Source organism: Eulemur rufifrons, unplaced genomic scaffold (genome assembly GCF_041146395.1).
Source record: "Eulemur rufifrons isolate Redbay unplaced genomic scaffold, OSU_ERuf_1 scaffold_114, whole genome shotgun sequence".
Taxonomy (NCBI): Eukaryota; Metazoa; Chordata; class Mammalia; order Primates; family Lemuridae; genus Eulemur; species Eulemur rufifrons.
Window position 1 is genome coordinate 111,815 of NW_027182896.1, and position 144,179 is coordinate 255,993.

The 144,179-nt window shown below is 39.9% G+C and overlaps 3 protein-coding genes and 2 long non-coding RNA genes across 6 annotated transcripts; 1 reads left to right on the plus strand and 4 right to left on the minus strand.

Moving 5' to 3' along the window:
* Positions 1–12,074: 12,074 nt before the first annotated feature.
* On the minus strand, positions 12,075–12,908 carry LOC138379678 (olfactory receptor 7A10-like). Its single transcript, XM_069464819.1, has 2 exons — positions 12,561–12,908; positions 12,075–12,275 (listed from the first exon to the last, which is right to left on the minus strand). The coding sequence occupies exons 1-2, from the start codon at positions 12,906–12,908 to the stop codon at positions 12,075–12,077; spliced, it is 549 nt and encodes a 182-aa protein (XP_069320920.1).
* A 15,797-nt stretch (positions 12,909–28,705) lies between these two features.
* LOC138379663 (ankyrin repeat domain-containing protein 26-like) lies at positions 28,706–79,477 on the minus strand. Its single transcript, XM_069464809.1, has 13 exons — positions 79,397–79,477; positions 72,991–73,024; positions 72,570–72,711; positions 59,071–59,269; positions 57,529–57,727; positions 44,968–45,903; positions 42,600–42,752; positions 36,733–36,803; positions 36,308–36,401; positions 35,134–35,207; positions 34,701–34,794; positions 30,408–30,586; positions 28,706–29,028 (listed from the first exon to the last, which is right to left on the minus strand). The coding sequence occupies exons 3-13, from the start codon at positions 72,709–72,711 to the stop codon at positions 28,965–28,967; spliced, it is 2,205 nt and encodes a 734-aa protein (XP_069320910.1). The 5' UTR covers positions 72,991–73,024; positions 79,397–79,477; the 3' UTR covers positions 28,706–28,964.
* LOC138379673 (uncharacterized) lies at positions 37,944–40,047 on the plus strand. Its single transcript, XR_011232265.1, has 3 exons — positions 37,944–37,994; positions 38,778–39,051; positions 39,896–40,047. It is a non-coding gene; the product is annotated as an uncharacterized lncRNA (long non-coding RNA).
* Positions 53,352–56,706, minus strand: LOC138379650 (chromatin target of PRMT1 protein-like). Of its 2 annotated transcripts, XM_069464802.1 has the most exons (3): positions 56,358–56,706; positions 54,682–55,019; positions 53,352–54,543 (listed from the first exon to the last, which is right to left on the minus strand). In XM_069464802.1, exons 1-3 carry the CDS (start codon positions 56,420–56,422, stop codon positions 54,338–54,340), a joined length of 609 nt encoding a protein of 202 aa, XP_069320903.1. In that variant the 5' UTR covers positions 56,423–56,706; the 3' UTR covers positions 53,352–54,337. The 2 variants fall into 2 exon arrangements, with proteins under 2 accessions (XP_069320903.1, XP_069320902.1); XM_069464801.1 differs by having other exon boundaries at positions 53,352–55,019.
* A 12,889-nt stretch (positions 79,478–92,366) lies between the features above and the next one.
* Positions 92,367–98,448, minus strand: LOC138379655 (uncharacterized). The gene is made up of 3 exons (XR_011232263.1): positions 98,381–98,448; positions 94,585–94,678; positions 92,367–92,396 (listed from the first exon to the last, which is right to left on the minus strand). It is a non-coding gene; the product is annotated as an uncharacterized lncRNA (long non-coding RNA).
* Positions 98,449–144,179: the final 45,731 nt, after the last annotated feature.

Sequence of the window (144,179 nt, forward strand, 5' to 3'; positions counted from 1 at the left end):
ATAAGAGAAATTGGTCTGTAGTTTTCTTTTTTTTTTGTTGCATCCTTTCCTGGTTTTGGTATCAGGATTATGTTGGCTTGGTAAAAGTGTTGGGGAGAATCCCATCCTTCTCTATATTGGAGAATAGTTTATGTAGGATGGGCACCAGTTCTTCTTTGTAGGTATGGTAAAATTCAGGTTTGAACCCATCCGGTCCAGGGCTTTTCTTTTGGGGAAGGTTTTTTATTGCTGTTTCGATTTCAGATCTAGATATCAGTCTATTCAGGAATTCTATTTCTTCCTGGTTGAGCCTGGGAAGGCTGTGTGTTTCTAAGAATTTGTCCATTTCCTCCAGGTTTTCTAATTTATGTGCATAAAGATTTTTGTAGAATTCATAGATGATATCATGTATCTCTGTGGCATCAGTCGTGATTTCTCCTTTCTTGTTCCTGATGGAGGTTATAAGAGTTTTTTTCTTTTCTGCTCTTGGTTAGCCTAGCCAGAGGTGTGTCAATTTTGTTTATTTTTTCAAAGAACAAACTTTTTGTTTTATTAATCTCCCTTATGGCTTGATTTTTGTCCTTTTCATTTAGTTCTGATTTAATCTTAATAATTTCTCTCCTTCTGCTGGGTTTGGGGTTGGTCTGTTCTTCCTTCTCCAACTCTTTGAGTCTATTCATTAGATTGTCTATTTGTAAGTTTTCTGTCTATTTGGTATAGGCATTTATGGAAATAAATTTTCCTCTCAGGACTGCTTTAGCTGTGTCCCACAGATTTTGATAAGTTGTATCTCCTTTGTCGTTTAATTCAAAGAATCTTTTGATTTCAGACTTGATTTCTTCATTTATAAAATGATTGTTCAGGAGAAGGTTATTTAGCTGCCATGACTTTGAGTAGAAATGAGGATTTCTGTTAGGGTTCATTGTTACTTTTATTCCACTGTGATCTGACTAGATGCATGGTATAATTTCTATATTTTTAAATTTTTTAAGACATGCTTTATGTCCTAGGATATGGTCAATCTTAGAGAATGTCCCAAGAGCTGATGAGTACAAAGTATATTCTGTGGATTTTGGTTAGAATGTCCTGTAGATGTCAGTCAGGCCCATTTGTTCTAGCATTCTATTGAAGTCCATTATTTCTTTGTTTATTTTTTGTTTGGAGGATCTGTCCTGTACTGTCAGTGGCGTGTTAAAGTCTCCAACTATTAAAGTGTTGTTATCTATCGTTTGGTTCAGATCAAGTAGGGTTTGCTTTATGAATCTGGGTGCACCTAAGTTGGGTGCATATATATTAAGTATAGTTATGTCTTCTTGATGAATTTTACCCTTCACCAGTATATAGTAACCATCTATGTCTTTCATTACTTTTGTTGATTTAGAAACTAAGTTATCAGAGATTAAAACCACCATGCCAGCTTTCTTTTGGCTTCCATTTGCTTGAAATATTGATTTCCACCCTTTTATTTTCAGTCTAAATGCATCCTTGCAGATTAGATGAATTTCCTGAAGACAGCAGATACTTGGCTTATATTTTTTTATCCATTGGGCCAGTCTATGTCTCTTGAGTGGGGAATTCAATCCATTCACATTTAATGAGAGAACTGATAAGTGAGACCCATTGCTGTTCCTCATGTTAGGTTGAATTTCATTGATCTGTTTTCTCTCTTGAGCCATTGTGATAACTGGGTTTTTATCTTTATCTCTTGATTAGTTTTACATTCGTGGGTCCTTCTTGTGCTGGACCATGTGTAACTCTGTTTTGAGTACTTCTTGGAGAGCTGGTCTTGTCTTGGTGAGTTCTCTGAGTTTTTGTTTATCTGAGAATGTCTTAATTTCACCTTCATATATAAAACTGAGCTTAGCTGGGTACAGGATTCTAGGCTGGGCATTATTCTGTTTCAGAAGAGTGAGAATAGGGCCCCAATCTCTTCTTGCTTGTAATGTTTCAGTTGAGAAATCTGGCGTGATTCGGGTGGACTTTCCTTTGTATTTTACTTGTTTCTTTCTCCTTACAGCTCGAAGAAGGGCCTCTTTAGTGGATATTTTGGTCAGTCTGATAACTGCATGACGTGGTGTCTTCCTATTTGGTATGAATCTCCCAGGGGTTCTTTGAGCTTCTTGAACCTGTATATCTAGAGATTTGGCAAGGCCTGGGAAATTTTCCTCAATTATATCTTCAAATAGTTTATCCAACCCTTGCTTATTGTCTTCTTCACCCTCAGGAATGCCGATAACTCTCATGTTAGGCTTCTTCACATAATCCCACATTTCTTGTAGACTCTGGTCTTTTCTCTTGTTTCTTTGCTGTATCTCTGTGACTGACTTATTTAATTGGAAAGTGTTATCTTTGCTCTCTGAGATTCTTTCTGCTGTTTGATCTACCCTGCTCTTGAGACTTTCCACTGTGTTTTGTAGCTCCCTGAATAAATTCTTCATTTCCAGGAGTTCAGTTTGATTTTTCTTCAATATTTTAATTTCTTTGGTGAATTTTTCTTCCAAGTCCTGGATCTTTTTTGTGGTTTCTTTGTGTTGATTATCCATTTTTTCTTGCATAATGTTTAGCATGTTTATGATCCATGTTTGAAATTCTTCCTGTGACATGTTGCTATTTGGAATCTGGTTTGTGTTAATTGGTGGCGAACTAGTAATCCTCTTTGAGGGCGAGGTTTCATCTTGATTCTTTATACTTCCAGAGTTCTTTCACTGAGCCCTTCCCATCTGGGTGAATCCTTAAGATCCCTTCTTTCAGCTTTAGTCTGGATAGGGGCACGCCGTGAGCGCCAGGTAAGCTGCCTCCTCTGTCGCTAGGGGGAGCCCTTCGCGTGTTGTTCAGGATTTTGCTACCTCCGCTGGGGGGGGCTGCTCCTCTTCCTCTCCCGAGGTGGTTTCCATCTCTCTCTGCGAGAAAGACAGTGGATAGGGGGAGGGGAGCGGCGCCCGCGTTCACCCAGCACCCCAGCCGCTGCAATTCCCGTGGGCGATGGTCCGCCCCGCCCCAATGTCCGCAAGGTCCACGCTCCACTCCCTCGCGACTGGGGAACCACTCAGTGTTCACACAAAGGCTGAGCTCCTAGTCGGGTCCCTGGACTAGGGAAGGGAGCCACCTGGTACCCAATGGCTCCGCAGGGTTTAGGCTGCGAAACCCGACAATGGCAGCCAGCCGTCTGCAGCACTGTCACTGGGGTTGAACGCTCAGCGACCGGCAGAGGCCAGAGGAGCCGGGTCGGGAGAATCCAGCCGCCTGCCTAAAGGAGACAGATCGGCGTCTGCTCCAGCCAGGACCGAGGCAGCCCGGCCGCCCGCATATAGGAGACAGTTGCTCCGCGCCTCAGCCGCGCACAGCACTCCAGGGTCCAAAATGCCTCCCGCCAATGTCTCTTCTGCAGAGCCCCCGTCTCCCGCCGGGCGATTCTGCACCGACTTCGGGCAGATCCCCAATTGAGTGGGTCTGGAGGTCAGAGGGGGAACAAGATGCTTTCCTGTGGGGCTGAACCCACCCCACTCTCTGGTGAGGTGGGTACAGCCGTCCCGCGCTCCCTTCTCTAATGACCGTCCTGCACTCTCCAGATTTTCACGATTTCTTTCCCGATCACCTCAGTCCTTTCTCGCTCTCTCTCTGTCCCACGTTGATTCTCCGTGGGTTCACACGGCCGTTTTTGTGGGGGAGTGAACCTCTAGCATTGTGGCAGTCAGAGACCCATGCCTTCCACTCCGGGAGCACGAATCCAGGAGGTCACCACCATTCCGCCATCTTCCTTTTTTCCCAAATTTTGTAACCAAAACCTGTGTATCTCCGTAATAGTCTGTAATTCAAAAAAAGTTAAAAACTCCTTTAAAATTTGATGGAATCCTTTTTTATGATTTAATGACTTCTTTTTTTTTTTTTTTCCAATGGATCATGCCAAACCTGTAGGAGTTATCATTGGGAATGTGATTAGAATAATTTGTGTAATAAAGCCCTTCATAGCTTAAAAAAAAATAAAACTCTTGGAACAGAGACTGGAAACTTGTAAATACTCAACAAATGAGAGTAACAATAGCTAAAATCTATTAAGGACTTCCACATGTCAAGCACTTGTGCTGTTTTATATGCCTTGGGTTCATTTTATCATCATGATCACTATTTTTTTTGATTTAATGAATGAAATATTTATAGCAATGCAGCAATAATAATTAACACGAACAGGTGATCGCTAGATGTTAGAGACTATTAAAAAACTGTCAATGCATGGTATCTTTGGATTTAACCCTCATATTTTATTCAAAAATATTTATGGTAATTATTTTAAAAAATTGAGACATAATTGTACATATTTACGGGGTCCATGTGATATTTTGATATAAGCATACAACGCGTAATGATCACGTCAGGGTAATTGGAATATCTATCACCTCAAATGTTTATCTTGTTGAGAACATTTCAAATGTTCTCTTCTGGCTGTTTTGAAATATACAATACATTACTGTTAACTGTAGACACACTACAAACACTGGAACTTACTCCTTTTGTCTGACTGTATTTTTATAACTATTAATCAACCTCTCTTCATCCCTCCCCCTCTCCCTACCCTTCCCAGCCTCTGATAACCATCATTCTACACTTGACCTCCGTGAAATCCCCTTTTTTAGCTCCCACATATGAGTGAGAACATGCGATGTGTGTCTTATTTCACTTGGCGTAGTGACCTCTAGGCTCATCCATGTTGCAGCCAATGACAGGATTTCATTCTTAATAGTATTCCATTGTGCATACACACCACATTTCCTTTACCCAGTCATATGCTGATGGACACTCGGGTTGATTATGTGTCTTGGCTGTTGTGAATAGTGCCACAGTAAACACGGAAGTGCAGACATCTCTTTAATTACACTGATTTCCTTTCTTTTGGGTATATACACCCAGCAGTGGGGTTGCTGGATCGTAAGGCCAATCTAATTTAATCCTCGTAGCAACCCTATGAAGTTGGATATCACTATTATCCTCACTTTACAAAGGTGGAGACGGAGACACAGAGAGATTAAATAAACTAACGTCAGAAGACGTACGCTATGGGCTTGTCAGTGCTAACCACATGGAATCCCAGGGAAGGTTTCTTGAATGAATGAATAGATGAATGAATGAATGAATAAGATATTACAGATGAAAGAAAATGGGAGCATCTTTGATAGAGGGAATGAAGGTACTTGTAATGGCTCCAGAAATTCGGCTCAGATGGCTGGGTTAGAAATTTTGGGAGATACTGGGGATCTAAGAGAAGGTTGACCACTGTTCAGGAGGTGAGAGATCCTCAGAATTGGGTTCCAGAAGAGAGAGAGGGGAAGCAAGCTGAGAGGAAGCTAAGAAGAAAAGAAGATGAGAGAGACACAGGAATTGATTGGAATGCTTTAAGTGAATGGACTCTTAGCATCACATTATCCGCACTTGTGCCGACAAAGCTCTTCCTTTGACAGCTCTGCCTGCCCCCATCCACACCTGTTTTTCACACCAGGTGCTCCAAGGGCATTGCTGAGGTTCTAGTTCCCTCGATCCTTTCTTTCCTGGGTAGTGAAGGTTCAATTCAGCTTTGAGGAAGGGCAGGGATGTGGTGTCAGGAGTCCTCTGAGAGGGTCCTGGAAGAGTTGAGCTGTAGGAAAAAGGAGAAAGGGCATATTTACAACGTCTGAGGCCTCAGAGGTTGAATTCTCATGAATGCTCATTAAATTAATTGTTCTATTGTTACTTTAGTCTCTGAGCAATTTGGTTCCTGTGAACCAGGGAACCAAGATAGAAAGGAACTTCTTTTCTGCAGTTTTGGATCTTTGGGAGCATCTTGGATACCAGATAGGTATGTTCCTTCTTCTGGGGCTCTTTGTTTATGATGTTCGTTTCTTCTCCCTGGGTTTAACTCCCTTGCTCACTGGACTCTCCCATGAATGTTTTCTCAACATTTAAGGTGGAGTTTCTTGGCCAGGTGCAGTGGCTCATGCCTGTAATCCTAGCACTCTGGGAGGCCCAGGCGGGAGAATCGCTTGAGGTCAGGAGTTCCAGACCAGCCTGAGCAAGAGCAAGACCCTATCTCTACTAAAAATAGAAAAAATTAGCCAGGTGACTAAAAATAGAAAACATTTAGCTGGGCATGGTGGCACACACCTGTAGTCCCAGCTACTCAGGAGGCTGAGGCAGGAGGATTTCTTGAGCTCAGGAGTTTGAGGTTGCTATGAGCAAGGCTGATGCCAAGGCACTCTAGCCAGGGCAACAGAGTGAGACTGTGTCTCAAAGAAAAAAAAAGTGATGGTGTTTCTTTGTCTATCAAAGGCATGAGCACACATTTCAAGACCATCTGATTCCTCAGCACCTTATTTTGGAGTTGCGGACCGGGACCACACACCCAGCTCTGAACAAAACCATTGAAATGACTTCACCACAAGTTCTATTATTGCTATTGAAGGTGCAAAGTAGAGAGTTTCAGGCACGCAAAAGAGAAGTACAGTGATGGGGGAATTGGTTGGATGCACAGGCAGGACTCTCTAGGTATCTGCATCTTTATAGGTTCAAAACAAACCCATTGGATGGTCCATGTTGTTTCAGTTCAGAGAGTACAAGCCCTCTTTAACAATTCACAAGGAGACAGCTTTTTAGAGCCCAAATCAAACATTACTAAAGCAGTTCTGGAAAATAAGAACAGTAGGACACGGAGCATCCTCTTCGAGTGACTATTTTCAGCCTGAAAGAGTAATCAACAAGATGAAACCTTTTTTTTTCCACTGGAAGAGAAGACCTGCTATGGGGTTCACAATGCTCACATGTTCAAATGTTGCAACATTCACCTGATCAATGCTTTATTCCTGGACTAACCTCCTACTTCTCTTCTCCATAAGTCATTGTTATCCCTTGGTATCCATGGGGGATTGCTTCCAGGACCCCTGTAAATACCAAAATCTGCTGATGGTGAAGTCCCTTATATAAAATGGGGTAGTATTTGCATATAACCTACGTACATTCTCTTGTATCCTTTCAATCATCTCTTGATTACTTATAATTCCTAGCACGATGGAAATGCTATGTAAATAGTTGATGTACTGTATCTTTACAATTTGAATTCCAATGACCTTTACATCTCTTGGTGTCCATGTGTGCCCATTATTTAAGTCCCAATTATTAGAGAGTACACGCGGTATTCGTTTTTCCATTCCTGAGACACTTTGCTTAGAGTAGTGGTCTCTAGTTCTATCCAAGTTGCTGCAAATGACATGATTTCATTGCTTTTTGTGGTTGAGTAGTACTCCGTGATGTATAGAGATCATATTTTCTTAATTCACTCATGAATTGATGAGCACTTATATGGATTCCACATCTTTGCAGATGTGATGTACTGTAGGTGCGGATATACTGTGAGCTTTAAATCTGCTGCTCTGCCCTGCCTCCCTCATTCCCCTGGTTGTCACGGGCTGTGGTGGCAGGGCAGGCTGGTGAGGCAAGGTGTGCACACAGGGCAGGGCTGGCCCACAGGATGGGCACGTGCATGGGAGGCAGCAGGCCTGTAGGGCACAGTGCATGCAGGGCCCAGCACACGTGTGGGACAGAGTAGGCCTGCAGGGTGGGGTGCCTGCACAGGGGTGCAGGGATTGGGGTGACGTTGGTCAGAAGACACATAATTTCACTTACATAGGAAGAATAAGTTCTAGAGATCTATTGTACATCATGGTGACTAAGTTAATAACAATATAGTGTAAACTTGTGTTTGTTGAGATCTGATTTGTGGCCTAGGATGTGATTGATTTTAGAGAATGTTCCATGAGCTGATGAGAATATATATTTGGCTTTATTTGAGTGGAATGTTCTGTAGATGTCTGATAGACCCATTTGTTCTAGAGCTCTGTTTAAGTCTATTGTTTCTTTGCTTATTTTCTGCTTGGAGGATCTGTCCTGTTCAGTCAGTGGGGTGTTGAAATCCCCACCCACTCTGGCATTACTGTTTATCATACTATTTAGATCAAACAGGGTTTGCTTTATGTATCTGGATGCTCCTGTGTTGGGTGCATAAATGTTAAGAATTGTTAAGTCTTCTTGTTGGATTTTTCCTTTCACCATTATATAGTGACTATCTTTGTCTTTCTTTACTTTTGTTATTTTAAAGATTATGTTTTCTGATGTAAGAACAGCTACCCCCACTTTCTTTTGGCTTCCATTTGCCTGGAAGTTTGTTTTACAACCCTTGACTTTGAGTCTGAAAGTATCTTTGTGGGTTAGATGCACTTCCTGGACACAGCAGATACTTGGCTTGTGAATGGGATACATAAAAATGGTGTAGTCAAACAATGGAAGACAATACACCAATAAGAATGGTTGCTCTACAACCAAGTACAATAATAGGGATGAACTCATGAAATAAGGCAGACGTTAAAGAAGACATTGTATGATTCCTCTGTGCAAAATGCAAGAAGAGTCAATACTAATGTATAATGTTAGTATCATAATAGTGGTTACCTGGGTGGTGAGAGAGAGTGCTAGAACGTAGCACAGGTGAGAGAGTTCCTAAGCTGTATTCAATTTGCAGAAATTCATTGAGCTGAATATAATATTTGAATAAAACAATTCCTCCATGTAAAAAATGGGCTACACATGCCTCTATTGATATTATAAGAAATGTAACAGGGGTAGGCGTGACAAGATAGAGCAAAGATCAGGCCTACAGAAGAATGCTCATGCTATGGAGATTGAAAAGACCCAGAAATTGAGACAAGAATAGTGAAGGGGGAGCAGGGTAGGGCTGAGAGAAACCCAAGGACCCTCCACTGTTGAAGAAGGTTCTAGTTGGAGACCTTGCTCATGGCACGTCCATCTCTGTGTTCCTGGAGTTTCTGCAGGAAAAGTCCACCCTTCCCTCCTCTCTACTTCCCTGCATCACTTATGGGGCTCTCCTGCGTCATTAAAATGTTATCAGTGAAACAACAGTTCCCCCAGCTCATTAACCAATGTGTCAGAATAAGATTCATGGACATGATGAGGTATCTAAAAGAAAAAAAACATTTATTTCTTCTTAGTCTAAGAGTGGTAAGCTGGAGGGGAGGGTCAGTAAGGGGACATTTATATCTGGGGAGTCTTTATATCTTAGCAGTGGAATTTTCATGGCTTCTTATTAAACATGTCATTTGCTCCTCACTCTGTTCTCCAAGAGATGTATTCAACTGCTGAGGATGGAGGTGGAAGGAATCATTCTTCAAGGTTTGCGTCTTGAAGGATCTAATAAAAGTTCATCCATTGACTTGAAAATTGCATGGTGGTAGACCATTTGCAGAGACGTCCCCTTCACTGCTTTTCTCTATATCCATGACTTTCACAGTGTGACTGTGACTCTTCACGTCGAGAGGTGGAGTCTATTTCTCTACCTCTGAATCTGGGCTACATTTAGGTTAGTTTAGTTTAGGTTTTTTTTTTTTTTAAATTTGCTCTGGCCAATACAATAAGGTGGAAGTGACAGTATGCCTCAAGGGGTCTAGATGTGTTTCTGCTGATATCTTAATTGTAACCCTGCCTCTGCCATATGGACAAGTCCAGGCTAGCCTGCTGTAGCAGGAGAGATTATGTGGAGCTGTGTCCAGTTGTCCCAACCATGGTCTCCCTAGAGCAGCCTACAGACAGAAAACCCCCAAATTTGAGAGAACAAATACAACATTAATAGAACAACTCCAACTAACTCACAGCTGACCAAAGATGCATAGGAGACCAGCAGAGACCAGAAGACTTCTCCAACATAGACTCCCAGGCACTAGAAAAAGCATTATCTTAAACCATTTACTATCAGGATGACTTATTATGCAGCAATATCTTAGTGATACAATAATCAATGCCAATGGAACTGAGGACATTCAGAATAATCTGCTGCTTCCTTTTTTTTTTCTTTTACACTTGTTCTGATATTTGAAGGCAGCATTCATGATTACCTGGTTATTCATGTTTTGTTTTGTTTTTTCCCCAGATAACTGCATGAAAAAGAAACTACAATTAGGATTCCCTTTCAGGAAACCAGGAGGTTGGAAGGATGTGTGTAATTTTGTAGGAAGAACTTGTGACCATGAATCACAAGTCTCCATTCCCAGAGGGATTATTGGATTTCAAGCTTTTGGGTGAGTTGTCTTTGACCACGATGGTTGAAAAGAGTTTAGATCATAAAAGAAGTGAAGAAATTGGTGGTAGAGTAAATACACATATTGCCCACTCACCTGCATTTTAATGCTTATGACACAATCTGTTAAAGGGAAAAATATTTTTCTGGACAAGGTAAAGAGTTCTATTTGCAGCAGCACTGGAATTTTCAAGTAGAAACAGCAAGAGGGTACGATAAAATAATATAGACCATGACAACGAATCCTTCACTTGGATGAGCAAACCTTGTCACATGTGGACACCAAACTTTCACCCTTCGAGGAGTAGACATAAATCATCAAAAACAAATCTTCCATAGTAATTCAATATATGGTTGAAAATTTTATTACATTGTGTTTACAGTCATCTCTGACTATAAAGCCATATGAAGTCAATTGATTCATGCAAATTTTTCTTTCTGTATAGACAATACTTGGAACATATATTTGAAAAGCAATTTTTGCCTTCCTACTCTTTACCAGGGAATATAGCAGGCACTGTGGACACTGAGCCGAAAGAGGACAGGATTCCAGCGAGGAGAGTAAAATGCCATGCCCAGCTATAAAACACCTTAGTGTGTTAAAGTCTACATTATCAGGAGGAGCAGTTACAGTAGCGATAGAGAAATGAATGACAAGTTTGTTATTTTCCGTCATTTTGGTAATAGCCATTTTAACTGGGGTAAGATGATAGCTCATTGTGACTTTGACTTGCATTTCTCTGTGATTGGTGATGTTGGTGAGGATGTGGAGAAAAGGGAACGCACTTACACTATTGGTGGAAATGTAAATTAGTTCAGCCACTATGGAAAACAGCATGGAGATTCCTCAAAAAACTGAGAATAGAGCTACCATATGATCCAGCAATCCCACTGCTGGGTATATATCCAAAAGAAAGGAAATCAGAGTACCAGAGTGATGCCTGCCTTCCCATGTTCATTGCAGCACTATTCACGGTGGTCAAGACAGGGAATCAGTCTAAGTGTCTATCAGCGGACAAATGGATAAAGAATATGTGGTATATAAATACAATGGAATGCAATTCAGCCCTAAAAAAATATGAGACCCTATCATTTGCAACAACATGGATAGAAGAACTAGAGGTCGTTACGTTAAGTGAAAGAAGCCAAATGTCGCACGTTTACACTCAATATGTGGAAGCTAAAAAATTTGAACTCTTGGAGGTAGAGAACAGAATGGTGGTTACCAGAGGTTAGGAAGGGTAGTGGGGAGGGGGGTTGAAGAGGGTTTGGTTAATGGGTGCAAAAATACAGTTAGGTAGAAGGAAAAATATCTAGTGTTCAGTAACACAATAGGGTGACCACAGTTAACAGTAATTTATTGTATATTTCAAAATAACTAGAAGAGTAGTTTTGGAATGTTCCCAACACAAAGTAATGATAAATGTTTGAGGCGATGGATAGCCAAATTACTCAGACTTGATCATTACACATTATATGCTTGTATCTATACATCGCATATACCCCATAAATATGTACAACTGTGATGTATCCATAAAATTAAACATATTAACAACAACAAAAAAAATAAATGGCAGACACAAAATGAAAAAAACTGTGGCCTCAGAAATTCTTCTCCAATAAAATTGTATAAATGACCTCAGTTGTCAATTGCAGTTTCTTCCAAAGGTCTACCACAACTCATCACTCTTTGGAACAAATAGGAATCTCCAAATTGTTTCTGACCCAAGGTTAGGAATAATCTTGAGAAGGTAGGAAAATGACAGAGGGAAAAAAATCTATTTAATATCAGAGAGAGCAGAAACCTTCATAAAGGAAGTTGCTTAAATTTGATAAAGCAGTTGAGTTCAAAGAAATGGAAACTTCAGGAAATAAAGAGAAGGAATAATTTCTACATCCATGATCTGATTAAACAATAGCCATCTCTGGCTCTGGGGCTTTGGGCCCTGCCATCATGGGTCTACCTTCAGCCCCAGGACAATTGGACCTATTCTAGTTTCCCTCCCAAAGAATCCTTCAGAGCCCTCTTTATGTCTTTATTCCTTAGGCTGTAGATGAAGGGGTTCAGCATGGGAGTGACCACCGTGTACATCACCGAGGCTGTTGCGCTGGAGTGTGAGTTGTGTGTAGCAGCAGAGCTGAGGTACATCCCGAGGCTTGTGCAGTAAAATAGAGAGACAACCGCGAGGTGAGATGCACGGGTGGAAAATGCTTTATACTTCCCCTGAGCCGAGGAGATTGCACGTGTGGAGGAAATTATCTTAGAGTAAGAATAAAGGATACCAGCAAAGCTTCCACCACCTAGCACTACAGCTAGAGAATACATCACCATGTGATGAATAAAAAGGTCTTAGAACAGGCGAGGTGTATTATCTGATCAATTTCACAGAAAAAGTGGGGGATTTCCAAGTGTCTACAAAAGGACAGTGACAACACCATTAAGCTTTCTAGCAAGGAATGCAGGATGTGTGATCCAGGACACCAGAACCAGCAGTCCACAGAGGCTTGGGTTCATGATGACCGTGTAGTGCAGGGGGTGACAGACAGCCACAAACCTGTCATAGGCCATCACGGTCAGGAGGAAGTTGTCCAGTCCTACAAAGAGTAAGAAATAGTACATCTGGGTGATGCAGCCTGCATAGGTTATGACTTTGTTCTGTGTCTGGATATTCACCAGCATCTTTGGGACAGTGGTCGAGACGAAGCAGATGCCTACAAAGGACAGGTTGGACAGGAAGAAGTACATGGGGCTGTGCAGGTGGGAGTCTGAGATTGTGGCCAGGATGATGAGCAGGTTCCCAAGCACAGTGATCAGGTACATGGACAGGAACAGCCCAAAGAGGACGGGCTGCAGTTCTGTGTCCTCTGAGAATCCTAGAAGATGAAATTCTGAAATATGTGTCTTATTTACTGGATCCATGTGGTTGACGTGACTACAAAAGAGAAAAAGAACAGGACACAAGAAGAACAGGACACAAGCATACGTAACAAACGTATCAGAAGTGCCATCATTTATATTGTATAGTCAAGAAGTTAATTTAAAAAAATAATTATTTATTTTTAAGTTGATAGTTAAAATTGTAGTGTGTACAACATGATGTTTTGAAATATATATACATTATGGAATGGCTAAATCTAGTTATCTAATATATGTATTATTTCACATAATCATCATTTTTATAGAGAAAACACTTAACATTCATTCTCAATATTTTTGGTGAATGCGATATATTGTCATTAGCTAGCCACCATGCTGTCCAATAGATCTGTTAAACTTACTCCTCCTAACTCTAATTTTGTATCCATTGACCAACATCTCTTCTCTCCCACAACTGCCCAGCCTCTGGGAACCTCCATTCTATGAGCAGTTAATTTCTGTATTTTGTGTGTGAATCTGGTACCTCTTAGGAGATCCCTTGTCATCTCTGATTAGGAACTTCTTTCCCACTCTCTGTCTTTCTCAAAGGGCATGTATTCTCCAGTTTCAGTGAGAAAATATTTCACTAATATAAATTCACTTTTGACATATTCCAGGTACTGTCTAGACAATGAGTGAATGGTGCTATAAAACAAAAATCCCTACAGTCTAATAACAGAGAAAGAAAACAAGCAAAAACCAAACCAAACCAGAACAAAACAAAAAACCATGTCACCACATGCTGCCCAATGCCTCTCACCTGTGGTCCAGCACTGTGGCACTGACCCACCATGAGCTGCCTCCCGCCATATGCTACCATTGCACCTGGACCTTGGTGGATTGAATATCCACAGCACTGACATCTACCTCCACTGCCTAGATAGCCTCACCCAGCAACTGCCACCACCGTGGGGAGATGAGGGCAGAGTAATCTCTTGCAACAGCAGCCTCCATGGAGTAGAACTCACCTAGCCCCCCACCCAAGCTTACAACAGTGGCCTGAAGACCAATCCACCACTCCATGTGAAGATCCCCAGGCACTGGCTTGGACTGTGACAACCACAGGGGAATGGAAAAACCACAGGCAAATGTGGCAATGCAGAACAGCTGCATTACAGGCTCTCAGGACATCGGTCCCTCTCCTGCCAGGTCAATCTTCCAGAGTAGAATACAAAGGTACCATCTAGGGCTGTCTCATTCTTCTCACTAATTAGGAGAGTTCCCAGAAAAGAAGAACAGGTGCACCACAAACCTATCTGCCCTGAGCTGAGACGAGGTTACAGATGAGAAGAAACCAGGAAAAGAACTCTGGAAACATGAAAAAAAACAAGTTCATTCAACAGCCCAAAGGATCTGTTGATCTACAGCAATGGACCTCAACCAAAAGGAAATTGATGAAATGTCAGAAATGGAATTTAGAATATGGATGGCAAATAAGATGAATCGGATTGATGAGAATGTTGAAAACTAACACAATGAAGCCAAAACTATTTCAGAAAATGAATGAAAAAAATGAAAAAGTCTCTAAAGAGATAGACAACATAAGAAAAGATACCAGAACTTAAAGAAATGAAAGAGTCATTTAGGGAATTTCAAAATACAGGAAAAAGCTTCAACAGCAGGCTGGACCAAGCAGAAGAAAGAATTTCAGAGCTTGAAGACAAGGGTTTGGACTAATCCAGTCAGTCAAAGAAGCAGAAAAAAAGAATTAAGAAAAATAAACAATCACTCAGAGAAATATGGAGTATGTACTAGGAGACAATATATGAGTTATAGGTATCTCTGACGGAGAGAAAGAAAAAGCAAAAAAGCATGAAAAACCTATTCAAGAGAATTATTGATGAAAACTTCCCTGGTATCACTAGAGATTCCGATATCCAGATTCAAGATGGTCATTGGACACTGGAAAATTCATAGCAACTGGGACATCTCCCAAACACATAGTCATTAACCTGGAGGATAACAGCAAACTTCTCATTATAAGCCAGAAGGGATTGGGGTCCCATTTTTAGTCTTCTTAAACAGGACAATTGCCAGCCAAGGATTTTGTATCCTGTGAAACTAAGTATAATAAATGATAAAGAAATAAAGACTTTCCCACACAAGAAAACCCTAAGGGAATTTGTTACCACTAGACCTGTCCTACAAGAAATTCCCCAATATGCACTATACATGGAACAGAGCAATAGATACCCACCTGCATAAAATCAACTGAAAGTTAAGGCTCACAACTCTTATAAAACAGTAGAACAAAAGAGAAAACAAAACAACAAGGTGTCATTCAACATGATGAACAGAACAGTATCCCACATGTCAATACTAACACTGAACATTAATGGTCTTCATGCTCCACTTAAAAGACATAGGTTGGCTGAATGGATGAAAAAACACAACCTTAATATATGCTGTCTCCAAGAAACCCACATAACTTACAAGGACTCTCAAAGACTCAAGGTAAAGGAATGGAAAAAAATATTCCCTGAAAGTGGAAAACAAAAGTGAGCGGGTGTAGCCATTCTCCTATCAGATAAAATAGACTTGAAATCAATAATGGTTAAAAACAACAAAGATAGTCATTATATGATGATAAAGGAGCAATTCAGCAAGACACACACACACACAAAGAAGATATGATAATACTAAATATATATGCACCTAGCACATCATATACACATATATTGTAGTACATTGTACTTTCTTCACCATTATACTGAAAGATCCAAATGAGCGGGAATGTCGCCTCTTTGTTTGACATTGTATTTTCACAAAGGTATTTAATGTGTGTGCATTATGTAGAAAAAATTAAAATAAGAAGTTATGAAATAAAAATAACTTCAGGGGAATAAAACCAGGCTAAATACTCATATAGTGATTTCAGAACAACTGTATTAAACAAAAGTGAATGGAACCTTAAAATTAACTGAAATGAGATAGAAATAAGAATAATTTATGGCACCATATTGATTAAATATTTAACTGGCAAAGACCAAGACATAAAGTTATATGATATATAACATTCTAGAATGTTCTGGCACATAGAAGATACTTATTATCTGTTACATGTATCAGGAAATAAGCCTCAGTATGTATTGACATTTAATATATGAGCAGGTGTATTTCACTTTAATTAGAAAGGGCTGGATTAGTGAATAAAAGCTGGCATAAATATCTATCTACCTGGAAGACAATGAATTTTGTTCCATCTCACATTTTACAAAGAATTAGCAGGTTTAAAAACTTTGGTGCAAAAGTAAACAATAGTTTTTACTTGAAAATCTAGCAAATTATGTATAAAATCTATGTGTAGGCAGACCATCTTAACTAAGGCAAGAACTGCAGAGGTAAGAAGATAGACATATATTTAACCAAACAAAAGGTAAGACTTTTTATGTCCAAATATGTCCCCCTAAAATCAATGGAGAAACAATAATCTGTAAAAAAAACCAAAAACAAAAACAAAAAACATTTGAAGTGTTGATAACTGTAGGAAAAAAGGGCATATCATTACATACAAATCAAAATGGGGGTCATGTACATGAATCTTTGCTGAAACCCAGTTTAACACAACAGCAAGAAATAAATCTCTTTCAAACACGTCAGCCTGTGAAAAATACATAAAGAGCTGCCACATTGAGTGGGGTTGGAACTTTTAAACAGGTAGCAAATGGGTCCTCTCTAATCTTGCTGACAGAAATGCAAAGTGTTATAAGATCTTGGGAAAACAATCTGGATACTGCTGTAAATATTTAAAATTCAGATACTCATTAACTCAAAGTTTCTCAATTCCAGCACTACTTAAATCCTGGCCAGCTCGTTTATTGTGATTGAGTCTGTCCTGTGCACTGCGTTATGTTTACCAGCATCCCTGTCCTCTGCCAACCCCTCCCCAAGGTGTCAGCCAAACATGTCATTGCTAAATGTCCCCTGGGGGCCAAAATCACCCCCAGGTGAGAACCAAAGTTTTAGCACAAAAATTCCAAAATATTTTTATAGCATTGATATAACAAAAAAGGAAAACATCTTTAAAAAAGACACTGAAACACAAAGAGCATTTGTGATATGTTTGTGAAGCTATTCATGCATTAGTATAAACACTGGGTGAATGCACACCTGTGCATTATATGCAAAGAGAAGGCTTAAAAGAAACTAAAATGTTGTGGAACAGAGTATATAAGTGAGGATTCGGCGAGGTTAAGTAGAGTGATTTCAGAAGGACTGTATGAAACAACATGAAAATCTGAAAAACCTTATATAAAGATATAAGATAGTAATAATTTAATGACATCAAAATGGGGCACTAATTCAAGATTAAATCACCCATATCCTGGAAATTAAAGAATATGGCAGGAAATCTGTTAAAATACGGGAAGGAAGAAGTTCTAATGTTATAATTTCATCTCACATAAATATATATAAATTTAAATATGTTTTTGAGAAATAAAGGACATATTTAGTCAGATAATGGTGATTTTAAAATTAGGGCCAAAATGATACAAAATCTAGAAACTGATTGAATACACAAAGCCAGGAAGCACAACAAGGAATAATAGAGGTATGAAAACAAGTTGAAAATGTATATATAAAAGGCAATTTGTTTAGCCAAATGATGCAGAAATACTTTCTACATCTGTAATGTGAGGAATGCAACATGATTGATGGATGGATTTTGCTACACAAAATTCATAAACTTTTACACATTCCCTTCAAATACATTGATTCTCACCCAAGAACTAAATGATCAATGCCAAAATTGGTGAAAATCTCCAATTCTTAATATTGAAAAAAATACAACAGAAAACTAACACAAATATTCTGAAGCCACCATATGAAAGCAAAACACACTGAGTGTTTGCAGTACAGTGGTAAACGTCTAGCAAACACAAGAATGTGTTTGGCCCCATTAGTAAGGAAATCGGTGCAAAGTAAAGGTGATTAATGTATCACTTTTCACCTTATAAATAAATTTTTTATATCATGTGAATACCCAGCATGAGAGAAGATACTGAAAAATGTTTGCTCATAAACTGTCATTATCAGGCAATATGTGGAAGGAATTCATTGGTCTAGATCTTTCTCATTAACATGGAATTGTGCTGAAAAATACTCCACCTTAAAATTAAAAAAGAACTGCCCTGACTTCAGTTTATATCTCTCCACAACTAATACTCTATTTCTTTTCTCCAAGTAATTGCAAAGATCCTTGGGCATACCTTCTATTTTTTACTGAAATGACTTTAAACTTCCCATTTTCTTATATAATTGGGATTCCATTCCTTAACTTTCTATTTTCTTATATAGTTGGGATTCCATTACTTAACTGTCAAAAAATAGCCCTCCATTGCTGAGTTCAGCACCATAAATGAATATTAATACATGAATCAATTAATTAATAAAGGAAACAAGCAAACGATGACAGCAATGTCTCCACTCTGGGAAGGCTAGGTTGGCTCTCAGGGGACCTCAGGCACATGTTCATGGCTTTCATTCTTCCCAACCCTTTGCTACAGGACCTACAGGGCTCTCAGACCCACCTTGATCGGTTTTCTGAAAGGAAGGTCTCCATGTGGAAGTGAGAATTCCACATGAATGGTTGATGACGGAAACTGAAGCTCTGTCCCCAGACAAGACAGGAGGAAAAGGTGAAGCTTTAGAACCTCAGTGGGATTTAGAACTTTTAGAAGAAACATCCGAGTTCCATCCAGCCCAAGGCTGCATGTGCTGAGGGCCAAAAGCAGAGGAGGTGTATACCGCTTTGTCTGTTTGCTCATGAGGCACACGCCATCTTGTTATTCCAACTCTGAAAATATCATTTCCCTCTGGGGCATTGCTCTGCCCCAGAAGGAATATTTTTCCTGCATTCTCTGTTCCCAGGACACCGCATTAATTGTGGAGTGAATCCAGTCTGTTACTTCCCCTTGGACTCACTTGCCTTCCAGGGACATGCAGGATGGTTGCACTGTGGGCCCGAGACAGGAGGGGGGATCCCTGGCCCACTTCGCAATGAGATTAGCGGAGGCAGGCAGCTGTCAGGCACACAAGCTGCCGACACCTCCCTCTCTCAGTAGTGACAGCAGTCTCTGTCTTTCGGGGGTCACAAAAGCACCCATATTCCCAGCTCCCACCCTGGCCCAGCTGCAGCAGAGGTGGTGGAGACTGAGGTGGGAGGATCACTTGAGGAGGCTCAGAGTTCAAGGACAGCGTGGGTGACATAGAGAGACCTCACCTCTAAAAAAACATGTAAATAAATAAAACCACAGTAAGATACTACTTTACACCCAATGGAGTGGCCAAAATGAAAAAGAATAACATTTCCAAGTGTTGGTGAACATATAGAGCAACCAGAACTCTCACACATTTATTTCGTCAGTGAAAAATGGTGCAGCCTACTTTGGAAAACAGTTTGGCAGTTTTGTAAAACTCAAACATATGCCCAGTATAAGGCCCAGCTATTCTACTGTTTTTACACAAGCGAAATGAAAACGTATGTCCCCACAAAGACTGTACAGTCATGTTTGCAGCAGGTTTGTTTATAATCGTTCAAACCTGGAAACATCCCAAATGTTCAACAGGTGAAGGGGTTAAAAGAAAACGTTGTGCTATAACCACAGGATTGAATGCTACTCAGCATCAAAGAGCAGTAAACTATAAAATGGAATGGGTGAATAGAATGAAAAATAACTCAAATATTTATAGCAGCACAATTCACAATTGCAAAGATGTGGAAACAACCCAAGTGCCCATCAATACATGAGTGGATTAGTAAAATGTGGTATATGTATACCATGGAGTATTACTCAGCTATAAGAAATAACGGTGATATAGAATCTCTTTTGTTCTCCTGGAGAGAGTTGGCACCCATTCTACTAAGTGAGGGATCCCAAGAATGGAAAAATAAGCACCACATGTACTCACCAGCAAATTGGTTTCCCTGATCATCACCTAAGTGCACATTTGGGAATAACACCAATTGGGGGCCGGACAGATGTGGGGGGTGGGGGGTGGGGGGTGGGGGGAGGAGATGGATGTATACCTACACAATGAGTGTGATGCACACTGTCTGGGGAATGGACACACTTCAAGCTCTGACTCGGGGGGATGGGGGGCATGGGCAATAAACCTGAACATTTGTACCCCGATGATAAGCTGAAATAAAAAAATAAAAATAAAAATAAATAAATAAAATAAAATGTGATATATGAGTACCATGGAATACTACTCAGCCATAAAAAATGGTCAACTAACACCTCTTGTATTAACCTGGATGGGACTCGAGACCATTCTTCAGTTGATTTTAAGTTACCAATTTTATCCAAAAATGTGATCAATCGACTTTTACCCAAGATATGAAGCTGTGATTGCTTTTTCTTCCTTAGTGGCATTGGTTTGAAATTTCAGAAAAAGTGTTGGGTAGCAGTAGTGGTAGGTGTATCTGTCTTCTATAGGAGCTTCGGAAAGCTCCCTCAAATAATTTCATGTCAGGGCTGATATTAGCTGACTATCAAGGAAGCTATTTTATCATGGTTAAGAAATATACTTCTGTTTACAGTTTTCTCAAAGATATTTCCTTGCAGAATCTTGTATTTATTGAGATGATCCTATTATATGTAGACAAATTTCTACCCATTTTCTGTAACATAATAAATTACCAATATGAAATGTTCATTGCTTCTTTGTGCTGAGTGCTACCTGGTCATCATATTTAGTATGAGTGACAAATTGATACAAGGATTTTATAGTTACTTTGAGTTTTTTCCATTTCTGCTAATTAGAGTAATGAGTGGGTTTTATTTTTTTACACTTCTGCTATGATAGCAGGACACTGTCTTTTGGTATCAGGGTTAAAACTGATTCTTAAAATTCATTGGGATAGTTATTTCACAGGGCTCTGAATAATTTTTATACATTGCAAATAGGTGAGATTTCAAAACTACTAATTTGACATCTTGTCTTTCGTGGGAGATAAATTTGGCTGATAATACAATTTCTTCTTTGATGATTGATCCATGATACTTAAAGCATTTTTATTGATACATAATATTTGTACACATTTACAGAGCACATGTGATATTTTGTTACATGTATAGAATGTGTGATGAGCAAGTCGGGGTATTTAAAGTATTTACCACCTGAAGTAATTATCATTTCTATGTGTTGGGAACATTTTAAGTCTTCTCTTTTAGCTCTTTTGAAATAAACAATACATTGTTAATTAATCAAGTGTGTAGAAAACATCATGGCATTCTTACTGTTTACAGAAGTTATATATGGATCCATGACTTTTAAAATTACTATTACTATAAAGGAATTTAAAAGTAAACCACAAAAGTAATTCAAAGGATATTTGAGGAAAAAAAAAAAGGCTGGCTGACCAGGTGTCAGGGCAGTTAAACAGATGAAGTCAGCCTTGGGTGCAAAATTAGGTTTTGTGTCTAGATCTTCCAGTTAGCGGGAGTGACACAGGAGGAGACGGCAGCATTTGGAAACCCCACACTGACAGACAGAAGAGAAGAGGTCGTTAAAGCAAAGGCATCATCTCATCAATACATCAGGTTCCAGCAAATATGGACCACAGTTCTGAAATGCCGGTTGGTGGTTAATTTTGTCTTGCTTCTCTCTCTCTCTCTCTCTCTCTCTCTCTCTCTCGTCTCTCTTGCAGACATTTCCTTTAAATGGAACCAGAAAACCACACTGGGCTTCCAGTATTTCTCCTCCTGGGACTTTCTGAGAAGCTAGGGTTTCAGTCTGTTCTCTTTGTATTGTTCCTGTCTTTGTATCTGGTGACTGTCTTTGGGAACCTGCTCATCATCCTGGCCACTATCTCAGACTCCCACCTGCCCACCCCCATGTACTTCTTCCTCTCCAACCTGTCCTTTTCTGACATCTGTTTCACTTCCGCCACCATCCCAAAGATGCTGTGGAGCATCCAGGCACAGAGCAAATCCATCACCGGTGCCGGCTGCCTCACACAGATGTACTGTTTCATGGTTTTTGGACTTCTGGACAATCTGATTCCGATGGTCACAGCTTATGACCACTTTGTGGCCATCTGTCACCCCTTGCACTACACAGTCATCATGAACCCAGTGCTCTGTGTCCAGGTGCTTGTCCACACCGGGCTTGTCAGCATCCTGGGGGCCCTTCCTCGGAGAGTGACCGTGTTGCGGCTTCTTATGGTGCAGTCACTGAAATCCCACACTATTTCTGTGAGCTCCCTGAGGCTCTCCAGCTCTCCCGCTCTGACCCCTCCATCAATAATGTCATATTATACATTGTGACGGTGTCATGGGCTTCTTTCCTCTTGCTGAGATTCTTTTCTCTTCTTCTCCAACTGTTTTTTCTGTCCTGAGGATCTCAACAGCAGGGGGGAAGTATAAAGTGTTTTCCTCCTGTGGGTCTCACCTCTCAGTTGTCTGCCTGTTCTGTGGGACCTGCCTGGGGTCTAGCTCAGTTCCACATGGACACACGCTTCTCCGACAGGGGTGTTGCCTCGGTCCCATACACTGTAGTCACCCCCATGCTGAACCCCTTCATCTACAGCCTGAGGAACAGGGGCATGAAGGGGGCCCTGAGAAAGCTTCTGTGCAGTGGGACATCCTCTCAGTGACAGCAGCAATGATCCTGTGCCCCAACAAGTGTAACTAAAGACAATGGAACATATTTTTATGGCTGAGTAGTCAACTACAAAACACAATGGTGATGTAGCACCTCTCATATTATCCTGGGTAGAGCTTGAGCCCATCCCGCAAAGTGAGGTATCACAAGAATGGAAAAATAAGCACCACATGTACCCGCCATCAAATTGGTACTAACTGAATAATGTTCAGAAAGTTTATTACAAGAATTAAATAAGAAAACTGATGTACATCCCAGTCACAGGGTCTTCAATTAATACCATGGAATTGTTTCCTTTTTTTGGAACCTCAGAGTCAAAAGGTTATCACCCAACCCCTGCTCATGACACATTATTAGTACTTGGTCATGCTCTACATCTGATCATTAGCATTGTTTAACGCAGAACTTTGAATACGATAAATGCTTTCATAAACATGAACTGTGAAATGAAGTAATAATCCCACCAGTGATCTTTTCCATAAGGAAAGATCTATATAAATCAGTGCTCAAAATTAGAAATTTCATGGCACTGTAATAATTGTAATACGTCCAGACATTGACAATGACCACAGCACCATTATACCAAATTGATGTCTGTCTAAATCTAAATCTATCACTACATACAGTGATGAAAATTGTAAAACAAAAATAACCCATGACTTAAGTCCACTAAAATATTAATGACAACTTGGTTGTTTGGCTGCTTAAACAGCTGACATGAAGGCAGTTTTAGTGTCTAAAACTCAATGACACTGGTTTCAATTGAAATATCACTGAAAAGCTAATGAAGGCAAGAAACATCATTTAAAACACTATGTAAATTTCCATCAGGCATATATAGTACAAAATCACTTTCCTTTCATAAAGATTCTCCCATGTGATATATCTAATGGGAAACAATGAAAACATCATGTCAACAGCCCAGGAATAACATTTTATTATTTTTTAGATCATAGATTTTTTTCCATAAAATGGGTACATATTTTAATGTGGTTTTCAAAGTAGATCTTTATTTACACTGAGCTCATCAGCAGGTTAGAGGAGAGGATATATGGGATCCAGATGCAAATTCAGAAGCAGCTAGAAAGAAAAAGAAAGAATTATACTCTTCATCTAAAAGATAGTCACACACAGCTAACTAAATGTAAGTCAGTAAAAAGGAGTTGAGAATTTTAGGAGTGTTAGTAAGAATCAAAAATATGTATATACAATGCAAAGTTACTATTAAGTATAATTTGCCCATAGTTGCACACTGAATTAATTATTAATATCATTATGGTAAAGCAGCAGAGCTTCTGCTGTTCTCATTCTTTATTCATTTATTTTACAACTCTGTGCTAAGGTATATGGCCAGCACTGAAATTACAAGATGGAGATACAGTCCACCCTTCAACAACTGTATACTATAACCTGAAAAAACACAGAAAGAGCCCATTTCCATACTGCTCATAGATACCATGACAGGGATAAAACAGGGAAGTACCAGAACACATCCTCTGTTTGTGTCAATATTATAGGTCTTTTTGTTTTTGTTTTTGTTTTTTTCTGGCGGAGACAGTACATAGATTGATACCCACAGGATAGGGAGAAAGTATGGCAGATAGAAGAAAGAAGCCAATGCAAAGACCTGGAGGTGAAGAGGAACACTGGGGAATTTTAAGTGATTTAGGTTGACCAGATGCTAGAGCAAAGGGGCAGAGTATGGTAAGAGGCAAGAGATAAGGCTAAATAACTTCACAAGAACCACTTCCCCATGACCCTTCCTGATTTCCAATGACATTTATGTCTCTCTGTTGCCCATACATTCTCATCAATTAGTTCCTAGTTACTAGAGAATAAATGTGTTTTTTCTATTCGTGAGATACTTCACTTAGGATAATGGTCTCCAGTTCCATCCAAGTTGCTTCAAAACACATTACTTTATTCCTTTTTACAACTGAGTAGTACTCCACAGTGTATATATACCACATTTTACTAATCCACTCGAATTGATGGGCACTTAGGATGATTCTACATCTTTGCACTTGTGAATTTTGCTGCAGTAAATATTCAAGTGTAGGTGTCTCTTTGATAAAGTGATTTCTTTAGGGTAGATACCAAAAAGAAAACTACAGACCAATATCCCTTATGAATATAGATGCCAACATCCTTAAAAATGCTATCCAACCAAATTCAATAGCACATCAAAAAATAATTCACCATGATCAAGTGGGCTTCATCTCAGGAATGCAAGGATGGCTCAATATATGTCAATCAATAAATATGATTCAGGACATAAAGAGAAGCAAAAACAGGCCGGGCGCGGTGGCTCACGCCTGTAATCCTAGCACTCTGGGAGGCCAAGGTGGGCGGATCGTTTGAGCTCAGGAGTTCGAGACCAGCCTGAGCAAGAGCGAGACCCCATCTCTACTAAAAATAGAAAGAAATTATATGGACAGCTAAAAATATATATAGAAAAAGTTAGCCGGGCATGGTGGTGCATGCCTGTAGTCCCAGCTACTCGGGAGGCTGAGACAGGAGGATCCTTTGAGCTCAGGAGTTTGAGGTTGCTGTGAGCTAGGCTGACGCCACGGCACTCACTCTAGCCTGGGCAACAGAGTGAGACTCTGTCTCAAAAAAAAAAAAAAAAAAAAGAGAAGCAAAAACAAAAGCATATGATCATCCCAATAGATGCAGAAAAAGCATTTGACAGAATCCAGCACTCTGTCATGATTAAAAACTCTCAAGAAACCAGGCAGAGAAGGAATATACCTCAAAACTATAAAAGACATATAAGACAAACCCACAGCTATCATCACACTGAATGGGGAAAAGTTGAAAGCATTCCCACTAAGAACTGGAAGATGAGGGTGCCCATGGTCACTACTTCTACTAAACATAGTACTGGAAGTCATAGCCAGAGCAATTAGGTAAAAGAAAAATAAAATGTACCCAAATCAGGAAAGAGGACAAACTACTGATTCTTGCTGCTGATATGATCTTATATCTAAAAAATCCAAAGACTCCACCAACAAGAATTGGTAAATAAATTCAGCAAAGTCTCCGGTTACAAAGTCAGTGCACGCAAACCAGTAGCATTTGTATATAGTAAAAGGAGCCAAGCTGGGAGTCAAATCAAAGACTCAATACCATTCACAATAGCTACAAAGAAAATGAAATGCTTAGGAATATACTTATCCAAGGAGGTGAAAGATCTCTACAAGGAGAACTAAGAAACTTTGATGAAAGAAATCACAGATGACACAAACAAATGGAAAAACAGCCCATGCTTATGGGTGGATGGAATCAACATTGTTCAAATGTCCACATTGTCCAAAGTCAGTAATAGATTTAATGCAATCCCCATCAAAGTACTAATGTCATATTTCACACATCTAGAAAAAATAATTTCATGCTTCATTTGGAACCAAAAAAGAGCAGAAATAGCCAAAGCAATCTTAAGCAAAAAGAGCAAATCTGGAGATATCACCTTATAAGCCTTTAAATCATACTACAAGGCTATAGTAACCAAAACAGCATGGTATAGAAAAAATATTTAATATAGTATCTATTACCAAGCAACAGAAAGGGATTCCACTTGCTATTTACAGTTTATTTCAGAAATCAACAACTATTTTCAATTTAATTAATAAATTTCTGCAACGTACCTTCTTCTAGTTTCTAGTTATGCTTCCTCCCAACTCCTGTATCTGAAATGAGACAAATATTACTACAATGTTTAAGTTAAACAAGAGAAATTATCATGGGAATAATACATTGCTTACAAAATGTGGCCTTAATGAAGGAATAGTTTTACAGATTAGAGCTAACTTCAGATTACGTAAATAAAAAGATATTCAGATGAGTAAAATAAAATTCCTACTTATTTTAAGTTTATGTAACAGAGAAAGAACATCTTGTGTAATTGTTTAGATTATTCTGATAAAAATACAGTTAATATTGGTATATTGAATATACACCATTTCAGAAGAGTGATGTTTCCTCTTATTAATATAAAGGTTAAATAATTCAAGTCATATTTTGCAATGAATGTGTTTCTTTGTCATTCTTAGCAGCACCCTCTTCTTTATAAAAGTTTAATCATTTTTTAAATTTCAGTGGATTTTTTCCTTAAAGTGAACTTTCCACTCTCCAGTTTTTGAAAATTAGAATTTTAAGGTATGTTCTATGCTAGTAATTTTTCAGCACAGAATCTTAAATACACACATGAAGAAAGTGTTACTGTCATAGTTTCCTATGAAAATTCTACTGCAAAAAATTAAAAATATTATGCTATCTGTATTATTACTAACATTTCTTTATTCATATAGACACAAAGATTTTAGAAAATCTGCTTGAAGAAAAGAATATATATAGATTAAAGTCAGTTTTCAACCATAGTTTCTTTGATACAAGACTTTGTAGGATTAGAAACAGAGAAAAGAATCTATTACTCTTTCATTGTAGCTTTGACTTCTCTTCAGAAATCACTATCAATTTTTTAAATATATGACTAATTAGAGTTAGCGACAAAATGACGAAATGTGTGAAAATATTTCAACAATATTACAAGTGTCCCCATCTAGAGTGCTCTTACTTGACTCTTTCATATAAAAGTATTCTCTCACTAAATGCCAAGAACAGGATCTCAGACTCTACTGAACATAGTAATATGTCATGGTGGTAATGATAATATGATAGCCAATGCCTTTATAAATTTTAGGTGTGAAGATTATGTTTTTTAACTTTTAAAAATAATTTTAGAAATGGGGTCTCAGTGTATTACTCAGAGTGGTCTAGAACTCCTGGCCTCAAGCAATCCCCCCACCTTGGCCTCCCAAAAAGCTGCATTACTGAGCCACCGTGCCTGCAAAGACAAAGGTTTTTGGTGAACAGATTTCCTAGTATTTTGAGAGACAGTTCTCTGTTACATCTCTGTGACAATAACATAAAGCACAGGCTTTATAAAATGTGTGAATGTGACAATAACACTACTAGCTAGGCCTCACAAAAGCAAAAATTAAATGTTAATACCAGATATAAAAGGAGAAGGCTTCATTGAAAGAATCTTTTATTACAATTAAGAAACACTATGTAAAATGTACATCTTTACCTGACCTGAACTGAGGAACTGCTAAGGTATAATCATCTTACCTTTCCCCCAAAAGCTCTTCTCCTGAGTATTTCCTACATATGCGTGATGGGTTTTATTACTTCTTTATACCCCTTTCGCAGGGACTTGCATAACACACATTTCACTTAGATAAAAATGAAATACTCTTCTCAACACATTGCTTACCTTTGCACTGAAGAAATCTCTCTCTAGATAGAGAAGTCTCATGGCATAACAAATTTAACTAGAGGCCATCTTTTTCTCCTAACTCTTAAAGAGGACCTGCTGGAAGTAGCTGCCTCTATTCCGACCCTGGAGTGTCCTCCGCCTCCATCAAGTCTCTTGCAGCCTTTCACTGACCCTTGAATATGTCACCACACAAATGACTGCTGAGGGCAACCGACGTTGGGAAAGAGATACCAGGTCAAACATGAGCGCTCAGAGGGAAAAGGGACAGACCCAGGCAAAGGAGAGGGAGCTGCTCTGGGACGGCCACCCAAGCGCTTAGTGACAGTGTTTCGATTTCTGATGGGTCCAGTTTTGTCGTAGTTGGTGGGAGGCTGGGGTGGTTTTGCCCATATTCATAAGTGAAGACTGGCAAATATTAAAGGACTTGTTAAAAGTCCCTTTCATTTTATTCCTATTTTACCATTGAATCACACATTTTTCCTCTTACTAGAAATATAGTATTGCTGACCCTACTTGAGTGACTTACTACACTGCCTGGCAGAGATCACAGCAAAAAGGAGAGAAAAATCTCTTGGTGATATTAATCCCTGTCCCATTCAGTCAGACAAGGTGCCCTCAGTGGCTCCTGAAGTGTGTGGAGCAATAGCTTAGGAGAGCCTGAATGTTGCCAGAAAAAATAAAAAAGCTTAATAAACTGATAATCTTCATTTTATGCATAATACCAAATCAAAAGCTACTTGGTCTTATGGAGTAAAAACATAAACCACTTTTAATAAAAACACTGTTCCTTTCTGTTTATTTCCAGGTACAGATTAGGTTTACACATGGCAGAGGTAGCTTCAAGTGCAACATTAATACAAAGAGCATATCTGAAACTTCATTTATACTTTTTCATTTTTAAATATAAGTATATGAAAACATAATATACAAAACAACAACGTATCAACAAATTTTAGCTAAGTACACAGCTTCTCTCATATTTAGTATCTTTCAAACTATGTCCCAGAGTAATCTAAGTGTCCACAGTTAGCACTGTAGGACTGGCCACACACAGTAGGACTGGTATATTAAGAACTCTTGTGTTTCTCCTCAAGCAGTTCAGTCCCGACCGCTGCTAGAGTCTGATGAGCTCTATGAAGATTGCAAAAATAAGTGGTTAGTATTTCATTTTTTTGTAAATTATTCCTAAATGACTTGCAATTTATAAAGTTGCCATAAGTAGATAAAATTTCCCATTAAACAGTGTTTTAACACTGAATATATGTCAGAGCGTGCCTACTGTTTGCAGTCACACTTTTAAAATCATTTCATAGATGTACATTTATTTCTAGAGAAAGTTCTAATAAGCAAGTAGTTCAGACAAAGTATGGCGGGGAGACAAATGGCCATCAATGATGCACTGCTTAACAGGCAGCGCTTGCTGCCTGCTGGAATGGCTCTCTCTGTAAGACTCTTGAGGATGCCACTGGAAATGGTTGTGTTTAAAGTGTAACTATGTGAGATGACAAATATGTTAAATTGCTAGACTGTAATAACCATAATAACGTAGTGATGTGCAAATGTGTTAAAACATCATGTTGTACTCCTTAAGTATACACAATAAAATATTAAAATTTAAACAAAGCTAGAAATACTTTCATTTAGTAAATTCGTTCAGAGGTTTAAAGAAAATCTCAGAGACATTGTCAAGCACTTGCTTTCACCGCCCTTGTACATTTCACCCATTATCTGGGAAAAATTAAGTATTTGGCAGTGAGGAATAGTTCAGAGCAACAACTTCTAGGGGAAAATGAGGTCACTGAGCTGGTGATCAAAAAGAGCTAATGCAGCTCCAGTGAAAATGAGCTGCCAACATTGTTACCAAGGTATCAAGGTGGGACCTGTCCTTTCTGTCTTCCACACACCTGACCCTCAGGCTGAACAATGTATCACTTTTAACCACTTTGTGAAGTATCCACCCCTTCATCCCTGTGTTAATCTTTCCATATTTCACAAGTCTGCCTTTGCGTAGAGTGGAAAACTACACAGGATAGTCTGTCCCAAGGTGCCCACTAGTGACGATACCGAAGATCGCAATCAAGGGAAGGTAATTTACGAAGTGGCAGAATATGATGAGAGAGCAGCCGCAGCAGCACGTGACTGTTGCGGTGTAAGTTCTGTCTTCCAAAAGGCAGTTAAACTCATTAGCATTTCTACTTAGGGAAATGCTGGCAAGCAATTTGTAACAATAGCACTGTCTGAAGTATAAAGCTTCAAACAAGGACTAAGAGATCAAGTTAACTACATGGTATTACATGGAGAAAAGGTATATAAAACCAGACAAAGGGAGAAAGACATGAACTACCCTAAAGCAATATGTCAAAGGTAATTTCACAAACATCATTTACCAAAATGATATTATCTAGTTTTCACTTCCAACTAATCTCGTGAGCCTCCTTTACCAAAACTTATGTTTCTGAGGCAAATTAATGAGCTTACTTTATTTTCTATGGTTCCATATTTTGACTTACTTGCTTAGTTCACTGGATGAGGATTTTCTACGTTTTAATTCTTTCACATAGAGTTGATTATGTCTTCTAAATGTGGTTTCATCAAAATCGTCTTGAGAAGTTTCTATTGGGGAGACTTCAGATTCCCCATATGTAACGCTGAGATCCATCTGAGTTTCCATCTGAGATGATGGTTGTGTCTAAAACAAATTGAAAGTACAAATTTTTAGATAATTATAATATGAATAGTTATTGCATTTTTTAAGTTTTGAGTCAGTGATTCAGAGAATAATTTTAAATATGCAAAAAAGCAGAAATTTAAAATGTTTATCATCAATATCACCTAGTTAATGTAATTCAATATTAAATTGAATTTTAAAAAAGGAATGATTCTTATTTTGGTACTCATGTAATCTGATAATTCAAAGAAAAACAGAGTCATTTTAAATTCTTACAAATTGAACTATGTCCCTTAAGAACAATTCAAGAGTGTGGTCTAATCTCTAAATCAATTTTTTTTCTTTTCCTAATGTTCTTGTTTTATGCAAACTGGTCTTAATAATCAAGTAATTCTCCAGGGAGAATCATTAATCTGAAAGACCAATTTAGTTTTAATGCTGATGGAAACTGCAATATTTAAAGGGAAAAATAGATGCCACCTTCCCTCTAGAAATCTACAAAACAAAATAAAGTTTAAGTCTTCTCTATATTAATAATGTATGTTTTGCCTGATTCTTATAGCTTTTCAGTTTTTGGTTGTTTTCTAATTTGGGGGTTTTGATTTGTTTTGTTTTTTTACTTTCTTTTCTTTTTTTTTTTTGAGACAGGGTCACACTGTGTCTCTCAGACTACGGTGGCATGATCATAGCTCACTACAGCCTCCACCTTTGAGGCCCAAGTTATTGTCCTCCCTCAGCCTCTCAAGTAGCTGGAAGTACAGTCCATACACCACTACTCCTGGTAATTGTTTTATTTTCTTTATAGAGATGAATTCTTACCCTGTTACCCAGGCTTATCTGGAACTACTGGGCTCAAGTGATCCTCCCACCTCGGCCTCCCACAGTACTTGCATGACAGGCATAAGCCACCATGGGTGGTCTCTTGTGGTTTTTCTATCATCCTGTTTCTCTCCTTCCATTGAACTCTAATATTCTTTTTTTGAGACAGCGTCTGACTCCATCACCCAGGCTAAAGTGCACTGGCACCATCCCAGCTCACTACAGCCTCTTGAATTCCTGGGCTCAAGTGATCCTCCAGCCTCAGCCTCCAAGTAGCTGGGACTGCTGGTGTGTGTCACCATGATTGGCCATTTTTTTTCTAATTTTTTGTAGAGACGGGGTCTTGCTATATTGCCCAGGTTGGCCTTGAACTCCTGGCTTCAAGTGATCCTCCTGCCTTGGCCTCCCAAAGGGCTGGGATTAGATGTACTCTAATATTCTTTAATACATAGTCTCATCCAGAGATCTATTTTCATCATTGTCTTCTTTCATACTAAAATCTGATTTTCAATCCTATACTTCCAATTAAAACATTTTGAGGGCTATCAAGGCCCTATTCTTAGTCCTTAATTTGATTTTTTCTCAGCACCAACTGACCATACCCTCTCCTCTGCTCCTCTGACCCACCTTATTTCTAAATGCAGCACCCCTGATGTTTACTCTTATTCCTCTTTTTAAATTCTCTCAGAGCCCCTTAAATATCAAGGCTTTAGCCCAGATTCCCTGATCTATGCAGCCCTGACCTCTTTACTGAGGGCTCCTCCTTCTAGTTCACGTCTCACCGACAATGTTCTCAGCCACACACTCAGCAACATTCCTTGCCGTGGATTACTTGTGCAGACAGATATAGCTACTCTTCTACAGTCTACGTGTTTTCCTACTGTGCTACTTTGAGCGCAGTGTCATATTCTAATCTTGGGGGCACCGTCAGCCTTAGGCTGTTGACCAGCATATTTTGTCTTTTTTTTCTTTTTATAATGCAAAACTTTTCCTTGAGTGTTAGACTATTTATTATATGCCTTTGTTTCCTTGTGAATAATCTCCTTTTCCATAGAGAGATGACCACATGAAGTCTTGTAAAGCTCTTTCAGATGCCCAGTCATTTGGAGGATTGTGTCTTCCCAATCTGGATTCTTCACCTCAAAATTGTGTCCATTGAATGCCTTAACCCAGGCAGTCTCTGGCTTAGGAATTCATGAGATGAGAGCTTTGTGGAGAAGTTAAGGCTATTGATTCAGTTGGTGCAAAGCTGTTTCTTATGGCATTTTTGATTCACAGGGTACACCTCAAAGTGGTGAGTAATTCTAGGCCATATTTCTAACTCATTTCTATGGGAATCTACAGAAAATCACCCATTGTTTTTCAATAACCTAAATAGGTTTTGAGTATTCTTACAAATTTTTCAATTTTTGATGCCTTAATCTATTCCTGTAAGACACACATTTAGGGCATGTCTCCTGCCGTCCTCACTCACAGAAGACTCATCATCAAAATATTGTCGTCTCCCTTATATGAAAACTATGCTAATAAAATGTGACCAATTTATATGAAACCTAAGAGAAAGGCCAGTCAACAACCATGTTCTAGTTTCCCCGATAGGTGTATCTGTAAACAGAATTGCATCAATCTTCCTATCGTGACTTAAAGAAACTAGTTAGTAGGTGTATCTGCCTCATTGCTCCAATTTAGTCCTCACAAGGAAGTCACCTGATCTTCATTCCTACAAAGGAGAGCACGATGACACAAGACTCCTGTTCTGCATGGTAAACAGTTACATAGTTTTCACTACACATCAATAAATTCTTATAGTATCCTGGAATACACACCAGTCTTTTCTGAGATCATACTTTTAAGCCTTAAAAAGACTGATGAACACACGTGAAAGGGAAAAAGTTAGTTTCTGAACTTCCGGTGCCAGGAGCACTGTGCTGCCCTGTAATGCCTGCCACGGCATCTCTTTTGTTTTAAAATCCAAACAGAAAAACACATCCCTTCAGAGGAACAATCTCGCATAATGACCTAGTTCCCATTCTTGACGGGGAATACAAATCACAACATTAAAAGCAATTTATTCTCAAAATCTCACTGAACAGTTTTAGATTACAAGAGAATTTTGGAATTCTAGAATCATTCCTCAAATCTCTTCTTAGAATTGTAAAATATATCATAAACTGCTGGCAGCGACTCAGAGAGTTGTGCACCCATGTCCACAGCAGCATTATTTTCAATAGCAAAAACCACAGAAATAACCCCAATGTCCATCAGTGGATGAATAGATAAACAAAATGTGGCATATATAAAATATTCTTTTCAGGCTATCATAATCTCCTTATTAAAATCTTAATACCAAAATCATTAATTTTATGAATTCAGTTTCTTCCATAAAGTCAAGAGGACTTGCACTGCCAGTAGCGAGTAATATCAGTATGAATGCAATAAATATACCATCGGTGAGACTTTTCATATTGCCTAAAACATTCTTATATACAGATAGTCCCTGACTTCTAATGACCCAACTTACAATTTTTCAACTTTGCAATGGCATAAAACCTTTGCAATTTTGATATAATTATGATGCTTCAACTTAAAAGTTTTTGTTTACAATAGTGTGAAACCGTCTCAATTTCAATATGTTTTGAATTTTAAATTTTGATGTTTTTGCAGGCTAGCAATATGTGGTACAGGAGATATTCAGGACTGCATTATAAGGTAGACTTTGTGTGAGATTATGCTACCCAACTTTAGGCTAATGTAAGTGTTCTGAGAATGTTTAGGGTAGGCTAGGCTAAGCTACAATGTTCAGTAGCTTAGGGGGATTGGGCGTTTTAAATGCATTTTTGTCCTATGATACACTCCACTTACGGTGGGTTATCAGGATAGGACCCCACTGTATGTCATGGAGCATCTATACTATGGGCGGAGCATCCTGAATCTGAAAATCTGAAATTCAAAGTGCTCCAAAATCTTAATCTTCTTGCATGTGGACATGACACCACAAGTGGGAAATTCCACATCTGACTTCATGTGACAGGTTGCAGTGCAAACACACTCAAAGCTCTGCTTCATGCACAAAATCATTTCAAAACATTCCATAAAATTACCTGCAGGCTTAGTGCATAAGGTATTTGTGAAACATAAATAAACTGTGTGTTTAGACTTGGATCCTACCCTCAAGATATTTTATTGTGTGTATACAAATATTCTAAAATCTAAAACACTTCTCATCCCAAGCATTTTGGAGGAGGGATACTCAACCTGTACTATCAGAGAAATAAAATTCCCTTTCAGTATGACAGAAAGTAAGTGACTGACTTACGGAACTTGGACTTAACAGTTGCTTCTCATACTGCTCCATGTTGTCCATTGCCTCTCTGATGCTTGCTTTTAATTTTGAATTTTCAATTTCAAGGCTAAAATGTATATTTTGAAACAATTAATATCACAGATAAATTTTTAAAATACCAAATAATTTTTGAACAAACATCTGAAAATATAATTACATAATTTCTTAAAGATTTGAAAAGCAGATAATTTGGCAACTGTATCATTTTTCTAGCTGTATTTTGTGGATAATATGCAAAATTTAGAAAAATGTACAAAAGGTATGCATTTCAAAATAGCTTAAAGCTAAAACTTTTCCTTGGCTTCACACAGATGTACTTATTACCACAGCTGATATAATCTCATATTACACTGCTTATTTGCTTTATAAATACTCAAGTTATTTTGCGTGCTGCTATTAATTATACTTTTGCATGTGGTCTTCCATCTTCTTGTTCCATCTTAAAGTCTCTGTCAATTGATCTGCCAGGGATTTTTGCACCTAAACCAAAAAATTTGTAAAGATTTACACTTGGAAAACCAACATGTCCATCCATAGATGAATGGATAAACAAAATCTGGTATACGTATTTATAAAATATTTTTACACTATTGAAATATTTTTATTGAAATCTTACTACCCACATCATTAATTTTAGAAAGTAAGTCAATTTCTTCTATAAAGTCAAGGGGACTTGCACTACTCCTAGTAAGTACTATCATTATAAATAGAGTAATGTTTTCATCAATGAGACTTTTCATATTGTATAAAATATTCTTATATATAAATAATCCCTGACTTATGATGGTCTTACTTCCAATTTTTTGATTTTATAATGGTGTGAAACCACTGCAATTTTGACATAACGATGATGGTTCAACTTAAAATTTTTTGACTTTACTATGGTATGACACATCCCAATTTCAACGTATTTTTTAATTTTGAATTTTGACCTTTTTCCAGGCTAGCAACATGTTGTATGTGAGATATTCAATATTTATTATATGACAGGATTTGTATTAGATGATTTTACCCAGCTACAGGCTAATGTATGTGTTCTGAGCATGTTTCAGGTAGGATGGGCAAAGCTATGATGTTCAGTAGTTTACATGTATTAAAGGTGTTTTCATCTTATGATATTTTCAACTTACGACGGGTTTATCATGGTATGACACCCCTGTAAGTCAAGGAGAATCTGTACTACAGGTTGAGCATCATAATATCAAAACCTGAAATTGAAAATGCTGCAAAACCTTAATCTTCTTGAGGGTCGACATGACACCACAACTGGAAAATTTTACATCTGACTTCATGTGACAGGTTGCAGTGAAAACACACTCAAATTTGTTTCATGTACAAAATTATTTTAAAACATTATGTAAAAATACCTTCAGGCTTTGTGCATAAGTTGTGTATGTAACAAATAAATTTTGTGTTTACACTTGGATCCCAACCCCAAGATATTTCATTATGTATCTACAAATATTCCAAAATCCAAAACATTTCTGGGCCCAACCATTTTGGATGAGGGATACTCAACCTGTACTACGAGAGAAATAAAATTCCTTTTGGGTATGACAGAAAGGAAGAGACTGACTTACTGAACTTGCACGTAACAGGTGTTTCTCACGCTGCTCAAGTTTGTCCGCTTGCTCTTTGATGGTAACTTTTAATTTTGTATTTTCTATTTTGAGCCTAAAATATACATCATAAAATAATCTCAGATAATTTTTAAAAATATCATGTAATTTCAAACCAAACATCTGAAGATATCACTACATAAATTCTTAAAGATTTGAAAAGTAGATGATTTGGCAACTCTATCATTTTTTCTAGCTGTGTTCATGGAAAATGTGCAAATTATGACTAATGTACAAAAAGTATGCATTTCAAAATAGCTTAAAGCTGAAATTTTTCCTTGGCTTTACACGGATATAGTTATTATCATAACCGGTACAATTCTCAAACTATAAGCTTATTTGCTTTATAATACTCAAGTCATTTTTTGTGCTGCTTTAAATTGTACTTTGTCCTGTGGTCTTCCAGCTTCTCAGCACGTCGTCCAGTCTCTTTCAGCTGATTGTGCACTTCTTGTAGCTAAAACAGGGAATTTTTTAAAAATTACATTTGGAAATAACCTGCATTTCCATCAATGCATGAATGGATAAACAAAACGTGGTATATAGAAAACATGGTTTTTAGACTAACACACTTTTATTAAAAAAAAAATAATCTAGCACAGATCTGCCCATCACCTGTTTGTGTAGCTAAATTTTATTGGTGCACAGACACACCCCTTCATTCTGCATATTATTTATGGCTCCTTTTGTGCTGTAACCGCACAGTGGAGCTGTTGCAACAGGGACCTTCTGGCTCACAAAACCTAAGATTTATCTGGCCCTTTACACAGAAGTTTAGCAACCCCTGCTCTAGGATGAAAATACAACATTATTCTTGTTTTCAAATTATGTCATACCAGATAAATACTCAAATTTACAAAAGTGGTAAAATGGGAAAAGATGGAAAATTACATTATGGTGAGCGTTTCTATTTTTGTGTTCCAAGCACCACTGCTTGAACTGTAGTTTTATTTTATTTTTATGAATATATTTAGCTTTTTATAACAAGGCAACTTATAAACTTTCAACATCTAATATTGACCATCATATTTCCTTTTCAGGGAGAGAAAAAGACAATTTAAAAATAAACAGGATCAAAAGTGCAATAGAGAATGTCAATTCCAAGTAGGACCCTACGGTTCTGCTGACTCTCCCATCGCGTGGCAGGGCTCACGTCATCACTAGGAGAGAATTTATTTTTAAAGTGTCATCTTAAACTGTGAGGATGACTGTCAAACCTCAAAATTAAACATGGCAAAGGAGAAGCCATGTTAAAACTTCCACTTAACCGTCCCAACCATATCAGAGCCATGCTTTGCTGACCACATACGACCACACACAGTTTTCTTTTTCTTGTTTTAAACAAGAGAAAGCAGATAGATACCAGTTGGTAAATGGAACTGTCTATATTCATAGAGAGACACAGTATACTCTCTTGAGTCCAATATAAAGGGAAAAGAGAAAAAAGCTAGACTTCTACGCATCACTACACAGGGGCATAGCACCCTGCAGATTCCAGTAGAGTGAGGAGAGCATGTCTTCATTTTCACCCACAGGGTCAGTGGGGTTGATCCTGTAGATGACAATGAGAAGTTCCATGGAATACTTTGAGAGGCAAGGTCTACACACGGAAAGACCTGAGTCTGAATACCAGCTCCACCATTCCTAGGTATGTGACCTTGTGCAAAAAGGTCAAACTAACGGCTCAGTTTCTTCATCTATAAATGGAGAGAATAATAGTGTCCTCCTTCCTGGGATGTGGAAAGATTACATTGGGGAATATACCTAAAGTACTTGGAAAAGTATGAGGCACATAGTTACTATTAACATTATTATTTTACTTTTTTTTTTTTTACATTACAATGATTTTATTGGTTACAGATTGCTACATTCCAAGGCATATAACTTTATTACTCTGTGAGGAGCAGTAAAGATCTGAGGGGGGGGGTCTTAGCTCTGGTACCGTTTGGCCTTCCTAATTATTTACAGGAAAAAAAGGGCAGAAATTGTGGCTGTATGTCACATGACTCCGGCTGCATAGTCACATTTGTTTCAAGGCTCAGAATAATCTAAAGTCCCAACAGTTTTAAGTTTGAGTTATTTAATTTCACATAACTTATGCAAATACTCCTGCCGTACTTTAAATCGTCTCCAGATTACTTACAATACCTAATACAGTGTAAATGCTATGTAAAAAGGTGTTGTACTATATTTTTAAAAATTTGTATTATTTTAATTGTTGTTATTTTTTTTTTAATTTTTGATCTGTAGTTTGTTGAATTGGTAGATTTGTAACCTGTGGATATGGAGGGCCCCCTGTATTAGCAGTACAATTTAGTAAGCCTTTTTTTTTTTTACTTTTGAAAAAATTCCTTTTTCTTTTTTTTTTTATTTCATCTTATTATGGGGGGTACAGAATTTCAGGTTACATACATTGAATTTTATCTTTTAGGCAGGTGGCACGCCCATGGAAGTGGTCTCCTACAGTTGCATTGAATCACTCTTCACACCACTGAAAGTGGCATCAAATAGGAAGCATGAGGTCCAGAATACATCCCTAGTGCTTCCTAGAACTGTCACCAGTTCCACTAGCCGGCAGAGCTTTTGTCTACTTATGAGAATTCATGGCTTTCTTCTGTCTGTAGCACTCGGTGGGATGGTCACGTACCGCGGTGCACAGACCAGCTCCAGGATTGAGCAGCATGGGACTGACGTGACCACCAGAGGTAGGCTAAAGCCACTGCCCTGAAAACACTGGACCCTATTGCTAAATCAAGGTGCCTGGAATAATTCGTTCCCAGCAACTGTATATTTGGGGTTGCGTTGGCAAGCACTCTGATGAGCAGATTAATGTTACGTGGTGTGGCAGATCAGAAGGGCTACAGCCGGAGCTCTTCAGTTGGTAAAGCAGTGCCTATCTACAAATCCCAGTTCTGACTATGTAATAAAGGAAGACTAATTTAAACTTTCTGTTTGATAGTGAGAAAGGCATGAGTATTTGAATGAACAATTCTTCCCTATTAGATTAAGTAGTTTCCATTTTAGATTTAATTGCTTAAAATACATTCAGAATAAAATTTTATTACATCAATCTCACAGAGAAGAGATTTTTGGTATGGTATAAAGTCTTTAATTTTACCCTAACAACTATGAAGAAAAAACATTTTCAATTTATATAAGCATAAGTGATGGGCACGTCAGATATTACTCCTCCCTTAGACAAATTTATGATCAGACAAGATTAACTCTCATAAAAAAAATCAAAGCAATGCAAAATGAAGGACTAACTTATTCTGCACAGACTAGACAACAAGGGCTGAGGCATAAGATCAATGAGAGTCACAACAGTCAGAAAAGCTTCATGAAGAAGGGGAGATTGTGCGCCAGGTCTGAATGCATGAGGCTAGATGACCAGAAACTGAAAAGGCAGCAAGGACAGCATGAGAAAGGCAGAAAGGTGGTGAAATCCACCAACTAACTCTGAGGATAATGTTCAATGGCAGGGAAATAAATCATATGTTCACATAATAACTTGTGAATGAATGTTCATGGCAATATTATACGTTATAGCCAAAAAGTGGAAACAACCTAAAGGTCCATCAAGTGCTGAATGGGTCGCTGGACAATAGGGTGTTATTGGACAATATTAAGCGATGCAGCAGTGACACCCGCTACAGCACGGACGAACCCTGCAAACACGCCATGTGAAAGGAGCCGGTCATGAAGGACTATGTCCCGTGTGACTCCAGTATAGGAAACGTGCAGAACAGGCAAATCCATGGAGACGAAGGTAGATGGTGGTCGCCCGGGACTGGGGGAGCTGGGGGGCTACGATGAGGGTGGAGGTGATGGCTCTGGGATGCAGGGTTTCTTTTTACAGTGATGACCACGTTCTGAAATTGATTGTGGCGATGGTTACACAACTCTGTGAATATACTAAGAGACGTTTAAATGGGTGAACTCCATGGCATGTGAATGAGACCTCAATAAAAATCCAAGGGCAGGATCTGGATAATTTTCTTAATTCTCTCTTTTGACGTACGTGCTATACATGGCCTGAATATTTCTATGCTTTTCTGATACAATTTAAATGAAAGGAAAATAAAGGAAACTTAACCTTTCAAAAAGGTTGTAAATTAACCTAAAACATTTGCATTTTGAAGAATAGTATAATAGCCTTTCTGTACAAGCTAACCTGAAATCCAGGACATAAGTGTAGACAGATTCTGTATCGAGTCACAAAAGCAAAGATGAGAAATAAGACTATGTTCTGGAACATTCCCTTAGACATTATCCTCTGATTTAATCTGGCCTGCCTCACCATGGCAATAGAGAAATCACTAAAAACATTGTTTAACAGGAAAAACATTCTCTCAACTTCTGTGAAGAATGATGCATAATCCTCAAGTTTCCTAAGGGCGGCACATATTATAAGAAAATATACTTGTAATTATAAGAAAAGATGCCAGGACAAAAGTCACAGTTTAAGAAATAAGTGCATTATAAATATAATAAAATTGTAATAAAACTAATCATAAGGAAAATATGAAAGAAAGCTGTCCACTGAAACTAGTAACCTAAAATACTTTATATTATTGAACCTGCTCTAGATGAACTGTTGACAAGTTAAATTTCATACATACTTGACTTGTGATCTGACTTAATTGCTGCTTTGAATCCTGGGCCTCATCTTCTAAATGAGCGTGACAACGTGATTTCTTATTTTATTGTATTTTATGTTCCAACAATATTGCATACTTTAGGCCAGTGGAAGTGATCTCTTACAGTTGCACTGAATCATTCTTCACACCTCCGAAAGTGGCATCAAACAGGAAGCATGAAGCCCATGATACACCTCCAGTACTGCACAAAACTCACCAGTTCCACTAGTCAGCGGTACTTTTTTCCACTTCTAAGAATTCACAGCTTCTCTCTGTAGTACTCAGGGGGATGATCATGTACCGCAGGGCACAGAGCGCCTGGAGCCTTGAGTAGTATGGGACTGACATGACCATTAGAGGAAGAGTAAAGCCATTTGCCTGAAAACATTGGAACCTGTGGCTAAGTCAGGATGCCCGAATCAGCTCATTCCCAGCGCCTGTGGATGCTGGGCTGCGTTAGCAAGCACTCTGACGAGCACATTAAGGTTGTGCGGAACAGCACAGCCGAAAGGATGCAGCCAGAGGTTTGCAGCTGGTGCAGTGATATTAATCTACAAATCGCAGTTCGAGCTACATAGTGAAGGAAGGCTAACTTAAATTTTCTTTTTCATAAGGAAAAAAACATGAGTATTTGATTCAACAATTCTCCTCCACTAGAGTAAGTAGTTTCAGTTTTATATGTGATTGCTTAAAATATATTTAGAATAAAACTTTATTATGTCAGTGTTGCAGAGAAGAAATTATTGGTATGGATTAAAGTATTTCATTTTTATCCTGACAACTGTAAACCTAAAACATTTGGAGAAGAGTATAATGGCCTTTCTGTACAAGTGAACCTGAAACCCATGAAATAAGTATACACAGAATCTGTATCCAGTCACAAAAGTGAACATAAGAAGTAAGACTATGTTCTAGATCATTCCATTACATATTATCTTCTGATTTAATCTGGCTTGCCTCACGATGGCAATAGAGATATCACTAAATATAATTTTTAATAGGAAAAAGGTTCTCTCAACTTCTCTGAAGGATGTATAATTGTCAAGTTTCCTAAGAGTAAAATATTATAAGAAAACATATAGGTAATGGTTAGAAAAAATGGCAGAATGAAAGTCAGAGTTTAAGAAATAAGTGTAACATCTGGGAACGACACCAATCGGATATCAGACTGAGGTGGGGGGTGGGGGAGGAGATGGGGGTATGCCTACACAATGAGTGCATTGCGCACCGTTTGGGGAATGGTAACGCTTGAAGGTGCTGACTCGGGAAGGGGGGGTGGGGAAGGGAGGGATATATACCTACATGATGGGTGCAACATGCACTACCTGGGGAACAGACACGCCTGGAGCTCTGATTTGGGGGGAAAGGCGGTATATGGGCAACGTATGTAACCTGCAATTCTGTATCCCCCATAATAATAAGATGAAAAAAAAATAAAGTAAGCTAGAAGAAAAAAAAAAAAAGAAATAAGTGTAAAGATCATAAAATTGTAATACATTTCATCATAACAAAAATACCAAAGAAAGCTGTCCCCTGAAACTTGTACCCCAAAATACTTTATACTATTGAACCAACTCTAGATGAACTGTTGACATGTTAAATTTCATACATACTTGACTGTTGGCCTGACTTAATTGCTTCTGTGAATTCTGAGCCTCATCTTCTAAATGAGCGTGACAACATGATTTAATCTCTAGCGAAGTCTGGGACCCAGAGAGCTTTTGTACAGTATCCACCAGTTCTTGCCGAAGTTGTCTCACAACTGCCTGATAAGACATTTTTGTTACTGATGTTATAAATCACCTCATTATTAAATTATGTTAACAATATTTAACATATATACTTTGAAAAATATCACCACATACATCGATTCACCTTCCTTTCCTTGTGTGTACCCATTCGTGTTTATCACCGAATTTGGCTAAGGACACCACAGGTGGTGCTATCTTCCTGCCAAATCAGTATTCTGTTACTCACACACAGATTTACTTCACTATTCATTCCTCCCCTGACGAATGTGAAATGCTTAACAACCCACTGACCACCTTCATAGGTATGCGGGCGGGACAGGTGGCGGTCAGTTCTACACCGTGAAACGTTTTCCCTCTGAGTTCCCCACGTATTCAATCCCTTACTTAAATCCTTCCAGTAGATTTCTATCTCAGAAGAAAAGTAAAATTCTAGTGGCCCTCTGGACCCTGGGTAACATGGACTCCACCTTCCTCCCCGACCTCAGGTCCTCAAACTCTGTCCCCTACCCAGTCCTTTCCCACTCTACATAAATCCTACCACCCCTGACTGCTCTGAAAATGGGGATCCAGTACCAAACTAATACACCACAGATAGCTGCAGTAATCTCTGTACTGGACAAAGTTATATCCAAATGTCAATCTTTGAGAGTTGAAATGAAAACTATGAGCAAATTGTTTGTAAAAATATTCAAAGTAAATTATAAATACTAGTAGGAAGACTAAATAAAATAAAGTTTTGCTGAATTTCAGCCCATTTATCCCAAATTATGATACAATTAAAGGTGGATGCCTTTAAAGAATTAATGATCATAAAATACATAATTTAAGATTAAAATATTCTCAGACTTAAGTCAAGTAGGCATGAATAAAAGTAAAATTGTAGAAACTAAAATGTGTAAAAATCTACTGAGGAAGTATTACAAGGTACAGCAATACACTTCAGTTCATCTGGAAAAGCTGGTATTAACTGTCAAAGTAAGCCACTTTATTGAATCTTAACTTCCAAATACACATTCCAGGTATGAGCACTTCTCTTTATCTGCATCATCATGGTCTTAAAATGAGGCAACATAAAGAGATTAAATTATTTCAGTATTAAAAGAATATGTTATGTTGGCGTGGGTGTGGAGAGACAGGAACACTAATACACTGCTGGTGGGACTGCAAACTAGTGCAACCCCTGTGGAAAGCATTATGGAGGTATCTTAAACAGATTCAAGTAGACCTGCCATTTGACCCAGCAATCCCATTACTGGGCATATACCCAAAGGAAAAAAGGTCATTCTGTAACAAAGGCACATGTACCCGAATGTTTATAGCAGCACAATTCACAATAGCAAAGATGTGGAAACAACCCAAATGCCCATCAATACATGATTGGATTAGTAAACTGTGGTATATGTATACCATGGAATATTACTCAGCTATAAGGAATGATGAAGATACGACATGTCTATGGTTCTCCTGGAGAGAGTTGGAACCCATTATATTAAGTGAAGTATCCCAAGAATGGAAAAACAAGCATCACATGTACTCACCAGAAAATTGGTTTCCCTGATCATCACCTAAATACAAATCTGGGAACGACACCAATTGGACATCAGACTGAGGTGGGGGGTGGGGGAGGGGGTGGGGGTATGCCTACACAATGAGTGCATTGCGCACCGTTTGGGGAGTGGTAACACTTGAAGGTGCTGACTCGGGAAAGGGGGGGTGGGGAAAAAATATGAAACTATTGTTTTTAACTTGCACTGTTCACTTAAGAATTTATCATGAATATTTCCCATATTATTTCATATCACTGTACAAGAAACAATGTATACATTATGAGGACATATTGTATCTAACAAGATATACTGTTAGACTCTTTGATTCTGTAAAATTAAATTGAAAAAAAAATACATAAATAAATAAAAAAAAAAAAGAAAAAAAAGAAAAGAAAAAAAAAAAAAAGAATATGTTAGCAATATTACTCAATATCTATTAAAAATCGGTAACTTAAACTCTTAAAATTTCCTAAGTGACTCATTGTCTTTACTCAAAGTAAAGCATCTCTCAGCTCCAACATTTATTTGCTGGAAACAAGGTATGTGTCTAGGCTGATATCACAAACACATTTATCATCTTGATATTGTCACAATTCAACCAGATACAACATTTAGCCATCACCAAATATTAATGAAATTTTCTTCTAGGAAGTTTGAAAAAATATTTATTTCTTAATACTTACTTCTCTTTCCACTTTCTCTTTTTCATGTTGGTACACTCTTTCTTTTAAACGATTACATTCATGCATTAACTTCTGATTTTTCTCTTCTAACAGAAGACTATGCATTTTACTCTCAGCTTCAAGTGTTTTTACAGTCGCATGAAATTTGTGTTGGTTAGTAGTTAATGTCTTGTCTTTATTGGCAACTTCCTTGTGAGCATGATCTAGTTGTTGTTGAAGTAACATGTTTTTACGTTGCTCTTCAGATAATCTCTCCTCCAAAGACTCCTGCTTTATGATGTACTTATTCACTTTGTCTTGTTCACCTTGGAACATTCGTCCCATTTCCTTCCTTTGAAACTCTGTCTCCCTCAGGTCTCTTTGTGCACCTTCTAAAACCAGAGTCTTTTCTTGGAGAGCATCTCTTGTATGACGGAACTCAACTTGTAGCCTTCTGAATTTACTTTCGGATTCATGAAGCAGTTGAAAAAGGTTGTTGGCATGAGAATTCATATATTCCTCTCTACCAGACCACTCATCTTTTGCTTGCTGGAAAACAAACCCTAGGTCTTTCGCTGTGGTCTGACTTTGATCACGATCCTGAATAACAGCAGCCAGTCTAAGTTTGTATGACTCAACTTCTGTTTTCAGTTTTTCTTCGTTTTGTTTTTCTTCTTCCAGTTCATGTTTTAGTATTATATTCTCATGCGTTAGAAGAGTGATATTGCAATCATGCAAGAATATTGTATTGGTGACTCTTTCCCCGTTGAGTGTTATAGTCTTTTGAAGGTCATTAGCCTTTTCTTGTAAGATTTTGTTGTCCTCCAAATATTCCTTTTCCTTTTCTTCATTTTCCATTTTTATTGTGTTTATTTCTACTCTTAGATTGGCAATTTCATCACGCAACATGTGATTCTTACGCAACAGATCTGTTTCTTTGTCACGACTAGCAGAAATCTAAGTGAAACAAAGGAACGTGTTAGCTGTTACTCAATAAAACGGCATTCATAATTTCCTCTGAAGTTAAAAAATAACCTGTACATTTATACAATGAAAGTGTTGCAAATCAGTGGCTATCTAACTGGAAAAAGAAGGTGGATCCAAACCTCAAACCTTATAGAGCATCAACTCCCAAAGTTTCAAAAATTTATATGCGAAGGGGGAGAAGATGGCTGAGTAGAGACACGAGCTGTCAGATCATCCTGGAGGGAAGGAAGGGTTTCAGAGAAAGCAGAGGGGGCAAAGGGCACAGCTCCAGTGTAGTTCGGGGGAAGTTGCCAGAGCCTGCCAGAGGTTTCACAGGGAAAAGGTTCAGAGCAGAGCAGGAAGCAAAAAGACATCAGCAGAGATCAACCCCAGAGAAGCTGGGTGCCTCGTGGAGAGGGTGGGTGGGGGATTTGTTTCTCCATCCCTCACACCTATGGTAATCAGGTGGCCTCCAAGCTGCTTGGGAGGTTTTCCACCCACATGAGCCCAAGGGCTACTGCAACCAATGCAGTAGGGGCTTCTTGAAAATAGAGCATCAGGCTTCCAGCCCCTTTGGGCTCTCTCCAAACACCCATGATCTGGAAGCGAGATGGCAGGCTCCATACTGCTTTTCTGCCGATGGCATCTCTTTGTCCACCCCAGAGAGCACCGGCCCTTCAGTTTTCACGTCACCTGCTCCCACACAATTCCCAGCTCCTGCCCAGACGACAGTGGCCCTGGAGAATTTGTGTGATCCCAGAGCTTGGACATTTTGTGTGGGCTTCCCTCCAGGGAGAGGGACCGGAAGGGGCTGGAGTGCTGGCTCTCCTCTGTTCACAGTCTCTTTTCCTGCCCCCTCCCCCACCCACTGCAGCCAAGAGCAATGAGTGAGCTGAGACTCTCAAAAGTGGCTGAGTCCCCTGTGTTCTTGTACCCATGAGTCTGAGGTTTCCCCAGAGAGTGGGGCCCACACCTTTCCCTTTGAGGACCTGTGGTGGATGTAGGGGTACCTGGTCTGGGAGTTCCCTTCCCACCAGCACTCCCTGGGGATGTCTGCCAGTGGGATCGGCATGTGGGCCAGGTCCTGTAACCCCAGGACTCGACCAGGTTGCTTGGAGGCACAGAGGGGAGATCTGACAACTAAACTGGGGAAGCAAGGGAGCCCACGAGGGCACAGCTGACAGAAGAGTGCGGCGTGGGTCCAAGACTGCAGCAAACAGGTGGAGCACCGCTCCCCCCACAGGAAAGCCACACTTGCAGACTGGGGTGGGACCTTGGACAGGGAGTTCCCCCACCTTTGGCACCGTTGCTGGCAAACTCAGTGAGTTCAGATGCCTGTTTGCAACCAGACACTGGAGGGAGACTTGTGGAGCAGGGCAGGAGGGAGAAGAGTGAATCTCACTCCAGACAGCCAGTCTCCGAATCCCAGATGGGCCCTTGCCCATGAGCAGACCTTCCAGTTTGGTGAAACTGCATCAGCACCCTTCCCAGCAGCTTTCCCCAGCAGCCTGGGAGCCGATCTTTGATCCTTGCAAGACAGTTCTAGGGCCTACGTCTGCGGAGCCTGAAGGCAGGCTTACCCCACCTGGCCCCACTCAGCCTCACTCCTGCATCCACCTCACTGAGGCGGAAAACTGGGAATCCCCTGGGAGCTCCAGGGCCCCTCCCAGTGCCTGTGGCATCCAGGCACTTCCCCTGAGGGGCTAGCCATGGTCACAGGCACAAAGGACAACATTGCAACTGGCCCTTTCCTGCAAGCACAAACCACTTGTACAGCCCATTACAGCATCTACTGACTCAGTCCAACAGGGCATGGCTGATTCTTACCCCAAGCACCACTTACCATCTCAAGAGATTAATCTGGGTATTCCAACTTAACTCACACTGCTGAGGAGAAGGAGAAGACAGAAAAATAGAAGCAGCCCATGGGGGCACTGCCTTTAAGGAGATGGGTAAAAGTTGCAGGCAGCTTGAGCTGTTAGGGGACCCCTCCACCTCTGCAGACCTCTAGGCTATTGGGGGACTGCTCAGAGTCTGTGCAAAGACATTGCAACAGAAAGCAGGCGCTGCAGAGATATGGCAGCTGTCAATCCTGGTTTCTGCAGCTAATGCCATCCTGAATGCTTAGGTGCATGCCACCAGGTCTGCTCAGGACTCGGCTTTCCAGCAGTAGCCCTCACATCACCCCTGCTAGGCCAGGGAGGGAGCACACAGAACAGACGCTCCCCCGTGCCATGAGCTGTGACTGGGAGCCACGCACCCCTCCCTGCTGTGGGGAATCTGAGCAGAAGACGAGACTCAGGCACCACAGGCACCATCTGGGAAGCCTTGGTTGACTGCCTCCGTGGGACTTAGGTCGGGGGAGAACCTCGGCTGACCAGCAGCCCTGGCCCACCTCCACAGTCATGAGGCCCCTTGGACAAAACGCTGCTGTGACTGGGTTGCAGCAGTCTCCCTGCTGGTGGAACAGCCCCCACCTCTGTGGCTCTGCCCTCGTGTTCCCCAGATACAGCTCAGAGTCCATTACTGCACCTGAGACTGAGGCTCTACAACTGTTGCTCCAGGGCCCCCACTGAGCCTATAACACCACCCCTAAGATTCTAGAGTTATGCCTGGGTCCCAAGACCCACCCTTGAGTCTCCACCAATGTCTCTGGGCTGGCAGAACAACCGTGAGGTCCAACACTTTAACAAGTCTTGAGCAGCCATTATTCCTGGACCTGGTTAGGACAAATGCTCACAACCCACTCACCCATGACCACTGCGTAGATAGACTTACTCAACTGCCACTGTCACCTCCACTGGATGACCTGGTGCAGAGCAAACCCTCACAACAAGAGCTTCCATGGAGAGAGTCGCATCCAGGCCCCAACTCAAAGTTCCAATAATGACTGGGGAACAATCCACTACCCTGCACAGAGATCATCTCACACTGGCTTGCACTGAGGGAATCACAGGGGAATGGGACAAAACAGGACAGCTGTTCTATAGGCTCTCAGTGCACCTGCACCTCCCTTGCTGAGTCAACACCCCAGAGTAGGACACAAAAGCTCCATCTAGGGTCTTCCCCTTCCCCTGACTAAACAGGAGAGTTCCCAGCAAAGGAGAACAGGTGCCCTGCGATCCTATTAGCCTGGAGCACAGAGAAGAGGATTCAGATGAGAAGAAATCAGCAAAACAACTCTGGCAACATGAAAAAACAAAACAATTTCACATTCCCAAGGGATCACAATGGAGCTACGGTAGTGGACTACAACCACAAGGAAATTGCCAAAATTACAGAAATGGAATTCAGAATATGGATGTCAAATAAGATCAATGGAACTGAAAAGAAAGTTGAAAACCAACAAAAAGAACTCAAAAAATATTTCAGGAAATTAATGAAAAAGTCACTAAAGTGCCAAACAACATAAGAGAGGATAAAATACTACAGAACTTAAAGAAATGAAAGAGTAATTTAGGGAATTCAAAACACAGCAGAAATCTTTAGCAACAGACTAAACTGAGGAAAATAAAGAATCTCAGAGCTTGAAGATAAGACTCTTGAGGTAACCCAGACATTTAAAGAGGCAGAGAAGAGAATAAAAAACACTAAGTAATCACTTGGAGAGCTGCAGGATCATGTGAAGTGAACTAACATACGAATTATAGGTACCACCGAGGGAGAAGAAGAAAGAACTAAAAGCATGGAAAATGTATTTGAGAGAATTATTCAGAAAAACTTTCCTGATATCGCCAGAGATCCAGACGTTCAGATACAAGAAGGTCACTGAACACCAGCAACATTCATAGCAAATAAGTCATCCCCAAGACAGAGTAATCAAACTGGCCAAAGCCAAAATGAAGGAGAAAATTCTACAAGCAGCAAGACGAAAGTAACAACTGACCTACAAAGGAAAAGCCATCAGGCTAAGTGCAGGCTTCTCAGTGGAAACCTTACAAGCTAGAAGGGAGTGGGACCCCATCTTCAATCTTCTTAAACAGAACAACTGTCACCCTAGAATCTTGTATCCTGCAACACTAAGTTTCCCAATTGATGGAGAAATTAAGTTTTTTCCAGACAAGCAAACATTGAGGGAATTTATCATGACCAGACCTGTGCTGCAGGAAATACTCATAACTTCATGATACAGGAATTAGCACAATAGGGACCCACCAGTGTAAAATTATATAAAAAAGCTAAACCTCACATCTCTTGTAAAACAATAGCACAAGAGGGAAAATAAAGCAATAAGGTACTACCCAACATGATGAACACAACATCATACCATATAAATTCTATCACTCAACAATAATGGTTTAAATGCTCCACTTAAAAGACATATGCTCCAGTTCTAAGCAGGAATGCTTTCAGTTTATCCTCATTCATTATGATGTTGGCTGTGGCTTTGGTGTATATGGCTTTTAGCCATTCAAGGTAAGTTCCATCTATGCCTATTTTGTTAAGCATTCTTATCATAAAAGGGTGCTGAATTTTGTTGAATGCTTTTACTGCCTCTATGGAGAGGATTATATGAACTTTGTTTTTGCTTCTATTTATGTGGTGAATTACATTTATTGATTTGCATATGTTGAACCATCTCTGTGTCTCTGGGATGGCTTTGGTATCAGGGTGATGTTGGCTCCATAAAATTGAAGAGGATTGGGGAGAATTGGGGAGGATTCCTTCCTTTTCAATGTTGTGGAATAATTTCTGCAGGATAGGCACCAGTTCTTTGTATTAATAGGTCTGGTAAAATCTGGGTATGAAACTATCTGGTCCAGGACTTTTTTTTTCTTGGACGATTTTTTGTTGCTGCTTCAATTTCGGTACTTGATATTGGTTTGTTCAGGAATTCCATTTCTTCTTGATTGAACCCAGGGGGGCTGTCTGTTTCTAAGAATTTGCCCATTTCCTCCACATTTCCAGGTTATGTGCATAGAGATTTTCATAGTATTCAGAGATGATATTTTGTATTTCCATGGTATCAGTCGTAATTTCTCCTTTTTCATTCCTAATAGAGATTATTAGTGTCCTTTCTTTTCTGCTTCTGCTTAATCTGGTGAGAAGCATGTCAATTTTGTTTATCTTTTCAAAGAACCAACTGTTTGTTTCATTAATCTTCTGTATAGTTCTTTTATTATCATTTTCATTTAGTTCCGCTCTGATCTTGGTTATTTCTTTGCTTCTGCTGTGTTTGGGAATGCTTTGCTCATCCTTTTCCAGTTCTTTGAGACAATTCATTATTAGATTATTGATTTGTGAACTTTCTGTCTTCTGAATGTAGGCATTTATGGCTAGGAACTTTCCTCTCAGGACTACTTTAGTTGTATCCCTCAGATTTTGATAACTTGTGTCACCATCATTTAGTTCAAAGAATCTTTTGATTTTCATTTTAATTTCCTCCTTGACCTATCATTCAGCACTAGGTTGTTTAGTGTCCATGACTTTGTATAGAGATGAGTGTTTCTGTTGGAGTTTATTTCTAATTTTTTTCACTGTTGTCTGAGAAGATGCATGGCATAATTTCTACATTGAGCCATGTTTTGTGGCCTAGGATGTGGTCAGTCTTAGAGACTGTCCCATGAACTGATGAGAAGAACATATTTTCAGTGGTTTTTGGGTAAAATGTTCTGTAGATGTCTATTAGGCCCATTTGTTCTTGAGTTCTGTTTAAGTCCATTGTTTCTTTATGCAGTGTTTGGAGAATCTGTCCTATTCTGTTAGAGGGGTGTTGAAGTCCCTGGCTATTATGGTGCTGCTGCTTATCATTTTGTTTAGATCGAGTAGGATTAGCTTTATGAATCTGGGTGCTCCTGTGATAGGTGTATAAATATTTAGAATTGTCATGTCTTCTTGTTGAATTGTTCCCTTTACCATTATATAATGACCATCTTTGTCTTTCACTACTTTTGTTGATTTGAAGACTAAGTGATGTGATGTTAGAAATGCTACACCAGCCTTCTTTTGGTTTCCATTTGCATGGAATATTGTTTTTCATCTCCACCTGGAGTCTAAATGAGTCCTTGTGGGTTAGATGTGTTTCGTGAAGACAGGAGACACTTGACTTGTATATATTTATCCATTCAGCCAGCCTGTGTCTCTTCAGTGGGCAGTTCAAGCCATTCAGATTTATTGAAAAAACTGACAAGTGGGGTGGATTTCTGTTCATCCTGTTGAGTAGGACTTTGTTGCTTTACTTTATTTCTTGAGCCATTGCGGTATCTAGTCTTTGACCTTTAGCTTTTGGGTGATTTTACACCGGTGACTGTCTATTGTGCTGATCTGTGTATAATGCAGTTCTGAGTACTTCCTACAGGGAAGGTCTTATCTTGACAAGCTCCCTCAGTGTTTGCTCATGTTAGAAAGACTTTGTTTCCCCCTCATATACATTACTTAGTTTTTCAGGATACAGAATTCTAGGCTGGCCATTATTCTGTTTGAGAAGACTAAGAATGGGACCCCAATCTCTTCTGGCTTGAAAGGTCTCAGGGACTGAAGAAAATCAGCAAGAAAAAAAAATCAAACAGCCCCATTAAAAAGTGGGCAAAGGACATGAACAGAAACTTTTCAGAAAAAGATAGATTAATGCCTAACATACGTGAAAAAATGCTCAACATCTCTAATCATCAGGGAAATGCAAATCAAAACCACAATGAGATAGCACTTAATTCCAGTGAGAATGGCTTTTATCAAAAAGTTCCAAAACAATAAATGTTGGCATGGATGAGGAGAGATAGAACACTCATACACCGCTGGTGGGACTGCAAACTAGTACAGCCTGTATGGAAAGTAATATGGAGACACCTCAAACAACTAAAAGTAGAACTACCATTTGATCCAGCAATACCACTACTGGGAATCTACCCAAAGGAGCAAAAGACATTCTATAAAAAAGATATCTGCACTACAATGTTTATAGCAGCACAATTCACAATTGCAAAGATGTGGAAACAACCCAAGTGCCCATCAACATGAGTGGATTAATAAAATGTGGTATATGTATACCATGGAGTTCTACTCATCATTTTCACTTCTTTTCTGTGTGCCATGGCTACTTCTCTCTCTCTCTCCCCACTCCCTCCCTTTTTTCTCTTACTTTCCTTTCTGTCTTCCTTTCCTTTCCTCTTCCTTTTCTTCCTTCCTTCCTCCCTTCCTTCCTCCTTTCTTTTCTCTTTCTTTCTCCCTCTCCTGCCTTAACCTTTCCTTTCTCTTGCTTCCTTTCTTTCTCTTTCTTTCTTCTTTCTTTCTCTTTCCCTCTTTCCTTCGTCCTCCTTCCTTCCTCCCTCCCTCCGTTCTCCTCTCCTCTCCTTTCTTTCCTTTTCTTTTTCAGGAAAATAAATAAACTTTGTACTTCTGTCCACCCTAAACTTTGTTTGAGAATTCTTTCTCCACCCACTGTGAGCACCTTGTAAGTTTCCACCCTTTCAAGAAGATTTCTCTCTTTTTTTTTTTTTGAGAGAACAATTTGTTATAATTAACCAGAAATACAAGATTCCACTGAAACTGGAACAGTTGACAGAATATTGCTGTACTTAAACCTTCGAGGAACATACAAACAGGGTCAAACAAAGCCACTGAGAGGAAAAGCCCAAGATCGGTATGGGATAAACATGAAGATAATTGCATTCCAGCATGGGTATCTTCTGACCCCTCCCGGCAGTTCATCTACCACCATTCTCCCATCCTTCTCCCTCCGACACACCTGCCAAACCAAATGGCTTCTTCCCCTGTATTGCAGGTGTAAGCCAGCCCAATAGGACCCCTTTGGGATATGATATAAAGCCAAGAGAAAGTTTGTACATCTCATACTAGGGTAGAAAGTGCACGTACTCAACCCAGTACAAACGGTTATCATCTATGTGGGGGTCAATGCACATGGTAGTAACTTCAATCAAATCAGAGATGCTACCACAGGTAACCTGTTATGTGGCCCTATAGCGATGTCAATGTTCCCAATTTACTACACTAAATTGTCAATGTGGCAGAATGCATTTTTGAGCTCTAGATATTCTAAACACTCCTAGGAGGCTATTAAAGAGGATGTAGAACAGAACTCTACAACCTCAGAAACCTAGGCATTAGGGAGAATGCTGGCTCTTTCTGGGACCTTTCTGTGGGAGCAAAGAGATGAAGAGCATATGACAGTTGAGGGGAGGCACGAGGCCAACACATTTGATTTGTGTTCAAAGAGAAGTCTGAGCAAAGGAGGAAAACAAAAAAACCCAAAACCCCAACCAAAGGAAAAAAACAGTTTCATACAACACTGTATCAAAAAGTGAAAGGAACACCTAAATGCACAAACTAACTGGTGGCAAGTTAAGTCCATAGCCTATTGTGATAGGTCCATCCAGCATCAATCAAGTTTCTTCTCATCTGTTATCTGAAGGTTATTTACAGATGTGGTGACTTTAACAAGAGTCTCTCACAGGAGGGTGGGCAGGCTTCAATCATTGGTTTCAGGATCTGTCTGCGCCATGTAGGCATCCAACTCGGCATCCAGGTGTCCTTTTGTTTTCGACATGTATGCATCTAATTGGTTGTCCAGATGCTCCTTCGTCAACACAGGGCGAGCAAGGGCACCTCTCCCTCGTCCACGGCCTCGGCCTCTGCCTCCAAAGCCCCCTCTTCCCCGACCTATCATACCCCGACCTCTACCACCGATTCCGCCACGACCCATAGCTCCACGCGCTAGGCCCCCTCTCCCAGGACCTCCACGACCTCGAACACCACCTCTTCTTAAGCCCATTCGGGGAGCTACGGCTCGTCCACCTCGGAGCAGGTTTTGACCTCGGAGCGACATCCCGCCCCTAAGTAGGGTTCTGGTGGCACGTCCCCCACGCAGTCCTCCTCTGGGCAAGCCTCTCTGGATTATGGGTAGGCCTCGTCCTCCGATTGCTCCCCTGGCCAGGGTCCCTATGGGTCGGCCTAACCGTGCCTGGATGTTACTCTTACCCAGGCGCTGCTTTAAGCTCTGCTTAAGTTTTAATGCTGCCTGGACAGAGGGTCTATTCTCCATCTGCTGGGCCAGTCTTCTGTTTCTGGCACTGGCTAGCTGCTGTTGTTGCTGCATCGAAGCCCGAATATTCACTGGCATCGATTGTTTGTTCTTCAGCATATTAGTAAAGCTTCAAGGTCGAACAAAATGGATGTTTAAATAAAAGCTTTATTACAAAACATTTATTGGCATTTTCATGGCTTGCTAGACCAGGAGCTCCAGATCCCACGAACTTTTAAGTAAAGTGGTACACTTAGATCAAGGCTGATGTGGGTTAAAGACTCCACAGTTTCCACAAACTTGCAAGAATCAGAAACTTAGAAATGCAGCTAAGTGCAGCACATTCAATCAAAAGTGATAACAAGGGCTCAGGTAACAGTTTTGAGAGAGGTGGAAAGTATGAAAAACACGCAATAAGCAGATATGATGACAAGAGACAGAAGATGCAGTTTCAAAGACAAACGAACAAAGCCTAAACCTTGGGAGACCTGAGGGAGCATTGTAAGGGCAAATATGAGAAAGGGCTACAGTACCTTCAGAGCTCATGGAAATAATGCACTCATATAAATTATAGGAGTGTAACAAATTTAAAAATATATTTGTCACTTAGTAACATGAATATAGATAATTAGTGTACCATGTCTTAAGAGATAAGGATAGAAGCACATGTGCTTCAAAAGAGGCAAAAATAGACACTAGATAAATCTCTTAGTGGTCTAACATCAATTTAATAGAATAATTAGCCAAAGGCACTCAATGAACAAAGCTCTCAGAGATAGAAACTGCCTTTAAATACTTTTACTTTTTCTTAGTCTCAAATGATCACTTTTTCTGACTCCAAGTGGTTACTTATGAAAGTTAGGCAAGTTCAATCATTTTAGAGCCTGTGGAGACACTCCTGTATTATTCCTGTCAAGGTAATTTAATGGAATGGAAGAGAAGAACACTTAACTGTAAAAGAATCCAAAACAAAAACAAACTAGAAGCAGAATGGAAAGAAAGTGAAATGGAGCAAAGCAAGTGCCTCTTACAAGGCCCAAGAATGACATTCAAGGGCCTTTGGACATATTCATGGCTTGCTACCTGCCTCTTACAGGCCAAACACAACACTGCTGGCCTTGGACTGGGCAGCAAGCCTACTGCAGCCAGGGTACCATGCTACCGTGCTGCACCACCCCTGTATCCAATGTAAAAAAAATGTGAAGAAAAGGGAGGGTGTTAGGAGTCTTTTTAAAATATATCCCACCAGATAAATATTTCAGATAGTTTAACATAAAAGTCTACTGATAAGGCGTTTTGAAACAACCGCCCAATTTGTTTTGTGTACCACATAAGATGCAACTAAGAACAGAGGTCTGTAGCCTTCTGTTGGTATTTAGCTTAAAACTGGTTTTGTGCATTGGACCCCAGGGCCAACTTAAGTAATGTTTTCTTAGGAAGGAGCTGAAGTTGCTGTTGGCTGCCTCACCGCTCATTTAGAGACATCTTGGTGGTGCTTTTTAGCACAACTTTCGGCGCTGACTGTGCAGCCATCTTCAAATCCCGAGAATCGAAGGAAACGGACGCCAGTGCTCCGCCCGGGGGCTGCCACCACGGCTGCGGCAGGCGGGCCGGGGACCGGCCGAACCTCAGTTGACGGTGGAGGGGCTCAGGTTAACTAGGTGGGCGGTTGGTTAGACGCGTAAGCGGTGGATTGCAAGGTTAGTTCGTTGTTGTTGGTTGGCTGTCTAGTCAGCCGATCCGCCTGCTCGCCGGGCCTGCCCTTTCCTGCCTTTCGTCTGTGCCACCACAGGTGCCGCCGCCGCCGCCGCCGCCGCCAACTCCCGCTCGGCGTCCAAAACAAAATGGCCGCCTCTCTTTTAAAATATTAATGATAGGCCGGGCGCGGTGGCTCACGCCTGTAATCCCAGCACTCTGGGAGGCCGAGGCGGGAGGATCGCTCAAGGTCAGGAGTTCGAGACCAGCCTGAGCAAGAGCGAGACCCCGTCTCTACTTAAAATAGAAAGAAATTATATGGATAGAAAATAGAAAGGAGAAAATAGAAAAAATAAAATAGAAAGAAATTAAAAGTATATATAGTAAAAATTAGGCAGGCATGGTGGCACATGCCTGTTGTCCCAGCTACTTGAGAGGCTGAGGCAGGAGGATTGCTTGAGCCCAGGAGTTTGAGGTTGCTGTGAGCTAGGCTGACACCATGGCACTCTAGCCCAGTCAACAGAATGAGACTTTGTCTTTAAAAAAAAAAATTAATGATAAATGAGATAAAATTTATAGAGGTCTTCATAGAAAATCTTGAGATTATTTGCTATTGCAATCATTTTTGTTTTCTCTCATTATGTTTGAGACAGTAATAAATGTGAAATGGGGGAAATGCACTGTACTAATTTATTAGGAACAAAACACTCAAATCATCATTAAGTACATAATATCGCATATCATCATTTTTAAAAGCTCTTTATACTGAAATAAGATACTACTTGGAGGCCAAGATTTATAATAAATAACGTTAGCTCTGAATGTCATAGTGTATTTTTAGGGTAACATTTTGGGTTTGTTTTAGCAATAAATAATAAACATTAAACCAAAGGAATATTATAAGTAATATTGATGAAATAAAATAATAATCATGAAATTTTTACCCAAGATTGATTTATCTCATTCAATTTCTTTCTTAGAGCCATCAGTTCCACATCTTGTGTTCTCAGAGTCTGTTCAAGTTGTTGTTTTACTTCAACTGCTTCCCTGTGTTGCTCCTTCGTTGTTCTTAACTTTGCTCTACTTTCTTCAGACACTATATGAGCATTTCTCCTCTTCTCTTCCTGTTGTCTTAAGGTGAATCTGCAGTTAAATATATTTTTCTTAAAATTAATTGTGTTAGAAAATGGAAAGTTTATTTTGTGATCTGGCTCATAACATATTGTTTGTTATCCTAATAAAATTTCTATGTTCTTAAATATGTTTCCTTTCCAGTTCTGAGGTTTTGAATTTGTCACTTGAATTTCTTCCAAAGGACATAACACTTGCAAGGTAGACATGAACAAATATTCTCCTAATTGGTAAGTTTCTTTTACTAGTTACTCTGGTAAATATGATGGGAAAAGATACTCAAAATTATTCAGTAAAGTTACAAGTTGAAAATTACCTCGTTTTTTACAGATAAAAAGTCACAATGATCCTTCAACTTGGATGGATCATTTAGAGATAACTAATTAAAAAGTTACTGTTTAGAAACTAGTTGATAAATTCACTGGAAATAAATTTTCATCCTCACAAAATACTGTGGGTATTGCTAAAACTAATTTGCAGTGTAAGAGAACACCTTCAGATGTCTTTCACACAACATGTACCTACAGTTCAAGTCTAGGCTAAGGAGACTGATATCTGCTACCCGACTGTTTCTATGTTTCTTTTTTCAGAAACAATTTTAAATTATCTTGTTGACTACTATGATTTTATAAACAACTTTAAAATCCCTTTTGGAAAAAAACAAGCTCTAATATTTATTTAAATGATAAGGAATAATATGTGTTTTCAACATAGAACTTTAAATTAATTTTATCTGTTAGGAGAGAGAGATGTTGAATAAGCTAATAAATAATCACTTCTCATCTTACCTTTTATTCCCTGCATATTAAGAACAAAAGTGTGTAATTTTTTAAAGAAACTTCTTCTGGGTTGAGAAAAATGGCCAATTCATACTCTATTAGTTGAACTGTAAATTAGTATAAATTTTCTTGAGCATGATTTAGGAATAGTGATCCAAGACATTTTTAAAATATTCCAATACATTAACCAAATAATTCTATATTGAAGAACTTTTTTAAAGCAAATAATTTGAAATACAGAAAAAGATTTATATAAAAATGTTCTCACAACATTAATTATAATACAAAAAATTTTAAACCCCAAATTTACTTTGTTAAATAAATAATGAGATTTCTCTATGGTAAACTTCTAACATAGTTATTAAAATTATGATTTTAAAAATATGCATTTATTAAGATATATTCACAGTTACAAACTTGTTATATTATTTGCAAGAATGTTACACTCCACAAGACTAAGATGATTTCTCCCCTGCTAAACCCCAGAAGGTAAGTCAGCAATTTCAAAAAATCTCCAACATATTTGTAGCCTAAAGGAAACAGTTCAAACATTTCTTTAAAACTAGAATGTCATACCTCAAACTGTAGCGTTCTCGTTCCCACTCAAATTTTTGTCGCTCTAACTCTGATTTTATTCCTTTTGCTTCGGATAGTTCCTTTTGAAGTAAGCGAACCTTAGTTTCCATTTTTTTAGCTTTTTCTGTAAGTTTTTTAAGTTCTTCCATTCTTTCACATAAAAGAACTGTGGTATGTTTTTTCAATACCCTAAAAGAGCCTGTATCAGGGTGAAAAAAAGATAGAAATAAAATATATGGGTACTTTTTCGATATACAGGACTGCACAGTTTTACACTCACTCATTCATACACTGAATAAACATATACTGAGTGCATACAATGGGGAACACATTATACTAAGTTCTGCAGATCACAGAGACAGCACCTCTGCTCTTATTTAGCTTTAATGTAGTGAAGAACAAAGACAAAAAGGTGGCAATTATAAATTCAGATAGGTGCTGCGAGAAAACAGTTGTGTGATCACACAGGACGATTTGGTCCGTGTTGGGCCCAGGGAAGATGGCTCTGAGGAAGAGATGGCTACACTGAGGAATGGAGGGTGAGAAGCGAGCGGTGAAGCAAAGGGGGAAGAAAAGCATTCTCGCCACTCTAGGGCAGGTGCTGAAGCTCTACTGTAGTCTGCTTCTAGTCAAGGCAGAGGAACAGGTACTGAGTTTCCTTCTTACCTGAAACAACCAAAAAAATAAATAAAATAAGACAGATAAACACATTGAACAAAGATTGTGGACTTGAGGCAATGAAGACAAAGATCCCTGAGAAACAAAAAACAAATGAAGGAAACCTTAGGAATGTCCCAGATCCCTGCTTTGACAGAGTTTTCAGGACATGACACGTGGAGAAAACACTGAGGTAGACTCTACCAGACTCCCTGAGTTGCAGTGATGAAGCTGAGAGTCTGAAAAAACCAAAGCAGACAGAGACCACAGGACAGAACACTGAAGAGGAGAGAAGAGTAAAGAACCCTGGAGATCTGCAGATTCCTTTTTAGGTAGTGAGCAGAGTTATGAGCAGTACGTGTGTGCTAGAAAACTACTCGAGACTGAGGGAAAAACCTCATAAATAAATTGGAGGAAACCATGCCTGGTGCTCACACAGTACCAAGATGTGTTCATTACCATGAGAAAGGGCCAGACAAACACAGACTTCACAAGACAATGAATCATCAAAAAGGTCTTGCCTTGCAGGTAGGGCATCATCCCAAATCATAAAAGCAAGACCAGAGAAGATCAAGCTCTTTATAAGTAACTCAACTGTATCCCAATACGTAACTCAAGATAAGTATAGGCATGGAAGACTTTTTTTTTTTTTTAACAACCTGAAAAGATAGAGACGTAAATTACACTGTAAGAGATGTAAACTACACTGGATAGAAATAAACATAGATTAGACATCACAAAAAATCATAAATTTGAGATGCTGTGATCTATGAGAAAACTTCAAGGAAGTAATATTTGTCCCCAAAGAGAGAGGAAGAGAGATAGAATAAAAATTTGATAAAAAAAAATGGTCAAAAATTTTCACAACTTAGTAAAAACTATAATCCCACAGGTGCATGATGGGTCTGGCTGGGAGAGAAGAAAAGAGGTATACTGTTGTATTTTCTTATCCTTTACGTGATGTGGTATCATATTACTTGAAGGTGGACTGTGATAAGTTAAAATCATATACTAAAACTCCTAAAGCAACAACTAAGATAGCAAAACAAAGAGTTGCAGCTAATCACCCCAAAAGAGAGATAAAAACTGAATCATAACATGTTGAAATAAAAAAGAAAAAAAAAAACCCTGAATCATAAAAATTAGTAGACTCATACAAAAGAAAGCATAAAGAGAAAAAACAGACAACAAAGAACAGCTAGGACTAATAGAAATCAATCAGCATGATGACAGAAAACCTAACTATGTCACTAATCACATCATACATGAAACTGGTCTGAAAACACCAAGTAAAAGGCTGACTGTCAGAGTGGATAAACAAGCAAAACCCAAATACATGCTGCCTATAAGAAATGCACTTTCAATGTCAAGACACAGGTTGCATAAAAGAAGGAAAAAGACATACCACACTACCCCTTGGAAAAAGAAGGCTTAGCTGGTGTGGCTATATTAGTACCAAAGTACTGTAGATGTCATAGCAAAAAAAATATTATCAACAATAAACAAGGTTATTTCATAATGATAAAAGATTCAATTAATCAAGAAAACATAATAGTCCTCAATGTTTATGCACCTAGTAACATAACAACTTCAAAATACATGAGGCAAAAAAATCACAGAATTGTGAAAAGAAATAGACAAAAATCACAAGTACGGTCTGAGATTTCAATATCCCTTAATAAAAAGGTTAAGTCCAAAGGATTTAAAACCTATAACATATATTCCCTGACTGCAAAGCAATCAAATTAGAAATCAATAACAAAAATATCTCTGGAAAATATTTAAATATTTGGAAACTAAGTAAAACATATCTAAACCACCCTGGGTCAAAGAGGTAATGAAAAGAGAAACTAGAGAGAAAAAGATGGTGGAGTGGTGGTGACCTCCTGGATTCGTGCTCCTGGAGAGGAAAGCATAGATCTCCGCCTGCCACAACGCTAGAGGATCGCTCCCCCACAAGAACAGCAGTATGAATCCATGGAGAATCAGCACGGGACACAGAGATCAAGAAAAGACTGAGGTGAACGGGAAATAAGATCGCAAAAATCTGGAGAGTGCAGGACGGACAATAGAGAGGAGAGTGTGGGACGGCTGTACCCGCCTCACCAGGGAGTGAGGTGGGTTCAGCCCCACAGGAAAGCGACTTGTTTCCCCACTGACCTCCACACCCACTCAATTAGGGATCTGCCTGAAGTCAGTGCAGAATCACCGCGGGAGATGTGGGGCTCTGTGGAGAGGAGACATTAGCGGGAGGCATTTTGGACCCTAGAGCTCTGTGAGCGGACTGCAACTGGCGGGAGAGGGTTTGCGCTAAGCTGCAGTGACAGGCACCTAGGACACGCCAAACTGTCTCCTTTATGCGGGCGGCTGGGCTCCCTCAATTCCTGGCTCCTCCGGCCCCTACCGGACCCTGAACATTCACCCCCAGCACCAGCGATCTGCGGGCGGGCAGCCATTGTTGGGGTCCACAGCCTAGCCGCTGCGGAGCGATTGGGTACCGGGCGGCTCCCTGGGAGGCTCCCTCCCCTAGTCCCTGGACCCCCCCCCCAGGAGCTCCGCCTTTGCATGAACACTGAGTGCTTCCCCAGTCGCGAGAGAGTGGAGCGTGGTCCTTGCGGACATTGGGGTGGGGCGGAACATCACCCCCGGGAGCTGCATCAACTGGGGCGCTGGGCAAACGAGGGCACCGCCCCCTCCCCCTAGCCACTGTCTTTCGTGCAGAGAGAGGCAGAAACCACCTTGGGAGAGGAAGAGGCAAGGAAAAAGTCACTTTCCGTCTGCAATTAGAACAGCTCAGTGACTTGACTCTCTAACCGGTTTTGGGTCACATTAATTCTCTGGGGCTGGACCCAACAGGAGTAGCCCCCCAGCTAAGGTAGCAAAATCCTGAACAACACGTGAAGGGCTCCCCCTAGCAACAGAGGAGGCAGCTCACCTGGGCTGCTACACAGCCTAAGATCAGCACACACGGTGTGCCTCTATCCAGACTAAAGCTGAAAGAAGTTGAAAGAAGGCATCTAATGATTCATCCAGATGGGAAGGGCTCAGCGAAAGAACTCTGGGAGTGTAAAGAATCAAGCAGAAATCTTGCCCTCAAAGAGGGTTACTAGTTCTCTACCAATTGACACAAACCAGATTCAAAATAGCAACATGTCACAGGAAGAATTTCAAACATGGATCATAAATAAGCTGAATATTATGCAAGAAAAAATGGATAACCAACACAAAGAAACCACAAAAAAGATCCAGGACTTGGAAGAAAAATTCACTAAAGAAATTGAAATATTGAAGAAAAATCAAACTGAACTCCTGGAAATGAAGAATTTATTCAGGGAGCTACAAAACACAGTGGAAAGTCTCAAGAGCAGGGTAGATCAAATAGAAGAAAGAATCTCAGATATCGAGGATAACACTTTCCAATTAAATAAGTCAGTCACAGAGATAGAGCAAAGAAATAAGAGAAAAGATCAGAGTCTACAAGAAATGTGGGATTATGTGAAGAAGCTTAACGTGAGAGTTATCAGCATTCCTGAGGGTGAAGAAGACAATAAGCAAGGGTTGGATAAACTATTTGAAGATATAATTGAGGAAAATTTCCCAGGCCTTGCCAAAACTCTAGATATACAGGTTCAAGAAGCTCAAAGAACCCCTGGGAGATTCATACCAAATAGGAAGACACCACGTCATGCAGTTATCAGACTGACCAAAATATCCACTAAAGAGGCCCTTCTTCGAGCTGTAAGGAGAAAGAAACAAGTAACATACAAAGGAAAGTCCATCCGAATCACGCCAGATTTCTCAACTGAAACCTTACAAGCAAGAAGAGATTGGGGCCCTATTCTCACTCTTCTGAAACAGAATAATGCCCAGCCTAGAATCCTGTACCCAGCTAAGCTCAGTTTTATATATGAAGGTGAAATTAAGACATTCTCAGATAAACAAAAACTCAGAGAATTCACCAAGACAAGACCAGCTCTCCAAGAAGTACTCAAAACAGAGTAACACATGGACCAGCACAAGAAAGACCCACAAATGTAAAACTACTCAAGAGATAAAGATAAAAACCCAGTTATCACAATGGCTCAAGAGAGAAATCAAAACAACGAAATTCAACCCAACATTAGGAACAGAAATCTGTCTCACTTATCAGTTCTCTCATTAAATGTGAATGGATTGAATTCTCCACTAAAGAGACATAGACTAGCCCAATGGCTAAAAAAATATAAGCCAAGTATCTGCTGTCTTCAGGAAATTCATCTAATCTGCAAGGATGCATTTAGACTGAAAATAAAAGGGTGGAAATCAATATTTCAAGCAAATGGAAGCCAAAAGAAAGCTGGCATGGCGGTTTTAATCTCTGATAACTTAGTTTTTAAATCAACAAAAGTAATGAAAGACAAAGATGGTTACTATATACTGGTCAAGGGTAAAATTCAACAAGAAGACATAACTATACTTAATATATATGCACCCAACTTAGGTGCACCCAGATTCATAAAGCAAACCCTACTTGATCTGAACCAAATGATAGATAACAACACTTTAATAGTTGGAGACTTTAACACGCCACTGACAGTACAGGACAGATCCTCCAAACAAAAAATAAACAAAGAAATAATGGACTTAAATAGAATGCTAGAACAAATGGGCCTGACTGACATCTACAGGACATTCTAGCCAAAATCCACTGAATATACTTTCTTCTCATCAGCTCATGGAACATTCTCCAAGATTGACCATATCCTAGAACATAAAGCATATCTTAAAAAATTAAAAAAAATAGAAATTATACCATGCATCTTCTCAGATCACAGTGGAATAAAAGTAATAATGAACTCTAACAGAAATTCGCATTCCTACTCAAAGTCATGGAAGCTAAACAACCTTCTCCTGAACGATTATTTTATAAATGAAGAAATCGAGACGGAAATCAAAAGATTCTTTGAATTAAACGACAAAGGAGACACAACTTATCAAAATCTGTGGGACACAGCTAAAGCAGTCCTGAGAGGAAAATTCATTTCCATAAATGCCTATATCAAAAAGACAGAAAACTTACAAATAGACAATCTAATGAATGGACTCAAAGAGCTGGAGAAGGAAGAACAGATCAACCCCAAACCCAGCAGAAGGAGAGAAATTATTAAGATCAAATCAGAACTAAATGAAAAGGACAACAAACAAACGATAAGGGAGATTAATAAAACAAAAAGTTGGTTCTTTGAAAAAATAAACAAGATAGACACACCTTTGGCTCAACTAACCAAGAGCAGAAAGAAAAAACTCTAATAACCTCCATCAGGAACATGAAAGGAAAAATCATGACCGATGCCACAGAGATACATGATATCATCTATGAATTCTACAAAAATCCTTATGCACACAAATTGGAAAATGTGGAGGAAATGGACAAATTTTTAGAAACATACAGCCTTCCCAGGCTCAACCAGGAGGAAATAGAATTCCTGAATAGACCAATATCTAGATCTGAAATCGAAACAGCAATAAAAAAACCTTCCCAAAAAGAAAAGCCGTGGACCAGATGGGTTCACACCTGAATTTTACCATACCTACAAAGAAGAACTGGTGCTCATCCTACATAAACTATTATCCAATATCGAGAAGGATGGAATTCTCCCCAACACATTTTACCAAGCCAACATAATTTTGATACCAAAACCAGGAAAGGATGCAACAAAAAAAGAAAACTACAGACCAATCTCCCTTATGAATATAGATGTAAAAATTCTCAATGAAATCCTAGCAAATCGAATCCAAGTGCTTATCAAGAAAATAATCCATCACGACCAAGTGGGCTTCATCCCAGAGAGGCAGGGATGGCTTAACATATGCAAATCTATAAATGTAATTCACCACATAAATAGAAGCAAAAATAAAGACCATATGATCCTCTCAATAGATGCAGAAAAAGCATTTGACAAAATTCAACACCCTTTTATGATAAGAGCACTTAAAATAGGCATAGACGGGGCCTATCTAAAAATGATACAAGCCATATATGACAAACCCACAGCCAACATCATACTGAATGGGGAAAAACTGAAAGCATTCCCACTTAGAACTGGAACCAGACAAGGCTGCCCACTGTCCCCATTACTTTTCAACATAGTATTGGAAGTCCTTGCGAGAGCTATCAGGCAAGAGAGCAGAAGCAAGGGTGTCCAAATAGAGACAGAAGAGATCAAACTCTCACTCTTTGCTGATGATATGATGTTATATCTAGAAAACCCCAAGGATTCAACCAAGAGACTCCTGGAATTGATCAATGAATTTAGTAAAGTCTTAGGATACAAAATGAATACACACAAATCAGAGGCATTCATATATGCCAATAACAGTCAAACGGAGAACCAAATTAAGGACTCAATACCCTTCAAAATAGCAACAAAGAAAATAAAATACCCAGGAATATATTTAACTAAGGAGGTAAAAGACCTCTATAGGGAGAACTATGAAACACTGAGGAAGGAAATCGCAGAACATGGAAATAGGTGGAAAACCATACCATGCTCGTGGATCGGAAGAATCAACATTGCTAAAATGTCTATATTGCCCAAAGTGATCTACAGATTCAATGCAATCCCTATTAAATTATCAACATCATTTTTCATAGATATAGAAAAAATAATTTTACGCTTTGTATGGAACCAGAGAAGACCCCGTTTAGCAAAAGCAATTTTAAGCAACAAAAACAAAATGGGAGGTATTAATTTGCCAGACTTCAAACTATACTACAAGGCTGTGATTATTAAAACTGCTTGGTATTGGCACAAGTGCAGGGACACAGACCACTGGAACAGAACAGAAAATCCAAATATAAAACCATCCTCATATAGCCATCTAATCTTTGACAAAGCAGACAAAAACATACTCTGGGGAAAAGATTCCTTATTTAACAAATGGTGCTGGGAAAACTGGATAGCCACATGTAGAAGACTAAAACAGGACTCACAGCTTTCACCTCTCACAAAAATCAAATCACGGTGGATAACAGACTTAAACCTTAGGTGCGAAACTATTAGAATTCTAGCAGAAAATGTAGGAAAGACTCTTACAGATATTGGCCTAGACAAAAAATTTATGAACAAGACTTGCAAGGCAATCACAGCAACAACAACAAAAAATAAATAAATAAATGGGACCTGATCAAATTAAAAAGCTTCTGCACAGCCAAAGAAACAGTCATGACAGTAAACAGACAACCTACAGAATGGGAAAAATTTTTTGCATACTACACATCAGATAAAGGACTGATAACAAGAATCTATTTAGAACTCAGGAAAATCAGTAAGAAAAAATCAAACAACCCTATTAAAAAGTGGGCAAAGGACATGAATAGAAACTTTTCAAAGGAAGCTATAAAAATGGCTAACAAACATATGAAAAAATGTTCAACATCTCTAATCATCAGGGAAATGCAAATCAAAATCACAATGTGATATCAGTTAACTCCAGTGAGAATGGCCTTTATCAAAAGATCCCAGAACAATACATGTTGCTGTGGATGCGGAGAGACAGGAACACTCATACACTGCTGGTGGGACGGTAAACTAGTGCAACCCCTATGGAAAAGAATATGGAGATACCTTAAACAGATTCAAGTAGACCTACCATTCGATCCAGCAATCCCATTATTGGGCATCTACCCAGAAGAACAAAAGTCATTCTATAAAAAAGACACCTGCACCCGAATGTTTATAGCAGCACAATTCATAATTGAAAAGATGTGGAAACAACCCAAATGCCCATCAATTCCTGAGTGGATTAGCAAAATGTGGTATATATATATATATATACATATATATACACCATGGAATATTACTCAGCTATAAGAAATAACGGTGATATGGCATCTCTTTGGTTCTCCTGGAGAGAGTTGGAACCCATTCTATTAAGTGAAGTATCCCAAGAATGGAAAAATAAGCACCCCATGTACTCACCAGCAAACTGGTTTCCCTGAGTGCACATTTGGGAATAACACCAATTGGGTATCGGACAGAGGTGGGGGCTGGGGGGCGAGGATGGGTGTATACCTACTTGATGAGTGCGATGCACACTGCCTGGGGAATGGACACACTTGAAGCTCAGACTCGGGGGGATGGGGAGGCATGGGCAATATATATAACCTGAACTTTTGTACCCCCATAATGAGCTGAAATTAAAAAAAAATAATAATAATAATAAAAAAGAAAAGAGAAACTAGAAAGTATTTTGACTGAATGAAAATAGAAATATAACATAGCAGAATTTTTGGAATACAGCTATAACAGTTCTTAAATAAAAATTGCTAGAACTGAATGTGTATATTAGAAGAGTCTCAAATGAATGACCTTGATATCTACCTTAAGAAACTAGGCCGGGCGTGGTGGCTCACGCCTGTAATCCCAGCACTCTGGGAGGCCGAGGTGGGCGGATCGGTTGAGCTCAGGAGTTCGAGAGCAGCCTGAGCAAGAGCGAGACCCCATCTCTACTAAAAATAGAAAGAAATTATATGGACAGCTAAAAATATATATAGAAAAAATTAGCCGGGCATGGTGGCGCATGCCTGTAGTCCCAGCTACTCGGGAGGCTGAGACAGGAGGATCCCTTGAGCTCAGGAGTTTGAGGTTGCTGTGAGCAAGGCTGACGCCACGGCACTAACTCTAGCCCGGGCAACAGAGTGAGACTCTGTTTCAAAAAAAAAAAAAAAAAAGAAAGAAACTAAAAAAAAAAAAAAAGAAAAAAGAAAAAAAGAAAGAAAGAAAAGAAAGACAAATGAAATCCAAAGCAAGAGGAAAGGAAATACTAACCATCTGCTATGGTCTGCATTCTATTTCCTTACAGCATTCCTGTGCTGAAACCTCCTCACTGAGGTAACGGTGCTGGGAGGTAGGTCTTCCGGGGGATGATTATGTCCTGAAGGCCAAGTCCTCATGAATGGGGTTAGTGCCCTTATACAAGAGACCTCATAGAGCTCCTTCACCCCTTCTGCCCTGGGATGACACAGGGGAAAAGAATGCACCTCTGACCCGGGAAGTGGTCTGTCACCAGACACCAAATCTGCCAGTGCTTGATCTTGGAATTCACAGCCTCCAGAATGTGACAAATCGATTTCTGTTGCTTATAAACTACCCAGCGTATGGCATGTTTTCATAGCAGGCTGAAGAGGCTATGACATCAAAGATGAAACCAACAGGGAAAATCAGTACGACCAAACACTTTGAGCTGATCGATAAATGTGATAAAAATATATCTAGCCAGGTTGATCAGGAAAAACAAAAGACAAATTATTAATTTCAGAAATGAGCACTGTGACATTATTACATAGTCTACATATACTAAAAGAATAACAAGGTGATATTATAAAATTTATGTGAATAAACATGACAACTTAGATGAAGTGGAAAAATTCCTTTAAAAACAAAAATTACCAAACCTCAATCAAAAAGGACTAGATGACTTGAATTGCCCTAAAGCTATAAAATAAAAGTTGTTGTTGAAAATCTTTTTACAAAGAAAACTCCAGGCCCAGAGAGCTATGCTGGTGAACACTACCAAACGTTCTAGGAAAAAATAAAATTCTGCACAAACTCTCCCCCAAAAATAGAAAGGAAAAATACGTTCCAACTCATTTCTATAATGCTAGCATTACCCTGAGCTAGAAAATGATATTACAAAAAAGAATACTCCCTCATGTGCATGGGTATCAAAATTCAACCATTTTTGTAGCAATCAAAATATCCTCCATTAGGTCAATGAATAAAGTGCGGTACAGCCATACAATGGAATATTACTCACTACTAAGAAGAAATAGCTATCAAGCCATGAAGACACATGAAGGAACCTTAAATACATGTTATCAAGTGAAAGAAGCCAATCTAAAAAATGCTACATACTGCACAATTCCAACAATATGACATTCTGGAAACTGCAAAACTATGGATACAGTTAAAAAAAAAAATCTCTGGTTGCCAGGGGTGGGGAGCAGAGCAAAGGATAAACAGGTAGAGCACAGAGGATTTTTAGGGCAGTGAAAATACTTTGTATGATACCATAATGATGGATAGACGGTATTATACCTTTGTTCAAACCACAGAACGTACAGCATCAACAGTGAACCCTAAAGTAAACAATGGACTTTGGGAGATTATGATGTGTCAGTGTAGGTTCATCTGTGACCCACAGTGTAACAGCTGTACCGCCCTGGTGAGGCATATTGATAACAGGTGTAGCTACGCATGTGTGGGGCAGGGGGTATATGGAAAATCTCTGTGCCTTCTTCCCAGGTTTGCTGTAAACCCAAAATGGCTGTAAAAAAAATTAAGTCTGTAAAAAACTTCTCAACAAAACTTTAAAAAATCAATTCCAATGATGTTAAAATCTACCAAAAGGGCCAGTAGAACTCATAAGTGAATTTATCAAGGTACAGGCTATAAAATCAACATATAGATATCAGCTGTATTTCTAAATACTAGCAGTAAAATATAAAAACAAAATTTAAAAATAGCATTTACAACATCCTCAAAATATAAAATACTGATAAATCTGATCAAATAGGGAAGGACCTACACATAGAATACTACAAAACATCATTGAGAAAATTAACTATGACCTACGCAAATGGAGTAATAACCTTGTTCAGGAGTGGAAAGATTCCTTATTGATAAGATGTCAATTCTCCCCAGATTAACCTATAGATTCATCAGAAGTCCAATCTAATTCCCAGCAGGCCAGCAACTTTTTAGAAATGAACATTCTGATTCCAGCATTCATGTGCAAATGCAAAGGATCTAGAACAGCCAAAATAACCTTGAAGAAAACCAATATTGTAGGGCTGATATCAAGAATTGTTACAAATGTATGTGATCAAAACAGCATGATACTTGCACAGGTTGAGTATCCCTTATCCAAAATGCTTGAGACCAGTAGTGTTTCAGATTTTGGATTTTGTTTTCTGATTCTGAAATATGTACACATACATAATGAGATATCTTGGGGATGGAATCCAAATCTACACGTGAAATACACTGATGTTTCAATATACATCTTACATACATAGCATTAAGGGAATTTTATTCATTTTTAATAATTTTGTGCATGAAATCAAATTGGGGTATATGAGGCCATGGGTGGAATTTTCCACTTGTGGTGTCATACTGACACTCAAAAAGTTTCAGATTTAGGAGCCTTTCAAATATCACATTTTTGGGATAGGGATGCTCAACCTGTATGATGAGAGCCAAATACAGATGGTCCCTGACTTCAGACTGTTTGAAGTATGATTTTTCAACCTTATGATGGGTTTATTGAGGCATTAAATGAATTTTCAACTTCTGATGATTTCATCAGAATGCAACCCTATAGTTGAGGAGAATCTGTTGATCAGTGGAACCCAACAGAGAGTCCAGAAACAGATCCACACAGGTACAGCCAAATTCTTTTTGACAAAGGCACAATGGCAATGTACTGGATCAAGGACAGCCTTTTTGGAATATGGTGCTGGAACGATAGGATCTCCATTTCCAAAAACTGAACTTGAATCCATACCTCAAACCATAAACAAAGCAGAACACAAGATGGACTATAAATCTAAATGTAAGAACTAAAACTATACAACTTCTAGAAGCAAGCATAGGAGAAAAACCTTTGTGACCCTGCACTAGGTAAAGATTTCTTAGATATGACAAAGCAAAATCCATAATTAAACAAATAGATAAACTGGACTTTATTGAAATTTAAAACTTCTGCTATTCAAAAGATACTATTAAGAAAATGAAAAGCTGAACCACAAACTGGGAAAAATTCCCTGCAAAAAACATAGCTAATAAAGAAACAGTGTCTAGAATATATAAAGAACTCTTAAAACTCAACAAATAGAAAAATAATCTAACTTTTTAAATGACAAAAGGATTGAAGAGACATCTCACTAAACAAAATGTACAGCTGGCAAATAAGCACGTGGGAAGATGCCCAACATTATTAGTCATTAGGGTGGGGGGCACTAAAATCACAATCATATGCACGATACTCACCCATCAGAATGGCTAAACATTTAAACAATGGTAATAACTGTTTGTAATGATACAGAACAACTGAAGGGAATGGAAAACGTTACAAACACTTTGGAAAATAATTTAGCAATTTCTTAACAAGGGAGCACACAGGGCCATGAGGAGATCGCTGTAAGTGACGGATATGTTAACGCTCTTCAATACGTGGTGGGTTCACACGTGTATACATATGCCAAAACTTATCAAATTGTACATTTTACATATGTGCAGTTTATCGTATGCCAGTTATATCTCACTAAAGCTACTGACTGAAGGAACAAACACCTAACACAGTGGCTGGGACACAGAGAGAAAGAGGGTATAAAACAATGCAGGACAAGCTAGAATTAAGATCTTTAACTTTACAGCAATGAGAAGTGGTAGCTGGGTTTTAAACAGGGGGGTAACATGATCAGATCTGAATTTTTAACAGTATATAATATGGTTGGCAGGCAGAGCATGGTTTCAGGAGATGGGGTTGCAGGGACAACGGTGCTAAGGTTACTGCAGTATGCCAGGTGGGAGATACTGGTAATCTGACCTCGAGTAAAGACAGAGGAGAGAAGCAGAGTCAACAGAAAACCAGGAGTGCCATTCACACTGAAGAAGGTACAGTGGAATTCCCATGGCTCTGTGGCTGAGAGTGCACAACATATGCTAGCTCTCATTCTATTTTAACATAAACCGGATTTCTGACATGAAATCGGTGCTCTACGCCACAGTGCTAAGCAATGTGTTCATTCACTACTAGAAGATACATAAGAAGGCCTTATACTTATGCAGTGGTCCTACCTGTACGATGCCTTCCAAGTTGTTTAGGGAACAATGTAAAGTTCTTATAAATAAAGGAAGGCAACTCAAAATCCTCTGAGGTTGCTTCAGATGAGCAAGTTAAATCATCACGGTCATCCATAGAATGTGTTTGGTTTCTCATCTATAAAATATTCATAATATCACTATTTCAAAATGTCCCTGAAATATTTACAGCGTAAACTAAATGTACAGGAGTGGTAATTATCCTTTTCTATATAAGAGCAAAAACACAGATACTTCTTAAAAGTTCTTATTTGTGTTAAAAGGACATCTATGGCTATAATTTCTTAATTACTTTTTCAAAGCAAATGTCTTTAACAAAAGATTCTCTATTTTTTACTCTACCTTTTATAATGTATTTTTAACAATAATTTGGTTGATGGTTTATATTTTACAATACCTTGTTCTGTTTCTTAAATGTTCTCTTTGTAGGCCTAAAACAAATAAAAACAAATAATTTCTTTCAGGCAAGTAGTAAATATGTAAAATACAAAGTATATCTAAAACTATTGTGTTTTATAAAAATCTCTGCATTTGTCATTTATTTCTCCTGCTTATAAAGTTTTCAGATTTTTTGTTTTACAGGTAATATAAAATACAATAATTTTCTATGAGAGGGATTAAAGTATAAACAGAGTACCATTAGGGGATGAAGAAAACATGTATAAATAGTGCCATAATAAAGAGTTAAATTTAGATCAAGCTTTCTGACAGTCAAAGTAAAAGGGAAAACATGTTACTTGCATTATTTGACAGAAAGAAATTTCTGAGTTCTTCTCATTGCCCTTTTCAACAAAGACAACCATTTGCTGGCATTAAAACTTATTTGCAACATATTACTTACATGCTTATAGCAGGGAAACACTTTTTTTTTTTTTTTTTGAGACAGAGTCTCACTCTGTTGCCCAGGCTAGAGTGAGTGCCGTGGCGTCAGCCTAGCTCACAGCAACCTCAAACTCCTGGGCTCAAGCGATCCTCCTGCCTCAGCCTCCCGAGTAGCTGGGACTACAGGCATGCGCCACCATGCCCGGCTAATTTTTTTTAATATATATATTTTTAGCTGTCCATATAATTTCTTTCTATTTTTAGTAGAGATGGGGTCTCGCTCTTGCTCAGGCTGGTCCCGAACTCCTGAGCTCAAACGATCCGCCCACCTCGGCCTCCCAGAGTGCTAGGATTACAGGCGTGAGCCACCACGCCCGGCTGGGAAACACTTTTTAAATCATGTTATCCATCAGCACTTTCAGGACTCACTATGCATTTACTCTGTCTTATTTAAAGCACTGTACCTGTGTTAAACTCATTTTAATGCTCACAATTCCATGAGGTAGGTACCATTTGAGGAGGAAACCAGGCACAGAAGGGCCAAGTAATCAGCCCGAGCACAGACAGCGGATCAGTGGCAGACCCAGCATTCGAACCCAGCAGTTCTGGCTCCAAAACACGTGTTTCATGATGTGCTACGAAAGTCATATGTATTTTCAACTGTTTTCAAGTGATATTATAGCAGATGGATCTATACAGACATTCAATTTCTGGCTATAACTATAAATAAACATTTCTGAATCTTTCTGTTTTCTGAAAGTAAAAAGCCTTTGTATCTAGGCAATTTTGGAAACCTACCTTCAATAAGCTCAAAATTTAATTTTCTAAAGGAATTGATCGCCAGGCATTTGTTCATCTATCTGACTGTTTATTCATACACAGCATGATAGAGGAGAAAAACTAAAGCAGGAAAATGAATTTCTCTGTGTTGCAGGGGGGTGGTGGGAATATTAGATGCCCAGAAAAGGCCTTGCTGAGAAAGTGGCTTTGAGGTAAAAAGCCAAAGAGATGGAAGGAGCAAGCCAGGAGGGTGTCTGAGGAAAAAGGAGTCCAGACACAGGGCAGTGCCAAGTACACATGTGTGCCTGGAGAGCTTAAGAAACAGTGAGAAGTTCCATGTGGCGGGAGCAGAGCAAACGGGATGGGAAAATAGACACTGAAGTCAGACAGATACCAGCTTAGATCACGCACTGCCTTTTAGGTGTTAGGAAGAACTGGAATATGCTCTCAGTGAAACGGAAGGCAGTTAGAAGGTCTGAGCAGAGGAATGACAGAATCTGATTTATACTCTCCTAGGTCCACTGGGTTAAGAATTGCTGGAAAGAGGATTTTACAAAAGGACAAACGAGACGACAATTATCCGTCCTTTACACTCATCTGGACAGCAGACGGTGGTCACTCGGGCATGGGAGACGTGACTGGCTTCTGGATATGTTTTCACAGAAGACCTGACGGGATTTGCTGACAGAGTAGATGTGAGCTGTCCGAGAGAGAGGAGTCAAGGGTGACACTGAGGTGCTTGGCAGAGCGACTGGAAGACTTGCCGCAACTCAAGCAGGAAAGACTGCGTGAGGGTGGCGCGAGAAGGTCAGCAGCAGCTCAGTCACGGACCTGAGGAGTTTGTGACACCCAACAGCTAACCCAAGAGAGGTGTCAAGTAAGAAGTTTGGTGTATAGGTTTGGAGTTAGGGAGAGACATCTGGGCTGGAGATATAAATTTGGAAATCATTAGCATAGACAAGGTAGTAAAAGTCATGAGAAAGCTGATCGAGGACTGAGTCCTGGGACGGTTCAATGAGTAAAAGGTGGGGGAGGAGGAGAAGCCCACAGAATAGACGAAGACGGATGGACTGGAGAGGCAGGGGGAAAACCAGGAGAGTGAGTGATATCCTGAATGCCAAGTGCAGAAAGAGTTATGGAGGAAAGAGTTTGCCACTGGGCCAAATATTGCTGGGAGGTCAATACAATGAGGTCTGAGAAATTATGTCTAGATTAACAAAAGGAGAAATAAGTGGTAATCTGGAGAAAAACAATTTTGGCTGAGTGATGGGAGTGAAAATTACTCAAGTGAAGTCAAAAGTAAATGCAAATATGATCCAGTGAGTATAGAGAATTCTATAAAGGGTATCATACCTGAGCAGCATGATCACGAACGACCTAATTTTCTTCTTCCTCAGCTGCATTTTTCAATCCTCATATAATAACTATGTAGTATATTTCCATACTTTAAGCATTTTTAAGATTATAAATATGACAATTTTAGAAATGTCAGACTGTTATTCAATAATAAATTTATAAATTAATACAATTAAAAGACTATTTGAACATTTCTATATTACAAGAGATTATCATTTTGCTCATGTTTATAAATAAGATTAGAGAATGACTGAAAATTTGAAGGGAAGTAATTATGGTTTGATAAAAGTCAGCCAACTGTAGGATATTTTATATTCATCCAATATACAAAGTAATTAGTCACATTAAAATATTGAATTCTGTAATGGAAATTAAAAGGGGAGAAATGCAAAACATACTCATATTTTTAAACTGAAATTTTATAAATTATATAACATGAGATCTGTTGAATACTATGGTGTGGCGCACACTGAAATACATAATCTGTTCAAAGGAAGGATAATGCGTGCCTGCAGGGTAACTTTAAAAACAAAACTTGCTGCATTAGCAGCACCTTGGTTTTATCAGAAGGGCCAGAAAACAAGTAGATGCGAGCCAAGTGCAGCCCACTGGCTGTTTTTGTAGGCAAAGTTTCATTGGAACACAGCCATGCCCATTCACTTATTTTCTATGACAGATTTTGGACTACAACAGACACCTTACAGCCCACAAAGCCTAAAATATATTTACTATCTGGCTTTTTATAGAAAAGTTGGCCAACTCTTGTTTTAGTAGATCAAACATCCTTTGATATATTGTAATAAGTTTTATCCAATATACTGAAATGTTTATTAGAATATAGAATAGCTGGTACTATTCAGATTAGTTTGAGGTTCCAATATCTGAATACTCATGCACTGAGAACAAGAAACAAAAATGTAATAGCCTGTAACTTTCTTGGTAATACAGAGAGTGCCAGTATAGCATATAGCTGCCTTTTGCAGCTCAGCAGATATTACAAAAATTCATAGAAAATTTGCTGAAGTTGTGTCACTAAACTAAATGATTTAGGCATATTTTAATTAGAAAATGATCAGTATACTGTAGCTCTAACTTCATTTTTAAAAATGGTTGCATACCACATTATTTTACAGGTATGGCATTTTAACTATTTCCTTATGGATGGGTAGTTAAACTATCTCCTTGGCTGGGCACGGTGGCTTACACCTGTAATCCTAGCACTCTGGGAAGCCAAGGTGGGAAGATCACTTGAGCTCAGGAGTTTGAGACCATCCTGAGCAAGAGTGAGACATCGAGTCTACTAAAAATAGCAGAAAAAATTAGCCAGGTGTGATGGCACACACCTGTAGTCCCAGCTACTCAGGAGGCTGAAGCAGGAGGATTGCTTGAGCCCAGGTGTTTGAGGTTGCTGTGAGCTAGGCTGACACCATGATACTCCAGCCTGGGCAACAGAGCAAGACTCTGTCTCAAAAACAAACAAACAAAAAACCAACAAAAAAATCAAACTATCTCCAACTTTTTTTTTTTTTTTATTTCATCTTGTTATGGGGGATACAGAATTGCAGGTTACATACGTTGCTCCTGTACTGCCTTTCCCCCCCAAGTCAGAGCTCCAGGCGTATCTGTTCCCCAGGTCGTGCGCCTTGCACCCATCGTGTAGGTATATATCCCTCCCTTCCCCACCCCCCTTCCCGAGTCAGCACCTTCAAGCGTTACCACTCCCCAAACGGTGCGCAATGCACTCATTGTGTAGGCATACCCCCATCCCCTCCCCCACCCCCCACCTCAGTCTGATATCCAATTGGTGTCATTCCCAGATTTGTATTTAGGTGATGATCAGGGAAACCAATTTTCTGGTGAGTACACGTGATGCTTGTTTTTCCATTCTTGGGATACTTCACTTAATATAATGGGTTCCAACTCTCTCCAGGAGAACCATAGAGATGTCGTATCTTCATCATTCCTTATAGCTGAGTAATATTCCATGGTATACATATACCACAGTTTACTAATCCAATCATGTATTGATGGGCACTTGGGTTGTTTCCACATCTTTGCTATTGTGAATTGTGCTGCTATAAACATTCGGGTACATGTGTCTTTGTTACAGAATGACCTTTTTTCCTTTGGGTATATGCCCAGTAATGGGATTGCTGGGTCAAATGGCAGGTCTACTTGAATCTGTTTAAGATACCTCCATAATGCTTTCCACAGGGGTTGCACTAGTTTGCAGTCCGACCAGCAGTGTATTAGTGTTCCTGTTTCTCCACACCCACGCCAACATGTGTTGTTTTGGGTTTTTTTGATAAAGGCCATTCTCATTGGAGTTAAGTGATATCTCATTGTGGTTTTGATTTGCATTTCTCTGATGATTAGGGATGTTGAGCATTTTTTCATATGTTTGTTAGCCATTCTTATATCTTCTTTCGAGAAGTTTCTATTCTTGTCATTTGCCCACTTTTTGATAGGGTTGCTTGATTTTTTCTTGCTGATTTTCCTGAGTTCTAAATAGATTCTTGTTATCAGTCCTTTATCTGATGTGTAGTATGCAAAAATTTTTTCCCATTCTGTAGGTGGTCTGTTTATTCTCGTGACTGTTTCTTTGGCTGTGCAGAAGCTTTTTAATTTAATCATGTCCCATTCATTTATTTTTGTTGCTGCTGTGATTGCCTTGGGGGTCTTCTTCATAAATTCTTTGCCTAGGCCAATGTCTGTAAGAGTCTTTCCTACATTTTCTTCTAGAATTCTGATTGTATCACGCCTAAGGTTTAGGTCTGTTATCCACCGTGATTTGATTTTTGTGAGAGGTGAAAGCTGTGGGTCCTGTTTCAGTCTTCTACAAGTGGCTAACCAATTCTCCCAGCACCATTTATTGAATAGGGATTCTTGTCCCCAGAGTATATTCTTTCCCGCTTTGTCAAAAATTAGGTGACTATATGAGGATGGTTCTATATTTGGATTTTCTGTTGTGTTCCACTGGTCTGTGTCCCTGCACTTGTGCCAATACCAGGCTGTTTTAAGAACCACGGCCTTGTAGTGTAGTTTGAGGTCTGGCAAATTAATACCTCCCATTTTGTTTTTGTTGCTTAAAATTGCTTTTGCTATACGGGGTCTTCTTCGATTCCATACAAAGTGTATAATTATTTTCTCTACGTCTGTAAAGAATGATGTTGGTAATTTAATAGGGATTGCATTGAATCTGTAAATCACTTTGGGGAGTGCAGACATTTTAACAATGTTGATTCTTCCGATCCACGAGCATGGTATATTTTTCCATCTATTATCTCCAACTTTTTGATATGACAATGCTATAATAAATTTCTATAACATACACATATATATAACATATTTATAAAAATATCCTTAACATACATATTATATATCTTCACATGTATTATATATACATTGGCCTATTATATGTATGTATCACAGATAATAAATGTTCTTAACATGTCTGTGTGTTTCCACGTGTCACGTTTTCCTGTAAGATCAAGTCCCAGAATTGGAGCTGCTAGGTTAAGTGAGTGACATTTTAAGATTTTGATGCCCACTGCTAAATTACCTGTCCAAAAGGTTTTACCACTTTTATTGACCAACAGTCTCTGAGGATACCTTTTTCCTTACATTTCCCAATACTGGTTATTATTTTGTTTATACAATATCAGGATGAATGGAAAAAAATGGTATCTCATTGCTTGTTTATTTGTATTTTTCTAATTACCAGGAAAGGCTGAATATCCCTAGTAAAAGTATAAAATTTGTTAACCATAAATATTAGCCCAAATTAGAACACATTTTGTAGTACAATAACAATTATCTACTGTTAAATATTGCTACAGGCTCACCTATCCCGCTCTTCATTCTCTTTCCTAGCAAACTGCCGATGGTCAGTTTTTCCAACAGTTCTTTGTTGGACTAATCCGTCACCATCGCTGTCATCAGTCGCATCATCACAGAAGTTTTCAAATACTTCTCTCTCAATACTTTTGTGCTTCTTCCTTGCTTTTTCAACCTAGAAGAAAAGATTGATATAAAGAATAATATTTACGACTTTATTCAATAAAAAGCACTTTTTTGTTTTCATTGGTTTTATGCAACATTAATAACAATTTAATTGTCATGATTATAGTCAGAACTATTTTGTCCTCATGTTAATTTTATCATTATATATAAATATTATCATATAATTATGGGATGCAATTATTATAATTTTTCATTGAAATATTCAGAAAGTCTGCTTCATTTCTCTTGGAGTAAATGAAACCGAATTTCCCCAAGTATCAAAAAGGGACCTTTATTAATTTTCACTTGTATGGCCATCTACTCTTTGCTATCTAATATGAATTTTCACCCCATTTGACTGACAGAAATTGAAAAATAAAAAGACAAAGACACAAAATGTGTCATCTATCTTTAACACCTGGATTTTACATTAAACAGCCAGATTTAGAGGATGTGACACTGTGGGGCTTCAGGAATGGAAAGGAAGATACCCCTTTCTGCACTAAGCCATACTTTCCCCACTACATTTTACCAATCTTTTTTCAAGTGGATCCTGGAATATTACAAAATTGAAGGTGCTCACTGAAACCAAAGTTTGCCACAACACAAAAAGCAAAACAAAACTGTCGAGTTGTGAGTGTGAAATTCGGGGAAATGAGATGCTTTCCAAATTCACTTTCAGCAGCCATCAAATTTGATAGCCAGAGGATTTATAAGTAATTATCTGCTGCAGCCCCAGTATCTACTGGTAATGGAAGTAAAGCCAACAAAGAGTGATTGGTCCAAAGCTCCTAGAGTGCCATTATCTAGCATTTTACGGCACCAAAGAGATGACACAATTCCACAATGCTGAATCAGATAAATCATCTGATAAATTCAGCAAAGTAATCAAGAAAGTTAAAAGTGTCATTTTGGCAAAGTAATATAGTGCCTCAGCAGGAAAGGTGGGAGGCCTCACCTGCTTTACTTTTAAAGAAGAGAATCTCTAGATTTTGTCTGTTTTCAAAACTCAATGTACTGAACTCACCTTTCTACTTTGGAGTCAAATGGTAAACCTTAGGCTGAGAAGAAGATCATACATGCCAAAATGTACCATTTATTAAACAACATACTGTCATCGCCTGATGCAATAGAAATATTTGAGAGTGGTGATTTTTTAAAAAATATATGGAAATATATATATTTGCTGTCAAAAATATTTAAAGTGGTAGTGATGGATTTGTAAGTTCCAACAGTTTGATTTAAACAGATAAACTTGTACATATGAAAGTACAATAAACAGATTCCTTTGGCTGGGAATATTTATTGCAACTCTCAAGCCCAGATACATTTTTTTAAACTGTTTTCAGTCATTGCTTCCTTCCCATTGTGTTCCTATTTTATTGTTTAAATAAATGCAGTTCACATTCAAGTCAATAGGGAAAAAATGCTGGAGCTTATTATATTTTTTTTAGCAATTTTCTTTATGCCCGTCCTGGTTTACAAAGTCACATGGTATATGGCTCAATTACATTACCAGTTCATAGACCATATCGATGACTAATAGAGAGACAAAGGATGGTTAAGGAACAAAGATTATGAGAAAGTTTTCCTGAACTCCAATCATTTCGATAGCAGAAATTACCTATTTCTACACACAATTACATAGTCCAATAGTGCCATTTTACACATGGCCTTTCCATAAGCAGAAAATGAGACTGGATCACACAGTTGACAGGGAGAAAAAGAGTGGCAGCGAGTGGGCCCCTACGTCTTTTTGAAGTTGAACTTTTTCCTGCTGTAAAACCAGGAATTCTACTTGTAACATGCCTACCTCATTTACAAACCTTTGCATATATTCCTGTCATTCCTTTTAATAAGCTTTTGGTGTTCTGTCACTATATGGTGGGCAAGAACTCACATTTTCTAATTAAGTTTTCATGCGTTTATATTTATTAGCATTGTGGTTCTCATATAATGGTCCCTGGACCAAGTCCTGCATTGGTTTTCTTTTCTTGTAAGTGTCTGTAACAGCAAAAATAGTGTGCCTTTTTGTTTGAATTATGTGTTTCATTTCTTTGTGGTAGGTAAGCTACAAATTAAAAAGACTTTTTAGATTACTAGACTGAGGCATATTTCTGATGTCTTATTTCCAATTAGTGGGTTTGGGGTTGATATTTTTTGTAATTTGCATATCAAACTCTTGGTGTTCTTTCAACTGTAACATCGTCTGAGATCCCTGCTTTTATAATTTTTGTATCATTATAAAAATTCTCCTCATCTTTGTTAAAAACATGTTCATTGCCAGTTATCATTTTCACAGTATAATTTATTTCCATTTCAATAAAGTTTAGAAGATGACAGAAGCACATTCTAGGGACCCAGAGTATGCGTCATAGGAAAGGCATCTCTGAGACTGAGGTCTTGTTCAGGAAATGCCACAAATACTACCAAGATAGGTACCTGAGGTGCTTATTTTTCCTCCCACAATCGAGTATATTATTTGTCAAATAAGAGGGTATTTCCTTTAAGGTTGTTCCTCCTTTAGAGTTAGTTAGCCTGGGGAAACAACTCCTCAGGGCAACAGTAATTTTACATTTTTCACAAATTTCACTAAACCTCTGTTTGAACTCATCTGTGATGAGCTTTAGTTTATTCCTCCACTCTACTTTGTCTTGTTTGATTCATATTTCCTCATATTTTACACATAGGGACAACTTGAATATACAGATATATTCACTCTATAATAATCCTTATTTATTTTTAGTTTTTGAGATATTTTTTCCAAAGAAAAAGTAAATGATTAATTTGCTAGTTTTGTTTCTCAGGTATCTTTTTTGATAGAGTGCATGTATTAAAAATAACTTTAAGTAGTCAAGTATGGGCAAAGAAATATTAGAAAATAATTAAAATTTTACTGAATTAACTGTTAAACTTCTTAATCTATGTCTGGCTACCTGCAAATCACTGGATTATAACTAAGAAGGAAAAAAAAATAACAGAAAAAAAAAAACCATGAACCAGCAAACTAAATGTTGTCATTTTTTCTTTGGAATACACTTAATATATTGTGTTTTAAATCTACCAAAAATAAATTAGGAGATGATTTACAGTATTACAAAGGCTTCCTCACATAAAGTGAAAAATAATTTTCCTCAGCCTAAGGTGGGAGAAAAACATGAACCCAACACTTAACATTGGCACTCTTTGTTTGGAATTAACTTATTATGTTTTAAATCTACCAAAAATTCATTAGCAGGTGATTTGTAGTATGGCAAAGCCCTCCTCACTTAAAAAGACTTTTCCTCACCATACCTTAGTGAACCCCCATAGTGCATTTCAGTACTGTTTCTAAAGGTTAATAGCTAAAGACCAGGTAAACTTTACATTATTAGGAGACAAAATCAATGTCATTCAGAAAGCAAAGCCAATTCTTAAGTTTTCATTCAAATTATACACCATCATATGACAGTGTTACGTACATACACAGACTACCTGCTTAAGTCTAGGTCTGATACATTCTAATGTTCACTAGTGACAGTGGACAAAATAATTTTGGTACTATTTACTAATTTCCTGCATGTAAATTAGTTACAAACTTACTGCTGTACCCTAGCACCAAAGGCCCCACTCTGCAAGTACGATTCTCTTCATAGGCATAGTCTTAATGACCCCATCCTCTCCCTGAATGTAGACACTGAAGTGAATTAGAGACCATGAGGCAAAAAAAAAAAAAAAAAAAAAAACAAAACAAAAAAAAAAACCACAACGAAATTCACCTAGGCATTGGTGATGGGCAAAGTAAAACTGTAACTTTGGAAACACTGGGAATGATTAAACTTTTAACTTGAGTCCAACTCAGTGCCCATCACTGTGACATTGTTCGGAATTTCTATTGTTTAGTAATATGATACGATATTTGATGTTACCTTCCTTATCATATCATTAGAGACTAGGGGAACTTAACATTATTAGGAGACAATAACGTATAAAAATTAAAGGGAAAAAAATTCCAGAAATCTTTTGCCTCTATTCCAAGGGCAAATTTAGGTATAAGTTAGTATTCATTTTGAGAACATTTTAAGTGCTATAACTAGTTAAAAGGTTTTTAAAATAAATATCAAATTATGACAAATTGATTCTAAAATGCTAGTCCAAAAGGTAATTTCCTTTTGACTAGCCTACATTACTAATGCAAAGAAAACAATGTTAAACTAGAAACTGAAATCTAAATTTTTTTATACCTGTGGCTGGTTATTTTCACTTCCTTCCAGTTTTTCCTCCTCTTGTTCTGATGTTGCTACAACGTCTTGTTGTGCTGTCAAATCCATATAGTTAGTCAAAATGAGCTACTGAGGATGGTTCCATAAAAGCTACAGTCTTTATAAAAGTAGACAGAAAATTAAACTTCTTTTCATATTATAAATTGAGAGTGTAAATGAAGCTTAATCTGTAGAAGAATATTTACTTCTTTAAAAATACTAATTATCTAAAACTTCAAAAAACCACTCAGGGAGACACGAGATGTCCACCAGGTACCTGGCATACAAACATCTCAAAGATTCCCTCACAAATTCATCCACCCAACAGAAATGATCAAACCCTCAGAAAAATACCCAAAATATAAAAATACAATAAACACATATAAATTAACACCGCATACTGTTCTGTACTTCATGATAGGGCCTTTTTTTAACACCATTGTATGTATGTTATTTTTACCAATAAATTCACACATTTACTATTACTTTTTACACCCTGTTCTTTGTATCTGAAATGCTTGCCTCTGTTCTTCGGACACATTTCTTTCCATCTTTTAAGAATGAGACTGCTACATGAAATCTTCCTTGATTCTTGCTGTTCCCCCAAACAGGCATCTCCTTCTTTGGGCCAGCCTAAGGACTTCATTGATTTCTCTACTGTATCGTCCCACCTGAACTGTAAGTCATTTCTTCCCATGTTTATCCCCTTTGCTCCTGGACTGTAGGGGACAATCTTTCAAAACATCTTTGGACAAACAGGCTTTTATTGAATAAATAAATGTATAAATCTGGGTTTTGTATTTAAAATTTTTCAATTTTAATGTGCAATATAGTAAATATCAATGGATACAACCTACTTAATACAACCTACATGTGGCTATCCAATTTTCCCAGCACCATTTATTGAATAGGGATTCTTTTCCCCAGTGTATGTTTTTGTCAGCTTTGTCAAAGATCAGAAGACCATATGAGGATAGTTTATGTGTGGGTTCTCAGTCCTGTTCCATTGGTCTGTGTCTCTAGTCTTGTGCCAGTACCACGCTGTTTTGGTTATTATAGCCTTGTAGTATAGCTTGAAGACTGGTAAATTGATGCCTCCCAATTTGTTCTTTTTGCTTAAGGTTGTTTTGGCTATACTGGGTCTTCTCTGGTTTCATATGAAGTGTAGAATTATCTTTTCCAGATACGTGAAAAATGATGTTGGTATTTTAATATGGATTGCATTGAATCTGTAGATCACTTTGGGTAGTGTAGGCATTTTAACCATGTTGATTCTGATGATCCATGAGCATGGTCTGGTTTTCCATCTGTTTGTGTCCTCTGCTATTTTATTCTTCAGTGTTTCATAGTTCTCCCTTTAGAGGTCCTTCACCTCCTTAGTTAAACGTATTCCTAGGTGTTTTATTTTCTTTGTTGCTATTTTGAAAGGCACTCAGTCTCTGATTTGGTTCTCAGTTTCAGTGTTGTTGGCTTGTATGAATGCTGCTGATTTGTGTACATTGATTTTGTAACCTGAGGATTTGCTGAAATTATTTATCAATTCCAGTAATCTCTTGGCAGAATCTTTGGGGTGTTTTAGATATCAGATCATATCATCAGCAAAGAACAATTGTTTGACCTGTTCTGTCTCCATTGGGATGGCCTTCTTTTGTCTGATTGCTCTGGCTAGGGCTTCCAGCACCACGTTGAACAGGACTGGTGATAGAAGGCAACCTTCTCTGGTAACAGTTCTAAGTGGAAATGCTTTCAATTTTTCCCCATTCAGTATGATGTTGGCTGTGGGTTTGTCATATACAGTTTTTGTCATTTTGAGGTAATTCCCGTCTATGCCTATTTTGTTAAGCATTCTTATCACAAAGGGTGCTGAATTTTGTTGAATGCTTTTTCTGCATCTATCGAAAGGATCATATGGTCTTTGTTTTTGCTTCTATTTATGTGGTGAGTTAGATTATATATTTGGTATGTTAAACCATCCCTTGCATCTCTGGGATGAAGCCCTCTTGGTCATGATGGATTATTTTTTTGATGAGCAGCTGACTTCAATTTGCTAGGATTTTATTGGCAATTTTTACATCTATAATCATAAGGGATATTGGTCTATAGTTTTCTTTGCTGGGTTCCTGTTAGTAGGTGGTGTTTGCTAGAGAGAACAAGCTGCCGTGTTGTTTTGGATCCTGTGACCAACACCACCACAACGGAGGCAGGTCAGGGAATGAGGCTGGGCAAGGTTAGGTTGGGTGAGCCTGCCCTCCAGCTCCACAAATGCTGGTAAAATGTACACAGGGACTAAAGGACCATTCCCCACCTCTGGGATAAGCTGCCGGGGAGGGACTGAAGTGGCCCCAGTCAAACAGAAAGTCTGCTCTCTGACCCCAGAAAACTCCAACAGGACGACGCTCCACCAGGGGAATAGTGGCAGCTCAAGGAACTCTTGGATCAACCTGAATTCCCTATTAAATTGAGTGGTGGTGGGGGCAGCTGCTCTGATTTGGCCTGAGGCACCAGAGGCACTCAATTGCCATGGGAACCAGTATTTATGCAAATTGGGTCCCCCAGGTTCAGTAAACCCCAATATGGCAGTTCTGGGGGGCGGGGGTGGAGCAGATGCATTTACAGACCCCTGCTCTCCTGTGCTCCTCTATATCCTCCCAATGGGCATGGGCTCTCACTCACTGCCTGACCCTGAAACCACGTCCTCTCCCCCATGCCTTCCTGCCCCACCATCAGCAGGCAGGCACGCCGAACACCTGTGGGCAGGAGGGTCACCACATGAGGGGGCCCTGCTGGCTCAGGGTGAAAAAGCACACCAGGCACAGAAAGGGGCCACTCAGCACAGAGAACTCCAGCAGCTGCTATGGTGGGGGAGGGAAAGGGGAAGAGGCCATGGTTTTCCTGTATTGCTCTCAAACTGGGGGGCAAGAACCAGTCCACCCTCCTCCTCTCTGTGGCTGCAGCACTGCGACCACCCTCCTCTCTGAGCCGCAGCAGCCACCCTGTCCGAGGCAGGCTCGGCCAGGAGTGCCCTCCCCCACCTGAGGCAGGCTCAGCCACTCAGTGTAAGCTCAGCCAGGACAGTGATCCCCATTTCCTGAGCCAGGCTCGGTCGCTCAGCACAGGCTCGGCCAGAAGCCCACTCCCTGCTGACTGAGCCAGGCTCGGTCACTCAGCACAGGGGCCCTCTGGTTCCTTGTGACTCTCCTCCACTAGATTACAGCCCTGTGTCCCTTTGCAGGCCTGATGCATCAAGATCGGGGAAGGGAAAAAATCTCTTACCCTTTCCCTGAGCTCCAGAAATCCCACAATTTGGTTTGGGCCAATTTCTCCCTTCTATCCTCCTCTCTCTCAGCTGTTCAGTTCCTGCTGGTGGTGACCTGGACTCCACTGGTGTCAGACCCTGTGGTCCACTCCTGATCAGCTATCACCCTCTGCACCCCTCAGTCCAAACCTCAACTCCTCTACCAGGAAGGTCCGATAAGCCTCGACTCTAGTCAGCCATCTTGCCTGCTCTTGGCTGGCAGTTGTTCTATTTCAAAAGGTTGAAGATGGACCCCCACCCCTTCTGATTTGGGTTTCTCCCGAGAATTCTGCTATTAGCCTGATGACTTTTTCTGGTAGGTCAGTTGTTATTCACATCTAGCCACTTCTAGAATTTTCCCCTTCATTTTGATTTTGGCCAGGTTAACTACTGTGCATCTTGGAGATGTCCTATTTGCTATGAATCTTCCTGGTGTTTGATGTCCATCTTGTAACTGCATATCTGCATCTCTGGTGATACCAGAGAAATTTTCCTCAATAATTCCCTCAAATAGGTTTTCCATGATTTTCGCAATTTCTTCATCTCCCTCAGGGATATCTACAATTTGAATGTTAGTTTGCTTCACATAGTCACACATGTCTCTCAATGATTTCTCACACTGTTTTATACTCCTTTCTGTCTCCTTGCATGACTGAGTTATCTCGAGAGCTTTGCCTTCCATCTCTGAGACTCTTTCTTCTCCTTGGTTTAGTCTGTAGTGTAGCTGATGTTTTCTGCTATGTTTTGAAGCTCCCTAAATTATTCTTTCATTTCTTTAAGTTCTGTATTATCCTGGATTATGTTGTCTAGCTCTCCAGTGACTTTTTCACTTTTTATTTTCTGAAAGATTTTTTTGGCTTCTTTTGGATGGTTTTCAACTTTCTCTTCAATTTCATTCATCTTATTTCTCTTCAATTCCATCCATATTCTGAATTCCATTTCTGCCATTTTGGCAATTTCCTTGCCAGAGTCCACTACCGCATCTCCACTGTGATTCCTTGGGGGTGTCAAACTGTTTTGGCTTTCTTATTACCAGGATTCTTTTGCTGTTTTTTCTCATCTGAATCCTCTTCTCTCAGCTCCAGGCTAATAGGATTGCAGGACACTTGTTCTCCTTTGCTGGGAACTTTCCTGTTTAGTTAGTGGAAGGGGAGCTGTAGCTTTTGTGATGTACTCTGGAATGCTGTACCATCAAGGGAGAGACCCTATATAACATCTGCTCTGTTTTAACACTCAGTTTGAGCCAGTGCTGAATAATATTCATGTGGGGTGGAGGGTTATTCCCCAGATTCTGGTTGGAAGTTTGCATTGGGGCTAGGGGCAACCCTCTCCACTATGGCTGTTGTTGTGGGAGAATGCTCTGGCTGGGCTCAGCTAATGGAGGTGACAGTGGCAGCTGGGTGAGTCTATTTAGGCAGTGGTTATAGGTGACTGGGCAGTGGGATTTTGCAGGACCCAAGTCAATGAATAATGTCTGCTCATGGCTGTGATGTCCCAGGGGAAGCAACGGACCTCTGGGAGCTTCCATCACACTAGCAGCAATGTTGGAGACTCAGGGATAGTGTCTTGGGGCCTAAGCTATCAAAATCTATGGGACTCTTTGAAAGCATTCCTCAGGGGAAAATTCATAGCCTTAAATGCCTATATCAAATAGACAGAAAGATCAGAAATTAAAAACCTAATGTCAAATCTCAAACAACTAGAAAGGGAAGAACAAACCAAACCCAAAGTCAGCAGAACAAGAAATAACAAAGGACAGAGCATAATTAAATGAAATGGAAAAAATAAAAAAAAAATCAATGAAACACAAAGTTGGTTATTTGAAGAGATAAACAAAATTGACAGACTGATTGCTAGATTAACCAGGAATAGAAGAGTGAGGAGCTAAATGACTTAAATAAAAAATGAAAAAGGAGACATTATAAATGATACCACAAAAATACAAAAAAAAATCTATGAATACTAAGAAAATCTCTGTGCACATAAACTAGAAAACATAGAGAGAATAGAAAAATTCCTGGAAATATATATCCTCCTGAGACTCAGTCAGGAAGAAATAGAATTCCTGAGCAGACCAGTAATGGACAAAATATCCAAGCAGTAATAAAAAATCATTTAACACCAAAAAAAGCCCCAGACCAGATGGATTCAAAGCCAAATTCTACCATACCCACAAAGAAGAGCTAGCACCCATACTACAAAAATTATTCCATAACACAGAGGAGGATGGAATTCTCCCCAGTGCATTCTATGAAGCCAGTATCACTTTGATACCAAAGCCAGGAAAAGGCACACATAAGAAAGAATACTACAGACCAATATCCTTATGAATAGAGATGCAAAAATCCTCAATAAAATGCTACCAAACCAAATTCTGGAACACATCAAAAAAATAATTCAACATGACTAAGTGGGCTTCCCCCCAGGGATGCAAGGATGGTTCAACATATGCAAATCAATAAATGTGACTCATCTTATAAAGACAAGCAAAAACAAAGATCGTACGATCATCTCAATAGATGCAGAAAAAGCATTTGACAAAATTCAGCACCCTTTCAAGATAAAAACCCTCAAAAACTTGGCATAGAAGGAACGTATCTCAGAATTATAAAAATCATATATGACAAACCAACAGAGATCATCATGCTGGATGGGAGAAAAGTTGAAAGCGTTCCCGCTAGGAAGGGGAACAAGACAAGCATGCCCCCTGTCACCACTTCTAGTCAGAAGTCCCAGCCAGAGCAATCAGGTAAGGCAAAGAAAGAAAGGGTATCCAAACTGGGAAAGAGGAGATCAAACTATTGTACTTCACTGACAACATCATCTTCTACCTAGAAGACCCCAAAGACTCTACCAAGAGATTCCTGGAACTGATAAATAAGTTCACCAAAGTCTCAGGGTGCAAATTCAAGGTGCATAAATCAGTAGTATTTCTATACACCAATAAATAACAGACAAACTGAGAGTCAAATCAAAGATTCAATAACATTTACAATAGGTACAAAGAAAATAAAATACCTAGGCATATAATGATACTTAACCAAGGAGGTGAAAAATCTCTACAAGGAGAACTGTGAAACCCTGAGGAAAGAAATTGCAGAGGACCCAAACAAATGGAAACATATATCATGCTTATGGGTTGGCAAAATCGACATTGTTAAAATGTCCATACTATCCAAAGTGATTTACAATTCAATGCAATCTCCATGAAAATACCAATGTCATATTTCACAGATATAGAAAAAATAATTTTACACATTGTTTAGAACCAGAAAAGAGCCCGAATAGTCAAAGCAATGTTAAAAAAAAAAATAACAAATCTAAAGGCATCACATCACCAGACTTCAAAGTATACTACAAGGCTACAGTAACCAAAACAGCATGGTATTGGTACAAAAATAGAGACACAGTGTAACAAAATAGAGTGTTACACAGTGTTACACAGACCAGTGTAACAAAATAGAGAATCCAGAAAAAAAACAAAACAAACAAAAAAAAACACCTACCTATGAAAAACTGATCTTCAACAAAACAGTCAACAATGTAAACTGGAGAAATGAAGCCCTTTTTCAATAAATGGTGTTGGGAAAAACTGGATAGCCACATGCAGAAGAATGAAACAGGATCCTTATCTCTCACCACTCACAAAAATTAACTCAATATGTATAAAACACTTAAACCTGAGACAGGAAACCATAAGAATTCTAGAGGAAAATATAGGAAAACCCCTTCTAGATATCATCTTCCCACAGACTTTATTAAAAAGACCACAATGGCAATCATGGCAACAACAAAAAATAAATAAATGGGATTTGATTACACCAAAAAGCTTCTACATAGCCAAGGAAATAACCAACACAGCAAATAGACAACCTACAGAATGGGAGAAAATATTCACAAGATATACATCTGACAAATGGCTAACAATAACCAGAATCTACAAGGAACTCAAGAACATCAGCAAGCAAAAAACACACAACCCCATTAAAAAGCAGGCAAAAGACGTCAACAGAAGCTTCTCAAAAGAAGATAGACAAATGACCAATAAACTTGAAAAAATGCTCAACATTGCTATGTATCAGGGAAATGCAAATTAAAACTACAGTAAGATATCACCTTACCCCTGTTATTAAATAGAATGGCTTTTATTAGAAAGTCCAAAAACAATAGATGATGGCATGGATGCAGAGAGAAAGTAACACTCATACACTGTTGGTGGGACTGCAAATTAGCACAAGCCTTATGGAAAACAGTGTGGAGATTCTTCAAAGAAATAAAAGTAGGGCTACCATTCGATGAAACAATCCCACTGCTGTTTATCTACCAAAAGGAAAGAGGTCTTTCTATCAAAAAGACACATGCACTCAAAGTTTATCGCAGCACAACTCACAACAGTAAAGATGTAGAATCAACCCAGGTGCCCATCAATTCATGAGTGGATTAATAAAATGTGGTCTATGTATGCCATAGATTACTACTCAGCCATAAAAAATGATGAATTAATGCCTTTTCAAGCAATTTGGATGAAACTAGAGATCATTCTCCTAAGTGAAGTATCTCAAGATTGCAAAAAAAAAAAAAAAAAACCCACAAACAAACAATATACAACAAAAAACATCACCTGTACTAATGAGCACACATGTACACGGATGAAAGTAAAACTCAGTGGAACTCAAGTGGTGGCAGGAGGAGGGGAGGGGCAAAAACGTACCTAATGGGTACAATGAACACTATGTGGGTAATGGGCACACCTATAGTCATGACTCAAGCATTACAAAAGCGACTCATGTAAACAAAAATATTTGTACCCCCTTAATATTTTTAAATTAATAAAAACATGGTTGACATATTACCATAAAGCATTTCTCTAGGTAAAGATCAGAATTCCCATGAGCATTGGAAACACTATAAAAATTGTGGAGTCTCATAATTCACCTGTGCATTCCATAATGAGTACAGGGATTCCAAATGGGAACTTAAGGGAGGCAGAAAGACCTCTTGATCCCAGGAGCTCAAAGGTGAACTCTGTGAGCCACGATCAGGCCAGTGCACTGCACCCAGCATGACACAGCAAGGCCGTGTTTCTAAAGCAACAACAACAAAGTTACCTGATCTGGATATCTGCACATTCTTCCTTCGTACTGTTTTTCTCAAACTAGAAACTTTCCTTGTAATGGTATGCCCAGTCGCCTGTGAAACAGAGTGTATCATCATCAGTAATGTACATTTCATACAATGTTTGGTGAATAATTCCAGATAAAAAAATAAATGTTTTTACCTTCAACAGATGATGTTTTTCAGGAGGCCCTAATAAATAAAAGGCACACACAATCAATTAAATATGACAAAGCCAATCAAACAGTCATGGAGAGTTAGTCTTGAGCTGGATCCTATAGCTAGGCTTTGAAAATAACTACTTTATGCTTTCTGTTTTGTTTTCTTCATGCAGACAGCAACATGACAGAATGAACTAAAGAAAAATACATTTTTTTTTTTTTTTTTTTTTTTTTGAGACAGAGTCTCACTCTGTTGCCCAGGCTAGAGTGAGTGCCGTGGCGTCAGCCCAGCTCACAGCAACCTCAAACTCCTGGGCTTAAGCGATCCTACTGCCTCAGCCTCCCGAGTAGCTGGGACTACAGGCATGCACCACCATGCCCGGCTAATTTTTTGTATATATATATTTTAGTTGTCCATATAATTTCTTTCTATTTTTAGTAGAGATGGGGTCTCGCTCTTGCTCAGGCTGGTCTCGAACTCCTGAGCTCAAACGATCCGCCCACCTCGGCCTCCCAGAGAGCTAGGATTACAGGCGTGAGCCACCGCGCCCGGCCAGAAAAATACATTTAATACAATATGCAATTAAGATTTCAAAAGTGAGATTATGTTTCAATGAAAACAACTAAAATAGCAAAGTGCACATATACCAATGTGCACAGTGATCTTTAATCAGAGCAGCAAATCATGACCCTGAGAGAATAAATGACAAGGCTGATGGCAGAAGCCAACAGCATATCTTTAACGCAACACGCCAGAAGGGAAAGGGACCCCATCTTCAATTGACTCAAACAGAACAACTGCCAGCCTTGAATTTTGTATCCTGCAAAACAAAGTTTCACAATTGATGGAGAAATTAAGTCTTCTCCAGACAAGCAAACACTGAGGGAATTTGCCATGACCGGACCTGCCCTGCACAAAATACTCAGAACAGCATTATACAGAAATCAGCACAGCAGATACACACCAGTGTAGCCACCTTAAAAAAATACCTCACAACTCTTATAAAACAATAGAACAAAAGGTAAAACCGAGCAACAAGGGACCATCCAACAGGATGAGCAGACCAACACCCCGCATGTCAAGGATATGTGGGGAGGGTATACCTTTATATTTCAAATCAATGAAGTAGTCATTGAAAAGAAAAACAAAGTTCAAGGAATGCGCTATATACTTTTATAGTGTCTAATATTACTCTCCAAAGGTATACCATAGTAATGTCTTAATGATATTTGGGAAACAGCTATTTTAGATATAAAAATAGTTTTCTGAGAAACAGCAAGGCTTGTATATTCAAATTAATCTCATTTGATTAACTAATATCAGTGCAACACACATCTCTGGTGCCTAACAGTTACAGAGAGGAGAAATGAATGACTGTGGTTTAGCCCAATTCCACCACTCCTTCTCCTTCCAGTAACCTCTGGGGCAGCAATAACCTAATCTTACGCGTGAGTGCAAATTTCCAGCCTCCACCTGAAGTGGGTTCTCTCAAGTTTCCTCATCATTAACTGCAAAAGTACCCAGCTAACTTCTTTCTTTCCTCCCTCTGTGCCCACTCACAATCCCTCTTCCTTTACAAAAGGAATCGCCAAATCAGGTCTCCATTCTTTCCACACATCATTTCCACCACTTCTTTTCTCTTTGTTTAGCAGCAATATCTTATGTCTATAATTTTGATGCTTTCATTTGTTTGTTCTTTCCCCTATGGCTACAAACATGCTCAGAAATAAGAGCAGGGAAATTTTGCACTGCTTCTCCAACGGATTTTGGTACTGGGAGCTCACGTTATTTTCTTCCCACCATTCTAATGCCTGGCTCTACCTTTTATTAGGGAAGAATTATTTTATTTCACCACCCTGCATTATACACACCTGCTCCCTTTCCCTTCAAGTACGCCCTCCTGTACTCTCTGCCTTGCCCATTCTTCACTCCCCTTTTCTCCTTTCCCCTTCCTTTCCCCTGACTTTCATCCTTTCCTCCCATGTTAGACTATCTTGAAATGGAACTAAGAATTCACTTCCTTTGGTGGCACTCTCACATTCATCTGTGGCTGACACCTGATAAGACATACAACTTTTCTCCATTTCACTTCTCTTTTTTTGTTCCTGTTGACTATGCATTTAATAGGTGATTTTCCTAGCCTATTAGCATATGTCAGTGCTTGTGTGTTTCAATAACCTTTCTGACAAATGGCTTTTCAATGAAATACGCTTCTTACCTTCTGCTTCCTCAGTTACTGTCTTTTTTCCTTTTGCATTGGCAGCCCCAGAAGAATGACGAAGATCCTTCTGCTTAAGATTCTCTGCGAAACTCTGTTAAAAGTAATTATGATATTCAGTTTCAATTAGATTATAAGAAGAAGTTCCATCAGGATTTCCTAATCACGTTCTTCAAAAATATCTCAATTTTCTATTGTAAAATCAATTATACTTATAAATAAGGGAAGCAGGTACTGAAAACCAAAACATTCCAATAGAGGACCTCAGCTATGCTCTCTACATGGACCTTATCTGTCATCAGCACATCACTATTGATTCTGTAAACCGAGCATGGATAGTCAAAGGAAACATATTCACAGACAAAGTATTAATTTGTGTGCATAATTAAAAAATGAATTTGCTTCAAAATACACAACTCTACTTGCATTCCCCACCAAAAATAAGAGAACATTCTTAAAATAGAATAGCCTGGCTGTTATACTTACAGCATTAAATATTTTCTAGAAAATATTCTAGAAACATTTTTAGTGTTAAAACTAGATACTTGGCATAATGGGAAACTTTGGAGTATGTCACATTGAGGATAAACTGAACATTGTCCAAGCGGCTTTATTTAGGTAAACAAGGCCTGGAAAAATAGTTTTTGATAAAATTTATACTGATAGGAAAAATGGTTGAATAAAAGGACACCACAGTAAGAAAAAAACCTTTCCTTTATCTTATGTTTAAATCAAAGCAACCAAATCGTGCATATAGTACACAACTCTTTCCCAGTTAACAAATAATGTCAAGAAAGTATAGGAGGCTTAATGAAAAGGCAAGAACCAAAACATTTCTTTTTGAAGCACCCATAATGTGCCAGGTACTTACTTGTACATTTTCTTTTCTACACAATATAATGATGAAAAAAAAGTCATGATGAAGATAGTTAACCCACTCTCTGCTTTCTGGTCATTCCAGGTTCAGAGTAAGATGGTGAACAGATGTGATTAATACAACGTGTATAAGTAGAAAATCAGAATGAATCAGACAATCAATAAAGCAAAAACCAGAGTAGTGGCAGGTGAACCTTCTACCTCTTTTTGACCTTGAACTTTTCCTTTCTCAAAAGCCAGGAACTCTACCTGTATCATGCCTACCCTATTCTTAAACCTTTGCATACCTTGCTGTATTTCTTCTTTTAGATATCCTTTTCTCTTTCATTTTTTTAAATTTCAGAATGCTCTGTAACTATGTGGTGAAGAAGGACTTGTATTTTCTAATGCACTTTTCATGATTTTATGATGACTAGCATTGCTCTTATCAAATAATGCCTTCAGGAACACTGCTGCCTGATATATTGGGTTTCTTTTCTTGTGAGTGTCTGTAACAGCAGAAATACTGTGCCTTTTTGTTTGAAGCATATACTTCATTTCTTTGCAGCAGGTAAGCCACAAACTGAAAAGGCTTCTGGATCACTAGATTGAGGCCTATTTCCAATGTCTAATTTCCAATTACTGGTGGTTGGGGTCATATTTTTTGTCACTTCCATATCAAATGCTTGGTGTTCTTTCACTTCAAGTGTAACTGCTGAGTTCCTTGCTTTTTCAGTGTCTGTATCATTAAAAATTTCTCCTCACCTGTGTTAGAAACATGCTCAGTGTCTGTCTGAGTTGTTGTCATTTTCACAGTATAATGTATTTTCATTTAAACACAGCTGAGAGGATGACTGGCAAGAGCATTCCAGGGACACAAAGTAGGAAGGAGATAAAAAGACATTCCAAGACTGAGGTCTTATGTTCAGGAAATGCCTGAATGCTACAGAGATGGATACTCTCAGTGTGCGCCTTCATCCTCACAATCAAGTATCTTTTTTGTCAAGTTAGAAGGTGTTCCCTTTAAGTTTGTTCCTCCTTTAGAGTTATCGTGCAGTGTCTCTGCCCAAGGATGACACAGAAAAGTGACTCCCAATGCTGAGAGCCACCTGAAGTCGAAGTGCGTCCTTGGCTTCATACAAGAAAGAATTCTGGAGCAAGGCAGCAAGATAGAGCAAAAGCGAGATTCATTCAAAACCTATAGGAAGTTAGAAAGTCTACTCCACACACAGAATAGACGCAGGCCCTCCCTGCAGAACAGAACTGCCCCCCACCCCGGCTTCCTATTGTCTTTCCATTTAAGCAATGGGGTGGTGGTCCTCCACCATCTGGGTTCTCACTGGCTAAAACTTGCCCTGCCTTCATCGCGTTTTGATCAGGGCACTTGGAGACTTTGTTTGGAGGCTTCCTGACTCGGGAGGCAATGCTGCAGCGATGTCCACAGCAACCACTAAGGCATCACCGGCAGCGATGCCGTACACAGAGCAGGACCTGCCAGTTCCCTGTCTGAAGGACAAGCAGGAATTTTGTATTATTGCCAAATTCACCATTCTCTGCTGGAACTCATTTCTCTTGAGCTTTAATTAATTTCTCCAATCAACTTTGCCTTGTTTGATCCACAGTTGCTCATACTCTGGACGTAAGGAAGTCATGAACATACAGATACACTCTGCTGACCACAATGCTCATTTAGTGCTACTTCTTGAGACATGTCTTGCTTATGCAAAGGTGGAAGATTAATGTGCTTAGATTCTAAGTTGTGTTTTTTGTCAGGATGTGTGTTTTCAAAATAATTTTTTCATTACCAATCAACTATAGGAAAAGGAACTTCCAAAGTAATTGTAATTTACCAGTACAACTTCTTCAATTTAAATTTATGTACCCACACATCACTGGGATGTGAAAAATAACTTTCCTTAGACAACAGTAAAAAAAAAAAAATATGAACTAGCAAATCTGTCACACTTGGGTAGGAATTAACATAATTTATTACTTTTTACGCACACCAAAATGAATGTGCAGATGATTTCTACCATTACAAAGCTTTCCTCCTGTAAGAAGATTTTACCTCAGCATACATAAAATAATGAACCCCTACACTGTATTGCAGTAGTGTTTCTAAAGGTTAATAACTGGAAAGAGGCAAACATAACATTATTAGGAAACAAAATCAACACCAGTTGAAAAGAAAAGCCAATCCTTCCATGTTAATTCAACTTATATAACATAATATGACAGTGTCACGTACCTACGCAGACTATCTATTAAAGCCCAGGTCTAGTATACTCTAAACCACACCAATGACAGTGGACAAAATAATTTTGATACCACATCCTGGCTGAGAGGATGTACATAAGTGACAAACTTACTGGTGTATCTAACAGCAGGGACCTCATTGTGGGAGGAATGATTCTCTTCACAGGCACAGGCTTCATGACCCCACTGTCTCCCTGACTGTAGATACTGACGTGAATCAGAGACCACAAGGCAGAAGACATATTTAACCTAGGCCTCACTGACTGGCAATACGACAGTGTATATGTAGAAACACTGGGAATGATTGCTCTTTTGCCATGAGTCCAACTCAATGGCCACCACTGGGAAATTGTTCATAATTTTGATTGCTGAGTACTAGGAGTCTGTTCTCGATGTTACCTTCCTTATCATATAAGGAGCTTATAAAATCAAAGAGCAAACAAAATTCCAGAAATCCTTCACCTCACTTCCAGGGGCAAAGATAAGACATAAGTTACTATTCAATTAAAAAATGTTTTAAGCTTTATAACTACTTATAACAATTTTAACATTATTAAATTTTGACCCATTCATCCTAAAATGCCATTCCAAAAGGAAAAGTGCCTTGGACTGGGTCACGTGATTAATGTAAAAAAAAACCCCAAAAAAACATTAAACCAGGAATTTAAATATAATTTTCTTATACCTGTGGCTGGTTCTTTTCACTTCTTTCACGCTCTGCTTCCGCTGGCTGTGATGTTGCCACAAAGTCTCCTTGTGCTGTCAAATCCATATATTTGGTTAAAACGACCTACTTAGAACAGTTCCATAAGAGCTACAGTCTTCATAAAAAGAGAGAAATTAAAAGCTTTTTTTTTTTTTTTTGTAATGCTTCTGTAACTTGAGAATGTGGAAATGAAACATAATCTGTAGCAGAATATTTATTTCTTTCAAAAAATGCTTTCAGTTATCTAAAACTTCAAGAAACCACTAGGGGAAGCACTAGACATCACCAGGTGCCTGGCAAACAAACAACTGACAGATTCACGCACAAATTCATTCACCCAACAGAAAAGAACTGAACCATCACACACAAAACACAATTAAAGTATAACAAAACATATGAAGAAACACTGTGTACTGTTGTCTACATTATAACATTAACACTACCTTTTTAGCCACATGCAGACAACGTGGTTCTCATTAAAGATTGCTAAAGTTTCTCTAACTTACTGAACATTTATCAGCATACACTCTCTTCCTTATATAATCAATCTTTTCATCTGCTATTCTGAAAATTTCCTTCCATCTTTTAAGACTCAGGCTAAAACGTGTAGCACTCCCTGATTCCGCCCCTTTCGCCACACAAACAGGCATCTCATTCATTAGGGCTGCACTTCAGGACCGTACTGATTTCTCTACTCTAACTTCCCCACCTCAACTGTCAGTCATTTCTTTCCATGGCTGTCCCCTCTCTGCCTGGAATGTAGGCAATAATCCTCCAAAACATGTTGGGAAAAACAATTTTCATCTACTTAACTCAATACGTATATTGCCAGTCGGATTAGGAGGATAGAAAGGAAAACGGCTTTTCCAGAGAACATGTCTGACCTGAGACTTAAAGATGGAGGTGAAGACCGATGAAAAGCTGTAGAGGTTGGGGAGAAAGTGAGACGCGGCCCGGAAGCAGCAGGAGCAAGAGAGAAGCCTGAAAGTGCATGTGCGTCTGACTCACATAGAGGGACTGGTGAAAAGGGCTTTCCCCCTTTGGATAATGACACAGAGAAAGGCAGACGGGGACAGGGCTAACGGTGGACATGGGGGCAGAAGTCAGGTTATGAAAGCTGTGTATGATATTGTAAGCTACTTGGATGCTCATAATTCAAGGAAGGGTTCATCCTTTTCTTGGCCATGGAGAGACATCACTGTAACTACTACAGGGAGAAGGAATTCCGGAGGCATATGAAGAAATGGAAGGAGACGGAGTGCAAGGCAATATTGCCACACAAAGGCAATGCAGGCCTGAAATGAACGAGTGTTCACAGAGACCTTTCAGATATAAAATATCACTGCCCTGTCTACCATGCATTTTAACTCAATACCTACATAGATAAATATGGGTTTCGTATTTGACATATTTAGGATTTCAGAGTACAACATTGTAAATATTAACGAAGATCAACAGAAGATCCTGGGGATCCCCAAGAATTTATACTTCTATTACTTCCTCTTCTTCTCCACATGCAGAGAGGTTTAGTTAAATGTGGCGTGTTCAATGTGATCCAATATTATAAGGCACTTACATTAAATCATGGATACACCTGTCACTAGGGATAGATCTCAAAAATACTACCTATTATGGAGCAAGTAAAAAAGCTGCTGAATGATGCATACAGTGTACACCACTTCTATAAAAGTTTAGCACCTGAAAGGAGGCTGAATATAATATTTATGACCACAGACATATGTACTAACATATCTTCAAAGGACACGGCCATGAGAGCCAGCTAATTCCAGGTGCTGCTTAATTCGGCACAATAGTTTTCAATACTACCAAAGGACCCTAAGGCCAAAAAGGTTCAGGATCACTGTTTCAAAGACTACATCTACCAAATAGTCATGAACAGATGCTAACTTACTTTCCTGTTTTCAATGATCACGGAAACCTCCGCCCCAAGCCAACCCCACAAAACACAGTCTGCTAGTCAGAACTCAGGACTGCCTCGATATCATCAGTGTAATGACCATCAGATGACAAAGCTCAAGTTAAAACATGACTCACCATGCTCACATAGAGCCTTCCTGTAGGTAAAGGTGAGAATTGCAATAAGCATTGGAAACACTGGGAAAATCATGCCCTCTCCTAGTTTACCACACTCCATTCCGTAACCAACCCAGGGATGACACACTGGGAACCTGACAGAGGCACAAAGACCCCTTGAGGCCAGAAGTTTGAAGTTACAGTGAGCCATGCTTGGGCCATGGCACACCAGCCTGGGAGACACAGCGAGACCTCGCCTCCACACAACAATAGAAAAATTTACCTGATCCCAACGTCCACAGCTTCTTGTCACGTACAGCTGTTTTCGGTCTCGCAACTTTCACAGGGAGGGGACGTTCAGTGTCCTTTGAAACAAAGCGTATCATGTCTTCAATAGGCAACCCCTACAATGCACTTCAGTACTGTTTCTTCAGGTTAATAAGTGGAGACTAGGCAAACTTTGCATTACTAGTAGATAAAATCAACACCAGTCAGAAAGAAAAGCCAATCCTAAAATGCTAATTCAAATTCTGTACCATAGTAGGACAGAGTCAAGTACCCGACAGACTCTGTGCTTAACTACAGGTCAAGTATACGTTAATGCCCACTAAGGACAGGTGACAAAATGACTTTCAAACCATTTACTGATTTCCTGCATAATGTAAGTCGCAACCCACTGGCGGATCCTCTCACCAAAGGCCCCATTCTGGGGAGTGGAATTCTCTTCAGGGGCAAGGGCTGCATGAGCCCATCCTCTCCCTGAACCTAGACACTGAAAGGAATCAGAGAGCACAGGGCAGGAGACACATCTGACGTAGGCTTTACTGACTGGCAATATGAAATGCAAACTTTGACACTTTGGGAATGATGACTCATTAAATGTGAGTCCAACGAAAGGCCATGAGTGTGACATTTTTGACAATTTGAATTGCCTAGTCATGGGAGTCAGTTTTATGTTATGTTCCTTTTCACATAAGGAGGGTATAAAAATTAAGGAACGAACACAGTTTCAGAAATCCTTTGTGTCTATTCCAACGGCAAAGACTACCTGTAACTTACCATTCAGTTTGAGAATGTTCTGAGTTTTATGACAACTTAAGAGATTTTTAAAATGAAATATTAAATTACGGCCCACTGGTTCTAAAATGCTGTTCCAAAAGGAAAAAAATCCCCTCTGCTATGTCATGTTAGTCATAAAAGAAAACAATCTTAAACAAGTAACTTATAGATAACTTTCTTATACCCGTGTCTCGTTAATTTCACTTCCTGGTGACTCCTCATCGTCTTCCTCTGATGGTGTGCCAAAGTCTTCTTTTGCTGTCAAATCCATACATTTAGTTAAAATGAGCTTAGAGCAATGCCATAAAAGCTATCATCTTCATAAAACTATATGGAAAATTAGAGATTTTTTGCTGTTATAAATTCAGAGATGGCAAATGAAGCCTAAAGTGTAGCAGAATGTTTACTTTTTTTAAAAAAAAAATGCTCCTAACTATCTAAAACTTGAAGAAACCACTCCAGAGAGGCACTTGATGTCACCGCTACCTGGCATACAAACATCCCAAAGGTTCACTCAGAAATTCACACACCCAACAGAAATGAACACAACCATCAGACTCAAAACACAATTGATCACTACAGTGAAACACATAAAGGAACACTGTATAGTGTCGACTACTTCATAATATTGACAGGACCTTTTGAGATACATGCCGACCATGTGCTTCTTACTAATGATTGGAAAAAAAAAATCACTCTTATTTTCTGCAGCTCTAAGAGCGAACACCCATTGCCTTATGTCGGAGATGCTTTCCTCTAGTAGTCCGACAATTTTCTTTCGTCTTTTAAGACCCAGGTTCCTGTGTGAAGTCCTCCTTGTTTCTGGCCTTTTCCCCACAGAAACAGGCATCTCCTTCCTTGGGGCTGCCTCAGGACCTTCCTGATGTCTCTACTCTTACTTCCCCACCTCAACTGTCAGTCATTTCTTTCCATGGCTGTCCCCTCTGTTCCTGGAGCATAGAGAATAAACCTCCAAGACATCTTTGGAAGAACAATCTCTATCTACTTGGCCCGATAAACATTGGCAATGGGCCTATGGGGCTAGACAGGAAAATGGCTTTTCCAAAGACCATGCCTGACCTGAGACTTAAAGATGGAGGTGAAGCCTGAAGAAAAGCTGTAGAGGCCGGGGAGAGAGTGAGAGGAGGCCGGGAAAGCAGCAGGAGCAAGAGAGAAGCCTGAAAGTGCATGTGCGTCTGTCTAACATAGAGGGACTGGTGAAAAGGGCTTTCCCCCTTTGGATAATGCCACAGAGAAAGGCAGACGGGGACAGGGCTAACGTTGGGCATGGGGGCAGAAGTCATGTTATGAAAGCTGTGTATGATATTGTCAGCTACTTGGATGCTCATAAATGAAGGAAGGGTTCATCATTTTCTTTGCCCTGGAGAGACATCACTGTAAGTACTACAGGGAGAAGGAATTCCGGTGGCATATGAAGAAATGGAAGGAGACGGAGTGCAAGGCAATATGGCCACACAAAGGCAATGCAGGCCTGAAATGAACGAGTGTTCGCAGAGACATTTCAGATATAAAATATCACTGCCCTGTCTACCATGCGTTTTAACTCTATACCTACATAGATAAATATGGGTTTCGTATTTGACATATTTAGGATTTCAGAGTACAACATTGCAAATATTAACGAAGATCAACAGAAGCACCTGGGGATCCCCAAGAATTAGCTGAAGAAGAAGAATTTATACTTCCATTAGTTCCCCTTCTTATCCATATGCAGAGAGGTTTAGTTAAATGTGGTGTGTTCAATGTGATCCAATATTATACGGCATTTACATTAATTCACGGATACACGTGTCACTAGGGATAGATCTCAAAAATACTACCTATGATGGAGCAAGTAAAAAAGCTGCTGAATGATGCATACAGTGTACACCACTTCTATAAAAGTTTAGCACCTGAAAGGAGGCTGAATATAATATTTATGACCACAGACATATGTACTAACATATCTTCAAAGGACATGGCCATGATAGCCAGCTAATTCCAGGTGCTGCTTAATTCGGCACAACAGTTTTCAATACTACCAAAGGACCCTAAGGCCAAAAAGGTTCAGGATCACTGTTTCAAAGACTACGTCTACCAAATAGTCACGAACAGATGCTAACTTACTTTCCTGTTTTCAATGATCACGGAAACCTCCGCCCCAAGCCAACCCCACAAAACACAGTCTGCTAGTCAGAACTCAGGACTGCCTCGAAATCATCAGTGTAATGACCATCAGATGACATAACTCAAGTTAAAACATGACTCACCATGCTCACATAGAGCCTTCCTCTAGGTAAAGGTGAGAATTGCAATAAGCATTGGAAACACTGGGAAAATCATGCCCTCTCCTAGTTCACCTCTGTCCCTTCCCTACCCAACACAGGGATGGCACACTGGGAACCTGACGGAGGCAAAAGACCCCTTGAGCCCAGTAGTTTGAAGTTGCAGTTAGCCATGCTCAAGCCATGGCACACCAGCCTGGGAGACACAGCGAGACCTCGCCTCCACACAACAATAGAAAAATTTACCTGATCCCAATGTCCACAGCTTCTTGTCGCGTACAGCTGTTTTTGGTCTCGCAACTGTCACTGGGAAGGGACGCTCAGTGTCCTTTGAAACAAAGCGTATCATGTCTTCAATAGGCAACCCCTACAATGCACTTCAGTACTGTTTCTCAAGGTTAATAAGTGGAGACTAGGCAAACTTTACATTACTAGTAGATAAAATCAACACCAGTCAGAAAGAAAAGCCAATCCTAAAATGCTAATTCAAATTCTGTACCATAGTAGGACAGTGTCAAGTACCCGACAGACTCTGTGCTTAACTACAGGTCTAGTATACGTTAATGCCCACTAAGGACAGGTGACAAAATGACTTTCAAACCATTTACTGATTTCCTGCATAATGTAAGTCGCAACCCACTGGCGGATCCTCTCACCAAAGGCCCCATTCTGGGGGGTGCGATTCTCTTCAGGGGCAAGGGCTGCATGAGCCCATCCTCTCCCTGAACCTAGACACTGAAGGGAATCAGAGAGCACAGGGCAGGAGACACATCTGACCTAGGCTTTACTGACCGGCAATATGAAATGCAAACTTTGACACTTTGGGAATGATGACTCATTAAATGTGAGTCCAACGAAAGGCCATGAGTGTGACATTTTTGACAATTTGAATTGCCTAGTCATGGGAGTCAGTCTTATGTTATGTTCCTTTTCACATAAGGAGGGTATAAAAATTAAGGAACGAACACAGTTTCAGAAATCCTTTGTGTCTATTCCAACGGCAAAGACTACCTGTAACTTACCATTCAGTTTGAGAATGTTCTGAGTTTTATGACAACTTAAGAGATTTTTAAAATGAAATATTAAATTACGGCCCACTGGTTCTAAAATGCTGTTCCAAAAGGAAAAAAATCCCCTCTGCTATGCCATGTTTGTCATACAAAGAAAACAATCTTAAACAAGTAACTTATAGATAACTTTCTTATACCCGTGTCTCGTTAATTTCACTTCCTGGCGACTCCTCATCGTCTTCCTCTGATGGTGTGCCAAAGTCTTCTTTTGCTGTCAAATCCATACATTTAGTTAAAATCAGCTTAGAGCAATGCCATAAAAGCTATCATCTTCATAAAACTATATGGAAATTTAAAGATTTTTTGCTGTTATTTATTCAGAGATGGCAAATGAAGCCTAAAGTGTAGCAGAATGTTTACTTTTTTTTAAAAAAAAATGCTCCTAACTATCTAAAACTTGAAGAAACCACTCCAGAGAGGCACTTGATGTCACCAGCTACCTGGCATACAAACATCCCAAAGGTTCACTCAGAAATTCACGCACCCAACAGAAATGAACACAACCATCAGACTCAAAACACAATTGATCTCTACAGTGAAACACATAAAGGAACACTGTATAGTGTCGGCTACTTCATAATATTGACAGGACCTTTTGAGATACATGTCCTTCTTACTAATGATTGGAAAAAAAAAATCACTCTTATTTTCTGCAGCTCTAAGAGCGAACACCCATTGCCTTATGTCGGAGATACTTTCCTCTAGTAGTCCGACAACTTTCTTTCGTCTTTTAAGACCCAGGTTCCTGTGTGAAGTCCTCCTTGTTTCTGGCCTTTTCCCCACAGAAACAGGCATCTCCTTCCTTGGGGCTGCCTCAGGACCTTCCTGATGTCTCTACTCTTACTTCCCCACCTCAACTGTCAGTCATTTCTTTCCATGGCTGTCCCCTCTGTTCCTGGAGCATAGGGAATAACCCTCCAAGACATCTTTGGAAGAACAATCTCTATCTACTTGGCCCGATAAACATTGGCAATGGGCCTATGGGGCTAGAAAGGAAAATGGCTTTTCCAAAGACCATGCCTGACTTGAGACTTAAAGACGGAGGTGAAGCCCGGAGAACAGCTGTAGAGGCCGGGGAGAAAGTGAGAGGCGGCCGGGAAGCAGCAGGAGCAAGAGAGAAGCCTGAAAGTGCATGTGCGTCTATCTAACATAGAGGGACTGGTGAAAAGGGCTTTCCCCCTTTGGATAATGCCACAGAGAAAGGCAGACGGGGACAGGGCTAACGGTGGACATGGGGGCAGAAGTCAGGTTAGGAAAGCTGTGTATGATATTGTCAGCTATTTGGATGCTCATAATTCAAGGAAGGGTTCATCATTTTCTTTGCCCTGGAGAGACATCATTGTAAGTACTACAGGGAGAAGGAATTCCGGAGGTATATGAAGAAATGGAAGGAGACGGAGTGCAAGGCAATATTGCCACACAAAGGCAATGCAGGCCTGAAATGAACGAGTGTTCACAGAGACCTTTCAGATATAAAATATCACTGCCCTGTCTACCATGCGTTTTAACTCTATACCTACATAGATAAATATGGGTTTCGTATTTGACATATTTAGGATTTCAGAGTACAACATTGCAAATATTAACGAAGATCAACAGAAGCACCTGGGGATCCCCAAGAATTAGCTGAAGAAGAAGAATTTATACTTCCATTAGTTCCTCTTCTTATCCATATGCAGAGAGGTTTAGTTAAATGTGGTGTGTTCAATGTGATCCAATATTATACGGCACTTACATTAATTCATGGATACACGTGTCACTAGGGATAGATCTCAAAAATACTACCTATGATGGAGCAAGTAAAAAAGCTGCTGAATGATGCATACAGTGTACACCACTTCTATAAAAGTTTAGCACCTGAAAGGAGGCTGAATATAATATTTATGACCACAGACATATGTACTAACATATCTTCAAAGGACATGGCCATGATAGCCAGCTAATTCCAGGTGCTGCTTAATTTGGCACAACAGTTTTCAACACTACCAAAGGACCCTAAGGCCAAAAAGGTTCAGGATCACTGTCTCAAAGACTACGTCTACCAAATAGTCACGAACAGATGCTAACTTACTTTCCTGTTTTCAATGATCACGGAAACCTCCGCCCCAAGCCAACCCCACAAAACACAGTCTGCTACTCAGAACTCAGGACTGCCTCAAAATCATCAGTGTAATGACCATCAGATGACATAACTCAAGTTAAAACATGACTCACCATGCTCACATAGAGCCTTCCTCTAGGTAAAGGTGAGAATTGCAATAAGCATTGGAAACACTGGGAAAATCATGCCCTCTCCTAGTTCACCTCTGTCCCTTCCCTAACCAACACAGGGATGGCACACTGGGAACCTGACGGAGGCAAAAGACCCCTTGAGCCCAGTAGTTTGAAGTTGCAGTTAGCCATGCTCAAGCCATGGCACACCAGCCTGGGAGACACAGCGAGACCTCGCCTCCACACAACAATAGAAAAATTTACCTGATCCCAATGTCCACAGCTTCTTGTCGCGTACAGCTGTTTTTGGTCTCGCAAATGTCACTGGGAAGGGACGCTCAGTGTCCTTTGAAACAAAGCGTATCATGTCTTCAATAGGCAACCCCTACAATGCACTTCAGTACTGTTTCTCAAGGTTAATAAGTGGAGACTAGGCAAACTTTACATTACTAGTAGATAAAATCAACACCAGTCAGAAAGAAAAGCCAATCCTAAAATGCTAATTCAAATTCTGTACCATAGTAGGACAGTGTCAAGTACCCGACAGACTCTGTGCTTAACTACAGGTCTAGTATACGTTAATGCCCACTAAGGACAGGTGACAAAATGACTTTCAAACCATTTACTGATTTCCTGCATAATGTAAGTCGCAACCCACTGGCGGATCCTCTCACCAAAGGCCCCATTCTGGGGAGTGGAATTCTCTTCAGGGGCACGGGCTGCATGAGCCCATCCTCTCCCTGAACCTAGACACTGAAGGGAATCAGAGAGCACAGGGCAGGGCACACATCTGACCTAGGCTTTACTGACCGGCAATATGAAATGCAAACTTTGACACTTTGGGAATGATGACTCATTAAATGTGAGTCCAACGAAAGGCCATGAGTGTGACATTTTTGACAATTTGAATTGCCTAGTCATGGGAGTCAGTCTTATGTTATGTTCCTTTTCACATAAGGAGGGTATAAAAATTAAGGAACGAACACAGTTTGAGAAATCCTTTGTGTCTATTCCAACGGCAAAGACTACCTGTAACTTACAATTCAGTTTGAGAATGTTCTGAGTTTTATGACAACTTAAGAGATTTTTAAAATGAAATATTAAATTACGGCCCACTGGTTCTAAAATGCTGTTCCAAAAGGAAAAAAATCCCCTCTGCTATGCCATGTTTGTCATACAAAGAAAACAATCTTAAACAAGTAACTTATAGATAACTTTCTTATACCCGTGTCTCGTTAATTTCACTTCCTGGCGACTCCTCATCGTCTTCCTCTGATGGTGTGCCAAAGTCTTCTTTTGCTGTCAAATCCATACATTTAGTTAAAATCAGCTTAGAGCAATGCCATAAAAGCTATCATCTTCATAAAACTATATGGAAATTTAAAGATTTTTTGCTGTTATTTATTCAGAGATGGCAAATGAAGCCTAAAGTGTAGCAGAATGTTTACTTTTTTTTAAAAAAAAATGCTCCTAACTATCTAAAACTTGAAGAAACCACTCCAGAGAGGCACTTGATGTCACCAGCTACCTGGCATACAAACATCCCAAAGGTTCACTCAGAAATTCACGCACCCAACAGAAATGAACACAACCATCAGACTCAAAACACAATTGATCTCTACAGTGAAACACATAAAGGAACACTGTATAGTGTCGGCTACTTCATAATATTGACAGGACCTTTTGAGATACATGTCCTTCTTACTAATGATTGGAAAAAAAAAAATCACTCTTATTTTCTGCAGCTCTAAGAGCGAACACCCATTGCCTTATGTCGGAGATACTTTCCTCTAGTAGTCCGACAACTTTCTTTCGTCTTTTAAGACCCAGGTTCCTGTGTGAAGTCCTCCTTGTTTCTGGCCTTTTCCCCACAGAAACAGGCATCTCCTTCCTTGGGGCTGCCTCAGGACCTTCCTGATGTCTCTACTCTTACTTCCCCACCTCAACTGTCAGTCATTTCTTTCCATGGCTGTCCCCTCTGTTCCTGGAGCATAGGGAATAACCCTCCAAGACATCTTTGGAAGAACAATCTCTATCTACTTGGCCCGATAAACATTGGCAATGGGCCTATGGGGCTAGAAAGGAAAATGGCTTTTCCAAAGACCATGCCTGACTTGAGACTTAAAGACGGAGGTGAAGCCCGGAGAACAGCTGTAGAGGCCGGGGAGAAAGTGAGAGGCGGCCGGGAAGCAGCAGGAGCAAGAGAGAAGCCTGAAAGTGCATGTGCGTCTATCTAACATAGAGGGACTGGTGAAAAGGGCTTTCCCCCTTTGGATAATGCCACAGAGAAAGGCAGACGGGGACAGGGCTAACGGTGGACATGGGGGCAGAAGTCAGGTTAGGAAAGCTGTTATGATATTGTCAGCTATTTGGATGCTCATAATTCAAGGAAGGGTTCATCATTTTCTTTGCCCTGGAGAGACATCATTGTAAGTACTACAGGGAGAAGGAATTCCGGAGGTATATGAAGAAATGGAAGGAGACGGAGTGCAAGGCAATATTGCCACACAAAGGCAATGCAGGCCTGAAATGAACGAGTGTTCACAGAGACCTTTCAGATATAAAATATCACTGCCCTGTCTACCATGCGTTTTAACTCTATACCTACATAGATAAATATGGGTTTCGTATTTGACATATTTAGGATTTCAGAGTACAACATTGCAAATATTAACGAAGATCAACAGAAGCACCTGGGGATCCCCAAGAATTAGCTGAAGAAGAAGAATTTATACTTCCATTAGTTCCTCTTCTTATCCATATGCAGAGAGGTTTAGTTAAATGTGGTGTGTTCAATGTGATCCAATATTATACGGCACTTACATTAATTCATGGATACACGTGTCACTAGGGATAGATCTCAAAAATACTACCTATGATGGAGCAAGTAAAAAAGCTGCTGAATGATGCATACAGTGTACACCACTTCTATAAAAGTTTAGCACCTGAAAGGAGGCTGAATATAATATTTATGACCACAGACATATGTACTAACATATCTTCAAAGGACATGGCCATGATAGCCAGCTAATTCCAGGTGCTGCTTAATTTGGCACAACAGTTTTCAACACTACCAAAGGACCCTAAGGCCAAAAAGGTTCAGGATCACTGTCTCAAAGACTACGTCTACCAAATAGTCACGAACAGATGCTAACTTACTTTCCTGTTTTCAATGATCACGGAAACCTCCGCCCCAAGCCAACCCCACAAAACACAGTCTGCTAGTCAGAACTCAGGACTGCCTCGAAATCATCAGTGTAATGACCATCAGATGACATAACTCAAGTTAAAACATGACTCACCATGCTCACATAGAGCCTTCCTCTAGGTAAAGGTGAGAATTGCAATAAGCATTGGAAACACTGGGAAAATCATGCCCTCTCCTAGTTCACCTCTGTCCCTTCCCTAACCAACACAGGGATGGCACACTGGGAACCTGACGGAGGCAAAAGACCCCTTGAGCCCAGTAGTTTGAAGTTGCAGTTAGCCATGCTCAAGCCATGGCACACCAGCCTGGGAGACACAGCGAGACCTCGCCTCCACACAACAATAGAAAAATTTACCTGATCCCAATGTCCACAGCTTCTTGTCGCGTACAGCTGTTTTTGGTCTCGCAAATGTCACTGGGAAGGGACGCTCAGTGTCCTTTGAAACAAAGCGTATCATGTCTTCAATAGGCAACCCCTACAATGCACTTCAGTACTGTTTCTCAAGGTTAATAAGTGGAGACTAGGCAAACTTTACATTACTAGTAGATAAAATCAACACCAGTCAGAAAGAAAAGCCAATCCTAAAATGCTAATTCAAATTCTGTACCATAGTAGGACAGTGTCAAGTACCCGACAGACTCTGTGCTTAACTACAGGTCTAGTATACGTTAATGCCCACTAAGGACAGGTGACAAAATGACTTTCAAACCATTTACTGATTTCCTGCATAATGTAAGTCGCAACCCACTGGCGGATCCTCTCACCAAAGGCCCCATTCTGGGGAGTGGAATTCTCTTCAGGGGCACGGGCTGCATGAGCCCATCCTCTCCCTGAACCTAGACACTGAAGGGAATCAGAGAGCACAGGGCAGGGCACACATCTGACCTAGGCTTTACTGACCGGCAATATGAAATGCAAACTTTGACACTTTGGGAATGATGACTCATTAAATATGAGTCCAACGAAAGGCCATGAGTGTGACATTTTTGACAATTTGAATTGCCTAGTCATGGGAGTCAGTTTTATGTTATGTTCCTTTTCACGTAAGGAGGGTATAAAAATTAAGGAACGAACACAGTTTCAGAAATCCTTTGTGTCTATTCCAACGGCAAAGACTACCTGTAACTTACCATTCAGTTTGAGAATGTTCTGAGTTTTATGACAACTTAAGAGATTTTTAAAATGAAATATTAAATTACGGCCCACTGGTTCTAAAATGCTGTTCCAAAAGGAAAAAAATCCCCTCTGCTATGTCATGTTAGTCATAAAAGAAAACAATCTTAAACAAGTAACTTATAGATAACTTTCTTATACCAGTGTCTCGTTAATTTCACTTCCTGGCGACTCCTCATCGTCTTCCCCTGATGGTGTGCCAAAGTCTTCTTTTGCTGTCAAATCCATACATTTAGTTAAAATGAGCTTAGAGCAATGCCATAAAAGCTATCATCTTCATAAAACTATGTGGAAAATTAAAGATTTTTTGCTTTTATAAATTCAGAGACGGCAAATGAAGCCTAAGTGTAGCAGAATGTTTACTTTTTTTTAAAAAAAATGCTCCTAATTATCTAAAACTTGAAGAAACCACTCCAGGGAGGCACTTGATGTCACCAGCTACCTGGCATACAAACATCCCAAAGGTTCACTCAGAAATTCACACACCCAACAGAAATGAACACAACCATCAGACTCAAAACACAATTGATCACTACAGTGAAACACATAAAGGAACACTGTATAGTGTCAACTACCCTCATAATATTAACAGGACTTTTTGAGATACATGCCGAGCATGTGCTTCTTACTAATGATTGGAAAAAAGAAATCACTCTTATTTACTGCAGCTCTAGGAGCGAACACCCATTGCCTTATGTCGCAGATGCTTTCCTCTAGTAGTCCCACAACTTGCTTTCGTCTTTTAAGACCCAGGTTCCTGTGTGAAGTCCTCCTTGTTTCTGGCCCTTTCCCCACAGAAACAGGCATCTCCTTCCTTGGGGCTGCCTCAGGACCTTCCTGATGTCTCTGCTCTAACTTCCCCACCTCAACTGTCAGTCATTTCTTTCCATGGCTGTCCCCTCTGTTCCTGGAGCATAGAGAATAAACCTCCAAGACATCTTTGGAAGAACAATCTCTATCTACTTGGCCCGATAAACATTGGCAATGGGCCTATGGGGCTAGAAAGGAAAATGGCTTTTCCAAAGACCATGCCTGACTTGAGACTTAAAGACGGAGGTGAAGCCTGGAGAACAGCTGTAGAGGCCGGGGAGAAAGTGAGAGGCGGCCGGGAAGCAGCAGGAGCAAGAGAGAAGCCTGAAAGTGCATGTGCGTCTATCTAACATAGAGGGACTGGTGAAAAGGGCTTTCCCCCTTTGGATAATGCCACAGAGAAAGGCAGACGGGGACAGGGCTAACGGTGGACATGGGGGCAGAAGTCAGGTTAGGAAAGCTCTGTATGATATTGTCAGCTACTTGGATGCTCATAATTCAAGGAAGGGTTCTTCATTTTCTTTGCCCTGGAGAGACATCATTGTAAGTACTACAGGGAGAAGGAATTCTGGAGGCATATGAAGAAATGGAAGGAGACGGAGTGCAAGGCAATATTGCCACACAAAGGCATTGCATGCCTGAAATGAACGAGTGTTCGCAGAGACATTTCAGATATAAAATATCACTGCCCTGTCTACCATGCGTTTTAACTCTATACCTACATAATTATGGGTTTCGTATTTGACATATTTAGGATTTTAGAGTACAACATTGCAAATGTTAACGAAGATCAACAGAAGCACCTGGGGATCCCCAAGAATTAGCTGAAGAAGAATTTATACTTCCATTAGTTCCCCTTCTTATCTACATGCAGAGAGGTTTAGTTAAATGTGGTGTGTTCAATGTGATCCAATATTATACGGCACTTACATTAATTCACGGATACACGTGTCTCTAGGGATAGATCTCAAAAATACTACCTATGATGGAGCAAGTAAAAAGCTGCTGAATGATGCATACAGTGTACACCACTTCTATAAAAGTTTAGCACCTGAAAGGAGGCTGAATATAATATTTATGACCATAGACATATGTACTAACATATCTTCAAAGGACATGGCCATGATAGCCAGCTAATTCCAGGTGCTGCTTAATTCGGCACAACACTTTTCAATACTACCAAAGGACCCTAAGGCCAAAAAGGTTCAGGATCACTGTTTAAAGACTACGTCTACCAAATAGTCACGAACAGATGCTAACTTACTTTCCTGTTTTCAATGATCACGGAAACCTCCGCCCCAAGCCAACCCCACAAAACACAGTCTGCTACTCAGAACTCAGGACTGCCTCAAAATCATCAGTGTAATGACCATCAGATGACATAACTCAAGTTAAAACATGACTCACCATGCTCACATAGAGCCTTCCTCTAGGTAAAGGTGAGAATTGCAATAAGCATTGGAAACACTGGGAAAATCATGCCCTCTCCTAGTTCACCTCTGTCCCTTCCCTAACCAACACAGGGATGGCACACTGGGAACCTGACGGAGGCAAAAGACCCCTTGAGCCCAGTAGTTTGAAGTTGCAGTTAGCCATGCTCAAGCCATGGCACACCAGCCTGGGAGACACAGCGAGACCTCGCCTCCACACAACAATAGAAAAATTTACCTGATCCCAATGTCCACAGCTTCTTGTCGCGTACAGCTGTTTTTGGTCTCGCAAATGTCACTGGGAAGGGACGCTCAGTGTCCTTTGAAACAAAGCGTATCATGTCTTCAATAGGCAACCCCTACAATGCACTTCAGTACTGTTTCTCAAGGTTAATAAGTGGAGACTAGGCAAACTTTACATTACTAGTAGATAAAATCAACACCAGTCAGAAAGAAAAGCCAATCCTAAAATGCTAATTCAAATTCTGTACCATAGTAGGACAGTGTCAAGTACTCGACAGACTCTGTGCTTAACTACAGGTCTAGTATACGTTAATGCCCACAAAGAACAGGTGACAAAATGACTTTCAAACCATTTACTGATTTCCTGCATAATGTAAGTCGCAACCCACTGGTGGACCCTCTCACCAAAGGCCCCATTCTGGGGGGTGCGATTCTCTTCAGGGGCACGGGCTGCATGAGCCCATCCTCTCCCTGAACCTACACACTGAAGGGAATCAGAGACCACAGGGCAGGAGACACATTTGACCTAGGCTTTACTGACCGGCAATATGAAATGTAAACTTTGAAATTTTGGGAATGATGACTCATTGAATGTCAGTCCAAAGAAAGGCCATGAGTGTGACATTTTTCACAATTTGAATCGCCTAGTCATGCGCATCAGTTTTATGCTACGTTCCTTTTCACATAAGGAGGGTATGAAAATTAAGGAACGAACACAATTTCAGAAATCCTTTGCGTCTATTCCAACAGCAAAGACTGCTTGTAACTTACCATTCAGTTTGAGAATGTTCTGAGTTTTATGACAACTTAAGAAGTTTTTAAAATGAAATATTAAATTACGGCCCACTGGTTCTAAAATGCTGTTTCAAAAGGAAAAAATCCCCTCTGCTATGTCATGTTAGTCATACAAAGAAAACAATCTTAAACAAGTAACTTATAGATAACTTTCTTATACCCGTATCTCGTTAATTTCACTTCCTGGTGACTCTTCTTCGTCTTCCCCTGATGGTGTGCCAAAGTCTTCTTCTTTTGCTGTCAAATCCATACCTTTAGTTAAAATGAGGTTAGAGCAATGCCGTAAAAGCTATCATCTTGATAATACTATATGGAAAATTAAAGATTTTTTGCTTTTATAAATTCAGAGCCGGAAAATGAAGCCTGAAGTGTAGCAGAATGTTTACTCTTTAAAAAAATGCTCCTAATTATCTAAAACTTGAAGAAACCACTCCGGGGAAGCACTCGATGTCACCAGCTACCTGGCATACAAACATCTCAAACGTTCACTCAGAAATTCATCCGCCGAACAGAAATGAACACAAACATTAGACTCAAAACACAATTGAACACTACAGTGAAACACATAAAGGAACACTGTACAGTGTCGTCCACTTCATAACATTAACAGGACCTTTTGAGATACATGCCGAGCATGTGCTTCTTACTAATGATTGGAAAAAAAAAATCACTCTTATTTTCTGTAGCTCTAAGAGCAAACACCCTATGCCTTATATCAGAGATGCTTTCCTCTAGTAGTCCAAAAACTTTCTTTCATCTTTTAAGATCCAGCTTCCTGTGTGATGTCCTCCTTGATTCTGGCTCTTTCCCCACAGAAACAGGCATCTCCTTCCTTGGGGCTGCCTCAGGACCTTACTGATTTCCCTACTCCAACTTCCCCACCTCAACTGTCTTTCATTTCTTTCCATGGCTGTCCCCTCTGTTCCTGGAGTGTAGGGAATAACCCTCCAAAACATCTTTGAAACAACACTCTCTATCTACTTGGCTCCATAAAAACTGGCATTGGGCTTAAGGGGCTAGAAAGGAAAATGGCTTTTCCAAAGGTCATGCCTGCCCTGAGACTTAAAGATGGAGGTGAAGCTGGAAGAAAAGCTCTAGAGGCCGGGGAGAAAGTGAGAGGCCGCCGGGAAGCAGCAGGAGCGAGAGAGAAGCCTGAAAGTGCATGTCCTTCTGTCTAATATAGAGGACTGGTGAAAGGGCCTTTCCTCCTATCCACAGTGCCACAGGAAGAGGCAGACAGGGAGAGGGCTAACGATGGACATGTGGGCAGAAGTCAGATTATGAGAGCTTTTTATCAAATTGGAAGGTAGTAGGATAGTAATAATTGAAGGAAACAGTCATCCTTTTGTTCCCATTGCAGAGACATTACTGTAACTACCACAGGAAGAAAGAATTCCGGAGGCATATAAGGAAATGGAAGGAGATGAAGTAGAAGGCAATAATGCTAAACAAAGGGAAGGCAGGCCTGACACGAATGAATGACTGCTTGCAGAAAGATTTCCAATCTAAAATGTCAGTGCCTTGTATATTATGCATTGTAACTCAATGCATCGAGAGATAATTCTGTGTTTTGTTTTACATGTTTTTCATTTTAATGTACAATATTCTAAACATCAAAGGATACACAGCATTTAATGTAAACGCTGTCAGCAATCTCCAATTAATTTTACTTCCACGTTCCCATCTCTTATCCACATACAGAATATTTCGTTAAATATGGTACACACAGGTGAGGCAGTATTAAAAGGAACTTAACTTAAACCAGGGATACTTCTATCAATACAGATAGATCTGAAAGACATTACATAATGTTGAGGGGAAAAAATGCAGAAAGACACATACAGTACACACTATTTATATAAAATTTTAGAACATGGATAAAAGGTCTATACAATATTTACAACCAAACATTGATGTAGGAACATGTCATGAGAGTGCGTGGGAATGATAACTGGCTACCTTCAGGTGTTGCTTCATTCTACACAATGTCTTTTGATCCTACAAAAGGACCCTAAGCCCACACAGTTTCAGGATCATCATTTTAAAGTCGCAGTCTACCAAAGAGTCCTTAAGAAATGATTCATTTCTTTCCCCTTTTCATTATTCACAGACACCTTTCCCCCTCACACACACAGACAGAAAGTCAGACAACTGCAACCTATAAGTCCCTAAATATCATGAGTATAATGACAAGACGGTAAAGTTACTAACGGTAAATCATGACTGACATGTTAGCAGAATGCTTTCCTCAAGGAAAAGATCAGAATTCCAATAAGCAATTGAAACACTAGAAAAATCACGCACTCTCCTCATTCACCTCCCTCAATTTCCGAACAAAGTCAGGGATTGCAAACTGGGAACTTCATGGATGCAGAAACACCTCTACCCCAGGACTTTGAGGTTGCAGGGAGCCCTCATTGGGCCACTGCACATCAGCCTCGGTGAACCACAAGACCTTGGCTCTAAGTAACAACAACAAATATACATACCTGGTCTGGCTGGTTCCACCCCTACTCTTCCTCTACTCATTCTCCGACGAAGAACATTCCAAATGATGACACGCTTACTGGGCTTTAAAGAAAGTGTAACATACTTTCAATAATCAACTCCTATAATATATTTAAATACGGCTTCCAGAGGTTACTATTAGGAAACTATGCAAGCTTTACAAAACTAGGAGCTGAAATCAAGCCCAGTCAGGTAGAAAAGCCAAACATTAAACCTTAATGCAAATCACACACCACAACATGACAGCGATATGTACCGACACAGATTGTCTCCTTCAGTCCAGGTCTCCCGTATTCTAACACCCACTAATGACAGCAGATATAATAAGTTCGGTACCATTTGATGACTTCCCACATGGAAAATAGTTGGACATTTACTGCTGTATCCTAACACTGAAGACCCCATTCTGCGAGGTACGATTCTCTTCATAGGCACAATCCCCATGACCCCATCCTCTCCCTGAGTGTGGACACTGAAGGGAATCAGACACCACACGGCAGAGGAAATATTTAATGGAGCCATTGCTGACTGGCAATATGAAAATGGACATTTTCAAATATTGGCCATGATTACTCTTGGATATGAGTCCAACTCAATGGCTATGACTGTGAAATCGTTGATAATTTGGGTTGCTTAGTACTATGTGTCACTTCTTGATGTGGCTTCCTCATCATGTAAGGAGGACACAAAAATTAAAGAGGAAACAAACTTCCAGAAATCCTTTGCCTCTACTCAAAGGGAAATGATTAGCTAGAAGTTATTCTTCAGTTGAAGGATGTCTTGAGTTTTGTTAACACTTAAAATTAAATACTAAATTCTAACCCATTCATTCTCAAATGCTATTCCAAAAGGAAATGCCCCCGTGCTATGTCATCTCAGTCATGCAAAGAAAGCAATATTAAATTTGATTGTAATTTTCTGGTACCTTTTTCGCCGCAATTTCAGGTCCTTTGGGCTCTTCCTCCCCTTGCTCTGATGTCACAGAGTCATGTTCTGCTGTCAATTCCACAGATTTAGTTAAAATGAGCTACTTAGAACGAATCCATAAAAACTTTAGACTTCATAAACACAGAAAATTAAAGAATTTTGACTAGTATAAATTGAGAGAGTATAAGTGAAGCTTAATGGGTAGCAGAATGTTTACATGCTTAAAAAAGTCTCCTAACTATGTAAAACTTCAAGACACCACTCACGGAGGGAACCGGATGTCACCAGCCACCAGGCACACAAGCGTCTCAAAGATCCACTCACAAAATCATCCACGTGTCAGAAATGAACAAAGCCATGAGAAACACAACAAAATTGTAATGTATAGCAAAACATAGGAAGGAACACTGGGTACTGCTGTCTACTTCATGACAGTAACCCTAGCTTTTTAACCACATGCAGCACATGTGCTTCTCAGTAAACATTGCTAAAATTACCCTAACTTTTTGTGCCTTTACAATGTACACCCTGTTCCTCATATCGCTAATGCTTTCCTCTGCTATTCTGACAAATTTCCTTCCATCTTTTAACAGTCAGGTTGCTATGTGAAGTTCTCCTTATTTTGCCTCCTTTCCCAGATAAACAGGCATTCCTTCCTTAGGGCTGCCTGAGGACCTTACTGATTTCTCGACTCTAACTTCCCCACCTCAACTGTCAGTCATTTCTTTCCATGGCTGTCCCCTATGTTCCTGGAGTGTAGGGAATAACCCTCCAAAACGTCTTTGGAAGGACACTCTCTACCTACTTTGCTCCATAAACACTGGCAGTGGGCTTACGGGGCTACAAAGGAAAACAGCTTTTCCAAAGACCATGACTGACCTGAGACTTAAAGACGGAGCTGAAGCCTGAAGAAAAGCTGTAGAGGCCGGGGAGAAAGTGAGAGGCGGCCAGGAAAGCAGCAGGAGCGAGAGAGCAGCCTGAAAGTGCATGTGCGTCTATCTAACATAGAGGGACTGGTGAAAAGGGCTTTCCCCCTTTGGATAATGCCACAGAGAAAGGCAGACGGGGACAGGGCTAACAGTGGACCTGGGGGCAGAAGTCAGGTTATGAAAGCTGTGTATGATATTGTCAGCTACTTGGATGCTCATTATTCAAGGAAGGGTTCATCATTTTCTTTGCCCTGGAGAGACATCACTCTAAGTACTACAGGGAGAAGGAATTCCGGAGACATATGAAGAAATGGAAGGAGACGGAGTGCAAGGCAATATTGCCACACAAAGGCAATGCAGGCCTGAAAAGAACGAGTGTTTGCCGAGACACTTCAGATACAAAATATCACTGCGCTGTCTACCATGCGTTTTAATTCAATACCTGCATAGATAAATATGTGTTTCATATTTTACATATTTAGGATTTCAAGGTATAACATTGCAAATATTAACAAAGATCAACAGAAGCTCCTGGGGATACAAAAGAATTTATACTTCCATTAGTTCCCCTTCTTATCCACATGCAGAGAGGTTTAGTTAAATGTGGTATGTTCAATGTGATCCAATATTATAAGGCACTTACATTAAATCACAGATACACGTGTGACTAGGGATAGATCTCAAAAATACTACCTATGATGGAGCAAGTAAAAAAGCTGCTGAATGATGCATACAGTGTACACCACTTCTATAAAAGTTTAGCACCTGAAAGGAGGCTGAATATAATATTTATGACCACAGACATATGTACTAACATATCTTCAAAGGACATGGCCATGATAGCCAGCTAATTCCAGGTGCTGCTTAATTCGGCACAACACTTTTCAATACTACCAAAGGGTCCTAAGGCCAAAAAGGTTAAGGATCACTAGTTCAAAGACTACGTCTACCAAATAGTCACGAACAGATGCTAACTTACTTTCCTGTTTTCAATGATCACGGAAACCTCCGCCCCAAGCCAACCCCACAAAACACAGTCTGCTAGTCAGAACTCAGGACTGCCTCGAAATCATCAGTGTAATGACCATCAGATGACATAACTCAAGTTAAAACATGACTCACCATGCTCACATAGAGCCTTCCTCTAGGTAAAGGTGAGAATTGCAATAAGCATTGGAAACACTGGGAAAATCATACCCTCTCCTAGTTCACCTCTGTCCATTCCCTAACCAACACAGGGATGGCACACTGGGAACCTGACAGAGGCAAAAGACCCCTTGAGCCCAGTAGTTTGAAGTTGCAGTTAGCCATGCTCAAGCCATGGCACACCAGCCTGGGAGACACAGCGAGACCTCGCCTCCACACAACAATAGAAAAATTTACCTGATCCCAATGTCCACAGCTTCTTGTCGCGTACAGCTGTTTTTGGTCTCGCAACTGTCACTGGAAGGGGACGCTCAGTGTCCTTTGAAACAAAGCGTATCATGTCTTCAATAGGCAACCCCTACAATGCACTTCAGTACTGTTTTTCAAGGTTGATGAGTGGAGACTAGGCAAACTTTACATTACTAGGAGATAAAATCAACACCAGTCAGAAAGAAAAGCCAATCCTAAAATGCTAATTCAAATTCTGTACCATAGTAGGACAGTGTCAAGTACCCGACAGACTCTGTACTTAACTACAGGTCTAGTATACGTTAATGCCCACTAAGGACAGGTGACAAAATGACTTTCAAACCATTTACTGATTTCCTGCATAATGTAAGTCGCAACCCACTGGCGGATCCTCTCACCAAAGGCCCCATTCTGGGGAGTGGAATTCTCTTCGGGGGCACGGGCTGCATGAGCCCATCCTCTCCCTGAACCTAGACACTGAAGGGAATCAGAGAGCACAGGGCAGGGCACACATCTGACCTAGGCTTTACTGACCGGCAATATGAAATGCAAACTTTGACACTTTGGGAATGATGACTCATTAAATATGAGTCCAACGAAGGGCCATGAGTGTGACATTTTTGACAATTTGAATTGCCTAATGATGGGAGTCAGTTTTATGTTATGTTCCTTTTCACGTAAGGAGGGTATAAAAATTAAGGAACGAACACAATTTCAGAAATCCTTTGTGTCTATTCCAACGGCAAAGACTACCTGTAACTTACCATTCAGTTTGAGAATGTTCTGAGTTTTATGACAACTTAAGAGATTTTTAAAATGAAATATTAAATTACGGCCCACTGGTTCTAAAATGCTGTTCCAAAAGGAAAAAAATCCCCTCTGCTATGTCATGTTAGTCATACAAAGAAAACAATCTTAAACAAGTAACTTATAGATAACTTTCTTGTACCCGTGTCTCGTTAATTTCACTTCCTGGCGACTCTTCATCGTCTTCCCCTGATGGTGTGCCAAAGTCTTCTTTTGCTGTCAAATCCATACATTTAGTTAAAATGAGCTTAGAGCAATGCCATAAAAACTATCATCTTCATAAAACTATGTGGAAAATTAAAGATTTTTTGCTTTTATAAATTCAGAGACGGCAAATGAAGCCTAAAGTGTAGCAGAATGTTTACTTTTTTTAAAAAAAAAATGCTCCTAATTATCTAAAACTTGAAGAAACCACTCCAGGGAGGCACTTGATGTCACCAGCTACCTGGCATACAAACATCCCAAAGGTTCACTCAGAAATTCACACACCCAACAGAAATGAACACAACCATCAGACTCAAAACACAATTGATCACTACAGTGAAACACATAAAGGAACACTGTATAGTGTCGACTACTTCATAATATTAACAGCACCTTTTGAGATACATGCCGAGCATGTGCTTCTTACTAATGATTGGAAAAAAAAAATCACTCTTATTTTCTGCAGCTCTAAGAGCGAACACCCATTGCCTTATGTCGGAAATGCTTTCCTCTAGTAGTCCGACAACTTTCTTTCGTCTTTTAAGACCCAGGTTCCTGTGTGATATCCTCCTTGTTTCTGGCCCTTTCCCCACAGAAACAGGCATCTCCTTCCTTGGGGCTGCCTCAGGACCTTCCTGATGTCTCTACTCTTACTTCCCCACCTCAACTGTCAGTCATTTCTTTCCATGGCTGTCCCCTCTGTTCCTGGAGCATAGGGAATAAACCTCCAAGACATCTTTGGAAGAACAATCTCTATCTACTTGGCCTGATAAACATTGGCAATGGGCCTATGGGGCTAGAAAGGAAAATGGCTTTTCCAAAGACCATGCCTGACTTGAGACTTAAAGACGGAGGTGAAGCCCGGAGAACAGCTGTAGAGGCCGGGGAGAAAGTGAGAGGCGGCCGGGAAGCAGCAGGAGCAAGAGAGAAGCCTGAAAGTGCATGTGCGTCTATCTAACATAGAGGGACTGGTGAAAAGGGCTTTCCCCCTTTGGATAATGCCACAGAGAAAGGCAGACGGGGACAGGGCTAACGGTGGACATGGGGGCAGAAGTCAGGTTATGAAAGCTGTGTATGATATTGTCAGCTACTTGGATGCTCATAATTCAAGGAAGGGTTCATCATTTTCTTTGCCCTGGAGAGACATCATTGTAAGTACTACAGGGAGAAGGAATTCCGGAGACATATGAAGAAATGGAAGGAGACGGAGTGCAAGGCAATATTGCCACACAAAGGCAGTGCAGGCCTGAAAAGAACGAGTGTTTGCCGAGACACTTCAGATACAAAATATCACTGCGCTGTCTACCATGCGTTTTAATTCAATACCTGCATAGATAAATATGTGTTTCATATTTTACATATTTAGGATTTCAAGGTATAACATTGCAAATATTAACAAAGATCAACAGAAGCTCCTGGGGATACTAAAGAATTTATACTTCCATTAGTTCCCCTTCTTATCCACATGCAGAGAGGTTTAGTTAAATGTGGTGTGTTCAATGTGATCCAATATTATAAGGCACTTACATTAAATCACAGATACACGTGTGACTAGGGATAGATCTCAAAAATACTACCTATGATGGAGCAAGTAAAAAAGCTGCTGAATGATGCATACAGTGTACACCACTTATATAAAAGTTTAGCACCTGAAAGGAGGCTGAATATAATATTTATGACCACAGACATATGTACTAACATATCTTCAAAGGACATGGCCATGATAGCCAGCTAATTCCAGGTGCTGCTTAATTCGGCACAACACTTTTCAATACTACCAAAGGGTCCTAAGGCCAAAAAGGTTAAGGATCACTGTTTCAAAGACTACGTCTACCAAATAGTCACGAACAGATGCTAACTTACTTTCCTGTTTTCAATGATCACGGAAACCTCCGCCCCAAGCCAACCCCACAAAACACAGTCTGCTACTCAGAACTCAGGACTGCCTCAAAATCATCAGTGTAATGACCATCAGATGACATAACTCAAGTTAAAACATGACTCACCATGCTCACATAGAGCCTTCCTCTAGGTAAAGGTGAGAATTGCAATAAGCATTGGAAACACTGGGAATATCATGCCCTCTCCTAGTTCACCTCTGTCCATTCCCTAACCAACACAGGGATGGCACACTGGGAACCTGACGGAGGCAAAAGACCCCTTGAGCCCAGTAGTTTGAAGTTACAGTTAGCCATGCTCAAGCCATGGCACACCAGCCTGGGAGACACAGCGAGACCTCGCCTCCACACAACAATAGAAAAATTTACCTGATCCCAATGTCCACAGCTTCTTGTCGCGTACAGCTGTTTTTGGTCTCGCAACTGTCACTGGAAGGGGACGCTCAGTGTCCTTTGAAACAAAGCGTATCATGTCTTCAATAGGCAACCCCTACAATGCACTTCAGTACTGTTTTTCAAGGTTGATGAGTGGAGACTAGGCAAACTTTACATTACTAGGAGATAAAATCAACACCAGTCAGAAAGAAAAGCCAATCCTAAAATGCTAATTCAAATTCTGTACGATAGTAGGACAGTGTCAAGTACCCGACAGACTCTGTACTTAACTACAGGTCTAGTATACGTTAATGCCCACTAAGGACAGGTGACAAAATGACTTTCAAACCATTTACTGATTTCCTGCATAATGTAAGTCGCAACCCACTGGCGGATCCTCTCACCAAAGGCCCCATTCTGGGGAGTGGAATTCTCTTCAGGGGCACGGGCTGCATGAGCCCATCCTCTCCCTGAACCTACACACTGAAGGGAATCAGAGAGCACAGGGCAGGAGACACATCTGACGTAGGCTTTACTGACCGGCAATATGAAATGCAAACTTTGACACTTTGGGAATGATGACTCATTAAATATGAGTCCAACGAAAGGCCATGAGTGTGACATTTTTGACAATTTGAATTGCCTAATCATGGGAGTCAGTTTTATGTTATGTTCCTTTTCACGTAAGGAGGGTATAAAAATTAAGGAACGAACACAATTTCAGAAATCCTTTGTGTCTATTCCAACGGCAAAGACTACCTGTAACTTACCATTCAGTTTGAGAATGTTCTGAGTTTTATGACAACTTAAGAGATTTTTAAAATGAAATATTAAATTACGGCCCACTGGTTCTAAAATGCTGTTCCAAAAGGAATAAAATCCCCTCTGCTATGTCATGTTAGTCATACAAAGAAAACAATCTTAAACAAGTAACTTATATATAACTTTCTTGTACCCGTGTCTCGTTAATTTCACTTCCTGGCGACTCTTCATCGTCTTCCCCTGATGGTGTGCCAAAGTCTTCTTTTGCTGTCAAATCCATACATTTAGTTAAAATGAGCTTAGAGCAATGCCATAAAAACTATCATCTTCATAAAACTATGTGGAAAATTAAAGATTTTTTGCTTTTATAAATTCAGAGACGGCAAATGAAGCCTAAAGTGTAGCAGAATGTTTACTTTTTTAAAAAAAAAAATGCTCCTAATTATCTAAAACTTGAAGAAACCACTCCAGGGAGACACTCGATGTCACCAGCTACCTGGCATACAAACATCCCAAAGGTTCACTCAGAAATTCACACACCCAACAGAAATGAACACAACCATCAGACTCAAAACACAATTGATCACTACAGTGAAACACATAAAGGAACACTGTATAGTGTCGACTACTTCATAATATTAACAGCACCTTTTGAGATACATGCCGAGCATGTGCTTCTTACTAATGATTGGAAAAAAAAATCACTCTTATTTTCTGCAGCTCTAAGAGCAAACACCCATTGCCTTATGTCGGAAATGCTTTCCTCTAGTAGTCCGACAGCTTTCTTTCGTCTTTTAAGACCCAGGTTCCTGTGTGATGTCCTCCTTGTTTCTGGCCCTTTCCCCACAGAAACAGGCATCTCCTTCCTTGGGGCTGCCTCAGGACCTTCCTGATGTCTCTACTCTTACTTCCCCACCTCAACTGTCAGTCATTTCTTTCCATGGCTGTCCCCTCTGTTCCTGGAGCATAGGGAATAAACCTCCAAGACATCTTTGGAAGAACAATCTCTATCTACTTGGCCTGATAAACATTGGCAATGGGCCTATGGGGCTAGAAAGGAAAATGGCTTTTCCAAAGACCATGCCTGACTTGAGACTTAAAGACGGAGGTGAAGCCCGGAGAACAGCTGTAGAGGCCGGGGAGAAAGTGAGAGGCGGCCGGGAAGCAGCAGGAGCAAGAGAGAAGCCTGAAAGTGCATGTGCGTCTATCTAACATAGAGGGACTGGTGAAAAGGGCTTTCCCCCTTTGGATAATGCCACAGAGAAAGGCAGACGGGGACAGGGCTAACGGTGGACATGGGGGCAGAAGTCAGGTTAGGAAAGCTGTGTATGATATTGTCAGCTACTTGGATGCTCATAATTCAAGGAAGGGTTCATCATTTTCTTTGCCCTGGAGAGACATCATTGTAAGTACTACAGGGAGAAGGAATTCCGGTGGCATATGAAGAAATGGAAGGAGACGGAGTGCAAGGCAATATTGCCACACAAAGGCAATGCAGGCCTGAAATGAACGAGTGTTCGCAGAGACATTTCAGATATAAAATATCAATGCCCTGTCTACCATGCGTTTTAAGTCTATACGTACATAGATAAATATGGGTTTCGTATTTTACATATTTAGGATTTTAGAGTACAACATTGCAAATATTAACGAAGATCAACAGAAGCACCTGGGGATCCCCAAGAATTAGCTGAAGAAGAAGAATTTATACTTCCATTAGTTCCCCTTCTTATCCATATGCAGAGAGGTTTAGTTAAATGTGGTGTGTTCAATGTGATCCAATATTATACGGCACTTACATTAATTCACGGATACACGTGTCACTAGGGATAGATCTCAAAAATACTACCTATGATGGAGCAAGTAAAAAAGCTGCTGAATGATGCATACAGTGTACACCACTTCTATAAAAGTTTAGCACCTGAAAGGAGGCTGAATATAATATTTATGACCACAGACATATGTACTAACATATCTTCAAAGGACATGGCCATGATAGCCAGCTAATTCCAGGTGCTGCTTAATTCGGCACAACAGTTTTCAACACTACCAAAGGACCCTAAGGCCAAAAAGGTTCAGGATCACTGTTTCAAAGACTACGTCTACCAAATAGTCACGAACAGATGCTAACTTACTTTCCTGTTTTCAATGATCACGGAAACCTCCGCCCCAAGCCAACCCCACAAAACACAGTCTGCTACTCAGAACTCAGGACTGCCTTGAAATCATCAGTGTAATGACCATCAGATGACATAACTCAAGTTAAAACATGACTCACCATGCTCACATAGAGCCTTCCTCTAGGTAAAGGTGAGAATTGCAATAAGCATTGGAAACACTGGGAAAATCATGCCCTCTCCTAGTTCACCTCTGTCCCTTCCCTAACCAACACAGGGATGGCACACTGGGAACCTGACGGAGGCAAAAGACCCCTTGAGCCCAGTAGTTTGAAGTTGCAGTTAGCCATGCTCAAGCCATGGCACACCGGCCTGGGAGACACAGCGAGACCTCGCCTCCACACAACAATAGAAAAATTTACCTGATCCCAATGTCCACAGCTTCTTGTCGCGTACAGCTGTTTTTGGTCTCGCAACTGTCACTGGGAGTGGACGCTCAGTGTCCTTTGAAACAAAGCGTATCATGTCTTCAATAGGCAACCCCTACAATGCACTTCAGTACTGTTTCTCAAGGTTAATAAGTGGAGACTAGGCAAACTTTACATTACTAGTAGATAAAATCAACACCAGTCAGAAAGAAAAGCCAATCCTAAAATGCTAATTCAAATTCTGTACCATAGTAGGACAGTGTCAAGTACCCGACAGACTCTGTACTTAACTACAGGTCTAGTATACGTTAATGCCCACTAAGGACAGGTGACAAAATGACTTTCAAACCATTTACTGATTTCCTGCATAATGTAAGTCGCAACCCACTGGCGGATCCTCTCACCAAAGGCCCCATTCTGGGGAGTGGAATTCTCTTCAGGGGCACGGGCTGCATGAGCCCATCCTCTCCCTGAACCTAGACACTGAAGGGAATCAGAGAGCACAGGGCAGGAGACACATCTGACCTAGGCTTTACTGACCGGCAATATGAAATGCAAACTTTGACACTTTGGGAATGATGACTCATTAAATATGAGTCCAACGAAAGGCCATGAGTGTGACATTTTTGACAATTTGAATTGCCTAGTCATGGGAGTCAGTTTTATGTTATGTTCCTTTTCACGTAAGGAGGGTATAAAAATTAAGGAACGAACACAGTTTGAGAAATACTTTGTGTCTATTCCAACGGCAAAGACTGCCTGTAACTTACCATTCAGTTTGAGAATGTTCTCAGTTTTATGACAACTTAAGAGATTTTTAAAATGAAATATTAAATTACGGCCCACTGGTTCTAAAATGCTGTTCCAGAAGGAAACAAATCCCCTCTGCTATGTCATGTTAGTCATACAAAGAAAACAATCTTAAACAAGTAACTTATAGATAACTTTCTTGTACCCGTGTCTCGTTAATTTCACTTCCTGGTGACTCTTCTTCGTCTTCCCCTGATGGTGTGCCAAAGTCTTCTTCTTTTGCTGTCAAATCCATACCTTTAGTTAAAATGAGGTTAGAGCAATGCCGTAAAAGCTATCATCTTGATAATACTATATGGAAAATTAAAGATTTTTTGCTTTTATAAATTCAGTGCTGGAAAATGAAGCTTGAAGTGTAGCAGAATGTTTACTCTTTAAAAAAATGCTCCTAATTATCTAAAACTTGAAGAAACCACTCCGGGGAAGCACTCGATGTCACCAGCTACCTGGCATACAAACATCTCAAACGTTCACTCAGAAATTCATCCGCCCAACAGAAATGAACACAAACATTAGACTCAAAACACAATTGAACACTACAGTGAAACACATAAAGGAACACTGTACAGTGTCATCCACTTCATAACATTAACAGGACCTTTTGAGATACATGCCGAGCATGTGCTTCTTACTAATGATTGGGAAAAAAAAAATCACTCTTATTTTCTGTAGCTCTAAGAGCAAATACCCTATGCCTAATATCAGAGATGCTTTCCTCTAGTAGTCCAAAAACTTTCTTTCATCTTTTAAGATCCAGCTTCCTGTGTGATGTCCTCCTTGATTCTGGCTCTTTCCCCACAGAAACAGGCATCTCCTTCCTTAGGGCTGCCTCAGGACCTTACTGATTTCCCTACTCCAACTTCCCCACCTCAACTGTCTTTCATTTCTTTCCATGGCTGTCCCCTCTGTTCCTGGAGTGTAGGGAATAACCCTCTAAAACATCTTTGGAACAACACTCTCTATCTACTTGGCTCCATAAAAACTGGCATTGGGCTTAAGGGGCTAGAAATTAAAATGGCTTTTCCAAAAGTCATGCCTGCCCTGAGACTTAAAGATGGAGGTGAAGCCGGAAGAAAAGCTCTCGAGGCCAGGGAGAAAGTTAGAGGCTGCCGGGAAGCAGCAGGAGCGAGAGAGAAGCCTGAAAGTGCATGTCCTTCTGTCTAACATAGAGGACCGGTGAAACGGCCTTTCCTCCTATCCACAGTGCCACAGCAAAAGGCAGACAGGGAGAGGGCTAACGATGGACATGTGGGCAGAAGCCAGATTATGAGAGCTTTTTATCAAATTGGAAGGTAGTAGGATAGTAATAATTGAAGGAAACAGTCATCCTTTTGTTCCCATTGCAGAGACATTACTGTAACTACTACAGGGAGAAAGAATTCCGGAGGCATATAAGGAAATGGAAGGAGATGAAGTAGAAGGCAACAATGCTAAACAAAGGGAAGGCAGGCCTGACACGAATGAATGACTGCTTGCAGAAAGATTTCCAATCTAAAATGTCAGTGCCTTGTATATTATGCATTGTAACTCAATACATCAAGAGATAATTCTGTGTTTTGTGTTACATGTTTTTCATTTTAATGTACAATATTCTAAACATCGAGGGACACACAGCATTTAATGTAAAAGCTGTCAGCAATCTCCAATTAATTTTACTTCCACGTTCTCATCTCTTATCCACATACGGAATATTTCGTTAAATATGGTAAACACAGGTGAGGCAGTATTAAAAGGAACTTAACTTAAACCAGGGATACTTGTTATCAATACAGATAGATCTCAATTACATTGCATAATGTTGAGGGGGAAAAAAATGCAGAAAGACACATACAGTACACACTATTTATATAAAATTTTAGAACATGGATAAAAGGTCTATACAATATTTACAACCAAACATTGATGTAGGAACATGTCATGAGAGTGCGTGGGAATGATACCTGGCTACCTTCAGGTGTTGCTTCATTCTACACAATGTCTTTTGATCCTACAAAAGGACCCTAAGCCCACACAGTTTCAGGATCATCATTTTAAAGTCGCAGTCTACCAAAGAGTCCTTAAGAAATGATTCATTTCTTTCCCCTTTTCATTATTCACAGACACCTTCCCCCCTCACACACACAGACATAAAGTCAGACAACTGCAACCTATAAGTCCCTAAATATCACGAGTATAATGACAAGACGGTAAAGTTACTAACGGTAAATCATGACTGACATGTTAGCAGAATGCTTTCCTCAAGGAAAAGATCAGAATTCCAATAAGCAATTGAAACGCTAGAAAAATCATGCACTCTCCTCATTCACCTCCCTCAATTTCCGAACAAAGTCAGGGATTGCAAACTGGGAACTTCATGGACGCAGAAACACCTCTACCCCAGGACTTTGAGGTTGCAGGGAGCCCTCATTGGTCCACTGCACATCAGCCTCGGTGAACCACAAGACCTTGGCTCTAAGTAACAACAACAAATATACATACCTGGTCTGGCTGGTTCCACCCCTACTCTTCCTCTACTCATTCTCCGACGAAGAACATTCCAAATGATGACACGCTTACTGGGCTTTAAAGAAAGTGTAACATACTTTCAATAATCAACTCCTATAATATATTTAAATACGGCTTCCAGAGGTTACTATTAGGAAACTATGCAAGCTTTACAAAACTAGGAGCTGAAATCAAGCCCAGTCAAGTAGAAAAGCCAAACATTAAATCTTAATGCAAATCACACACCACAACATTACAGCGATATGTACCGACACAGATTGTCTCCTTCAATCCAGGTCTCCCGTATTCTAACACCCACTAATGACAGCAGATATAATAAGTTTGGTACCATTTGATGACTTCCCACATGGAAAATAGTTGGACGTTTACTGGTGTACCCTAACACTGAAGACCCCATTCTGCAAGGTACGATTCTCTTCATAGGCACAATCCCCATGACCCCATGCTCTCCCTGAGTGTGGACACTGAAGGGAATCAGACACCACATGGCAGAGGAAATATTTAATGGAGCCATTGCTGACTGGCAATATGAAAATGGACATTTTCAAATATTGGCCATGATTAATCTTGGATATGAATCCAACTCAATGGCTATGACTGTGAAATCGTTGATAATTTGGGTTGCTTAGTACTATGTGTCACTTCTTGATGTGGCTTCCTCATCATGTAAGGAGGACACAAAAATTAAAGAGGAAACAAACTTCCAGAAATCCTTTGCCTCTACTCAAAGGGAAATGAATAGCTAGAAGTTATTCTTCAGTTGAAGGATGTCTTGAGTTTTGTTACTACTTAAAATTAAATATTAAATTCTAACCCATTCATTCTCAAATGCTATTCCAAAAGGAAATGCCCCCGGGCTATGTCATCTCAGTCATGCAAACAAAGCAATATTAAATTTGATTGTAATTTTCTGGTACCTTTTTCGCCGCAATTTCAGGTCCTTTGGGCTCTTCCTCCCCTTGCTCTGATGTCACAGAGTCATGTTCTGCTGTCAATTCCACAGATTTATTTAAAATGAGCTACTTAGAACAAATCTATAAAAACTTTAGTCTTCATAAACACAGAAAATTAAAGAATTTTGACTGGTATAAATTGAGAGAGTATAAGTGAAGCTTAATGGGTAGCAGAATGTTTACGTGCTTAAAAAATTCTCCTAACTATGTAAAACTTCAAGACACCACTCACGGAGGCACCGGATGTCACCAGCCACCTGGCACACAAGTGTCTCAAAGATCCACTCACAAAAGCATCCACGTGCCAGAAATGAACAAAGCCATGAGAAACACAACAAAATTGAAATGTATAGCAAAACATAGGAAGGAACACTGGGTACTGCTGTCTACTTCATGACAGTAACCCTAGCTTTTTAACCACATGCAGCGCATGTGCTTCTCAGTAAATATTGCTAAAATTACCCTCACTTTTTGTGCCTTACACTGTACACCCTGTTCCTCATATCACTAATGCTTTCCTCTGCTATTCTGACAAATTTTCTTCCATCTTTTAAGACTCAGGTTGCTACGTGAAGTTCTCCTTCATTTTGCCTCCTTCCCAAGATAGACAGGCATCTCCTTCCTTAGGGCTGCCTGAGGACCTTACTGATTTCTCGACTCTAACTTCCCCACCTCAACTGTCAGTCATTTCTTTCCATGGCTGTCCCCTATGTTCCTGGAGCGTAGGGAATAACCCTCCAAAACGTCTTTGGAAGGACACTCTCTACCTACTTTGCTCCATAAACACTGGCAGTGGGCTTACGGGGCTACAAAGGAAAACAGCTTTTCCAAGACCATGACTGACCTGAGACTTAAATACGGAGCTGAAGCCCGAAGAAAAGCTGTAGAGGCTGGGGAGAAAGTGAGAGGCCGCCAGGAAAGCAGCAGGAGCGAGAGAGCAGCCTGAAAGTGCATGTGCGTCTGACTAACATGGAGGGACTGGTGAAAAGGGCTTTCCCCCTTTGGATAATGCCACAGAGAAAGGCAGACGGGGACAGGGCTAACAGTGGACCTGGGGGCAGAAGTCAGGTTAGGAAAGCTGTGTATGATATTGTCAGCTACTTGGATGCTCATTATTCAAGGAAGGGTTCATCATTTTCTTTGCCCTGGAGAGACATCACTCTAAGTACTACAGGGAGAAGGAATTCCGGAGACATATGAAGAAATGGAAGGAGACGGAGTGCAAGGCAATATTGCCACACAAAGGCATTGCAGGCCTGAAAAGAACGAGTGTTTGCCGAGACACTTCAGATACAAAATATCACTGCGCTGTCTACCATGCGTTTTAATTCAATACCTGCATAGATAAATATGTGTTTCATATTTTACATATTTAGGATTTCAAGGTATAACATTGCAAATATTAACAAAGATCAACAGAAGCTCCTGGGGATACTAAAGAATTTATACTTCCATTAGTTCCCCTTCTTATCCACATGCAGAGAGGTTTAGTTAAATGTGGTGTGTTCAATGTGATCCAATATTATAAGGCACTTACATTAAATCACAGATACACGTGTGACTAGGGATAGATCTCAAAAATACTACCTATGATGGAGCAAGTAAAAAAGCTGCTGAATGATGCATACAGTGTACACCACTTCTATAAAAGTTTAGCACCTGAAAGGAGGCTGAATATAATATTTATGACCACAGACATATGTACTAACATATCTTCAAGGACATGGCCATGATAGCCAGCTAATTCCAGGTGCTGCTTAATTCGGCACAACACTTTTCAATACTACCAAAGGGTCCTAAGGCCAAAAAGGTTAAGGATCACTGTTTCAAAGACTACGTCTACCAAATAGTCACGAACAGATGCTAACTTACTTTCCTGTTTTCAATGATCACGGAAACCTCCGCCCCAAGCCAACCCCACAAAACACAGTCTGCTACTCAGAACTCAGGACTGCCTCAAAATCATCAGTGTAATGACCATCAGATGACATAACTCAAGTTAAAACATGACTCACCATGCTCACATAGAGCCTTCCTCTAGGTAAAGGTGAGAATTGCAATAAGCATTGGAAACACTGGGAAAATCATGCCCTCTCCTAGTTCACCTCTGTCCATTCCCTAACCAACACAGGGATGGCACACTGGGAACCTGACGGAGGCAAAAGACCCCTTGAGCCCAGTAGTTTGAAGTTGCAGTTAGCCATGCTCAAGCCATGGCACACCGGCCTGGGAGACACAGCGAGACCTCGCCTCCACACAACAATAGAAAAATTTACCTGATCCCAATGTCCACAGCTTCTTGTCGTGTACAGCTGTTTTTGGTCTTGCAACTGTCACTGGAAGGGGACGCTCAGTGTCCTTTGAAACAAAGCGTATCATGTCTTCAATAGGCAACCCCTACAATGCACTTCAGTACTGTTTTTCAAGGTTGATGAGTGGAGACTAGGCAAACTTTACATTACTAGGAGATAAAATCAACACCAGTCAGAAAGAAAAGCCAATCCTAAAATGCTAATTCAAATTCTGTACCATAGTAGGACAGTGTCAAGTACCCGACAGACTCTGTACTTAACTACAGGTCTAGTATACGTTAATGCCCACTAAGGACAGGTGACAAAATGACTTTCAAACCATTTACTGATTTCCTGCATAATGTAAGTCGCAACCCACTGGCGGATCCTCTCACCAAAGGCCCCATTCTGGGGAGTGGAATTCTCTTTGGGGGCACGGGCTGCATGAGCCCATCCTCTCCCTGAACCTAGACACTGAAGGGAATCAGAGAGCACAGGGCAGGGCACACATCTGACCTAGGCTTTACTGACCGGCAATATGAAATGCAAACTTTGACACTTTGGGAATGATGACTCATTAAATATGAGTCCAACGAAGGGCCATGAGTGTGACATTTTTGACAATTTGAATTGCCTAATCATGGGAGTCAGTTTTATGTTATGTTCCTTTTCACGTAAGGAGGGTATAAAAATTAAGGAACGAACACAATTTCAGAAATCCTTTGTGTCTATTCCAACGGCAAAGACTACCTGTAACTTACCATTCAGTTTGAGAATGTTCTGAGTTTTATGACAACTTAAGAGATTTTTAAAATGAAATATTAAATTACGGCCCACTGGTTCTAAAATGCTGTTCCAAAAGGAAAAAAATCCCCTCTGCTATGTCATGTTAGTCATACAAAGAAAACAATCTTAAACAAGTAACTTATAGATAACTTTCTTGTACCCGTGTCTCGTTAATTTCACTTCCTGGGGACTCTTCATCGTCTTCCTCTGATGGTGTGCCAAAGTCTTCTTTTGCTGTCAAATCCATACATTTAGTTAAAATGAGCTTAGAGCAATGCCATAAAAACTATCATCTTCGTAAAACTATGTGGAAAATTAAAGATTTTTTGCTTTTATAAATTCAGAGACGGCAAATGAAGCCTAAAGTGTAGCAGAATGTTTACTTTTTTTAAAAAAAAAATGCTCCTAATTATCTAAAACTTGAAGAAACCACTCCAGGGAGGCACTTGATGTCACCAGCTTCCTGGCATACAAACATCCCAAAGGTTCACTCAGAAATTCACACACCCAACAGAAATGAACACAACCATCAGACTCAAAACACAATTGATCACTACAGTGAAACACATAAAGGAACACTGTATAGTGTCGACTACTTCATAATATTAACAGCACCTTTTGAGATACATGCCGAGCATGTGCTTCTTACTAATGATTGGAAAAAAAAATCACTCTTATTTTCTGCAGCTCTAAGAGCGAACACCCATTGCCTTATGTCGGAAATGCTTTCCTCTAGTAGTCCGACAACTTTCTTTCGTCTTTTAAGACCCAGGTTCCTGTGTGATGTCCTCCTTGTTTCTGGCCCTTTCCCCACAGAAACAGGCATCTCCTTCCTTGGGGCTGCCTCAGGACCTTCCTGATGTCTCTACTCTTACTTCCCCACCTCAACTGTCAGTCATTTCTTTCCATGGCTGTCCCCTCTGTTCCTGGAGCATAGGGAATAAACCTCCAAGACATCTTTGGAAGAACAATCTCTATCTACTTGGCCTGATAAACATTGGCAATGGGCCTATGGGGCTAGAAAGGAAAAATGGCTTTTCCAAAGACCATGCCCTACTTGAGACTTAAAGACGGAGGTGAAGCCCGGAGAACAGCTGTAGAGGCCGGGGAGAAAGTGAGAGGCGGCCGGGAAGCAGCAGGAGCAAGAGAGAAGCCTGAAAGTGCATGTGCGTCTATCTAACATAGAGGGACTGATGAAAAGGGCTTTCCCCCTTTGGATAATGCCACAGAGAAAGGCAGACGGGGACAGGGCTAACGGTGGACATGGGGGCAGAAGTCAGGTTAGGAAAGCTGTGTATGATATTGTCAGCTACTTGGATGCTCATAATTCAAGGAAGGGTTCATCATTTTCTTTGCCCTGGAGAGACATCATTGTAAGTACTACAGGGAGAAGGAATTCCGGTGGCATATGAAGAAATGGAAGGAGACGGAGTGCAAGGCAATATTGCCACACAAAGGCAATGCAGGCCTGAAATGAACGAGTGTTCGCAGAGACATTTCAGATATAAAATATCCCTGCCCTGTCTACCATGCGTTTTAAGTCTATACGTACATAGATAAATATGGGTTTCGTGTTTTACATATTTAGGATTTTAGAGTACAACATTGCAAATATTAACAAAGATCAACAGAAGCACCTGGGGATCCCCAAGAATTAGCTGAAGAAGAAGAATTTATACTTCCATTAGTTCCCCTTCTTATCCATATGCAGAGAGGTTTAGTTAAATGTGGTGTGTTCAATGTGATCCAATATTATACGGCACTTACATTAATTCACGGATACACGTGTCACTAGGGATAGATCTCAAAAATACTACCTATGATGGAGCAAGTAAAAAAGCTGCTGAATGATGCATACAGTGTACACCACTTCTATAAAAGTTTAGCACCTGAAAGGAGGCTGAATATAATATTTATGACCACAGACATATGTACTAACATATCTTCAAAGGACATGGCCATGATAGCCAGCTAATTCCAGGTGCTGCTTAATTCGGCACAACAGTTTTCAACACTACCAAAGGACCCTAAGGCCAAAAAGGTTCAGGATCACTGTTTCAAAGACTACGTCTACCAAATAGTCACGAACAGATGCTAACTTACTTTCCTGTTTTCAATGATCACGGAAACCTCCGCCCCAAGCCAACCCCACAAAACACAGTCTGCTACTCAGAACTCAGGACTGCCTCAAAATCATCAGTGTAATGACCATCAGATGACATAACTCAAGTTAAAACATGACTCACCATGCTCACATAGAGCCTTCCTCTAGGTAAAGGTGAGAATTGCAATAAGCATTGGAAACACTGGGAAAATCATGCCCTCTCCTAGTTCACCTCTGTCCCTTCCCTAACCAACACAGGGATGGCACACTGGGAACCTGACGGAGGCAAAAGACCCCTTGAGCCCAGTAGTTTGAAGTTGCAGTTAGCCATGCTCAAGCCATGGCACACCGGCCTGGGAGACACAGCGAGACCTCGCCTCCACACAACAATAGAAAAATTTACCTGATCCCAATGTCCACAGCTTCTTGTCGCGTACAGCTGTTTTTGGTCTCGCAACTGTCACTGGGAGTGGACGCTCAGTGTCCTTTGAAACAAAGCGTATCATGTCTTCAATAGGCAACCCCTACAATGCACTTCAGTACTGTTTCTCAAGGTTAATAAGTGGAGACTAGGCAAACTTTACATTACTAGTAGATAAAATCAACACCAGTCAGAAAGAAAAGCCAATCCTAAAATGCTAATTCAAATTTTGTACCATAGTAGGACAGTGTCAAGTACCCGACAGACTCTGTGCTTAACTACAGGTCTAGTATACGTTAATGCCCACTAAGGACAGGTGACAAAATGACTTTCAAACCATTTACTGATTTCCTGCATAATGTAAGTCGCAACCCACTGGCGGATCCTCTCACCAAAGGCCCCATTCTGGGGAGTGGAATTCTCTTCAGGGGCACGGGCTGCATGAGCCCATCCTCTCCTTGAACCTAGACACTGAAGGGAATCAGAGAGCACAGGGCAGGAGACACATCTGACCTAGGCTTTACTGACCGGCAATATGAAATGCAAACTTTGACACTTTGGGAATGATGACTCATTAAATATGAGTCCAACGAAAGGCCATGAGTGTGACATTTTTGACAATTTGAATTGCCTAGTCATGGGAGTCAGTTTTATGTTATGTTCCTTTTCACGTAAGGAGGGTATAAAAACTAAGGAACGAACACAGTTTGAGAAATACTTTGTGTCTATTCCAACGGCAAAGACTGCCTGTAACTTACCATTCAGTTTGAGAATGTTCTCAGTTTTATGACAACTTAAGAGATTTTTAAAATGAAATATTAAATTACGGCCCACTGGTTCTAAAATGCTGTTCCAAAAGGAAAAAAATCCCCTCTGCTATGTCATGTTAGTCATACAAAGAAAACAATCTTAAACAAGTAACTTATAGATAACTTTCTTATACCCGTGTCTCGTTAATTTCACTTCCTGGCGACTCTTCATCGTCTTCCCCTGATGGTGTGCCAAAGTCTTCTTCTTTTGCTGTCAAATACATACCTTTAGTTAAAATGAGGTTAGAGCAATCCCGTAAAAGCTATCATCTTGATAATACTATATGGAAAATTAAAGATTTTTTGCTTTTATAAATTCAGAGCCGGAAAATGAAGCTTGAAGTGTAGCAGAATGTTTACTCTTTAAAAAAATGCTCCTAATTATCTAAAACTTGAAGAAACCACTCCGGGGAAGCACTCGATGTCACCAGCTACCTGGCATACAAACATCTCAAACGTTCACTCAGAAATTCATCCGCCGAACAGAAATGAACACAAACATTAGACTCAAAACACAATTGAACACTACAGTGAAACACATAAAGGAACACTGTACAGTGTCGTCCACTACATAACATTAACAGGAACTTTTGAGATACATGCCGAGCATGTGCTTCTTACTAATGATTGGAAAAAAAAAAATCACTCTTATTACTGTAGCTCTAAGAGCAAACACCCTGTGCCTTATATCAGAGATGCTTTCCTCTAGTAGTCCAAAAACTTTCTTTCATCTTTTAAGATCCAGCTTCCTGTGTGATGTCCTCCTTGATTCTGCCTCTTTCCCCACAGAAACAGGCATCTCCTTCCTTAGGGCTGCCTCAGGACCTTACTGATTTCCCTACTCCAACTTCCCCACCTCAACTGTCTTTCATTTCTTTCCATGGCTGTCCCCTCTGTTCCTGGAGTGTAGGGAATAACCCTCCAAAACATCTTTGAAACAACACTCTCTATCTACTTGGCTCCATAAAATCTGGCATTGGGCTTAAGGGGCTAGAAACTAAAATGGCTTTTCCAAAAGTCATGCCTGCCCTGAGACTTAAAGATGGAGGTGAAGCCGGAAGAAAAGCTCTCGAGGCCGGGGAGAAAGTTAGAGGCTGCCGGGAAGCAGCAGGAGCGAGAGAGAAGCCTGAAAGTGCATGTCCTTCTGTCTAACATAGAGGACCGGTGAAACGGCCTTTCCTCCTATCCACAGTGCCACAGCAAAAGGCAGACAGGGAGAGGGCTAACGATGGACATGTGGGCAGAAGCCAGATTATGAGAGCTTTTTATCAAATTGGAAGGTAGTAGGATAGTAATAATTGAAGGAAACAGTCATCCTTTTGTTCCCATTGCAGAGACATTACTGTAACTACTACAGGGAGAAAGAATTCCGGAGGCATATAAGGAAATGGAAGGAGATGAAGTAGAAGGCAACAATGCTAAACAAAGGGAAGGCAGGCCTGACACGAATGAATGACTGCTTGCAGAAAGATTTCCAATCTAAAATGTCAGTGCCTTGTATATTATGCATTGTAACTCAATACACCAAGAGATAATTCTGTGTTTTGTGTTACATGTTTTTCATTTTAATGTACAATATTCTAAACATCGAGGGACACACAGCATTTAATGTAAAAGCTGTCAGCAATCTCCAATTAATTTTACTTCCACGTTCCCATCTCTTATCCACATACGGAATATTTCGTTAAATATGGTAAACACAGGTGAGGCAGTATTAAAAGGAACTTAACTTAAACCAGGGATACTTGTTATCAATACAGATAGATCTCAATTACATTGCATAATGTTGAGGGGGAAAAAAATGCAGAAAGACACATATAGTACACACTATTTATATAAAATTTTAGAACATGGATAAAAGGTCTATACAATATTTACAACCAAACATTGATGTAGGAACATGTCATGAGAGTGCGTGGGAATGATACCTGGCTACCTTCAGGTGTTGCTTCATTCTACACAATGTCTTTTGATCCTACAAAAGGACCCTAAGCCCACACAGTTTCAGGATCATCATTTTAAAGTCGCAGTCTACCAAAGAGTCCTTAAGAAATGATTCATTTCTTTCCCCTTTTCATTATTCACAGACACCTTCCCCCCTCACACACACAGACATAAAGTCAGACAACTGCAACCTATAAGTCCCTAAATATCACGAGTATAATGACAAGACGGTAAAGTTACTAATGGTAAATCATGACTGACATGTTAGCAGAATGCTTTCCTCAAGGAAAAGATCAGAATTCCAATAAGCAATTGAAACGCTAGAAAAATCACGCACTCTCCTCATTCACCTCCCTCAATTTCCGAACAAAGTCAGGGATTGCAAACTGGGAACTTCATGGATGCAGAAACACCTCTACCCCAGGACTTTGAGGTTGCAGGGAGCCCTCATTGGGCCACTGCACATCAGCCTCGGTGAACCACAAGACCTTGGCTCTAAGTAACAACAACAAATATACATACCTGGTCTGGCTGGTTCCACCCCTACTCTTCCTCTACTCATTCTCCGACGAAGAACATTCCAAATGATGACACGCTTACTGGGCTTTAAAGAAAGTGTAACATACTTTCAATAATCAACTCCTATAATATATTTAAATACGGCTTCCAGAGGTTACTATTAGGAAACTATGCAAGCTTTACAAAACTAGGAGCTGAAATCAAGCCCAGTCAGGTAGAAAAGCCAAACATTAAATCTTAATGCAAATCACACACCACAACATTACAGCGATATGTACCGACACAGATTGTCTCCTTCAGTCCAGGTCTCCCGTATTCTAACACCCACTAATGACAGCAGATATAATAAGTTTGGTACCATTTGATGACTTCCCACATGGAAAATAGTTGGACGTTTACTGGTGTACCCTAACACTGAAGACCCCATTCTGCGAGGTACGATTCTCTTCATAGGCACAATCCCCATGACCCCATGCTCTCCCTGAGTGTGGACACTGAAGGGAATCAGACACCACATGGCAGAGGAAATATTTAATGGAGCCATTGCTGACTGGCAATATGAAAATGGACATTTTCAAATATTGGCCATGATTACTCTTGGATATGAATCCAACTCAATGGCTATGACTGTGAAATCGTTGATAATTTGGGTTGCTTAGTACTATGTGTCACTTCTTGATGTGGCTTCCTCATCATGTAAGGAGGACACAAAAATTAAAGAGGAAACAAACTTCCAGAAATCCTTTGCCTCTACTCAAAGGGAAATGAATAGCTAGAAGTTATTCTTCAGTTTAAGGATGTCTTGAGTTTTGTTACTACTTAAAATTAAATATTAAATTCTGACCCATTCATTCTAAAATGCTATTCCAAAAGAAAATGCCCCCGTGTTATGTCATGCCAGTCATGCAAAGAAAGCAATATTAAATTTGATTGTAATTTTCTGGTACCTTTTTCGCCGCAATTTCAGGTCCTTTGGGCTCTTCCTCCCCTTGCTCTGATGTCACAGAGTCATGTTCTGCTGTCAATTCCACAGATTTAGTTAAAATGAGCTACTTAGAACAAATCTATAAAAACTTTAGTCTTCATAAACACAGAAAATTAAAGAATTTTGACTGGTATAAATTGAGAGAGTATAAGTGAAGCTTAATGGGTAGCAGAATGTTTACGTGCTTAAAAAATTCTCCTAACTATGTAAAACTTCAAGACACCACTCACGGAGGCACCGGATGTCACCAGCCACCTGGCACACAAGTGTCTCAAAGATCCACTCACAAAATCATCCACGTGCCAGAAATGAACAAAGCCATGAGAAACACAACAAAATTGAAATGTATAGCAAAACATAGGAAGGAACACTGGGTACTGCTGTCTACTTCATGACAGTAACCCTAGCTTTTTAACCACATGCAGCGCATGTGCTTCTCAGTAAATATTGCTAAAATTACCCTCACTTTTTGTGCCTTTACACTGTACACCCTGTTCCTCATATCACTAATGCTTTCCTCTGCTATTCTGACAAATTTCCTTCCATCTTTTAAGACTCAGGTTGCTACGTGAAGTTCTCCTTCATTTTGCCTCCTTCCCCAGATAGACAGGCATCTCCTTCCTTAGGGCTGCCTCAGGACCTTACTGATTTCTCGACTCTAACTTCCCCACCTCAACTGTCAGTCATTTCTTTCCATGGCTGTCCCCTATGTTCCTGGAGTGTAGGGAATAACCCTCCAAAACGTCTTTGGAAGGACACTCTCTACCTACTTTGCTCCATAAACACTGGCAGTGGGCTTACGGGGCTACAAAGGAAAACAGCTTTTCCAAGACCATGACTGACCTGAGACTTAAAGACGGAGGTGAAGCCGGATGAAAAGCTGTAGAGGCCGGGGAGAAAGTGAGAGGCGGCTGGGAAAGCAGCAGGAGCGAGAGAGAAGCCTGAAAGTGCATGTGCGTCTGACTAACATGGAGGGACTGGTGAAAAGGGCTTTCCCCTTTTGGATAATGCCACAGTGAAAGGCAGACGGGGACAGGGCTAATGGTGGACATGGGGGCAGAGGTCAGGTTATGAAAGCTTTGTATGAAATTGTCAGCTACTTGGATGCTCATAATTCAAGGAAGGGTTCATCATTTTCTTTGCCCTGGAGAGACATCATTGTAAGTACTACAGGGAGAAGGAATTCCGGAGGCATATGAAGAAATGGAAGGAGACGGAGTGCAAGGCAATATTGCCACACAAAGGCAATGCAGGCCTGAAAAGAACGAGTGTTTGCAGAGACATTTCAGATACAAAATATCACTGCGCTGTCTACCATGCGTTTTAATTCAATACCTGCATAGATAAATATGTGTTTCATATTTTACATATTTAGGATTTCAAGGTATAACATTGCAAATATTAACAAAGATCAACAGAAGCTCCTGGGGATCCCCAAGAATTTATACTTCCATTAGTTCCCCTTCTTATCCACATGCAGAGAGGTTTAGTTAAATGTGGTGTGTTCAATGTGATCCAATATTATATGGCACTTACATTAATTCACAGATACACGTGTCACTAGGGATAGATCTCAAAAATACTACCTATCATGGAGCAAGTAAAAAAGCTGCTGAATGATGCATACAGTGTACACCACTTCTATAAAAGTTTAGCACCTGAAAGGAGGCTGAATATAATATTTATGACCACAGACATATGTACTAACATATCTTCAAAGGACATGGCCATGATAGCCAGCTAATTCCAGGTGCTGCTTAATTCGGCACAACAGTTTTCAATACTACCACAGGACCCTAAGGCCAAAAAGGTTCAGGATGACTGTTTAAAGACTATGTCTACCAAATAGTCACGAACAGATGCTAACTTACTTTCCTGTTTTCAATGATCACGGAAACCTCCGCCCCAAGCCAACCCCACAAAACACAGTCTGCTAGTCAGAACTCAGGACTGCCTCAAAATCATCAGTGTAATGACCATCAGATGACATAACTCAACTTAAAACATGACTCACCATGCTCACATAGAGCCTTCCTCTAGGTAAAGGTGAGAATTGCAATAAGCATTGGAAACACTGGGAAAATCATGCCCTCTCCTAGGTCACATCTGTCCATTCCCTAACCAACACAGGGATGGCACACTGGGAACCTGACGGAGGCAAAAGACCCCTTGAGCCCAGTAGTTTGAAGTTGCAGTTAGCCATGCTCAAGCCATGGCACACCAGCCTGGGAGACACAGCGAGACCTCGCCTCCACACAACAACAGAAAAATTTACCTGATCCCAATGTCCACAGCTTCTTGTCGCGTACAGCTGTTTTTGGTCTCGCAGCTGTCACTGGGAGTGGATGCTCAGTGTCCTTTGAAACAAAGCGTATCATGTCTTCAGTAGGCAACCCCTACAATACACTTCAGTACTGTTTCTCAAGGTTAATAAGTGGAGACTAGGCAAACTTTATATTACTAGGAGATAAAATCAACACCAGTCAGAAAGAATAGCCAATCCTAAAATGCTAATTCAAATTCTGTACCATAGTAGGACAGTGTCAAGTACCCGACAGACTCTGTGCTTAACTACAGGTCTAGTATACGTTAATGCCCACTAAGGACAGGTGACAAAATGACTTTCAAACCATTTACTGATTTCCTGCATAATGTAAGTCGCAACCCACTGGCGGATCCTCTCACCAAAGGCCCCATTCTGGGGGGTGCGATTCTCTTCAGGGGCACGGGCTGCATGAGCTCATCCTCTCCCTGAACCTAGACACTGACGGGAATCAGAGAGCACAGGGCAGGAGACACATCTGACCTAGGCTTTACTGACCGGCAATATGAAATGCAAACTTTGACACTTTGGGAATGATGACTCATTAAATGTGAGTCCAAAGAAAGGCCATGAGTGTGACATTTTTCACAATTTGAATCGCCTAGTCATGCGCATCAGTTTTATGCTACGTTCCTTTTCACATAAGGAGGGTATGAAAA

Bases quoted from the DNA above. Each gene is read 5' to 3' on its own strand.
- LOC138379678 (XM_069464819.1), bottom strand. From the start codon at position 12,908: ATGTACCTGATCACTGTGCTTGGGAACCTGCTCATCATCCTGGCCACA. The intron at 12,276-12,560 runs ATCACACATCCT...CGTGCATCTCAC, and splicing joins TGCTGGTTCTGGTGTCCTGG to CTCGCGGTTGTCTCTCTATT.
- LOC138379650 (XM_069464801.1), bottom strand. From the start codon at position 56,422: ATGGCTGCACAGTCAGCGCCGAAAGTTGTGCTAAAAAGCACCACCAAG. The intron at 55,020-56,357 runs GTGAGGCAGCCA...TCGACCTTGAAG, and splicing joins AAGATGTCTCTAAATGAGCG to CTTTACTAATATGCTGAAGA.
- LOC138379663 (XM_069464809.1), bottom strand. From the start codon at position 72,711: ATGAGAAACCAAACACATTCTATGGATGACCGTGATGATTTAACTTGC. The intron at 36,804-42,599 runs GTATGTATGAAA...TCCCTGTTTTAG, and splicing joins TAAGTCAGGCCAACAGTCAA to CTACAAGAAGTGCACAATCA. The intron at 35,208-36,307 runs GTAAGTCAGTCT...TTTTTGGTTTAG, and splicing joins ACCTGTTACGTGCAAGTTCA to GTGCAAAAATCCCTGGCAGA.